Source organism: Dama dama, chromosome 6, assembly GCF_033118175.1.
Source record: "Dama dama isolate Ldn47 chromosome 6, ASM3311817v1, whole genome shotgun sequence".
NCBI lineage: Eukaryota > Metazoa > Chordata > Mammalia > Artiodactyla > Cervidae > Dama > Dama dama.
In genome coordinates this window covers 24,823,234-24,967,412 of record NC_083686.1, presented here as the reverse complement: position 1 = coordinate 24,967,412, position 144,179 = coordinate 24,823,234, and the positions used below count along the sequence as shown (strand labels likewise).

Below are 144,179 nucleotides of genomic sequence, written 5' to 3'. Positions count from 1 at the left end.
GGATTAAGATCACAGGTGGTGGGACTTTCCTGGTGATCCAGTGGTTAAGAATCCACCTGCCAATGCAGGGGACACAGGTTCCATCCCTGGTGCAGGAGGATCCCACATGCCACAGAGCAGCTAAGCCCGTGAGCCACAACTATTGAGCCTGTACTCGAAGGCCCAAGAGCCCTGCAACTCCTAAAGCCTGTGCGCGTAGAGCCGCCGCAGTGAGAAGCCTGTGCACCACAGCTAGACAGTAGCCCCCGCTCATTGTAACTAGAGAAAGTCCAAGTGCGGCAACGAAGACCCAGCACAGACAAATAAAAAAAGACTGCAAGTGGCATTAAGGTTACTATTCAGCTGAACTTGAGACTGGGGAGATTCTCCTAGGTTATCTGGGTGCGTGCGTGCTTGCTAAGTCGCTTCAGTCGTGTCTGATTCTTTGCAACCGTGTGGACTGCAGCTGACCAGGCTTCTCTGTCCATGGGATTCTCCAGGCAAGAATACTGGAGTGGGTTGCCATCTCCTCCCAGGTCTCCTGCATTGCAGGCGGATTCTTTACCACTGAGCCACCTGGGAAGCCCCAGGTTATCTGGGTAGGCCTAGCGTATTCACAAGGGTCCTCATCAATGAAAGGGGGAGGCAGGAGAATCAGTGTCAGAGTGAGACAGCATGGGAAAGACTCAACTGGCCAACGCTGGCTTTGGAAAATGGAAGAGAGGCCAAGAGCCACGAGGCAGCCTTTAGAAGCTAGAAAAGGCAAGAAAATGATTTTTCCCTAGAGGCCCCCACCCCTTGAAAGAACACAGCTATGACAACACCTTGGTGTTGGCGCAGTGAGACTCATTTTAGACTTCTGACCTCCACAACTGCAAGTTAATGATCCTTGAGTGGTTCAGGTGGCTTCAGTGAAGCTTGACTTTTACCCTAACTTAGAAATCAGTTCTTTCCGCCCAGTGAGCAGTAAATCAAGAGTTGTGGGCACATCTAAGGTTTCAGGGGCTGCATCTCATTTGGATGCTTCATAAGGTGTCACTGGGTAACTTCCTGCCCTAAGACCTTTCTCTGAAATAAAAGCTTCCCTCCAAAGAAAAGACTGTCTCCTATTTCACTTATAAATCAAGTTGACTCCTGTTCTTTGACTTTAAGTAAATAACTTCTCTCCTCCTCCCAGCAAATGTCTTCCCCTTGGTCTCTGCAGTTGTAATTATATTCTTGTGGTGGAAACAATCAGAAAAGTATTAAACTTATTAAATAAAACCTCAAAACCCTGTAATTTGGGAAACACTTTTATGGAGCCCTTGCTATGTGTAAGGACACTTCATTGTGTTAGTTCATGTGCTCCTCACACCAACTCTGTGTGGCTTGTCTTCTTGTTTCCATTTTGAGGCTAAAGAGATGATGCATATTTTGCCTAAGAATGCCCATTATCAGGAGGTAAGATACATACCCACGTGGTCTACCTCTTGAGCCCCCAGTTCTTACACACCCTGCTTCTACCTTCCTTCCATCCAAGTGATAAACCTTAGAAAATAAATTATATACCTTGTATTTAGGAAATAACAAAACACAGGGACTTCCCTGGTGATCCAGGGGCCAAGATTCTGCACTCCCGATGCAAGGGGCCTGGGTTTGATCCCTGGTCAGGGAACTATATCAGACATGCTGCAACTAAAGGTAAAAGATCCCATATGCTGCCACTAAGACCCAGAGCAGCCAAATAAATTTTTTAAAAAAGAAACAGAAAATAACAGAAGAAAATGATTATATAATTTTAAGTAGTAGCTGTTGTATCTGTGGGTGCTCCGTCGTGCCCGACTCTTTGGGACCTCATGGACTGTAGCCCGCTAGTCTTTTCCCTCCATGGGATTTCCCAGGCAAGAATACTGGAGTGGGTTGCCCTTTCCCTCTCCATGGAATCTTCCCAACCCAGGGATCAAACCTGCACTTCCTGCATTGGCAGGCAGACTCTTTACCGCAAATCTACCTGGGAAGCTGTTGTATTCCAATTTAAAATAAAACTGGAATTTTCCTTATAGGTCATCTTAAGTGGAAATAGATGACCAACAGGTCATGCTATGGACAAGAAGCTCATCCAGGGCCCCACAGATAAAAAAGGCCAGACTCTGGATTAGGGCACAGGATTCCTAACTCTTGGGCTTCCCAAGTGGCACAGTGGTAAAGAATCCACCTGCCAATGCAGGAGACACAAGAGATTCAGGTTCAATCCCTAGGTCGGGAAGATTCCCGGGAGTAGGAAATGGGTACCCAACTCCAGTATTATTGCCTGGGAAATTCCATGGACAGAGGAGCCTGGCGGGCTACAGTCCGTAGGGTTACAAAAGAGTCTGACACAACCGAGTGAGCACATTCCTGACTCTTAATCCAGGGTTCTTTCTTCTACTACCATACACATCATTTTATAACTGGAAAAAGGAGTTTTCAACAGTATAAACCTAATGATTTGGGGTTAGATGAGAAGCAGGTGATGAGAAAGGGAAGCATCATACCTGTACTCTCATGTCACTCAGGGCAACTCAGGGGGATGTTTTTCTGTTTTAAGTCCCGAGGTTAGTTCTGGGGTCCAAGAAGTGCTTGCTCATTTCATAGGACCTCAGAGCCCTATACAGTTCCTGGGAGAAACTTTTAAAATTTCACTTCATCTGATTGTCCCTACTTTACGTACAGTCTAAAACCGAGAATGCCCACCAAGTTGCATTGATAATTCTAAGTGAATGAAAAGCAGTACTCCAACAGCTCTGTCTCAAAGATCCTTACAATATTTCTTTACTTATTTGTTAATCTTTCTGTAGTTTGTTCTTCCTTTGATACAATTTTTCCATTTATGGAGAGTTTATTGCTTCTCAAATCAATCTCACAAAACAGCAAACAAATTGTATGTCTTACTGGATTGACTGTGAGTTATTGAAGTCCCCGGTTCTCCCCAACCTCCTTCTTTGGCATCATCCAGGAATGAAAGTAGTCAGGAGAGGAAAAGAAATCACTCAGGAATTCAGACATTAGAATGCAGATGAAATTCAATTGTGGTAGATGTCTACTAGAAGAGTTCGATTTTGATTAAAACCCCAGATAGAATTGTAAATGGACACCATTACATATTCAGCTGCACTTGGCCAGGCCATCGCCCTGCACCAGGGCACTGCAATGCCAACTCTTTCTCCTGTGGAAGCTGTGAACCTGTGAGCTCATATCATAGCTCCAGAGTTCTTAGGCTCCCTGAAAGAGAACGGTCAGGACACAAGAGTGTGGGGTGTCATTTTCTTGGGCACATGAAGGATCAGGCAGACAAATGAAGGAGTGTTAGCTTGGGGATAGAGACCTGGGGGATTCTCCTGGCAGCAGGCTGGCGAGTGTGGGCTCTGAACTGCAGGTCCAGCTCCACTGTGTAACTGATTCTGCAACCCTGAGCAGGTCATCTGACCCCTCTGAGTCTTTACTGTTTGCATTTCTCGCAAAAGGAGATCATAGTATCTTACAGAATCTTTGTGGCTTTTTGGATGATGCAATAAAGTTACTGAAACACAGAAGACATAACAACAGTTGATAGCAATGCTAATGTTCCGTCATACAATAAATACTATGTGCCCCATGCAGTCCTGAGCACTGGGGACACAGCAGTGAACAAAACAGACCCAAGTCCCTGCCCCCATGCAGCCGACGTGGGGGAGACAGATGATTAACAAGATTCAGAAGTAAAAAGTGTAGTGAGTTGGATCATGACCGAAGTGCTGAAGAAAAAAAATGAAAGATGGGAGGGAAGAGAAGAGGCTGAAATTCCTCCAGAAGCTGAATTAATGTAAAGACCTGGAGAAGGTGAGAAGATGAGTGAGGGATGACTCGAGGGGAAAGCATTCCAGGCTGAGAGAACAATAGGTACAAGAGCCTGCCTGAGCCAGAGCTTGCCCCACAAACTCCACCTGCCTCAGGGGGCTTCGGGCTGGAGTTGAGTAAGCGGGGAGGAGAACAGCAGGAGGTAGAGAGGCGAGGGGGCCAAACCCAGCAGGGGCCGCGGTGCCCTGGGAGAACTCTGGTTTCTGCTCCGAGTGTGGAGACCCAGGTCTTACAGAGGAGAGTGACCTGATCTAATTGAAGTTGCAAGAGGATCACCAGGTGGCTGCCCATGATGTGCTTCTGATCCTAGTGATGCTGCAGCTGATGCTGTTGTGATGACCTAAGATGGAGAACAGGACTGGGGGACGGAGCAGAGAGTCGAGGTATTTGAACACAGGAGCCATCCCGAGATGGCAGCTTCATGCTTGCGCATTTGGACTGGGCTGCAGGGGTTAGAGTCTTGGAGAGGGGAAAGGATGGGCCGGACTCTTCTTTTTTAATTAATTGATTTTTGGCTGGGCTGGGTCTCGGTGGCTACATGGGCTTCTCTCTAGTTGTGGCAGGCAGGGGCTACTCTCTCGTGTCAGTGCACAGGCTTCTTTCCCATCGCAGTGGCTTCTCTTGTGGAGCACGGGCTCTAGGGCCCATGGGCTCGGTAGTTGTGGCATATGGGCTTAGTTGCTCCAGGGTGTGTGGGATTCCAGCTCCCTGACCAAGGATCAAACCTGCGTCTCCTACATTAGCAGACTAACCCTTTTCATTACTATCTGTTTATTTTCTGTCTCTATTTTTTTCGGCTGTGCTGAGGCTTCGTTGCCGAACAGGCTTTTTTCTAGTTGCAACAAGCAGGGGCTACTCTTTAGGTGTGGTGCGCCGGCTTCTCATTGCGGTGGCTTCTCTTGTTGAAGAGCACAGGCTCGAGGGTGTGAGGGTTTCAGTAGTTTCTGTTCCCTGGCTCTAGGGCACAGGCTCAATATTTGTGGCACATGGGCCGAGATGCATGTGGAATCTTCTCGAATCAGGGATCAAACCTGTATCTCCTGAACTGGCAGGTGGATTCTTTACCACTAAGTTGCCTGGGAAGCCCTGGAAAGCTAATTTTTTACCACTGGACCATCAGGGAAGTCCCCAAGTCTGACTTCTTGCTCCTCTGCAACCCACATCCAGTTGCTGACACTGAGACACAACTCTCCCCTTTACCTATATTTTGTCTGTATCATGTTTTGAACGTATGAATGTATCACCTGGTATTGTATTTATTTAAAATCAGCTTCTCCAGATGTGCTCAACAAAGGCTTATTAATCACTTACTATGATTGGTGCTATGTGCCTGCGTATTAAGTTGCTTCAGTCACGTCCAACTCTTTGCAACCTGACGGACTGTAGCCCACCAGGCTCCTCTGTCCATGGGATTCTCTAGGCAAGAATACTGGAATGTGTTGCCAGGCTCTCCTCCAGGAGGTCTTCTTGACCCAGGGATCGGACACAAGTCTCTTTTGTCTCTTGCATTGGCAGGCAGATTCTTTACCTCTAGCGCCACCTGGGAAGCCCTGATTGGCACTATGTCAGGTGCTAAATGTATTGAAATATAAAAGACTATAAATGTTTAAAAAACCAACTTCTTACATGGTCACAGGAGGAAAATTAGTTTAATCCCAAAGGTGTGGATGCATTTAGAATTTGAGAAGGAAAGAAGCCTACTAATTTTCCAGATGCATAATCACCTTCTCCCCTTGTTAGCTTTGGGATTTCCCACCCAGTTGCACAAGGTACATTATCTGAAGTCATTTAACTTGTTGACCATCACATTCTTGGAATAAGTAAAGTCCCTGCAGGTGAAATTAAACAAACAATGCCAGTGACCTCTTTAGCTGCTCCAGTATTGGTCCAAGGGTTTAAAATAATAAGCTTCATTTTTCACCGAGTCTTGCTGACAGACAGTATCAGCAGGGCATGAGGTTAGAAGTATAATCCTCTTTGATGAATAGTTCAAGAGAATTATTGTTAAACCTTTTGAAAATATAACTTTTTTTTTAAAGTCATAATAATGATTTTAGATAAACAGTATGACAACAAGGTCCTACTGTATAGCACAGGGAACTATATTCAATATCCTGCAATAAACCATAATGGATAAGGATATAAAAAAAGAATGTATATATGTATATAACTGAGTCATTTTGCTGTACCGCATAGATTGGCATTACATTCTTTAATAATATGTTATTAACCACTATATTTTAATAGTAATTAATAAAAGAGGCCAGGCTGTCCACCAATGTCAGATGACAATGATCCTCCCTTGAACCAGTTGCCACATCCTGAAAAAAAATTATGTGGAGGAAAGAAGTTTTGAATAGGACAGTTTTTAATTAAAATGCACAAAAAGTGATAAAACTGACTGACTTTTCCCAAAAGTTAGTATTTGACGTAGAAATTGAACTCTATAAAAATAAGGTTTTGTTTTTTACATACCTGAAAAAAACTCTGAGTAATTGATATAAATGTAAGATTTATGCATTTAGTCAGCCTCAGTAGATGAGAAATCACTTATGCTGTTAGTGCATCAGAAAACGCATCTCAGTATCTCAATTCCTCATTTGTGGTAATAAATGGAGACAATCATATTGACTAAGGTAACTCACAGTCTTGTCTTAGCCATCAGGCTTACTACCTGAGTGACCAACAGGTAGAATATCCACTGACACAGATGCTACCAAATAGGAAGGCGGCAGAAGAACCAGCAGCAGAGGAGGAAGAGGGGAACATGGGGGTCCCAAGTAATCCACGAATTGATACGGCAGCCCTTAAAGTGGTTAGTCAAAAGGCGTTAGATGTGGGGTCTACATTTGGTGCCCAGCTGGCTCAATTCCAGCCTCACTTGGACCGACTGGGACTTGATTTTTTTTGGAATAGAACCCCTGGGTGAATCCTTGCATCACGCAGAACTTCCTGAACTCCATTGACTCACTGCAAACTGCCTGACCTTCCAGGGAGAGTTGTGTAAGTAGATGAATTGAAGCACCCAAAGAACAGAAAGAACTCAGCCTTGTTTGGATACATGCAGTTTGGATCGCTGTATGTTCTCTGAAGGGGCTTTTCTGGTGGTTCAGCAGTAAAGAATCTGCCTGCAATGCAGGAGGCCTGGGTTTGATGCCTGGGTCGGGAAGATCCCCTGGAGAAGCAAATGGCAACCCACTCCAATATTCTTGCCTGGGAAATCCCATGGACAGAGGAGCCTGGTGGGCTACAGTCCATGGGGTCACAAGACACGACTTAGTGACTAAACCACCACTACTATCATGTTCTTTGAACTGCCTCCGTGAAGATGTAAGGCTTTTAATGCAAAGATATGAAATATATTAAAAACTGGATGGGCCTAGAGCCTGTCATATAGAGTGAAGTAAGTCAGAGAAAAACAGATATTGTATATGAATGCATATACTGTGGAATATAGAAAAGTGGTACAGATAAACCTATTTGCAGGGCAGACATAGAGACACAGATGTAGAGATCAGACATGTGGACATGGGGTGGGGGGGAAGAGGAGGGTGGGAAGAATTGAGAGATTAGGACTGATATATATACACCGCTATGTGTAAAATAGATAATGAGTGGGAACCTGCTCTATAGCACAGGGAACTCAGCTCAGTTCTCTGTGATGACCTAGAGGGTGGGATGGGGGTGAGGTGGGAGGCAGGCTCAGTAGGGAGCGGGTGGACATATGTATAGATATCGCTGATTCACTTCCTTATACAGTAGAAACTAACACAATATTGTAAAGCAACTATACTTCGATTAACAAAAGAAAAGAATATGCTAAAATGTAAACTCCAGGAAAGGAGAACATAAAGTATGCTTCTTTCCTTAACTTTTCCCCAGGTCTAGAACAGTGCCTGACACTTGGTACATGCTCAAAAAATATCTGTGAACAGAAGAGTTTCTGGCTTCCAGGAGTTTAAAACCCAGAAGAGGGGAGAGAGCATGGTCAGAAATACCTATGACAAAGGCAGTGTTGCGGCTTGGCTCCAGGCAGGCAGAAATGGTGTGGAGGAGAAAGAGAGAGATTCCATCTGGGTTGATAAGGCAGTTTCATGATGGAGGAGGGGTATTTGAAGGAAAAATGAGGAAGAGGAAAAAAGAAACTGAAAATATAGGGTAAAGGCTTAGAAAAAAGTTTAGTGATAGAGGAAAGGTCTAAAAGTCATCTTCAGTGAGAAAATCTGAAGAGAGCATGAATCAATCAGAGAGTTTGGAGAGATTTGAGAATCAAAGCAGTTCAGTTCAGTCACTCAGTCGTGTCTGACTCTTTGCGACCCCATCAATCGCAGCACGCCAGGCCTCCCTGTCCATCACAAACTCCTGAAGTTTGCTCAAACTCATGCCCATCGAGTCGGTGATGCCATCCAGCCATCTCATCCTCTGTCGTCCCCTTCTCCTCCTGCCCCAAAGCCCTCCCAGCATCAGGGTCTTTTCCAAAGAGTTAACTCTTCGCATGAGGTGGCCAAAGTATTGGAGTTTCAGCTTCAGCATCAGTCCTTCCAGTGAACACCCAGGACTGATCTCCTTTAGGATGGACTGGTTGGATCTCCTTGCAGTCCAAGGGACTCTCAAGAGTCTTCGCCAACACCATAGTTCAAAAGCATCAATTTTTCAGCGCTCAGCTTTCTTCACAGTCCAACTTTCACATTCATACATGACCACTGGAAAAACCATAGCCTTGACCAGATGGACCTTTGTTGGCAAAGTAATGTCTCTGCTCTTTAATATGCTATCTAGGTTGGTCATAACTTTCCTTCCAAGGAGTAAGCGTCTTTTAATTTCATGGCTGCAATCACCATCTGCAGTGATTTTGGAGTCCAAAAAAATAAAGTCTGAGACTGTTTCCATTGTCTCCCCATCTATTTCCCATGAAGTGATGGGACCAGATGCCATGATCTTAGTTTTCTGAATGTTGAACTTTAAGCCAACTTTTTCATTCTCCTCTTTCACTTTCATCAAGAGGCCCTTTAGTTCTTCTTCACTTTCTGCCATAAGGGTGGTGTCATCTGCATATCTGAGGTTATTGATATTTCTCCCGGCAATCTTGACTCCAGCTTGTGCTTCTTCCAGCCCAGCATTCCTCAGGATGTACTCTACATATAAATTAAATAAGCAGGGTGACAATATACAGCCTTGACATATTCCTTTTCCTAATTGGAACCAGTCTGTTGTTCCATGTCCAGTTCTCACTGTTGCTTTCTGACCTGCATACAGGTTTCTCAAGAGGCAGGTCAGCTGGTCTGGTATTCCCATCTCTTTCAGAATTTTCCATAGTTTATTGTGATCCACACAGTCGAAGGCTTTGGTGTAGTCAATAAAGCAGAAATAGATGTTTTTCTGGAACTCTCTTGCTTTTTCGATGATCCAGCGAATATTGGCAATTTGATCTCTGGTTCTTCTGCCTTTTCTAAAACCAGCTTGGACATCTGGAAGCTCTCGGTTCACATATTGCTGAAGCCTGGCTTGGAGAATTTTGAGCATTACCAGCATGTGAGATGAGTGCAATTGTGCGGTAGTTTGAGCATTCTTTGGGATTGCCTTTCTTAGGGATTGGAATGAAAACTGACCTTTTCCAGTCCTGTGGCCACTGCTGAGTTTTCCAAATTTTCTGGCATATTGAGTGCAGCAACTAATGGTTGGTAAATAAAGTGAAAGTGAAAGCATTAGTCCCTCAGTCACGTCCAACTCTTTGCAACCACACGGACTGTAGCCTGCCAGGCTCTTCTGTGCATGAGATTTCCCAGGCAAGAAAACTGGAGTGGGTTGCCTTTCCTTCTCTAGGGGATCTTCTCAAACCAGGCATTGAACTCGCGTCTCTTATGTCTTCTGTATTGCGGGTGGATTCTGTTACCATTCGAGCTACCTGAGAAGCCATACCATTCCAAAAAATCATCCCAGCCCCAACTTTTTTCAGTTTTATACATAATTATCTTTACTGACTTTTTTAAAGTAAGCAAAATTCTATAAAGCAATTATCCTTCAATTAAAAAACAAACTTTTTTAAAAAGTAAGCACTTTAAGCCTCAAAGCTCTGTTCCAAGTCAAGAGATTACGAGAAACTCTGTAAATACAAAGGGTTATAGAAATAGTTTATCAGAGCAGTGAACAACAATGAAACTCTTTGGGTCATTCTTTCTGGTAATGTTTACATTCACATTAAATCAGTCATTAGAAAAACATGATATAAACTGTACAAGTGAGCTTTCCTTGACTTCCTTTTTAATATTAGAAATTGGTTATTTCCTAGGCCTCATTCCTTTGTCATCTTATTGAAAATATTGGCAAATAGTAGAGCAGCAGAGAAGGGATTTAATTCTACAAACTGGGACTTAAATAGGACTGTTGCATCTGTGGTGTTCATCATTGTTCCCTCAGCTTTTAGCTCCAAACCTGGCACACAGTAGATGCTCAGTGAATCTTGGCTGAACGAACGAACCAGTACAAGGTGGTCCTGTGTGCAAACCTCTGGGGAGGCATTCTGGGCTAAGTAAAGATGGAGTCAGTTCCTCTCTTCAGAGTTCACAGCCCAAGCTGGGGATGGGGTGGGACTGTGGGCAGGGAACAGGCACAGACTTAAATAGCTGTGCTGAAAGACAGTGTGATAACCACCAGCATTTGTTCAAGTAGTATAACAATAATAAACTATCTATTTAGTAAATTATCTATTTAGTTTATTATTGCTGTAATGTCATTTCACAGTTTATGTAATATTATATTCATTTGGTTCTCCCACAATGGGGCGGACACTTCTTAAAGGACAGATTGTAGGTGCACGGGAGTGGGGGGATATATATGAGAGATCAGAAAAGGCTTAGAGGAGATGGGGTTTGAACTTGGCCTCAAAGGATGGATAGTCAATAGACTTCAACTTTATTTGAATACATACTCTGTGAACCCCTGGGTTGGGAAGATCCCCTGGAGCAGGGCATGGCAATCCACTCCAGTATTCTTGCCTGGCGAATTCCATGGACAGAAGAGTCTGATGGGCTACCGTCCATGGAGATGCAAAGAGTCAGACACGACCGAGAGACTAACACACACATACTATGTGCCAAGCCCTTTTCTTGATGATCTCACTTGATCCTCATGACAGACTCTGTGGTAAATGCTATCATCTTACAGAAGAGGAAACAGAGGCTCCGTAAGGTTAAATAAGCTGCTCAAAGGCACGCAGCTGGGAAGCCTCAGAGCCAGACTATCTGGCTCCAGAGCCCCAGCTCTTAACCATGAGGGAATACTGCAGTTATTATAGGCGACCATGGTGCTGTGGGTAGTGGGGAGTGATCCAGGAAGACGGTGACTGAGCCGCTGGGGTAGGGCTTGAGGTTAGAGTGTGCCCAGAATGTTTGGGGGAAAGTGAATTTACAAGAGGTTGGCAGGGGAGTTTAGTGGGATGAAAAGGGTAGAAAGGCAGGGGGGAATGACCAACAAGAAAGGATGGCTAAATGAATTGTACCAAGATGTTATAGTAGAAGCTGGTATAAAAGAAAGTATTTTCATGATATATATGACTTTTGAAAACAATGGCTACTACTTATAAAATCTTACCATAATCCAGGAACTGGAACCGTATTCACCAATTCAGGCGGCTTATCTCATTCATCCTTCCTGCAGTGCTGCTATTGCTATCTCCTGTTTAAGATGGGAGTCTGAAGACTCGAGAGAATATATGACTTCCTCTTACCTAAGTTACCTGTTTGATGCCTCAAACTCTTAACCACCTGAGCTTAATGGCTCTCTGTTAAAAGCCAAAAGATGGCCGAGGGGGTGGGTATAGCATGATGTCATTTTTGTGAAAAGAAGAAATATACACACACACATAAATGCATATATATATATATATATACAGGTCCTCATCGACTTACCATGAGGTTATATCCCAATACCCTCATTGTAAATTGGCAATATTATTACGTCGAAAATACATTTGATACATCTAACCTACTGAACTTAGCTTAGCCCACCGTAAACATGCTCAGAACACTTAACATTAGCCTACAGTTGGGCAAATCATCTAAAATGAAGACTGTTTAATAATAGTGCTGAATATTTCATGTAATTTACTGACTGCTATACTGAAAGTGAAAGCAGGATGGTAGTAAGGACACAGAATGGTTTTAAGTCTATCAGTCTTTATCCTAGTGATTGCTTAGCTGACTGCAAGCTGTGGCTGCTGCTACTGCTCAGCATCATGAGAGAGTATGCTGCTAGCCCAGGGAAAGCTCAAAATGGGAAGTACAGTTTCTACTGAATGAGTATCGCGTTCACACCACTGTAAAGTAGAAAAATTGTAAGTTGAACTACGTTAAGTCAGGGGCCATCTGTATATGACATTCGTAAGCTAAACTGTAAATAGTAGTTGCCTTTATTTTTTAAAAAATAATAAATATTTATTAATATGTATTTGTACTTTTGGCCGTGCTGGGTCTTTGCTGCTCTGAGAGGGCTTTCTCTGGTTACGGTGAGCAGGAGCTAGTCTTCTTGGCGCGCTCGGGCTTCTCACTGCAGTGGCTTCTCTTGTTGCAGAGCAGAGGATCTAGGGTGCTCAGCTTGCTTTCGGTTAACTGCAGCACATGGCTGAGTAGTTATGGCTCACAGGCTCCAGAGCACAGCCTCATTCATTTTGGCGCAGGGCTTAGCTGCCTCTTGGCATGTGGAATCTTCCTGGACCAGGGATCTAACTGGTATCTCTTGAATTGCAAGACAGATTTTTAACAACTGGACCACCAGGGAAGCCCTGACGGTGGTTACCTTTAGAGAGTAAAATGGAATGAGCCAGGGTATGACTTAGTTTTCCCTTTACATACTTTCTGTGTTATTTTTATCCTTTATAATAAATTAATGAATATAGTGATTTAATAATAAATTAATGAGCACTATCTTGAAAATAAAGTATTAATTTTAGCATACATTATGCTAAAACAAAAGTTAGCAAGGATGCAATTTACAAAATTTTTATAGGAATTTGGGTTATTTTATATATATTAAGGCCTACTGAAGGTTTTTGAACATGTGGGCAATTCTGGAGAGTAATCATTGAAAAAAGAATGCTATATGGGTCAGGCTTGTTTACTTGTTTTGGTTTTATTTTTGTCCCTTTTAATTCCATTTTTTCATTACTGACATGCCTTAGGATCAAGCATTATTTTGCTCTGTTGGTTTCCAAAGCACTTTGTCAATTTTTTTTTTTAAAGCTGCCTATCATTTATTTTATTTTTTAATTTGTGGCTGTGCGGGGTCTTTATTCTTTATTGCTGTGTGGACTTTTCTCCAGTTGCAGGGATCAGGCCCTACTCTCTAGTTGCTTCTCACTGTGTGGGCTTCCCACTGGGGTTTCTTCTTTTGTTGTGGAGCACCAGCTCTAGGGTGCATGGGCTTCACAGTGGCGGCTCACAAGCTTAGCTGCTGTAAGGTATGTGGAATCCTCCTGGACCTGGGATCAAACCTGTGTCTTCTTCATTGGCAGGCAGATTCTTAACCCCCGGACCACCAGGGAAGACCACCTCATCAACTTCTAACATCAGTTACTTGTTTATTCTGTTTAGTGTATGCTCTCTGCCTCTGCCTTAAGCACCAGAAGAGAAAGAGTTTCTGTACGTTTTGCCCACTGTTACAGCCTTAGCTCCTGGAGCAACTTCTGGCATAAAGCAAGTGTTGAATCACTTTGTTGAATGAATTAAGATTTTTAGTAGACTTTATTTATTTAATAACAAATGCTTCCCTGGTGGCTCAGACGGTAAGGAGTCTCTATGCAATGCAGGAGACCTGGGTTTGATCCTTGGATTGGGAAGATCCCCTGAAGAAGGGAATGGCAACCCACTCCGGTATTCTTGCCTGGGGAATTCCATGGACGGAGTAGCCTGGCAGGCTACAGTCTATGCGGTCTCAAAGAGAGTCAAACACGACTGATTGGCTAACACTACCCTTGTTAACTCAGTTGCTGCAGTGAGGTAATTTTCTGTTTGGGCTTCCCTGGTGGCTCAGCTGGTAAAGAATCTGCCTGCAATGTGGGAGACCTGGGTTCCATCCCTGGGTTGGGAAGATCTCCTGGAGAAGGGAACAGCTACCCACTCCCGTATTCTGGCCTGGAGAATTTCATCAGTTTTAAAATTCACAGCAAAGTTGAGCAGAAAGTAGAGAGAGCTTCCATGTACCCCCTCTCCTTGATTGCTTGCATAACCTCTCCCATTGCCAATCTCCTTGTCTCAGTGGTGCATGTGTTATGACTGATGAACCTGCAATGACATATCCTTATCGCCCAAAGTCCAGAGTTGATGTTAGGGTATACTCTTGGTGTTGTATAGTCTATGGTATAATGTCATGTATCCAACCTTATAGTATCACAGAATAATTTCACGGTTCTAAACATCCTATGTGCTCTGTCTATTCTGCCCATCTGTCTAACTACTGATCTTTCTATTGTTTCCATAATTTTGTCTTTTCCAGAATGTCATAGAGTTGGAATCATCCCATATGTAACCTTTTGATATTGGCTTCTTTCACTTATTAACATGCATTGAAAGTTCTTCCATGCCTTTTCATGGCTGATGAGTTCATTTCTTTTTAGTGCTAAATAATATTCCATTGTCTGGACACACCACTGCTTATTTATCCAGTGAGTTATAATTTTGTGTGTGTGCGCTAAGTCACTTCATTCGTGTCTGACTCTTTGTGACCCCATGGACCGTAGCCCGCCAGGCTCCTCTGTCCATGGGATTCTCCAGGCAAGAATACTGGAGTGGGTTGCCATTTCCTCCTCCAGGGGATCTTTCCCACCCAGGGATTGAAACTGTGTCTCTTACATCTCTTGCATTGGCAGGCAGGTTCTTTACCACTAGCCCCACCTGGGAAGCCCCCAAATAGCAGAGGAGGGCGTCTAATTTTAGACCAAAAAAAAAAAAAAAAAACAGAGGAATGAAGAAGGCAATTTCTAAAGCAATAAAACAGTTGCTTTGAGGTACTTGGAGGGGGTGCTGAAGATGGAGGTCGTGAGTGGCTTTTGGATGGAAATCGAGTTCTTTCAGCCCTTCAGCCTCTGTTTCTGAGTGCCCTCTGTGGCTGGCTGGGTGCTGGGGGCTGGAAGGTGTGGAGATAAGAAATCATCCCTGCCTTGTGGATGCTGGGGATGGGTGTGGCCACAGCCAGTGGGCGGGCTCTGGGAGAAACAGGCTGCTCACCTGTGGATCCTCCTCTCTTCGAGCAGATCAAAGAAGGGGGCAAAGCAGACCTGGTGAGCTCCAGACTGCGGGCTGGAGACGAGGTGGTGAACATCAACGAGGTGGCACTGAGCAGCTCCCGGAGGGAGGCCGTTTCCTTGGTGAAAGGATCCTACAAGACCCTGCGGCTGGTGGTGCGCAGGTAGGCAGGACGGGTGGGCGCCAGGTTCCTCCTGTGCCCCCCCCCCGCCCCCCACCGCCGTAAAGAGCCTGTTCTTTAAACCTCGCCATGTGGATTTTATGGTACCCCACCCCCACCCCCATCCCCACGTAACTTTCCTTGTTTCTTGCCCATCTTGTGGCCTGTGAAAACATTTTAGATATGTCTGTCTTGTGAAACCCTAGTTTTCCCAGCAGGTGTTGGCTTGGCAGGGTTCACTGTACTTTCCACATTTCTGGGCTTGATGGAAAGTGACCCTGATCCTCAATGTGGTCAGAGCTCTATGAGGTGTTTGCCTCCCTGTGGGACCAGAGACAGCCTCAGGCTTGGAGACTTGGAGCGCATTCCACTTACCTGACCTACCCCCGGGGTAGGGGATATCAAAACAAGTGAATTCCTGCTTTGGTTTGGGTTGTTTTGTTTCTCTGGTTGTGATAGTGATGTTTCCTTTGTTGGAAATGGTTTGCCTTGTGATTGGTTTACAGTGCCTTAAAGTTAGCTTCCTAGTTCCAGGAGAACACCTCTTGGTGGAGGGAATTACCTATGGAAGGAAGTAAAAACATTTTTTGCAATCATTATGACAAACCAAGCATTGCTGGAGATGTTTTACATTAACATATATAACTATGTTCATTTAGTCTGTGCAGAATCTGGTGAGATAGCTATCATTATCCTCATTGTATAGGCAAGATGGTTAAGCAGGTCCCTGAAGGTTGCGGAGCTGATAAGTGGATGAGCCACAGAGGAGTCTAGATGCTGCTGGTCCCACTTCACCAGGCACTTGAGCCTTATTACCCTGACCTACTAAGTCCTGGGCTTACACATTTAGGTATTTCTTCATTTGGGTATTTCTTCATTAATCAGGTTTTGGCTACCTCACATGGCAACTAAATGTTATAATATTTGAGGATGTTTAAGTTGGCTGGAACTTCAGGAGTCATTAATCAAGCCATGCCACTTTTCAGATGTCGACAGTAAGCTGGTCTCATCAGGCCTCACATAGTCTCTTAAGTCTAAGGTCTACAGTTTCTGGGCTTCTGAACAGTCAGTAGAGGCATAAGACTAGAAAGAAAGTGAAAGTCGCTCAGTCGTGTCCGACCCTTTGCGACCCCATGGACTATACAGTCCGTGGAATTCTCTAGGCCAGAATACTGGAGTGGGTAGCCTTTCCTTTCTCCAGGGGATCTTCCCAAACCAGGGATCGAACCCAGGTTTCCTGCAATGCAGGTGGATTCTTTACCAGCTGAGCCACAAGGGAAGCCCAAGAATACTGGAGTGGGTAGCCTACCCCTTCTCCAGCGGATCTTCCTGACCCAGGAATCAAGCTGGAGTCTCCTGCATTGCAGGCGGATTCTTTACCAACTAAGCTATGAGGGAAGCCCAGATTAGAAATGAAGTGCACAGTAAATGTAATGCACTTGAATCATCCCCCAACCATTTCTCCATCCTTGGCCCATGGAAAAATTGTCTTTCACAAAATTCGTCCCTGGTGCCAGGAAGGTTGGGGACCACTGTCCTAGAGTTCCATTCACTCCTGCATTCATTTATTCCTTTAAGTTCACTGTCTGAGGCCATGCTGAAGAGAAAAACTACTCCTCCCAGCCACAAAAAAATAACAGCTATGGGTGTGGTCCCACCGTGTCCCCAGGCTCCAGTGACTCTCCGCAGTGTGCCAGGCTGGGTCTGGTTTCTCTTCAGGGCCTTCTAACTAGATCTTGCTTCTCTGGTGGCCAGTGATGCAGAGTGGCTCAAAGCAGAGGCGCCAGAGTCAGATTGGGCCTGGGTTCAAATTCTAGGGCTGTCATCTTCTACCCATGTGATCTTGGGAAATTACTTAGCCTGATTGAAGATGCCAAAGAATGCCCAAACTACCGCACAATTGCACTCATCTCACAAGCTAGTAAAGTAATGTTCAAAATTCTCCAGGCCTGGCTTCAGCAATACGTGAAACGTGAACTTCCAGATGTCCAAGCTGGTTTTAGAAAAGGCAGAAGAACCAGAGATCAAATTTCCAACATCCACTGGATCATCGAAAAAGCAAGAGAAAAACATCTATTCGGCAGAAAAACATCTATTTCTGCTTTATTGACTATGCCAAAGCCTTTGACTGTGTGGATCACAATAAACTGTGTAAAATTCTGAAAGAGATGGGAATACCAGATCACCTGACCTGCTTCTTGAGAAACCTATATGCAGGTCAGGAAGCAACAGTGAGAACTGGACATGGAACAACAGACTGGTTCCAAATAGGAAAAGAAATATGTCAAGGCTGTATATTGTCACCCTGCTTATTTAACTTATATGCAGAGTACATCAGGAGAAACGCTGGGCTGGATGAAGCACAAGCTGGGAGAAATATCAATAACCTCAGATATGCAGATGACACCACCCTTATGGCAGAAAGTGAAGAGGAACTAAAAAGCCTCTTGATGAAAGTGAAAGAGGAGAGTGAAAAAGTTGGCTTAAAGCTCAACATTCAGAAAACTAAGATCATGGCATCTGGTCCCATCACTTCATGGGAAATAGATGGGGAAACAGTGGAAACAGTGGCTGACTATTTTTTTGGGCTCCAAAATCAGTGCAGATGGTGATTGCAGTCATGAAATTAAAAGACACTTACTCCTTGGAAGGAAAGTTATGACCAACCTAGACAGCATATTAAAAAGCAGAGACATTACTTTGTCAACAAAGGTCCATCTACTCAAGGCTATGGTTTTTCCAGTGGTCATGTATGGATGTGAGAGTTGGACTGTGAAGAAAGCTGAACACCGAAGAATTGATGCTTTTGAACTATGGTGTTGGAGAAGACTCTTGAGAGTCCCTTGGACTGCAAGGAGATCCAACCAGTCCATCCTAAAGGATATCAGTCCTGGGTGTTCATTGGAAGGACTGATGCTAAAGCTCAAACTCCAATACTTTGGCCACCTCATGTGAAGAGCTGACTCATGTGAAAAGACCCTGATGCTGGGAGGGCTTTGGGGCAGGAGGAGAAGGGGACAGCAGAGGATGAGATGGCTGGATGGCATCACCGACTCGATGGACATGAGTTTGAGTAAACTCCGGGAGTTGGTGATGGACAGGGAGGCCTGGTGTGCTGCAATTCATGGGGTCGCAAAGAGTCGGACACGACTGAGCGACTGAACTGAACTGAACTAATTGAAGATTCAGTTTCCTTATTTTTAAATCGGGATTAAAATACCTACTTTACAAGGTGATTAGAGCAACATAATGAAATACTCTACATGGTTACTCTTGGTAACAACAGATGTTGCTGCTATTATTTTTATTATTTTTGGCCAACTCTAGGCATTATTTGTGGGTCAGTGTTTGAGCAAAGCAAGCATTCATCCTGAACACGGCGACCGATTTCTCAAATAGATGGGTAAAGAAGGCTCAGGACCATTAGGCCTATTCCTTGTATCCTGAAGAGTGTTGAAAGCTTTGAACTCACTTTGATACTGGAACCCAAAGCCAGTTTGAGAGCTCTAGCATGTATCTGTGGAGGATGAATGGCGGAATCCACACTCAGAATGTTTTGATGGGACTCTGGTTATCGATTAGATTCTGAAGAGGGCTGTCTTGTTTTCCAGTATGAACAGTGGTCATTCTGGCTTCCGGTTATGCCTTCTAGTTGATGGTGACATGAGGTTTGAATTATTTTGTCTAGCAGAATAGGCAACAGACAGTCCTGGGATTGAAATCTGGCTTTGTTGTTTGCAAATTGTATGACCTCAGGTTCTCTTTTATAAAGCAATAATAGGAAATAATAATTCCTGCCTCACAAGGGAATTGTGAAGATTTAATGTACAAAGTCTAAGTACATAGAAAATGTGCACTGTTTGCTCATTATTATTCTGAATTGGGTTAGAGGCAGACAGCAATATGGAGTATCGTCCTATTACCGAACATGCTGGTTGCCTGGTTATCAAGAAGCCCCCACCCTCACCCTCTCGTGGAATTTAGGAATGTTAATTAACATCATCGAAAGACATACACCAGAATGTCAACACATTAGCTCATTTTGAAGAAGGCAACTCTAAGTGGAATAACTATCCCAAGGTGACCAAGAATCAGTATACTTTATCCCCACAGGAAAATGAAATAGGAAGTCTGACCATAACTAGGTCAGGAGGTTGCGTGCTGATCTCAGACTGAAGAGTGGGTCTGAGGCGCCAGAATGTGCTGGCCTCCCCGCTGTTGGCCAGGTGGCCCATCTTTCCACGAGGAACGCATCTGCCAGGCGGGCCAGATGCCCGCGCTTTTGATTCAGGGCCCTTTCCCCTCTGGACCGCAGGGAAGCATTCTGCCAAAGCGCTCCTCTCCCATCTCGTGACTTCTCTGCCCTCCGCTCCGAATCCCCTTTCTGATTGACACATTCTTTCTTTAGATATGTTAATGGGATCGATAAAGTTACTAAAGAGTCCTTGCACTCTGTGCTTTTGCTGTGGGAAACATTTTGTCTCTAAGATCCCTTTTGAATATGTCTTATCTCATCTATTATGTTTTGGTTTTTAAAGTTGAACTCTCGGAAAGAAGGTAGTCTTTACTCCTCATACATCTTTACCAACTGAGCTCCCAGGGAAGCACATATTTAGAGATGGGGATTTATGAACATGCTCTGGGAGATGTGGATGGACATTCCGCCCCTACATTGCAGAGAACTGGGTAGACGCCCTTATACTCTGGATTAATCTGGCTTTGTATAATAGTAGAGCTGTTGCTTTCTTGAGGTCTTACCTTTATATCTTGGCACATGTCATGTCCAGAAATGTCATTTCATTTCCTTTCACTTGATTCTGACAGAGAATCACTTGTGATATTTCATTTACTTGTGTCTGACTCTTTGTGGTCCCATGGACTGTAGCCTACCAGGCTCCTCTGTCCATGGAATTCTCCAGGCAAGAATACTGGAGTGGGTTGCTATTTCCTTCTCCAGGGGATCCTCCCAACCCAGGGATCAAATCCAGGCCTTTCACATTGCAGACAGATTCTTTACCATTTAAGCTACCCAGGAAGCCCATTTTATTGACTAGCTTTCCTTTTTTTCCCAAGTGATCTTTGTATTTTTGAAAAAAGATCTATGTGGCTTCCAGGAAACGTGATCAGGGAATCTGTTTCCTGGAGAAATCATTTGTGTAGTGAAAATGTATATATATCAGCATTTCCATCTGTACCTGCCTCCTTTTCTCTTAAAGTTAGTTTTGGGTGGACAAGGGCAACACCTCAGGTTGGCAGGCTTCCTCATCCATCATAAATATGTCAAGAATGCAGATCAGGGTAGTGGTGTTTATATAAGTTTTGAGAGTGTTTTGCCCAGTGACTAAAAACAATCAAAAGTAAAACCACCTTCTTAAAAGGCTACAGTGACAAGAGAAATGCAGTTTCAAGTGAGTTGTGGGTCAGTGGCCTTAGGAGATCTGCTGACCCATAAAGAAGGCAGGGGTTAGTCCTCTGGGAGGAGGGAGTGAAGGGGTGACATGGATGTTCTAGGACAGAGAATGTGTCTGCTGCTGAATAGACAGAGGTCTGCAGCTAATGGTGGATAAATGGAGAAGAAATGATGCAATGTGAAGTGAGCCAAAGAAAAGATCTTCAAAAAGGAAAACAAACATCTCCTAGTTGAAGGGAAACTGAAGAAGGAAGGACAGTACAAAGGATGTAAATTAGGAAAGGAGACAGGTACACAAATAAGAGTCAGTACTCAAGACCCTCTCTAAAATCATCAGAGACTTTATTTGGCAGATAGGTGTGAAGCATGCCCTATAGCCACTAACGTTGAGAATGAATGGAAAGCAAAGACAGAGGAAAGGGTCTTCTGGTTTCATTTAAACCCCTGGGGTGATTCAAGGTTCTTTCAGTACCGGGAGTACTCACTGCTGTTTGCAAATACCCTACATTTTAAATTTAAAAAATCGGAGGCTACATTTCCCTTTCAGGACAAACTGTTAGCGTTAACTGCTGGGGATGCATCTAATCTCATGTTTTCACCCTGAGTTGGAACTCTGATTCCTGTCCTGAATCAGATCCTCAGAAAGGCCTTGTAACCAGTAGATTTGTAACCTCAGTAGAATGTCCTCCAACCCCCATTTTTCTTGGCAAATCCAACCCCCCAAACTTCTGCATTAAGGTGCTAACTTTGCCAAATATTATCCTACTCCTAAATTTGGTACCCATGGTTGGTTTGGCAAAGAAAAGTTTTGGGGATATTTTTCATGGTAAATGTTTTGTAATTTTTTTGCAAGGCTCATGTAAGCCATTGGGAAGTAGAATGCATCCTTTCTAGGAGAAAGGATATGTGAGATGGTGATGCGGGCTTGATGCTGCCTGGAAAACAAGTCATTTAATTTGTTTGATTCTCACCTCAAAGGACTGTAGTGAGAATTAAGTGAGAAATATGTCCGTTCACTATATAGTGTAGGTGATTGAAGAATGAACACTTGAAAAGAAATTGCGTATTTGTGAAATATATTGCCTCTTTTTTATATTTATTTTTTTGCTGCCTCCCAATGTCTTTTTCAAAATTATTATAAAACTTTTTATTTTGTATTGGAGTATGGCTGATTAGCAATGTTATGACAGTACAGGTGGACAGCAGAGAGACTCAGCCATACATATACATGTATCCATTCTCCTCCAAGCTCCTCATCTATCCAGGCTGCCACATAACATTGAGCAGAGTTCCCTGTGCTATACAGTAGGTCCTTGTTGGTTATCCATTTTAAACACGGCAGTGTGTACTGGTCCATCCCAAAGTCCCTAACTTTCCCTTCTCCCCATTCTTCCCTCCTGGCAACCATAAGTTCATCCTCTAGGTCTGCGAGTCTGTTTCTGTTTTGCAATAGACTGCCTGTTACAAGAAGCCCATTTTCCTGTCTAGAACATAGCACATAATTAGAGGTTCCACTGAATGGGAAGGGCGTGTGGGGAAGTGGCCTTTCTAGGCATAGGAGGCAGCATGTATGATTCGAAACAGTAGACAGAGGGTGGAGAAAAGTGAGCCCCCTTTAAAATGAAATCTCACTCCTGAATCTTCCCTGCAAATTTGGAATAGCTACTCCCCTTCCCATTCACTTAGTCTATGAGCTTACATTACTTTACCAACAAAGGTCCATCTAGTCAAAGCTATGGTTTTTCGAGTAGTCATGTATGGATGTGAGAGTTGGACCATAAAGAAAGCTGAGTCCTGAAGAATTGATGCTTTTGAACTGTGGTGTCAGAGAAGACTCTTGAGAGTCCCTTGGACTGCAAGGAGATCCAACCAGTCCATCCTAAAGGAAATCAGTCCTGAATATTCATTGGAAGGACTGATGGTGAAGCTGAAACTCCAATACTTTGGCCACCTGATGCGAAGAACTGACACCTTAGAAAAGACCTTGATGCTGGGAAAGATTGAAGGTGGATGGAGAAGGGGCTGATGGAGGATGAGATGGTTGGATGGCATCACCGACTCAATGGACATGAGCTTGAGTAAGCTCTGGGAGTTGGTGATGGACAGGGAAGCCTGGCGTGCTGCAGTCCATGGGGTCGCCAAGAGTCAGACACGACTGAGTAACTGAACTGAACTGAACTGATGAGCTTACATGTTAGAAGGGAAGTTTTTTTTTGGCTTCGCCATGTGGCCTGTGGGATCTCAGTTCCCTGACCAGGGATTGAACCTGGGCCAGGGAACTCCTGGGACTGTTGATTTTTTATTTGACTGAATATATATGTTTGAGGAGAAGAAGGAGTAGTAAAAGAAGATCACATTTTACGGAAAAGTGAGATTGAGGAGAAAGGAGGGTGACTTTGTTACACAAACAATAGTCATTTGTCTAAAATACAAGTACTCCCAGGCTTCGTGACTTGCCCTGTGTTTGGACTCAGATTCCTGTCCTGAATCGAATCATCAGAATTAGCAGGGGCCAGAGTGAAAATCTGGGTCTTGTCCCTTTCAGCCCGGAGCGTTGTCTGGAGGTAGACATGACGGAACCGCATCCAAAGATGTGTAGGGACTTGCCCAAGGCCACATGCAAGTAGCCTAAAGGAGCATGGAGGTCTCTGAGAAGTAGGTTTTGGAACGTTTGGCATCTCAAGCAGTGAGCTAGAGCTTTTCACCCGGCTGCCTTTTCCCTTAGAAATATTTGTGATGCTTGAAAAACAAGCAGTGGGACTTCCCTGGTGGTCCAGTGGTTAAGGCTCCTCCTTGCCAATGCAAGGCCACAGGTTTGATCCCTGGTCAGGGCATTAAGATGCCATTTGGCAGCACCAAAAGATAAAAAGTAAAATAAAAGCCTTTGAAGATTAAAAAAAAAAAAAAGTTTCAAATTTAAAAAAAAAAAAAAGGCAAAAAAACAAACCCAGAAAAACCAAATAGACTGATTTTTTAACTCATCTAGGAAAAACTAGATTCCCCACTGACCTTGAACTTCCTGGGGAGTTCAGAGGAAATGCATCTCACTGCCCTGTGCACCCTGCTGGGGGGAGGCTCTCCATTAACCTCTGGAAATAAAACTATTTGTTGCCTTACAGCTGCTGCCTCCGACCCGAACAAAAATGGTGATGAGATTAAGTTCACCACCACCCTCGGCCCACGCTTCCCAGAGCAGACCATCCCACATTTCTGAGGGTTAGCAGCATAATTCTTTTTATAAACGGGTGGATGACTTAATCGGAATGGAATGGGATGGGTGGCTCCCACACCTGCTACCTCCGTGTCAGGTTTCCATGACCTTTTTATGTCTGGATTGAGCTGTGAGACTGTAACTCACCAAGGATTTGCAAGTCAGTGATCTTGTAAGAAGAATCTGGTAATGAGCACCATGCTGTAAAGGTCCTCTTGAAGAATACAAAATTAGTTCCAATAACTATTCATTAACAAAGGAATTTTTGCAGATCAGTTCCTTTTCCAACTCATGGTTACATTTTATTTAAAAAGAAAGAAACACTTTTTTCCATATTATCACTATCCCCTCCCCATGTTCTGCACACATTTTTGCCACCTACCTGCCCCCAAACCTGCCTTACTCTTTTCACTTTAAAAAGTGGCTATATTCTTAAAGCATCTTAGTCTTACTTTGCTTAACCACCTAACATCTTTTTGAAACTAAAACAGTTTAAAGAAATTGTTCAAAAAAAAAAAAAAAGAAAAGAAATTGTTCATTAAGAGCTTTGAAAAGCAAATTGAAAAGTAAATCCTTATTTTTAAAGCAACACAGTTTGAAGAGAGGGTGGAAAGTTTTCCAGAGCATGAAAAACATCTGTTGTGTGTCTTTTTTCTTTTATATTAGCTGTCTTTAAACCAGCCTGTGCCACCTCAAGCTGCCAGTTCTCAGATACGAGATGACAAACAGCTTGGGAAGAGAAGTCCATGTCATGGGGATTCCAATTGCAGCTCTGCTGTGTACTGGTCATGGTACCGCGAGCTCAGATCAATCCCTCTGAGATTAAGTTTCTTTTATTTTTTAAATTAATTAATTTATTTATTTTTGGCTGCCCTGGCTTCTCATTGTGGTGGTTTCTCTTGTTGCAGAGCAGTCTCTAGGCACATGGGTTTCAGTAATTGTGGCTCCCAGGTTCTGAAGCACAGGCTCAGTAGTTGTGGCAAACAGGCTTAGTTGGTCTGGGTAATGTGGGGTCTTCCAGGGACGACCCACATTGGCAGGCGGATCCTCAACCAGTGGACCACCTGAGAAATCCCTGACTGCGTTTCCCTGTGTGTGTCAGTCATTCAGTCGTGTCCAACTGTTTTTGACCCCGTGGACTGTAGCTCGCCAGGCTCCTTTGTCCATGGAATTCTCCAGGCATACTGGAGTGGGTTGCCATTCTCTTCTCCAGGGGATCTTCCCAACCCAGGGATCAAACCTGGGTCTCCTGCATTGCAGGCAGATTCTTTACTGTCTGAGCCATCAGGGAAGCCTTTTCTTGTGATTGTCCTATTTAATGCACTAATTTGACTTGTTTGTGTAAATGGGGGCATAGGGATTTTAAGTTTCTGATTATACCCTTTTTGCTCAGAGGAAATGTAGTTTGAAAGACAGTACCAACTAGGCCCAAGTTCAGAATGAGAATTCAAAGACAAGACCACATTCTCTGGAGAACTTGAGTAGGAATTGTTCTGATTCTGAAACACATCAGCGCTCCTTGGTGGGAGGCTGAATACAGAAGAGGACCCTCAGATTGCAGAAGGGAGCTCTGAGACAAGTGTCTTTCATCTCCTGGTGTATGAAATTTAAAAATGGCTAGGTTATATGGGCACATGTATGTAGCACAGGCTGAGTCATTTGAAAAGGTAGTGTTCTTGAGCATAAGATGTGGCCTTTAGGGAAAATCATGATGTCAAAAGATAACTCTCAGGTGGACAGGCAGGTTTGAGGACAAATAGAAATGGAACAATAATCTTTCTTAAAAAATTAATTAATTGACTTATTTATTTACTTAGTTTCTGGCCATGCTGGGTCTTCATAGCTGCAAGCGGGCTTTCTCTAGTTGTGGCGAGCGGGGCTACTCTCTAGTTGCGGTGTGTGGGTTCCTCATTGTGGTGGCGTCTCTTGTTTTGGCACACAGGCTTAGTTGCCCCAAGGCTTGTGGGATCTTCCCGGACCCAGGGATCAAACCTGTGTCCCCTGCCTTGGCAGGCAAATTCTTTACCAGTGGACCACCAGGGACGTCCAGGAACAATACTCCTTTGACAGACAGTTGCAAAACTGTTCCTAAAGCTCCAGGCACTCGGTGACAGCAAATATGGCCTCTTCTGTCTCACCTGGACCCAGAAGCCACATGAGAAAGATTTTTGTCCCTTGTGCCTGTATTAGTTGCTCAGTCGTGTCCAGCTCTTTGCAACCCCATGAACGCCTCTGTCCATGGGATTTCCCAGGCGAGAATACTGGAGTGGGTTGCCGTTCCCTCCTCCCTTGTAAGTTCCAAGAATTGTCTCTCGGGGTATAAAAGGGGCCTCATGCTGTGCGCTGTGGCTGAGTCTTCTGTCGGGGTGGGGGATTGCAAGAACCAGTGTCCCCTGAGGCCATCCCCAGGCAGTAGGGACAGCTCTGAGCTTCTTATATGCACCTCCAGCCTCCCTGCCTCTCCAACCCTTGCGATGACCCTCTCGCCCCGCTGCCCACTCCCATACTTTGCTTGTCCTTTCGCTCTTCTACTCTCTGTGCTTTTTCACTCGGGCGAGGGCTGCAGATACCTGGGACAGGAACACAAACCCCAAACCTCAGTAGGGTTTGCATCCCCTCAGAGGACCCAAGACTAGTCTTCCCCAGAGGGGGAGTCAGGAGAACTGAGAACTGTGGTAACTTACCCTCTAAGCATTTTTTCCACTTGAGCAAGTGGTTGAGAGGATGGGAAGGAGGCAGCTGCAGTGACCTCCGACCCCCAGAAACTTTTCCAGGAGGCCTGGCATCATGGGAATTCGCTCAGTATGCTTTGAGGAGGTATTTCAATCCTGCTGGGACCAGACTCAGAGCAGTTTTTGGCTTGCCTGGAGTCTTAGGTTTGAATGTCACTGTCTAGAAGTCTAGTATTTGATTTCCTAACCAGTTGTTCCTTCCCGTGGAAAATTCATGTAACACATTATTAGGTTTCCTAAGAGGTATGCAATAAGACTCCCTTACTGTTATAAGAAAAGGGACATTTTTCCTGCGGCACATAATGATAACTGCTATTTTTATTCACTGGGTTACATATGCTCACCGGCTATGCACTGAACACTAGCCATGTACAAAGGAATGCTGTATTGTTCCCTATGAAGGAGGTTTGATGATAAAAGACCGTGTTTCATTCCTGGGATAACATGGTCTTACCTCTGACAAATGTATTCCAAGCAGGAGTCACCCCTCCATGCCCAACCGGTAACGACTGGCACTCAAATATCTGTCTGAGCCTTTGTAAAGGGTATGAAGTCTCAGGCTGAGATCACACAAAAGTTATGGCGGAAATCCTTTCTCCCGGTTCTAAATGTGGGCACATTAGTTAGCACAAATCAGTTTGGACGATGCTGGTTTAGAATATGAGCCAATTTGTAGTTCTGCATCCTTGCATAAAAATGGCTTAAAGTGGGGACTTCCCTGGTGGTCCAGTAGTTAAGAGTCTGTGCTTCTAATGGAGGGGGTGTGAGTTCAATCCCTGGTCGGGGAACTAAGATCCCATAGGATGGGCAGCATGACCAAAGAGCAAAACAAACAAACAAAAAAAATGGCTTAAATAGTCCATCTCACACTTGACTACATACTAAAATTACCTAAGGAGTTAATAGCAAATGAACTGATGCCTGGCTCCCCCAAAGATTCTAATTTAATTGACAAGAGAGTGTAGCCTGGCATTGGACATTTTCATAGCTGCCCTCGTGACTCTAATGGGCAGTAAAGTTTGAGAACCACTGGTTGAAGCTGTAAGTCAAAGTGATAAAGAGAAACAATGAGTAGCTAGAGACTGAGAGGGAGAAGAAAGATGCGCAGATATGAAGGGGTTGTAAGAATAGTAGCAGGAGGAGAATCAAGAAGGCAAATCAGGGGATTCTCTGGGGGTCCAGTGGTTAAGAATCTGCCTTCCAGTGCAGGGGATTCAGGTTCAATCCCTGGTCAGGGAGTTAAGATTCCACATGCTTCACAGAGCAACTAAGCCCACGTGCTACAACTAAAGAGAAGCCCACATGCCACAATTAAGACCCAGCACAGCCAAATAATAACACTGGAGGTAAAACGTAACAAGAGTGATTTCCAAAAAAAGGGGGAAAAAAGGTAAACCAAGAAAGGCAACAAGTAGAGCAGAGCCTCAAGAATGGGGGCAGCAAAAGGGGGCGACAGAGGATGAGATGGTTGGATGGCATCACCGACTCAATGGATGGAAGTTGGAGCAAACTCCAGGGGATGGTGAAGGGCAGGAAAGCCTGGTGTGCTGCAGTCCACGGGTCGCAAAGAATCAGACATGACTTAGCGACTGAATAACAACACGGTGCAAACACAGAGCCCCTGCTGAGGTCTCCAGACCTCCCAGGACCCAGAGAGGCCTGCAGGGCACTGGCTGCTCCAGCAGTGGCTTTTGCTGTCCCATTTCTATGACATCTGTTTCTCATGACTGCTGTATGGAGTGCCACTTCTTAAAAAGCTCATCAAGTGACACGTGGGTGTGGGCAGGGGCACACTTGTCTGGTCCTCCTGGGAACACCTGTGGCCCAAGCTGTTATCACGTGCCCTTGCCCCGGGAGCTCATCTTTACTGGCAGGTGTTGGGGCCGCTGTTTTGAGCGGGTGGCACCACAGCCATCTGCAGTTGCTGTGTTCACTTTACATGCCATTTCTGAATGGTGCCCCCGTGAAACCAACTGTGAGAGAAAGATGGCTTGATGCCATTGAACTTACTCAATCTAATGAGATGTACAGTGTGAAGACAACATCTAGAGGTCCCTAGAGATGGTGCTCTGTGATGACCTGGAGGTGTGGGATGGGGGGAGGGGTAGGAGGGAGGCTAAAAAGAGAATATATGTGTACATATAGCTGATTTGTTTGCAAGAATACACAGAAGAACTGTACAAAAAAGATCTTCACGACCCAGATAATCACAATGGTGTGATCACTCACCTAGAGCCGGACATCCTGAAATGTGAAGTCAAGTGGGCCTTAGAAAGCATCACTATGAACAAAGCTAGTGGATGTGATGGAATTCCAGTTGAGCTATTTCAAATCCTGAAAGATGATGCTGTGAAAGTGCTTCACTCAATATGCCAGCAAATTTGGAAAACTCAGCAGTGGCCACAGGACTGGAAAATGTCAGTTTTCATTCCAATCCCTAAGAAAGGCAATCCCAAAGAATGCCCAAACTACTGCATAATTGCACTCATCTCACACGCTAGTAGGGTAATGCTCAAAATTCTCCAAGCCAGGCTTCAGCAATGCATGAACTGAGAACTTCCAGATGGCAGAGGAACCAGAGATTAAATTGCCAATATCCACTGGATCATCGAAAAAGCAAGAGAGTTCAAGAAAAACATCTATTTCTGCTTTATTGACTATGCCAAAGCCTTTGACTGTGTGGATCACAATAAACTGTGGAAAATTCTGAAAGAGATGGGAATACCAGACCACCTGACCTGCCTCTTGAGAAACCTGTATGCAGGTCAGGAAGCAACAGTTAGAACTGGACACGGAACAGACTGGTTCCAAATAGGAAAAGAAGTATGTCAAGGCTGTATATTGTCACCCTGCTTATTTAACTTATATGCAGAGTACATCATGAGAAACGCTGGGCTGGAAGAAGCACAAGCTGGAATCAAGATTGCCGGGAGAGATATCAATAACCTCAGATATGCAGATGACACCACCCTTATGGCAGAAAGTGAAGAGGAACTAAAAAGCCTCTTGAGGAAAGTGAAAGAGGAAAGTGAAAAAGTTGGCTTAAAGCTTAACATTCAGAAAACTAAGATCATGGCATCTGGTCCCATCAGTTCATGGGAAATAGATGGGGAGACAGTGGAAACAGTGGCTGGCTTTATTTTTTTGGGCTCCAAAATCAGTGCAGATGGTGATTGCAGTCATGAAATTAAAAGACGCTTACTCCTTGGAAGGAAAGTTATGACCAACCTAGACAGCATATTAAAAAGCAGAGACATTGCTTTGCCAACAAAGGTCCATCTGGTCAAGGCTATGGTTTTTCCAGTGGTCATGTATGGATGTGAGAGTTGGACTGTGAAGAAAGCTGAGCGCTGAAAAATTGATGCTTTTGAACTGTGATGTTGGAGAAGACTCTTGAGAGTCCCTTGGACTGCAAGGAGATCCAACCAGTCCATCCTAAATGAGATCAGTCCTGAATATTCATTAGAAGCTGAAGCTGAAACTCCAATACTTTGGCCACCTCATGCGAAGAGTTGACTCTTTGGAAAAGACCCTGATGCTGAGAGGGATTGGGGGCAGGAGGAGAAGGGGACGACAGAGGATGAGATGGCTGGATGGCATCACTGCTCGATGGGCATGAGTTTGAGTAAACTCCAGGAGTTGGTGATGGATAGGGAGGCCTGGCGTGCTGCGGTTCATGGGGTCACAAAGAGACACGACTGAGCGACTGAACTGAACTGAACTGAATGGCTGATTTGTTTAGTTGTACAGCAGAACTAACACAACATTGTAAAGCAATTATACTCCAATAATAAAATTTTTTAAAAAGAAAAGAAGCCCTCAGTGAAGCGAGCACTTGAGCTTGTTTTATTTATTTCATCCATCCCTGTTTTTAAAAATCACACTTTGTATAGTCTTAGCACCAGTTCCCCGTTTCTTGGGACCCAGGGATAGAGAAATGGTTTCTGGAAAGACTTGTTAAAAGCCAGTCATCACCACACATGTCCTTAATGGTACATCTGAGCTTTGAGAGTCCTGGCAGTTTTGTCCTGTTCGGGATAATTCCACTGTTAGAATATTGTTATGTCCTGTGCATATGTGCTCAGTCGATTCAGTCATGTCCAACTCTATGGACTGTAGCCCACCAGGCTCCGCTGTCCATGGGATTCTCCAGGCAAGAATATTGGAGTGGGTTGCCATGCCCTCCTCCAGTGGGTCTTCCCAACTCAGGGATCAAACCCACGTCTCTTATGTCCCCTGCATTGGCAGGCAAGTTCTTTACCACTCGTGCCACCTGGGAAGCCCAAATGCTAGGGAATTAAATAATGTTATGTGTTCTTTAATTCTAACTGCTTCGAGATCACATATGGCCTAGTAAGGTCCTGGCAAGAGGTTTAAAGTATCGGTTTAGAAACACTAAAAACCCCACGCAGGTGCTTAGCTTTCAAAGGCTGGAAACCCCTGGGTCTGTCTGGCTAGACATGACCCCTAAGGTTCTTTCTTCTATAAGGCTTCCCTGGTGGCTCAGATGTTAAAGAACCTGCCTGCAATGCAAGAGACCCAGGCTCGATCCCTGGGTCGGGAAGATCCCTTGGAGAAGGCAATGGCTACCCACTCCAATATTCTTGCCTGGAGAATCCCCATGGACAGAGGCTACAGTCCATGGGGTTGCAAAGCGTTGGACACGACTGAGCCACCTGTCATCTCACGGTTCTGTTAAACCTCTGGCATCCTAGCACGTGGCAGTTTTGAGGAGCCTAGTGTGTCCTTAGTAAAAGGCTGTAAGACCAGCCTCACTCTGCTTCTGCTTCTGTCACTAACATTTTTTGTTCTGTGGCCCACTGATCTAGAACCCTCCGTCACTCTTTCCACTTGCTGCCAGATTGTCTGTATAGTTCATCTGTGCATTTGAAAGATGCCGTTTCTCCACTCCCCCCTCATTCTGCTGTCAAACTCCTGTCTGATGCGGTGTTGGCTTAGCAAGCAGGATGTGTGAAATTTATCCCTGTGACAGTTGCTTGATCAGTGTATTTATGGTTTATAGGGGAGGGTTGCTACATTGTTTTTGTGAAGACTGTGACTCCGGCCTTTTTAAAAAATATTTTATTTTTGATTGTAGGATAATTACCTTACAATATTGTGATGGTTTCTGCCATATATCAACATGAATCTGCCACAGGTATACATATGTCCCCTCCCTCTTCTACCCTCCTCCCACCTCCGTCACCTCCCACCCTCCTAGGTTGTCACAGAGCACCTGGGTTCCCTGCGTCATATAGCAAACTCCCACTGGCTATCTATTTTGAAAGGATTTTTTGAATCTTTCCTTAAAGGTGTCTCTTGGGAATCAGCCTTTGGTATTTATTGATTATAAATGAACGAGGTTGACAAATCCTTTGACACGGAAAATCCTCTTTTGTGGAGCTGTCCCTGGAGTGAGATGTCTTTGTAACCTTCCGTTCTTCACCCTCATGACTTTAAAGGAGCAAAAGATGAAAGAGAATCATTGTTTTTCACTAGCAGCTGAGTATTATCTACATTAAAAAAAATAAGTTAAAAAAAATTTTTTTAATCAATTTTACACTTTGACTTGTTCCCTTGCTTCCTTCAGGTATTTGTTCAAATGTCAGCCTTGGCCCTGTAGAGTCAGTTAAAAAATTGCAGCAGCAGCCCCCAAAATTATATTAAATTATTAAAAAAGGGGACTTACCTGGTATGTGGTTAAGGCTGGCACTTCTACTGCAGCAGGTTTGGGTTCCATCCCTGGTCGGGGAACTAAGATCCTGCATGCTGCATGGCGCAGCCAAAAAAAAAACCCAAAAACAAACTGCAGCTTTCTTCCTACATGTCTCCAACCCTTTTTATTTTCACTTATGAGACATAGACTCCTAAAGTTATTCATTCTGTTTCCTCTCATTGGATGATAAACTCCTCAATGGCAGAGATTTTGTTCTGTGTGGTGTCCCCAGTGCCTGGAATGGTCCTTGGCACATGATACGTGCTCTGTGAATGTTTGTGGAGGAAAACATACCCAATGAAAGCAAAAATGTTCCCAGTAGCAGCTGTGTGGCCCAGCGGATGTGAGCACAGCCTCTGAGCCAGGTTGCCAGACTCTGAATCCCAGCTTTAGCATTTGCTGGTCGAGCGCCTTAACCTCTGACACAGTTTTATTATCAGTAAAGTGGATGTAACAGCACTCTCTCCCTCACTGGTATCGTAAGCTGCTATATAAACATTGACTGTTATGGATCTTGTCACTGGAGAGGGTGTGCACTCTCTCTCAACTGAGGGTTTCTTTTTTTCTTTTTTTTGCCACACCTCGCAGCATGCCGGATCTTAGTTCCCAGACCGGGGATCAAACCTGTGCCCACTGCAGTGGAAGGGCAGAGCCTTAATCCCTGGACTGCCAGGGGAGTCCCCAGCGGAGGTTTTTAAAGCTGGTCAGCTGCAAGCTTGCCAGCTGTGAACCACCTTTACCGTCACATGGTGACTCCCTATCTGGGTGTCAGGGCGACTCAGAGGGAGCCCGAAACAAGGATGCAGATGGATTCCTCATGACTCTGTTTGAGCCCGGGATCCAGACCGATCCAGTCAGCTGCTGCTGTTGTTGTTCAGTCGCTCCAGTCGTGTCTGACTCTGCAACCCCACGGACTCTGCAACTCTGTACCCGCCAGGCGCCTCTGTCCATAGCATTTTCCAGGCAAGAATACTGGAGTGGTTTGCCATTTCTCTGTCCAGCGGATCTTCCCCTCCCAGGGACTGAACTGGCGTCTCCTGCTTGGCAGGTGGATTCTTTACCCCTGAGCCGCCTGGGGAGCCCTGATCCAGTCAGATCCTAGTCTTTTTAGGTTGTGTGACCCAATAAACCTCTATGCTTAAAGAAGGGGCTTCCCAGATGGCACTAGTGGTCAAGAGCTCCACCAATGCAGGAGACATAAGAGATGCCGCTTCGATCCCTGGGTCAGGAAGATCCTCTGGAAAAGGGCCTGGCAACCCACTCCAGTATTCTTGCTTTGAGAATCTCATGGACAGAGGAGCCTGGTGGGCTATGGTCCATAGCGTCACAAAGAGTTGGACACAACTGAATCAACTTAGCACATACACACGCATGCTTAAATCGAGAAAAAAGAAAAGAAAAGAGTTCACTGCAGTGGGCAGGCTGAGCTCCTTCTTGCTGCCATCCCTGTTCCCTTATGGTCAAGAGTCTCATCACCAAACTGACCACACCTTTCACCAAAGAAGGATCCTGTTTGAAGGCTTTCTCCCCTCTGTAAAATGAGATTGAGTGCACCCCCGACTCCGTGCTTCTCTGGGTGAGGTAGCTCTCCAGCCCTCCCTTGGGGGTTAGGTCCTGGGAGCCCGGCTTTGGGGACGCTTCCTATGGCAGGGCCCACCCGTTGCTATGTCCCCAGTGAAGCCTCAGCAGAGTCAGGGGCTCTGCTGTCACCTGTCACTCCGAGGCTGGGACTCCTTTTTCAGTCCCCTCTTCCATGGCAGTGCTATGCAGTGGTTATGGGCACTGGCTTCCAACTGAACAGGACTTGGTCAGCAGCCTGCCCCTTACTGGGAGGGCTGGGCTCATTGCCTTCACCTCCCGATTTCCTTTTGTTTCCTCTGGGAAGTGATGATGATCATCGTTGCTTTGTATGAAGGCTGGGATAACAAAGACCACACGTGTGAAGGAAAAGCCTGGGCGCTGGGCTGGCCATGCCTGCCTTCATTCAGGTGCTAGCCGGCGAGCCAGTGGCTGTGAGAGGAGGTATTTGCATCCTTCACTAAATTTCCCTGCCCCAGAGTCCAGAAAATGTGGCAAAAGAGCGTGATTCAGGGAGCAGGGATGGGCTTATGTTTCCTGCCAGTGAAAGTCAAACCCAAACTGGACTGAAATCAGATTTGTCAGAAGAAAGCAAGGGGAAAAGGTGACCTGCTGCTGACTGTAGATAAAAGAGAATTTTATGATGGTGGGGGTCAGAAGTCACTGACAAAGCCCCTCTCCCGACCCCCCCCCCCCCCACCTGGGGGATCTTTCTGGAGAAACTGCTGCCGGCTTTATGGAAGTTGAGGCACCCAGAAATGGAAGTGAGTGTGAAAATCACTCAGTCGTGTCTGACTCTTTACAACCCCATGGTCTGTCCCGGGAATTCTCCAGGCAAGAGTACTGGCGTGGGTTGCCGTTCCCTTCTCCAGGGGATCTTCCTGACCCAGGGATTGAACCAGGGTCTCCTGTATTGCAGGTGGATTCTTTACCACCGAAATCCCAGGACCAGAGACACAGAATTAGACAGAGAAGCCAAGCTTGCTGACACAAGTCAGCCGTGTCAGGGCCCCTGTGACAACTCCAAGGCCAGGCTCTTCTTTCCTTTCATCTTATGGCTTTTCCTTCCTCGGCACCAGGAACTGATCATTTGGTGTGTTCCTGTTTTATGCGATGATTCTCCCCTCTCACTTTTCGTCATCTTTCATGTATCATGTCATCTTCCTGTAACAGTTTCTCAACGTGTGAAACACATTTAAACAACTTGCATCAAAATCAGCTGTAGTTCCTATTTAACATGCAAATGCCTGTACTCCCCAGATCAGACTGTCTGAGGCAGGGGGAGAGCCTGTTTTTGTAGCAAACTGGCCAAGTGATTCTATCGTCCACTGAAGCACGCAGCCTGCACTGCTAGGAGACGCATCGCAGCCTTCCTCTGGCTGTGAAGTCATTCCTGTGGATCTTTTTTTGTCTCTTTGGCCCACACTGAACCTCAGATGACGGGATCAGTGTCAATTTGAGCGATTCCATGGTTTTTCCTCAAGATGAAAGACTAGTTCCACGCCTTTTCTTGGCCATGGTATGTAAGTGAAATTCAGAATTCAGATTTTCAACCTTAAGTAGAGACTGGAGATGATTTTTGTCTTCTCAGAGCTCTTTCACAAACATTTTTGAACTCAACCCCAGTGCACAGTAATGTTCAAAAATAGCAATAGTGTTCAGTCTGCATTCTGTCCAAGGGCATGATGGCTTGCAGCAGTTTCTAAAAATAGGTCTTCCTGGTCCAGGTCACTAAGCAGGAATGGCTTCTGCATCACTCTGTTTACACAATTTCCCATGTGACTCCTTCATAACAACAATGTGAACTGGATGAGGCCTGGGGGCCCGCGGGGGTCTGTGGGAACTCTGGGTGACTGCACCATCCCCATGAGTGTGTTTGGATTCGGGGCCCTTTCAACCTTTGCTTCGTGACTCCTCATCCCCTTTCCATCACTGTCTCAAAGTCAGGGGCAGAGGTCAGAAACTCCAAGTCATTCCACAAGATCCTAACAAACAGAAAAATAAGCTCATATTCAGGAATGTAAGACCCACAGTGTTTTCCTTTGTTTAATCTGTCTTTCATTTTTCCTCTCTGCACACTTGTGAGTTTACAAGACATCATAGAGTTGCAAATGAAACTTCCAGACCTTTCAGTAGAATGTTCAGAAAAGGCTTGTCTTTGATTTTCTTTTGGAACAGTCTTGCAATAGTGAGAGGTCTGCTCTTTTTTGTGTAATAGTTCCTGGCACCCCTATCCTTTCCCCTAAATTCAGATGACATGAGTGGTGTTAGAATGAAAATTTCTTGGAGTTAACATTTTAAAATTAAGGGCATGGGTTAAAAGTATGGGGACATTGAATATACATGAGGTGACTGAACTGGCCCACAGAGCCTTCACATTTGTAAGATTCTTAGTAAGTTCTGAAGAAGTGGGTTAATTTGTGTCAAATGCAAAATGTTATCTCTAGGAATCAATTTTGATTTACTAGTTAGCCTGCCATCTCTAAAGAAATAATTCTTACAAGCTCTCACCTGTTAGCTTTGGATGTTCTAAGCCAGGGGTCCCCAACCTCCAGGATCTAATGCCTGATGATCTGAGGTGGAGCTGGTGTAATAATAATAGAAATGAAATGCACAATAAATGTAATGTGCTTGAAATAGGTATTCAGTTCAGTTCAGTTCAGTTGCTCAGTCGTGCCCGACTCTTTGCGACCCCATGAACCACAGCACGCCAGGCCTCCCTGTCCATCACCAACTCCCGGAGTTTACCCAAACCCATGTCCTTTGAGTCGGTGATGCCATCTAACCAGCTCATCCTCTGTCGTCCCCTTTTCCTCCTGCCCTCAGTCTTTTCCAGCATCAGGGTCTTTTCAAATGAGTCAGCTCTTTGCATCAGGTGGCCAAAATATTGGAGTTTCAGCTTCAGCATCAGTCCTTCCAATGAATATTCAGGACTGATTTCCTTTAGGATGGACTGGTTGGATCTCCTTGCAGTCCAAGGGACTCTCAAGAGTTTTCTCCAATACCACAGTTCAAAAGCATCAATTCTTTGGTTCTCAGCTTTCTTTATGGTCCAACTCTCACATCCATACATGACTACGGGAAAAACTATAGCTTTGACTAGATGGACCTTTGTCAGCAAAGTAATGTGTTTGCTTTTTAATGTGCTGTCTAGGTTGGTCATAGCTTTTCTTCCAAGGTGCAAGTGTCTTTTGATTTCATGGCTGCAGTCACCATTTGAAGGGATTTTGAAGCCCAAGAAAATAAAATCTGTCACTGTTTCCATTGTTTGCCCATCTATTTGCCATGAAATGATGGGACTGGATGCCATGATCTTAGTTTTTCAAATTTTTAAGCCAGCCTTTTCACTCTCCTCTTCCACTTTCATCAAGAGACTCTTTGGTTCCTCTTCGCTTTCTGCCATAAGGGCGGTGTCATCTGCGTATCTGAGATTATTGATATTTCTCTTGGCAATCTTGATTCCAGCTTGTGCTTCATCCACCCAGCATTTCTCATGATGTACTCTGCATATAAGTTAAATAAGCAGGGTGACAATATACAGCCTTGACGTACTTCTTTCCCAATTTGGAACCAGAAGCACAAGCTGGAATTAAGATTGCCGGGAGAAATATCAATAACCTCAGATATGCAGATGACACCACCCTTATGGCAGCAAGTGAAGAAGAATTAAAGAGCCTCTTGATGAAAGTGAAAGAGGAGAGTGAAAAAGTTGGCTTAAAGCTCAACATTCAGAAAACTAAAATCATGGCATCTGGTCCCATCACTTCATGGGAAATAGATGGGGAAACAGTGGAAACAGTGGCTGGCTTTATTTTTTTGGACTCCAAAATCACTGCAGATGGTGATTGCAGCCATGAAATTAAAAGACACTTACTCCTTGGAAGGAAAGTTATGACCAACCTAGATAGCATATTGAAAAGCAGAGACATTACTTTGCCAACAAATGTCCGTCTAGTCAAGGCTATGGTTTTTCCAGTGATCATGTATGGATGTGAGAGTTGGACTATAAAGAAAGCTGAGTGCTGAAGAATTGATGCTTTTGAACTGTGGTGTTGGAGAAGACTCTTGAGAGTCCTTTGGACTGCAAGGAGATCCAACCAGTCCATCCTAAAGGAAATCAGTCCTGAATATTCATTGGAAGGACTGATGCTGAAGCTGAAACTCCAATATTTTGGCCACCTGATGCAAAGAGCTGACTCATTTGAAAAGACCCTGATGCTGGAAAAGACTGAGGGCAGGAGGAAAAGGGGACGACAGAGGATGAGCTGGTTAGATGGCATCACCGACTCAAAGGACATGGGTTTGGGTAAACTCCGGGAGTTGGTGATGGACAGGGAGGCCTGGCGTGCTGTGGTTCATGGGGTTGCAAAGAGTCGGGCACAACTGAGTGACTGAACTGAACTGAACTGTTTTCCATAGTAGCTGCACCAATTTACATTTCTACCGACAGTGTACAAGGGTTGCCTTTTATTCTGACAAAACTTAATCTGATGTTCCTCACAATCTCATACTTGTTGGTCAGCAAGGAAACAAAACAGTAAATTTTAGTCCTAGTCAAGTTAAAAGTTGCCCTGATCCAATCATTTGAATAGTCAGTCCTTTGAGGTACTGTGCGGGCTTTAACATAAAATGTTCCTTCCCTTAGATGTCATCCTCTGTCTTCACTGCCCAACTGTTTCACTGAAATACTGTCTAGGAGTTTGGCAGTGGCAAGTACGAATCTTTGGACACACTGTTGCCTGGCCGCTAGGCTCTGTCTGCAGTCTTCCCTGTCACTACTGAACTCCATGGCAGAATTCTGCAGCTGGTGGATCCACGGTCAGTTTTGGCCTGGGCACTGCCCCTGGAGAGCCCTGGCAACCTCCCACTGACATAGTCAGTCTTGCTTCCATTAGCTTCAAACACCTTGGCATCTCCTAAGTTCTCCATCACAACATCCCCTAGCCCAGGGGTCCACCCTGGCTTCATCTCACCCATTTCACCCATCATAGCTGCCTCATTCCAAGTCTTCTGGAATGGCATCCAACATCCATCTAAATTGAGCTGAGCCAGGCCCTCTTTACAGTGACCTTCTCCTGGAGTCTCTAGTGGAGCAACAGAGCCAAGATTCCTTCACACCCTGGACATTCCCCTCTCATTCTTCGCATGAATGCCCTGTTCTCCCTGAGACCAGAGACATGAAACCTGAACTTGGTTCTGATGGTATGACTTATCACCAATCTCTCCCACATTCCCACAATGCCCTAGAATGGCAAGGGTTGGACTTTCTTGCTATTTCTTACTCTGCTCTATGCTTCCTTCCTTCTGTAACTCTAAGTCTCCTGTCTAAAGCAGGAAAATGCTTCTTCAAAAAGATAAATGTACCCAATTTTGTAGCAACACTGTTTATAGTAGCCATGACATGGAGGCAACCCAGTGCCCATCAGCAGATGAATGGATTAAGGTAATGTGACACTATGCTACTTTGTACTATGGGAAGCCTTTGGTGACTGGAATCCTTCAGGCTCAACCCTGGGTGGATTACAGTGGTTCTCAAAAGTGTGGTCACTAGCCAGGACCTGCTATGAAATGCAAAATCTGGGGCCCTCCTCCAAAATGCTGGGGTTTTAACCTAGTAACTGATAGTTTATCAAGCTTTCCAGGTGGTTCTGATGTACCCTAAAGAACCACAGCTTTAAGATTTCAGCAAATTATCTCATTCCCTCTCTTACAGTTTCCAAACCTAAAGGCTTATTCAACAGACCAAATATACACGCGTGTGTGTGCTATGTCGCTTCATTTGTGTCCTACTCTTTGCGACCCTATGGACTGTGGAATGAAATTCGGACATACCACAACATTGAGGAATCTTGAGCATGTTGCACTAAGTGAAATAAGCCAGTCACAAAAAGATAGATACTGTGTGATCCCATGTGTGTGAGGTACCTAGAGTAGTCCAGTTCAGAGATACGAAAAGTAGAATGGTGGTTGCCAGGGCCTGGGGGAGGGAGAGGGGGAGTTATTGTTTTATGGGTACAGAGTTTCAGTTTTGTAAGGTAAAAGGAGTTCTGGACATGGGTGCCGGTGATGGTTGCATAGCAACATGATTGCACTTAAAACCACTGAACTGTACAGAGTTAAAAATGGCTTAAGTTCTTAAGTAACAGGTACTGATTTGAGGAAAGGTCACATGCCTAACTCAACTGGTTATCCGTGGAACGTAATCCTCGATGTTAGAGTTCAGATCTCACTCTGGAAACAGATGTTCCTTGTAAATTTTGGTATTTTACCAGATGTTAGTGGAGTTTCTGAACTACCTGAAGTAGATGAAGAGACTGATCCAATCAATCTGACTTTGGAGTTTAAATAGGATAGTCAGTCTCGCTGTGGCTATTGAGGTAAAAGATTATATATATATATATATATATATTATACATATATATGTATACATGCAAAAATTCCCAACACTACATATATATATATATATATATATAATATATATGTATATATACATATACATGTATATATGTGTAGTGTTGGGAATTTTTCATGTAATATTCTATATGAGAAGTAATGATAAGCCATCAACTTTTCCCCATTTGCTGAGAAGATGAGCCACTGGGAGAGCTTTGTCTAGTGGTTTGAATCGGTAGCCTCCTAACTCCCTTTATTGTTGCTACTCTTCCAGTCATTTGGCACCAGGTGAATGAACCCATCCTCTCTAGAGGTGGCAACTCGAGGTTGGTATTGGCAGACAGTGGAGCTTTAATCCCCCTTTCCACCTCCCAATAATATGCATCAGTTGTCCACCCAATAAAATAATATTCCTTGCTACAAACAATTGATGTTTTCTCAATCTTGTTAACGGAGAAGGCAATGGCACCCCACTCCAGTACTCTTGCCTGGAAAATCCCATGGACGGAGGAGCCTGGTAGGCTGCAGTCCATGAGGTCGCAAAGAGTTGGACACGACTGAGTGACCTCACTTTCACTTTTCACTTTCATGCATTGGAGAAGGAAATGGCAACCCACTCCAGTGTTCTTGCCTGGAGAATCCCAGGGACGGGGGAGCCTGGTGGGCTGCCGTCTATGGGGTCGCACAGAGTCAGACACGACTGAAGCGACTTAGCAGCAGCAGCAATCTTGTTAAGGATGAATGAAAGGATCTTTAGAAAATGGCTCTGGTGTAAGTGAAAACAGTGAATTTACTATGCAGAGCGCAGCTTCAAGACAAGTTCCCTGAAACCTCTACACAATCCATTTGCCACCAGGGAGCCCCCCCTGTAGCAAATTCTGTAGCTCCAACTGTTCTAATCCCATTTCCACGCTGCACAAATTTCCAGGGAGAGAGAAAAAATCCAAATTCAAACATCCAAATATGCCTCCTGTCTCAGAACTATATTCATACATGACAGTGTTCTCATAAGCCCAGGAAATTAGTTTAGGTAAATAAAGATAGATAAAGTGAAAGTGTCAGTCGCTCAGCCATGTCCAACTCTTTGCTATACCATGGACTGTAGCCTGCCAGGTTCCTCTGTCCATGGGATTATCCAGGCAAGAATACTGGAGCAGGTTGTCATGCCCTCCTCCAGGGGATCTTCCTGATACAGGAATCGAACCCATATCTCCTGTGGCTCCTGCCTTGCAGGCAGATTCTTTTAACATTAAATTGTTTTAAAAAATCAAAGAACCTAGATACTTAATGTCAGCCTTCAAAGCACTACCACCAGTCCGTATAATGCGAAGCATGAACTCCTAGTCAGATACTAAATTCAGTAAGTTTCATTTTGCTCCTGATTAAGAACTGAAATTTATCACATTCTTGTGGAAGAATTAAGAAGTCTTACCTGGTGACTCAGTGGTAAAGAATCTGCTTGCTGATGCAGGAGACTTGGGTTTGATCTCAGGGTTGGGAAGATCCCCTGGAGAAGGAAATGGCATCCCATTCCAGTATTCTTGCCTGGAGAATTTCATGGACAGAGGAGCCTGGTGGGCTACAGTCCATGGGACCGAAAGGGTTGGACATGACTTAGCGATTAAACAACAAGAAAGCACGTCGTTTGCTAATTTTTATGAGGAGGCCATATGGTCCAGTGGAAAGGTACCCAAGTAGACCGCACACTGTGCGGACTGCCTGCCTGTATGTCTCCTGTCACATTTTTATTTTTATTTTTTTTCCAGGAGGGTGGGTTTACCAGCCCCAGTGTGATTCAAACTGCCTTTTGAGACTGTAGGCAAGATGGAGGGTTAGGAAAGAGAAAGGAAGAATGTTCCCCACACTGTCTGTTTAAATTATGATTTGAAGCAGGTTTTATTATACCAAATTATCATCAGGCTAATTGCTTGACAGCCTCTCTCGTTACTGCTGGCTGGCGCCATTCAACTGATATACTCAGCTGATATGTGGCTGGGGGCGGTATGGCATAGTCTCCCTAGGGAGGGATCTGGCAGATGGAAAAATACCCCAAACTCCTCGACATTGTGTGTGCCATCCACATCCCACTTCTAAGTCACAACAGATCTAGCGTAGACAGTAGTGTTTAAGAGCATGTTCCTTGAAATCAGGCTGCCCAAGTTCAAACCTTGTTATTACTTCTTGCTTGTTTTGTGATCCTGGGCAAGTTTTTAATCTCTTGGTGCCTCAGATTCTTCACCTATGAAGTGGATATAAAAATAGTACCTCCCTAGTAGGGTTGTTGGAAGAGGTAAAATATGTCAAGTACTTAGTATTCTCCCTGATATAAAGTAAGCACCCTGCTAAGAAACTGTTGATAAATATGTATATGTCTGTATTGTTGCCTGTTACTCATTGTTTTTATTTTAGCTGTGTAATTTTCCTAGAGATTTAAATGAGTCATTATGCATGCGGGCTCAGCTGTGTCTGATTCTTGGCGACCCCATAGACTGCCAGGCTCCTCCGTCCGTGGGATTTCCCAGGCACGAATACTGGAGTGGGTTGCCATTTCCTTCTCCAGGGGATCTTCCCAACCCAGGGATCAAACCTGTGTCTCCTGCACTGGCAGGCGGATTCTTTACCACTGAGCCACCTGGGAAGCCCATATTGAGTCTTTAAGGATACCATAATTTGGATTTAGAGAATGAACTTATGGTTACCAGCGGGAAAGGACGCAAGGAAGGGACAGTCAGGGAGTTTGGGATGGGCATGTACACAATGATATATTTAAAATGGAAAACCAACAAGGCCCTACTGTATAGCAAAGGGAACTCTGCTCAATATTATATGGCAGTCTGGATGGGAGGGGAATTTGGGGGAGCATGGATCCATGTATACATATGGCTGAGTTCCTTTACTGTTCATGTGAAGCTATCACAACATTGTTAATTGGCTATACTCCAATATAAAATAAAAAGTAAAAAAAAAATAAAAAGAAAGAACACTGTAATTTGTGTTCAGCATACTTTTTCCCCAGAGTTTTCTTTTTATCCTCGAGGATAAAATGTGAACCCAAATGTAATTCATCTGCCTGTTATTCTTAGCACTAAATGGTAGCTTGGGATTCCCCATTGAGGATATTCGGACTTTGAAGGGATGACCAAACCCAATACCTTTATTTACTACCTTCTGATCACTAACATTCTTGTGATGAAATACCTTGGTTTCCTCCAAAGAATTAAAGAATGTAAAGAGAGGAGAAAGACTAAGAGTGATAGGATAACTTCAAGCCTGTTTGTCTCTGTGGTCAGAGGCAGCACAATAGAAAGGAGAGAGATTTAAATGCAAGAAAGGTGACTCTCATCAGTCATGTTAGCAATGAGAAAATATCATGCTTTCTGATTTCTGTATCATAGATGATTTGTATCCTGCAAATATTGCACAGGAAAAGTATTGTGTTATAACACTTTGGACTTAACTGACATCTTTTATGACACTCAGGGGCCTATGGGCATTACTCATCAACCTTGATGTCAACGTTGGGATTGAAAAATGTTCACTTAAACACAAAGTGAGCATGGCTCAGCTGCTCTGTGTCCACTTCCCTCGGCGTGTCCTTCAGGATCTGACTCCTTTAGACACACTTGGAGTTTTCTCCACCAAATACAATTTCCCGTGAAATTGAAGGAAAATGGACTAGAAGAAAGAAATTGAGCTTATTAAGTTTCTCCCTAGGCTCACTGCCCAGTTTCCTTTCAGCTTGGAATCTCTATGTGGGAATTTGCAGAATTGGACTAAACTATTTCTGAACCCACATGTTTGTTCACTTTTCTCGCCTTAGCTGTGATATTTTGTATAATGCCTGTTCTTTCTGATGACACAGTGTGATTTCTAAAAGTGAGATGTATAGGGTACAGTTTAACCTGAATCACTTACATGATTTTACAAAGTTTATCTATTTATTTAGCAACTAATATATGACCAGTCATTGCTCTAGGTGCTTGGGACTCAGCCATGGTCTGACATACCTCTGTCCTCATGGAGTTGACATCCTTGTGAGCAGAGAAAAGGAATAATGAACATTGCTGCTGCTGCTAAGTCACTTCAGGCGTGTCCGACTCAGTGAGACCCCATAGATGGCAGCCCATCGGGCTCCGCCATCCCTGGGATTCTTCAGGCAAGAACACTGGAGTGGGTTGCCATTTCCTTCTCCAGTGCGTGAAAGTGAAAAGTGAAAGTGAAGTTGCTCAGTCGTGTCTGACTCTTAGCGACCTCATGGACTGCAGCCTACCAGGCTCCTTCGTCCATGGGGTTTTCCAGGCAAGAGTACTGGAGTGGGGTGCCATAGCCTTCTCCTATAGTGAACATTATACATACGTAGATTATGCAGTATGTTAGGTGGTGAGTGCTCTGTGGAAAGAAAGCAGACCAGAGGACAAAGGGCTGTTTCCATTTCTTCCATTCATAAAATTCTTTCAATTCCTCCTGGGAGTATGGAGGATAAATTTTGCGGCGGTGGGGGTAGATTATGGAAAATGCCTTTATTATTTATTTCATATTATCTTTCGTTGAAGTATAGTTCATTTACAATGTTGTGTTACTTTCTTCTGTATAGCATAATAATTCCATTATACATTTGTATACATTCTTTTTCATTATAGTTTATCACAGGCTATTGAGGACAGACATTCAATTTTAAAAATCATACTCTGTGAAAGAACTTTGAGCTTCTGGGCTGTGCCATAAAAGTACAGGCAAGTAAGTGCCCTACAGGCATCAAATCTGACCTAGTAGATGAGTCTACCTTGCAACTGCTGGGGAACAGTGTAACTGTTACACACACATGCAGACACAAAGAAATTGAAAATAAGAAAACTACATTTTCTTCATTATTTAGTGAGGCTTTCTCTCCATAGACCCCCCCCCCCCCCCCGCCATCTCTAACCATGAACAAGTACCCTACAAGGACATGTGCAAATCATTAAGGACAAATACCATGGCAGTCTGGTGTTCTGAAATCGAGGCCATCTATTAAATATCTCGGTCTGCAGTTTATCAACAGAGTGACAGAAAACCCTCCTGCCTGTGAGTGTTTAAAAGGTAATCGGCAGGAAACAGGATGTACCTGAGGAGATGAGCTATTAGCTCTTAGAGAAAAGGAGAAAGAAAAACCCACATTTCTTCAAAAACTCATCTACTATATTCCTTTTTTCCTCCTCACCACAGATATTAGTACTGGGAAGAAACTTAGTGATGTTCTAGGTTAGTGAAGACTAGAGGCCAGAGATGATAGGTGACTTTTTCAGGGTCACTTAGCGGGTCAGTGGCAGAGTCAAAAGAAAGCCAAGCCCCTCCGCCTCCCTGTTCAGTACTGTGGGTTCTATAGCTCTGCCTTCAGGTTGGATCATCAGTACTTCTTCAGCGTGGATTGCCTAGCCCTCTACAGCTGATTGCTAAAGAAGATAGGAGGGGACAAATGAGAAGCCTAAGGTGTAGGTATTAAAAGACACTTACTCCTTGGAAGGAAAGTTATGACCAACCTAGACAGCATATTAAAAAGCAGAGACATTACTTTGCCAACAAAGGTCTGTCTAGTCAAGGGTATGGTTTTTCCAGTAGTCATGTATGGATGTGAGAGTTGGACTATAAAGAAAGCTGAGCACCAAAGAATTGATGCTTTTGAACTGTGGTGTTGGAGAAGACTCTTGAGAGTCCCCTGGACTGCAAGGAGATCCAAACAGTCCATCCTAAAGGAGATCAGTCCTGGGTGTTCATTGGAAGGACTGATGCTGAAGCTGAAACTCCAATACTTTGGCCACCTGATGCGAAGAGCTGACTCATTGGAAAAGGCCCTGATGCTGGGAAAGATTGAGGGCAGGAGGAGAATGGGCCGACAGAGGATGAGCTGGTTGGATGGCATCACCGACTCAATGGACATGAATTTGGGTAAACTCTGGGAGTTGGTGATGGACAGGGAGGCCTGGCGTGCTGCGATTCATGGGGTCACAAAGAGTAGGACACGACTATGGGGCTGGACTGGACTGAACTGAACTGAAGGTGTCGGTGAAAGTGTTTCAGATTCTCTAGTAATCTGAAGTAGAGGGAGCAGGAAATAGAAGACGGGGCTGAGAGTAAGAGCTGGGGGAGCAGCATGGTGTGGAGAGTCTCTCTTCCAGACTGGGGGTGGTGGGGGGCTGCTGCACATTTCAGCATGAAGGACTTCCTCTTTGCCGGGGTAACTCTCACTGACTGAAGGGTGGTGCTTCCAGATGCGAGCACCCAGTCTGCAGTGTCCTTCTGCCCACGAATGGCCACGGCATCACCGAAGGGCGATGAGAACACGCTGTGCGCTGTCGCTTCGGGTCCTGCTGACGGCGGCAGAGTCTCTGTCCTGTCCCTACCCTCCACAGGGAGGCAACATTTGAGCTCTTCCTCTAGGCTACCTGCTTTGCTTACATCAGCTTGTTCTGTCCTCGAAATCAGGTTAGTTTCTTGTCAAGCCCATTTCAGAGGAGAGAAAACTGAGTCTTGGAAAAGTTTAGTAATCTGCCCAGAGTCACAAAGCTAGTGAATGCCTCTGTCAAAATTAAAATTCTCCTTCGTAATGGGGGTATGGGGGTGGTTCAAAGTATGGGCTCTGTGAGCAGATTGTCAGGGTTCGAATCCCCACTCCAGTGCTTGCTGTGAGGTGTTCAATGCATTACTTAGCCTCCCTTGCCTCATCTGTAAAACTGTAACAGTAATCACAGTGTTACATTATAGAATTGCAGTGATTAGAGAATACAACCTAGCACCTATTGCCACATAATTAACTGCTAGTTATATAGTATTTGACTACAGTTCAGCTACAGGTTGAATCACATGGAATTGCTGTCATAGTCTACCAAAAATTGTCAAATACTGACAGTTTTGTACAGTTCAGTCTAATACTACATAGGTATTCATTCTTTGTAAATATAACAATGGTTCCCTTATCCATCTCATAATTTGTGAACGGACAGTTGATTTGATTGCTTCAGTACAATCTTTCTTCTTTACTTGCCTGCTCTTTTTAGTTTCTCTAAAGAACTACGTAAAGATATCGTCTCTCCACTGAAAAAATAAATAAATAAATAAAGGGGGGGGGGAAGATATCGTCTCTCCTAATGTAACGTATCACCCAAGAGGACATATGCAATGACGTAGTTCCTGGAGCCACTAATCTGTTGAGTATATTGTCACAGGCAGCTTGAATGGGAGTAGATTTGAAGTGAGCTTAGGTTGTGTAGAACTAGACTAAAAAATGACTGGTGAAATGAAGAGGGGGTGGACTCCTGGCTCCTTTAAGCCAGTGGGAAATGTTCCACTGGTGGAGGGACTGGCATTCCCACACTCGATGGCTGATTGTGATAAACACATGTCGGGCAGAACCATTTGTCTTGTGCACTGGAAAGACCAGCGCCTGGCTGGCAGTAGCCAGGTTGTTACATTGGACACATTCAAAATGAATTTTGTGGCCTGGCTGCCCTTGAACTCTGGTTTGGTGAGAGTAGCTGTGATAGGAGGACACACAACTTAGTTGTGGTGTCTGGGGAGGCTGTGGGGTCGAGGAGGAAAACATGAACCTGGGATAAGGATTTTGCCTTCCTGGGGAGGAGGGGGAGTGTGGAAGGAAGGGACAGTTAGGGAGTTTGGGATGGACATGTACACCCTGCTATATTTAAGATGGATAACCAACAAAGACCTACTGTCCAGCACAGGGAACTCTGCTCCCTGTGATGTGGCAGCCTGTTATGTGAGAGGTGAGTCTCAGGGAGAATGGATACATGTATACGTATGGCTGAGTCCCTTTGCTGTCCGCCTGAGACTATCACAACATTGTTAATCGGCTATAGTCCAAAATAAAATTAAAGTTTTTAAAGAAAATAAAAAGAATTTTGCCTTCTGCAAAGGAAAGAAGGCTACTTTTAAAGGAATGCATCCAGGGTGCAAGATCTAGAGGAGGTTTCTCCCCTGAAAGGGGGTTCTCTGTCCCACTCCCACCTCTATTTCCCATCTCATACCTGCCTTAATCCTGTTTCCTTAGATTTCATATAATAGGAATAGAAAAGCTCTGGAATTCAAGTGAAACATTCTGGAGAGACAGTCCTGCTAGTTAATACAGAACAATCTCTAAATAAAGTTAGTCTCACCTTCAAAATGTACTGACATCCTCAAGGATGCTTCAGACTTTCTTGGTGTCTGGAGTGGAGATGACTGTATTTATAATGCCCCCTGTGATGTCAGAATGGTGTGTGTGTGTGCGTGCGTGTGCATGTGTGCTCCCTTTCCTTCTTTCTTTCCACATCTAAAAAAATGATCTGGAAGTCTTTCATTTTATTTATTTATTTTTTATATAATTTATTTGGCTGCGCTGGGTCTTAGTTGCAGTATGTGGGATCTAGTTCCCTGGCCAGGGATCAAACCTGGGTCCCCTGCATTGGGAGCACAGACACCCAGCCACAGGACCACCAGAGAAGTCCCTGGAAGTCTTTTAAAGTTTCTGGAACAAGGAGGTTTACAGATTACACGTGGATCCATGGTTTTGTTTTTTCCCACCATGGCGGCCGTACACTAATGAAAATGCATTTGCATAACCAGGAAAGCAGACACACTTGGAGTCGTTCTCTTTCTGCGTGCCCTATCCCTTCTCTCTGTCTTTGTGTCTATGGCTACTGTTAAGCTGACCCCTACAGTCTGGGGCAAATACCGAAACTTGAATCAAGCACTGCTTCTCCATACAGCTGCAAAGGCCTGCTGCTTCAGAGGCTCAGATGACCTGTTTAAGTGAAATTCTTTTTGCCAAGATTGCAAAGGTGAGCCGCCTGGCACTCCAGTGTACTGCATTTACGGTTGTTGTTTTGTTTTTTTTTTAATGAGAACGGCCTTTTGTAAATTTTTGTGTCTGCCAGGGTTGAGCAGTATTGAACGTGATCCGCTGAAACAATGATGATAGAAAGATAGTCCTTTCTGTTGAGTCTCCTTCCGCTCCTCCTAGTTTCTGTGAGAAACTGTTGCTTGCAAAAACCATAGCTAATTAAAAATTGAACTTATTCAGCTGCACAGAAACCCGAGTGGGGGCCGGCAAGGGGCGGGAGGAAGAGCAGACAGGGGCGCCCTGTGAGTGACGCCCCCAGAGCCATTCATTCCATCGTCCTTCCCTTCCATTTAACCGTTTTCACATCGTGGTTTTGTGAGTCGAAGGACCCTAGAGCGACCTTTGGGGACCCGCAGGAGAGGGCTTACCCGTTGCCACGAGCTCTGCTTGCAACAGCGAGCCAGCTTCTGCAGAGCGCGGGGGCCCGGAGTGCGCGGGGCCGGCGTGCCCGCGGCCACTGCAGAAACCGGTTCTGGTCTCTGGCCGCGTGTCCTTCCCCTTACATCAGGGTGCCCGCCGCTGTCAGGCAGGCCGGCCGGCGATTGGCTGGGAGGAGGGCAGTAATCCGAACTGCCTTTTGTACTTGGCTAATCAGGGCAGCCGCCTGATTGCAGGTTCCCAGCGGAGGTGCCTGGGTGGTGTCTGACACCTGTGTCTTAGCTCGCGCCTTCCCGGAGCTGCTTCCCCGGGATTTTTTCCGGGCCGGATTCGTGTCTCTGTGTCACCTCCCCCCGGCCCCTGAGCCCCCTCGGGCCGCCAGCTTGGCCCCTTGTCATGCTGGACGAAGATGTCCAACAGATAATCGAGGACAGTGGAAATGCCGGCTTAGACTTCCTTATGGTAAGTCCCTTTTAAACCAAGTATTTGTCGACCGAATTTCTCCATTTAATTCGACAGAAATGCTTGTATCGGGCAGGTAAACTAAAGAAGGTCTGGGGAGTTGTTTTAGTTTAGGCTTTTATGATGAAACTTGTAAGTGATTGGAGTGTCAGATGTGCTGGCAAAATGATACCAAGGCAGAAATAGAGATGTACATGGTGGGGGGCGGGTACTTGACAAACCATTGTCATCCTTGCAGGCAGCTGGCACCTCACTGCACACTTCTTCCTATTTGATGAGGAACTCCAGTCATGATAGAATAAAGGAACTTTTCATCAAGGCCAACAAATGTATATGTTTGTGCCATAGGCTCCTCCCAACTGTGCAACCCAGGAGCTATCATCTAATTCTCATTCCTACTTCTTTTTAAAGCTGTCTTTAACTTTTCCCCTCTTGTGATAGGAAAGCAGTTTTTTCTTTTTAAGGCTTGCTCAGCACAGAGGGGTTAGTGACTTTCACTCCAGCATGGGGTTTAATTGGACTGCTTAGCTCACTTCCCCTCACCTTTATTTTCCAGAGAAAGTCAGATTCTAGACGGAAGGACTTTGAGTCACAGTGAGATGCTTTGGAATATTAAGCCATGATTCTGATTAAGCTTAAACTCTTCTATGACTTCATTTTATGTACTTTTAAGTTGATCGACAGATACTTCAGGGCCATCCTGTCTTCCTCTTGGATTGGTGTCAGCATACTTTTTTTTTTTTTTTCAGCATACTTTTATTGTAGGGTTTAGTAATCCAAGGTTGGTAAAACGACTAGTGGCGCGGGCAAATGCTTACACTCTTGCCTGCTTGTTGTGATAAAGAAGAAAATTTTTGTTTTTTTGAAATGAAAACTTTCTGTATATGGGTAAAGATCCATTTATAAATCCAAAAAGGTTCTGAGGAAGATGTTCCCCATTTCTAAATGATTCCATTTAACCAGTAAGCAGGAATAGAACAGACAGAGGTGGTGAAAAGCAGGCGATAAACACTCAGAAACCATATACTCAAGATATGTGTTAATCATCCTGAAATATGTTTTTTTCTTTCATTATTTATAGGCAGTTGGAAGTCTCCATCTTTCTCAGCTGTTAGCTAACTATTCTTTATAAAGACATTTTCCTGTAATAAGATCAACGTATTTGTAATACTAAATATAAATACTAAAAATGCCTGCTCTGATGAATAGAAGCATCAGAAATGACATTGCCCACCGGTTGAAATGTGGTCATCATGCAAGTCTACAGAAATCATTTAAAATATAATGTATGTGCCCCATATTACAGATGGTTGGTGATGATTGAAAAATTAGATCAGTTGGTAGGTAGATATTAAGTGAATTATAAATATTGAGGGAACTAAAGGACAAGTAAATGTTGGAAAGCTAAATAAATACTGAATATTTAGCATTGAGTTCAAGTTCAAAATGTTACCTTCACCTATGAGTTACAGTCTAGAGAATGTATGAATCAAAGTTGGTTTCCTGGTTTAAGGATAAGTCACTGCTGCATAGGGAGGGATGAATGCCATCTCAACCCTAATCACTATCTTAAAAAAAATACTTCACTGTCCTTAATAAACCTCAGAGTCCTAAAAAGAGACAGAAAGGAAGAGAGAGCTAGTTTCAGAACCTCTATCTAATTAAAAAGGAAGTAAGGTTACAAAAACTGCACATTTCATATTGAGTGTAGAAAACCCTGTACCTATCTACAGAGTATAAGGAAACCCCTGAATGTGTAATTTAACACAATGGTTAATAGCTAATACACACACACACACACATTTCATCCCAAGAACAGCATTGTTAGAGTTAGATTGGGACAGGGGATTAAGTATCTTATCTTTATCTTTTTTCCCCAGTGTCTCCTTTCTGGAGCTGTGGAATGGCTGCCAGGCTCCCTCGTCCACGGGGGCCATGGGGATGGACCCCTCTAGTGTTCTGGAGAACACACAATGAGGCACAATAGTGTTGCCCGCCAGACACACTGCCGTGTGCCCCTGTGGCTCTGCTCAAGAATGGGTCAGCTATGCAAATGAAGCCGTCCACGTCAGACCCTGCCCTCCTCTCCCCTCTCCCTCTCCTCCCCTCCTCCCTCAAAAGAGTCCCAGATTCCAGCCTTTGCCCCAGACTTTTCTGACTGGGGGGGTGAGGATGAAGGGTGCTGTGAGCTCAGAAGCTGAACAACTGGGCCAGACTTCCCTTTGCCGGATGGGCTTCCACAGCCCTAGACAAATGGGAAAAGTCCTCATCTCCACCCCACTATAGATGGCTTCATGAACACATCCCTGGTTAATAGGAAAGAGGTGCACTTCCTGTTAGGCTGAGCTTCTAAAAGGCATGTTTTGTTTTGTGTTTTTAAATTGCTCCCAGCAATCCTAACGTTCGCAATTTGGAGATGAGAGGGAAGCTTTAAGTCAGAACAGATGGGTGATTTTGGAAGGTGGCAACATAAGCAGTCTCAAGTCGTTTCACTCCTAGTTGCACAGGTTGGATTTAAAAATGAACGTCAGATGATGGTGGCGGTGCAGTGTTTGTGGCCTGTCATCTGATATCATGGGGAGCATCACTCTTAACGAACGTCTGTGAACTGAACCTGGTAGGATGGCTCTGATGTCCCGTCAGGTGATCCAGTGACCCTGGGGTCAGACACTTCAGTTGGACTTTGCTTGTACACTCCAGACCTGGTTTTGTGGCGACAACTCAGGAGATGGAATTTAAATGAGCCCCACCCTGAAAAGCTGTGACTGTTGAGAATCACTTGTTTTTTTCCAAGTCCCAAAGCTCCTGAGTAACCCATGCAGGTACTGGGAGACCTTTTCCACCAAAACCTGTGGTCAGTAATCCAGACCAGCCCTCCAGGTGGGGGCGGCCCCTACGATTAGACCCCGAAGGGCCGTCTCTAAGTTCCTTCCTTATCTTCTTCCCTGGCAGCACTGGAGGTTGGTCCTATGATATTTATTCACTGATATTTATGCAGTGATTTCACAGTTGTTTATTAATCGGGTTCATCAGTTCCTCTCTCTGATGCATGTAGGTCAATATTATTATCCCAGTTTGGAAGAATGAGAAAAGTGATGACGCGGAATGGTTTGTCCAGTAGTACCAAGAAGTGTGAACATAGAATCTGCCCCGCCTTGCTTTTCTCCCTTCCTTTCTGTCGAAGGAGAAATCAGGAATGCTTAAGCCTCTTCCTCAGCAACTCTGGGTACTAAGAAGGCTTCAGTCCAAAACTCTGCTGCTCTCAACTGGACCACTGTAATGGGGAGGGGTCAGAGGCTTCCCAACAATGAACTGAATTGGGTGTGGAGTGAGGTGCGTGTGCATATGTGTGTGTGCGCGTGCACATATGCTTGAATGTCTGCATACCCGTGTGTGCCCACCTGCTTACCTGAAGGACTCAAAACCCCCAGGGGTGTAGTAAAGTTTGTCCGAAGCCTCCGCTGACGGCAATGTCTGTACTCTGGCCTTTTCCTAGAGAGGCCTAATCATTCATTATTTATAACAAATCTCAGCCCAGGCCCAGTGGCCAGGGAGGTCGGCCCAGGAGCTGCGGGTGAGCTAGTCTGAAGGCGGCTGGCCTGCATTTGCCTCCGAAAGTATTTCAGGAATGTTAATGGTATGCCTGAGCGGAGGGCTTCAGAGCCCAGAGCTGGGGCTGAGAACTGCTCTGTGGCCATCTGTTGAGGCCCAGAAGTCTCATAGCAACAGCTTCTCAAGAATGGTGCTCCCCCCTTTTCTTTTAATTAAAATTAACTAACACAAAACCCCAAAACCAGCTCCACTGCTCAGAAAGACAGAGTTTGAATTCTTTCTACAGAGTGATGAGCTTTTAAGGAAGAAAAGCCCCCACATTCTTAATTCCTGTTCTTTAAATGAGCAATTTGTACTTGGTTTGAGGTCTTAATTTTTTTCTCTCCCCTGGGGTGGAATTCTCTTTTGGAAAAGGGTAGAGGTGAAAACAAGCTTTCAAAGCTGTGGCGAAATCATTGGCAAAACTCCGGTTAAGAAAAAAAAAAGTGGTCAGACTTTTGAGATTTTCCTGGTATTTGTTGCTCTTAGTGATCCTGTCAGCAGCTGCATTTTTTTCCCTCTGTAATAATGTGAGCTTTATAAAACTGGATGTTTAGTGAGTGAAATGAGCTTTAGACAAAGGCCCTACTTTTACTGTGAAGATGTAGGGGCTCCACCATGAGTCTCTAAAATCTGTGTAAGAGTAGACTTTGGAAAAAGAGAGAGAGGAAAGTAATATATATAGCTTTTCATTTTCCAGTCGGTGGGCTCTCAGTTAGCCATTTATAGTCACTGAGTTCCTTCCTCAGGATAGAAGCGCCTGTAAAATGTGAAATACCTGAAGCCTAACCAGCAGCTGTGAGTGCAGGGGTGGGCGTTCTAGATGGAGACAAAAGAATTATATTCCATTCTAAATTCTGCCCTGTACTCGGCTATTTTAGGAAGGTGCACAACCTGTTACAGCATAGTTCCTCATCTGCAAATTGGATTTCTGCATTATTAGGAAGGTTAAATATAATCACATGAAAGGAACTCGGGAAATGATCCCTGAATGAATGGCATCTATGATAAGCTGCCATTCTTGCTATTGGACAACTCTGGGAAAATGGTTTCGTGAGGATGACTATATATATATACATTTTCAAATCTTTATATATTTAAGCATTTATAGTTTCTTTTCCTAATTTTTATGGGCGCATACTTGCTTTACAATATTGTGTTAGTCTCTGCTGTACAGCAAAGTGAATCAGCTATATGTATACATGTGTCCTGTCTTTTTGAATTTCTTTCCCACTGAGGTCCCTACAGAGCACTGAGCGTTCTATGTGCCCTACAGTAGGTTCTCATTCGTTATCTGCTGTATCCATACTATCGGTAGCGTATGTATGTCAATCCCAATCTCCCAATTCATTCCACCCTATCCCTTTTCCCTTTGGTAGCCGTATTTTCTTGATATCTGTGTCTCTATTTCTGCTTTGCAAATAAGATCATCTGTATCATTTTTCTATATTCCACATATATGTCTTAAGTATTTATATTTTCATTTAAAAACCTGAAGAGGATATGAATATATATATCCTCAAATCTTGTCAAATAAAATGTTTCTGTAGAGTCAAAAAGTATCCTGGCAAGTGATTTTTCCTACACATATATAGAATCATGAATATAGTACACATGTGGAATACTTCTTTACATTTTTTATTGCTAGTATTGTTTGGGAGTACTATTCAGATCTAACATATTGCCCCTGATGGTCAAAAATAGTGTGACCAACTCTTGGGGAAAGGATGTATACTCTGAGTTTAACTTAGTCTTTCTATGAAAAGCATGACCCCTTACCCTTTCTGTATTGATTGCCTCATGTATAAAATTTAACCAGTAAGTATTTATGCAGTGTCTATCGCGTGCCAGCTGTGTTCCACATGCTGGAGGTTTAGGGTCATGAACAAAAGTAGACAAAAATCCTTGCATACATTCTGGTCTGGTCTAGATAGACAAACCCCTGAATAACTAGGTTATAAAATAACTGCCATGGAAAAACCTAAAGCAGGGAACATAAGCAGAGGGGATATTGTCATTTTCTGAAGGGTGGTGAGAGAAGGCCTACGAGGAAAGTGATGAAGGAAGATGAAGTAAGACATGACGGAGGTGAGAACCTAAGCCTTGGGATGAGCTGGGGAAGAAGATAGAACCCGAGAGGACAGCAAGTGCAAAGGCCCTGGGGGCAGTACAGATGGCATGTGAAAGGAAGAACCAGATGAGTGCAGTGGGGGCAAAGGTCAGGGCCCTCTGTACCACCTCAAGGCATTTGACTTTTTCTCTGAGTGAACCCTAAGAGGACTTACTTCACAGAGCTGTCCCAAATAATTTGTTTGAAGCCTTAAGTGCCTACCATGTAAAAATTCTTCTATAATTGTTAGCCATTGTTCCTTTGTTTATTATTACCACCACCTAGGATTTAAAGATAGGATAATGTGAGCATATAGAAGAGAGTGTTGTTCTGATTAAAGCTGATCGTCATTATAAGAATTAAATTCCCACACTCAGACCCTTAGCTGTTCGATTTTATCACCTAAGGGGGTCCCAATTCTATATCTTCAAACATATGAGGGCTTACTTTTTTAAAACTAGCCTGTTTAAACTATAGCATTGTCTCTCTTAGGAAAGCACTGAGTTCATACTCTCTAGGGACAGGTGTCTTTGGATCCATTTGGTTTAAGTTTCAGCTACAAAAATCCTGTTGAATTCCACTGAATTCACATGCTCTCTCAATGTACTCATGTTTGAGTTTTGATATGGATCCCTCCTTCAGGCCACAGGATCCCACATGGGGAGGAACTTAGTGCAGGTGTAATTAAAACAAGGAATCCATGTCTTTTCCTTCTCGTCTGAGCCCAGAAGCAAGACTGGTTTTCCTGGCTGCTTTGAGAACCCTCTTTCAAAATTATCTTCTTGGACACACCTCTGTGTCTCCTCCTTTGAACTTTTGAAGAATTTTGGTAGGAACTCAGGTCAAGGAGTGCCTCTCTCAGAAACTAGAAGAGAGGGAATCATCTTCTCCAAGCATTTGAAGGCCATCATTTAGAATCAGGGTTATTTTATCCTTGCTCCAGAATCAGGAAAAGTGGTTTTGGGGACAATAAAAGGAAATTCTTGATGGTAACTAGAGATGACGGGTAAAGAAAGAGGCTAAAAATGTATACTCTCTGTGGTGGGAACATTCCAGTGGAGGCTAGGTAACCACAGGGCAGAGGGGTTCTCAAGCATTTGGAGGGCAGCTTGGTTTCTTAAGTTCTCTTCCAAATTTGTGATTCTGCTTTCTTTCAAGATACGCTTATTGAAAACTAAATTCTGCAGGGAAAGTCACTGTAAATTTTCTTTAACCGACATCTTAAATTAAGGATTCTGAGAGCAAGAAACAGATGATTGTGGAACCTCTGTTCGACTTAGGGGTCAGATGGGTCATCCCCCTGCAGTGGTGACCCTGGTCCTGCAGTGGTGACGTTGGTCCAGGTGCCTGAAGCCCCTATTCTCCCAACATCGACAGTCCTGTGCTCCCGTTTTACAGATTCAAATATCAGGGTGTTGTCATATCACTGCTGCTTGATGCAGAGTTGCTTAGTCATGATCAGTGGGTAAGATAGACTATAGCTTGCTTTTCCTTTTGAACAAATGCTTGTATGAATTTATGTTTTAAATAACTGATAAACATGCACTCCTAAAAAGCCTACGGACAAAGCTACAGTTTTAATCCCTATTTACCAAGTTATTAAACAATTGTGATATCAGTTCAGGAACTATTCAAGGTCATATGGTGAGAGAGCAGTTGAGAGAGAGAGTTTGAACCCAGGCAGTTGGCCAGCAGGATCTGTGCCCTTAAATCCTATTTGAATGTGCCCCAAAACTGCTTTATCTAGTCCTATGAACCTTTTCATTTGTGGTAGCACTCCTGTTGATTTAGAAGAAAAAAAAAAAAATTATCTGGCATATCATTACACTTTATTGCCCTCTATGAGGGCAGAGAACAAAAACTATAGATACCTGTGCCTAGAATAGTGCCTGGGGCATGGCGGATACTCAAATATTTGTTGAATAAGTGAGGGAGTGAGGGTGTGACTTGAATAAATGGTAGTAGGGCCATAGAAATGCCTTCTTAATCTCACAGAGGCACAGAGATGTATGTGAATGCAGAATGCCACTTAATGCAAAAACTTTGAAAAGTTACAAACCAGATAAAATTAGAGATGAGGATATAATGAGGCAGTGTCAACAGCTTCATCTTTTGTTAAGTGTCATTAATATTTTAATTAATAAGTCCTGTCACACTAGAAACAGTGCCCCTAAAAGACCCCAAACTAATATTGGCCACATGACAATTAGGGAAGGAGCAAACCAGGGAACCATGAATCCCACTAAGTCAGGATTTTTAGAGTGGGGATTTGGACACTGAACATTTTACACTTAACACTTAGGGGGCTTCCCTGGTGGCTCAGTCTGTAAAGAACCTTCCTGCCAATGCAGGAGATGTGGGTTCAGTCCATGGGTTGGGAAGATACCCTGGAGAAGGAAATAGCAACCCACTCCAGTATTCTTGCCTGGGAAATCCCATGGACAGAGGATCCTGGCAAGCTAAAGTCCATGGTGTCTCAAGACTCGGACACGACTTAGGAACTAAACCACCACCACCATTTAACATATAACAGTACATTTAACAAATGGACCCTGAGACTCACAGAGTTATTAAGGGACAGAGAAAAGAAGCCCCAGTTTGGCCAATGCTGGTGCCTAGGGGAATATTTGGGTGCAGTGAAGGTAAACCCACTCAGACCAGCTCAAAAAAAAGATGTTTTTTTGGAAAGGTAGCAGTGAAGCTTGAGGAATCCAGTTGCAGCAAACCAGGAGCACTTCCAAGTTTAATGTGATGATTAAGTCTGGAGGAGTCGAAAGTGTCAGTGATTTTCCCACCTTGGCATTGCTGGGTTTGTGATGTTGGACAAATTCCTCAATGTTTCTGGCCCTTGTTTACCTATCTGAAAAGTAGAGAATAATTAGTACCTATTGATATTTTGTTCGGTTGTTGCATAGATTAAATGAAGTAATACATATAAAGCACTTAGAACACTGCCTGACACATAGTAAGATGTGTGACCACCAGCCTTTATTATGATTCAGCAAGTAGGCAGCTCTTTGACTCGGTGGACATGAGTTTGAGCAAACTCTAGGAGTTGGTGATGGACGGGGAGGCCTGGTGTGCTACAGTCCATGGGGTCGCAGAGTTGGACATGCTGAGTGACTGAATTGATATGGGATGAAGTAAAACTGAAGTTCTCTGCTCCATGCTTACTTTCTGCATCCATATCCACCCTCCTAGCACACACACACAAACACACTGACACACGCAGATACAAATACACTGAAGAAGAGTCCTATTTAGAGGAAAGTATATATATGAAAAAGAGAAAGAGAAAAACATTGAAATGGAGACAGACAGACAGACACATACACAGATATACACACATCCAAAAAGATGAGCTTGAGGGAGAACCTGAAGATATTTACAATCCCTGGGACTGTCTCCCTCCTTGACCTTCCCGAGAAATTCCCATTTTCGCTTAAATTTCTCTGTAGGTTCAGTGTCACTTGTATCATTTGCAGTGACAACCACCAAGTCCAGCAAGTATTTCCCCCAACTTCTGGCTGTCTGTCCTCCCTTATCCGCTCATGTGTGGTGCTCGCTCACCACGCAGCCAGGGGTCCTCCACCACGTGACCTCCAGCTCTCCAGCTTTCATCACCTTCCTAACTCAGGCCCTGGGCCCTGGGTCCATCTTCCACGGCCAACCACGTTGAATGGCTATGGCAACCCACTCCAGTATTCTTGCCTGGAAAATCCCATGGATGGAGAAGCCTGGTAGGCTACAGTCCATGGGGTTGCAAAGCGTCGGACATGACTGAGTGACTTCACTTTCATGGGCAAGGAAGAGCGGGTCCGGCCTCACACCTGCAGCAGGGGCTTGATCAGGGCCGTGCTCCCCTAGAGGAGTTGTGAGCAGGAAGATAATAACACCTCGGAGTAAAACTGTGTGGTATCTGCCCGGTCCTTCTTAAAATGGCTCGCACCCTGTTGAAAAGTACGTTTTCCACAAATAGAATAGCTAGATTTCAGATATACAAGGGAGGGCTTTTGACAGACATTTTAAGTCTTCAGGCTCTGCTTCCTGTGGCCTGGCTTGAATAGAGAAGAGAATTCTGGACTTGTGTCAGGAAGGGATACGTGAGGGGTTTGAGGAGGGTGTGAGCGGGAGAACTGAGTGGAGTCATGCATGAAGTCAGCGTGGCCATGAGGGACAGGCCAACGGGGAGTGCCATACAGGACCCGTGGCAAAGATCCCAAGAAAGGCGGAAATACAAGAATCTGAGCCTGTGGTTCAGTGAGCATGGCTATTTTTTGGCCATATCATGTGGCACGTGGGATTCCTTTGTTTTTTGTTTTTTTTGCCCGCCCCCCACCCGCCCTCACGTGGGATTCTAATTCCCTGACCAAGGATAGAACCTACGCCGCCTGCAGTGGAAACTCGGAGTCCCAACTGCTGGACTACCAGGGAAGTCCCTCTTTATTTAATTTTTAGTATTTCTTTTCACTCACTTTTATTACAAACACATCCAAACACTAAAGAAAGTAGAAGGTACCACAAATTCCAATTCCCCTACCCTCCGGCACACCCACCCGCCGTCCAGCTGGATGGTTCTTGTTAAGTCTGAGAGTGAAGTGGAGGGAAAGTTGCTCTGTCGTGTCCGACTTTTTGTGACCCTGTGGACTGTAGCCCTCCAGGCTCCTCTGTCCTTGGGATTTTCCAGGCAAGAATACTGAAGTGGGTTGCTGTTCCCTTATCCAGGGGATCTTCCCAACCCAGGAATCGAACCCAGGTCTCCCGCATTACTGGCAGATTCTTTACCTTCTGAGCCACCAGAGGAGCCCAGAGTCGGGGAAGTGGATATGATAATGATGGTGGAGAATTCAGTAAAAGACAAAATAGTGAGAGACAGATGTGTTAGTTTACTCCACAGAGGGGACAGGAAGTTGAAATCTAAGATTCTTCTTAATCATAGGTTAATGAAATGATTGCTAAATGAGTTCTGGCTTCTGGTTATTTGAGTAGGGATTATGTAATTTGAGGAAGCAGACTCCCCCTATAGCCTAATCTCCAAATTGCTGAGGGTCTTACTTGGTGACAAGACTAAGAAAACAAGAGGCATTGTTCATCTGACATTTGGCAGCTCTTGGTCTGCAGTCTCCCAGGCACTGTGCTAGGCTTTCTAGGCACCGAGATCTGAAAGATAGGGTCCTGGCTTCACAGAATGCAGCGTCTACGGGAGGAAATGGATAGGAAAGTCTATCACAGGCACACTAGGATAAAGTTATCCTGGTAGCATAGGATAGGTGAACGCTTCTTGGAAAAGGATAATTGTCTTGATTATCAGAATGGCAAACAGGAGGTAGGTAGAGAGATTTAGTAGGTAAAGGTGTTCTAAACAAAGGAACCCAAGAGGTGCTTGAAGAGACCCTTATGTCAAGGCTGCACTTGTGACCCACGAAAGGGATGGGCAGAGATGGGGTGGGAACAGGGCTGAAATCCCACCTGGGCTTTGCTCCCTGGAGAAGCTGCGCACCCTGGAGTTGGCAGGGACTTTGTCTAATTCGCACAAGGTGCCTCATGGGCTGTCTGGATGTATTTGCTGTCTTTTGACTGAAGGACATACGCGAGAATCCTCATAAGTTTTAACAGGACCCTGAAGATGATGGGAAGCTAATGAGGAATTTAAAAGGCAGATCAGGGGAGATGAAATAATGTCATTTGCAGCAACATGGATGGACCTAGAGATAATCATAGTGAAGTTAGCAGAAAGATAAATATCATGTGATGTCACTTATGTGTGGAATCTAAGACAATGACGCAAATGAACTTATATTCAAAATGGAAACAGACTGGCAGACCTAAAAAGCAAATTGATGCTTACTGAAGGGAAAAAGGCAGAGGGAGGGATAAATTGGGAATTTGGGATTAGCAGATACAAACTGCTATATATAAAATAGATAAACAACAAGGACTGACTATACAGTACAGGGAACTATATTCAATATTTTTAATAATCTACATTGGAAAGGAATATGAAAAAGAATAGATAGATATACATATATATATATAACTGAAATAACTATCATTTTTCTATATACCTGAAATATTGTAAGTCAAATATGTTTTAATTTTTAAAAATGGTAGATTGGGGCAAAATCAGACTTGTGTTTGGGAGGGACCATTCTGGCTACATTTTGGAGAGTAGTTTTGAAGATGGCAAGTCTAGAGGAGTAGAAATTAGTGGGTGAGGACTGGTCCAGGTGAGAAATAGTGAAGGCCTGCACCAAGGCTATGGCAAGTAGAGGGGAGGAAGTGGCGGGATGGACATCTAGAAGGTAGAACAGGTAGACCTGGTGGCAGGCTGGCTCTCTGGATGACGGAGGAGGAGATGGTCAGAATCACTCCTAGCTTTTTAACTTCAGCAGCTCGGCGGAAGGTTCTGGCTTCCCAGCAAAGACTGATAAACTCGAGAACTTTGACACAGTGTGTAGTAAGGTGTTAACCGTTGAGTAACCATAAAAAGTTCCTTATAGGAGCCTATAGTTAAAGATTAAAAAGAAGGCTTGAAGAGTTGCTTTTGCGATTAAGGGAGAACACACTGGTCTTGAGCTGGGTCCCTTCAGAGAATGATCAGCTGGTATCAGAGGAAATGGTTCCTTCCATTTCAAGTACAGCACAGCCTCCTGCAGTGGATGTTCAGTCTTTACAAGATAACAATGCCCAGCTGCAGACAGCTAGTTCATCACTTTTATTCTTTCGAGGGGCTTCCGTGGTGGCTCAGATGGAGAAGAATCTGCCTGCAATGCAGGAGACCTGGGCTCAACCCCTGGGTTGGGAGGATGTCCTGGAGAAGGGAATGGCTACCCACTCCAGTATTCTTGCCTGGGGAATCCCACGGACAGAGGAGCCTGGTGGGCTACGGACCATGGGGTCGCAAAGAGTCGGACATGACTAAGCACACACACATTCTTTCTAAAGTAAATGATATAAACCTAGGGTATCTCAAACCCTTTCCCCATTCTTTTATTTTTTTGTTTGTTTTTTAATATTTGTTTATTTATTTGGCTGCCCAGGTCTTAGTTATAGCATGTGGGATCTTTAGTTGTGTCATGCAAACGCTTAGTGATGACGTATAGGACCTAGTGTCTTGACCAGGGATTGAACCCAGACTCCATGCATCGGGAGCCAAGAGTCTTAGCCACTGGAGCACCAGGCAAGTCCCTCCCTGTTCTTTTGGAGGAAGTATTTTTTGTTCTGTTCCTAAGAGTGGATGGGCAAGCAGGGTTTTTTCTGTCTCCCTGGGTTTGTCACCATGGGATAATAGCTCAGGCTTTGGAGTTGAATGATCCTAATTTTGAATACCAGGTCAATATTTTCTATCACACTGGGCAGGATACTTACCTTTATGAATCTCATCTGTAAAATGGGGGAAATATGACTCAGCTCATAGAGCTGTTGTGAGGGTTAAGTGGTAATGAACATAAAGCCTCGCAGGCAGCATGCTGGTCACACGTGGTGGTAGACGTGGCCGTTGTTGCTGCTCTCATCCTTGTTAATGCCAGGGTTCAGACATTAAGAAAAGATACGATTTGCTTTTACAGACTTTGATTATTCCTTGGGCTGGCATCTGTTGGGTGGTGAATATACGCAACATTGCCTTCCTGATATTGGCCCAAGGAGAGGAAGGTGTGTGCTATGTGAATCAGAAGGAATGGTCCCAGACACGCCTGCTGCTTCCTGAGGTGTCTTGGGAGATGAGGGTGACCACGCTGGGGATAGAGAAGCATACCATTAGTCTATAGGAACCACTGGAAAGAAGGCCGAACACTGTGGTACTCTTGGTTTTCACATGACTGAGATGTTTTTCTAGGATACAATCAACCAGTGAAGCTACCTTTGATATTTTACATTTATTAAATCAATGAAGAATATTTCCTACTAAGCATGTGGTTTTCTCATCCAGTTGCACCCAAAGAAGGTATGCTTCATTTTCCTTATCAAGAAACGGTCTTGATAAGATAGTGATTGTAACTCTGGTCATTGCTCGGGAATGTTCCTGATGGTCGTGCCAGTTTTCATTGCCCATAGGTGTGATATTTTTATAAATGCCTGTATGCTATGCTTTCACAAATTAAAAATATTTTATGCTGCCCTGTAACTGAAAACAAACAACTAGTGTGCTTCTATCTCTCACCTGTAAAAAAGGGGAGTGGTGAGAATTCAGGAGTTAACATTGTTACCATGCCTGGGATAAGAAATACACATTTAGGTATGAGCTCTTATTGGGCTTCCCTTGTGGCTCAGCTGGTAAAGAATCCGCCTGCAATGCAGGAGACCTGGGTTCGATCCCTGGGTTGGGAAGATCTCCTGGAGAAGGGAAAGGCTACCCACTCCAGTATTCTGGTCTTGAGAATTCCATGGACTATACAGTCCATGGGGTCGCAAAGAGTTGGACATGACTGAGTGACTTTCACTTCACTTCACTTATTGTTCTTGGGCCTTTCCAGGTGGCGCTAGTGGTAAAGAACCCGGCTGCCAATGCAGGAGACTAAAAGATGCCGCTTCAGTCCCTGGGTTGGGAAGATCCCCTGGAGGAGGGCATGGCAACCCACTCCAGTATTCTTGCCTGGAGCATCCCACAGACAGGAGCCTGGCGGGCTACAGTCCCTGGGGTCGCAAAGAGCTGGACACGACTTAGGCAACTTAGCACACCCACACATTATTCTCCTTGATTGTCACTGAATCCCTGTGAAGTAACCATGAGAATCAGAGACCAGGAAAAGTGGAAAGTCTGTCTTTTGTACTACTCTGAAATCTATTATGCCTTTGAAAAAGAAAGGAAAAAGCTTTTTTAAAAACTTTTGTTTATTACTTTATTTATTAAATTTATTCCTTCTCTTTTTGGCCACACAGCATGTGGGACTCTAGTTCCCTGGCCAGGGATTAAACCCACACCCCCTGAAGTGGAAGTGCAGAGTCTTAACCACTGGACCTCCGGGGAAGTCCAAGAGAAGTTTTTAAAATGAACCGTCCATAATTTGTTTGCTATGACAGAGAAGAAAGAGAATTCAGTGATAGTCACAAATTTAGCAGTTCTCACCTGGAGGCGGTTGCGTGCCCGCCCCCCCAACCCCACCCCCAACAGCACCCAATCTGGACCTTTAACAAGGTCTGGAGGTAGTTTTGGTTGTCACGGTGGGGAGGTTGTGCTGCTGGCTCTAGTGGAGAGAGGTCAGGTCCTACAGTGCCCAGAACAGCCCCCACAACACAGAACTGTCTGGCCTACGTGACACAAGTTGAGAAATCCTGAGTTAAATAATGCTGTTAGGAATATCAGGTGGTTATTATCCAATACTGGACTGTCTCTTTCAGTGAGAAATTTGCCTTCCATTTGCTTTCTGAGAACTGAAATTATTTTCCTCTGCCTATATAGGGAAACAACTGCTAATCCTTTTAATAGGTTTAGTCTGGGCTGTCTTTTTTCTGCACAACTCTCAAATTATCAGGCACCTCGGTCCAAAAAATCATCAGGCTAGTGGCTTGGAAGACTGTGGGTGGAAAAAAAAAGCAACAACTGGATTTGACTATGTGTTCATTTTTCAACTAGTGAGGTTTAGCCCTCTGTGGACACACAGCTGTTCTGTGGTGATAAGGGAAGGAGCCGAAGAGGGAGGCTGGGTGAAAAAGTGCCATCACGTTTCAACACTCTTCTTCAAGGAGAGGGAAGGTTGGCATCTCCAACTATTGCCGAGTGTGGAGCCACCCAGGAGTAATCATAGAGCTTTCTTTTTGTTCCTTCCTCTCTGTTTTCTTTGATTATCTTAATTTCACAAACTATTTTATCTATTTTGTAATAGTTTTATTTGTTTCTTTCCGGCTGAGCTTGGTCTTCGCTGCTGTGTGGGCTTTTTTCTAGTAGCAGCAAGTGGGGGCTACTCTCTAGTTGGTATATCCAGGCTTCTCATTCCGGTGGCTTGAGAGGGCTGGCTCTAGGGCGCCCTGAACCCCAGGGCTCAAAGGTGAGAGGGCTTCAGTAGTTGCAGCTTCCGGGCTCTAGAACACTGACTCAGTAGCTGTGGCTCACGGGCTTAGTTGCTCCTCGACACATGGGATCTTCCCAGATCAGGGATCGAACCTGTGTTTCCTGAATTGGCAGGTAGATTCCTTACCACTGAACCACCAGGGAAGCCCATTATTTCACACACTATTGGTTGAGTACTTTCCAACTCAACTCCTAAGTGCTGCTCATGATACAAAAAGTCCTCAGTGAGTCTAAGGTTAACTCAAAGAAAATTAAAAAGTGCTCTAGGAATCATATCATCTCAAAAAGAAAAGGTTGGACAAAGGGCTTTCCCTGCCATATTTTATTCATTTCTAAATTGCAAGATATAAAGTTAATCCACATTTTGCTATGCATTTAACTATGTTTATTGAAGGCTGTAAAATTATATAAATTCATGATAAATGACTGCCACAGCCCTGTGTCAGCTTTCCTGCTTTTGTTCTCTGTCAAAAATTTTTGCTTTTGTCTTTGAAAGATTACCTACTAGTATGTAAGCTTCCTAGTGGCAGTAAATTGGTAAATAGTAAGCAGAAGTAAATTTAATTATAATAAATAAACTCAACCAATGATACAAAATGGTTTTTAAGTTGAATCCCTCTTGGTCAGCCTGTAGGAAAGCAAATTACTTTTCATGGTGATGAAAGTTAGCACATCTTCAGTTATGTCAGTGGAACTCATTGTGCAAGTGTGATATGCGTTTGGAGAGAAGACTCTTAGAAAAGATTTTTATTTATTTACTTATTTGACTGGGTATTAGTTGTGGCATGTGGGATCTAATTCCCCAAGCAGGGGTCCAACGCAGGCTCCCTGAGTCCTTTATCCACTGGACCACCAGGGATGTCCCTGGAGAGGACTCTTGAGCCGACTGGCTGGATTCAGATCCTGGCTCTGTCACTGGCTCTGTGTGATTCTCGAACTTTGGACAGATCACTTCTCTTCCAGCACCTCAGTTTCCTTATCTTCACAATGAGGATGATAGTTTTTTCCTCAGAGGGTGATTGTGAGGATTAAATGTGCCAATGCATGTCACTAGCACAAAGTAAGTGCTTGATAAATGGTAGGGTTGTTTTTTTTTTCTGAACTTTTTGTACTGGCATGTAGCCGATTGAGACTGATGGATTGGAGCCACTGCAGCTTGCGTAAATCTAATGTGGTGGGAAAGTGCCTAATCTTGATCACCTCATGTTCCTTGAGACAGTCATCTTTTAAAGACACATATTTTGTAATTATCAGGACAGAGCTTTATTGACGTATCACCGAATTCTCTGGTTTTCTATGCAGTATGACCATGTGAGATGCTGGAATAAGGTCAGCAAATTGGATTCCCAGGCCTCTGATGCATCCTGATCTTCAGGCAACATGGGACACATATTAGAATTTGAGTTTCCAGTTGCCTTGAAAGAGGATGCTTTCAGCAATTTTAGCTGGTGTAATACTTGGAGATGACAGTGCTCTAAGGGGTGTTGGTATCAAATATATTCTGGCTCTATTTGTGCCAAGTTCCTGACATGTTATATTTATTGTCCCTAAAGCAGGATAGGATCAAAATGCTGTGCATAAACAGGTGAAGATGAGTTCACAGCTTTGGTGGATTTTTTTCTTTGCTTCATAAATTTTATAACCAGTGTGCGACAGATTCCTTCCCTCCCCAAAATGAATCACATGCTTCCCCGGAGAGATCTGGGAGAGTCTCCCACCATCCCCAGGAAAGAAGTGAGAAAGGCAGATGCTGGGGACACGGAAGGCTCCGTAGTTCCTCAGCCTACTTTTCCTTCACTTCTCAATAGAGGACTTTGGTTTTTCCATTTATTGCCTAGAAACATATCTCATTTGCCCTCCTACATAAAGACACATGATTGCTTTAGAGCCTGACTGTGTCATTTTGGTACATACTTCCTTATTAGTGAAATATCTACATTGCCTGTGTGGTATTCCAGTGAACAGAGGCACTTGATCAAAATGACCTCTCAGAAGTCTAAATTTTCTTCTTAAAATGTTAAAATAAGAATGATTCATCTAAGGAATGCCTTGGACATATTAGAAGTCATTATTTTTTAAGGATTAATGTTAGTAATTGTTGGACAGTCTCTGAAACTTGAAATCATAACTACCTAAAAGTAATAGTGGGAAGGGAGATGAATAGAATGTAGAAACACTAAAATTGTAAGTTTTATAAGACAGAAGTGATATTATATTCAAAATAAAAGATCTGAGAATTCTGTTCTATTTGCTCTAGATTGAATTTCAAATTAATGACTAAATACTTGAAAGTGTAAAGATATGGATTTACTCATCTATAAATTAAAAATATGAACTAGTTGATGTCTCAGGTACATTTTGTCTCTAAAATGTCAAAATCAATGTAATGTGGCTTTGGAGTTGAATTCCCCAAGGACAAAGTATATACACGTTTGATTCAGTGTTCAACAAAGCTTTGCCAATAAACATTAAACTGATTTTGATTTAAGTACCCTCTTCTGCAACTGAAACATGGGCTGTAAAAGTCATGTCCCCATGGTGTTAATAGCATCAGTATGAGGGAATGTGTGAAAGGATTGCTGTAAGAAGCTGGTATGGCTCTGTTTCATGCTGATCTCTGCAGTGTGGGTGCTGCCGTGGAGGTGATGGTCTGCGTGGCATTATCAGAGTAAACCTTAATTAAAAGCATGAATGGAGCGATGGAGAGCCGAGATTTACCCAGAAAACAACAATGTGTCAGTGACATTCAGCTCAGAAAAGGGGTTTTTGAAGCCCCATTTTATTGCCTGATGGTGGGAGAGAATAATTCTCCTTATCCAATATTCTTGGGCTTCCTTTGTGACTCAGCTGGTAAAGAATCCGCCTGCAATGCAGGAAACCTGGGTTCGTTCCCTGGGTTGGGAAGATTCCCTGGAGAAGGGAAAGGCTGCCCACTTCAGTATTCTGGCCTGGAGAATACTGTCCATGGGGTTGCAAAGAGTTGGACACGACTGAGCGACTTTCACTTTATAGAAATTCTAAGAAGACTTTGGAAAATAATGAACACCATAAATTAGATTTGAATTTGATCAGAATCATAGCCTCAAATTCTGTATCTCATTAACTATGAGGCTACCCTGGCGACTCAGCGGTAAAGAATCCACCTGCCAATGCAGGAGACCTGGGTTCGATTCCCTGGGTTGGGAAGATCCCCTGGAGGAGAAAAGGTCAACCCACGCTAGTATTCTTGCTGGGAAAATCCCCTGGACAGAGGAGCCTGCTGGGCTGCAGTCCATGGGGTCTCAAAAAGTCGGACACACCTGAGCAAATGAGCAGAGCATCCCATTAAACTATTAGTATGTTGACAGAAAGCTAGTACGTGTAACCCATCTCTCTAACTTGGTTAAGCAGAAATGATAACAATCTGATTTAAGATATAAGTAGCAAAAGGAAGAAATAATCAGGAAATGGTCAAACAGAACTGCCCATGTGGCTGAGGCATTGCGCAACTCAGCCAAGTAACACCAGTGAGAAAGTCTAATGGAATTACTGAAGAAGGGAACAATATATTTTTAGTGGCATAAGTCCCAGAGCATAGAAAAAATAAGGAAAGCATGTAGGCTTTTAAATAAATGGGAAATCCTTGTTTTCTAAAGAGTATCTTTAAAGACTTTGCTGTGCTTAGTCACATAGTTGTGTCCAACTCTTTGCCACCCCATGGACTGTAGCCCGCTAAGCTCCTTTGCCCTGGGAATTCTCCTGGCAAGAGTACTGGAGTGGGTTGCCGTTTCCTCTTCCAGGGGATCTTCCCGACCCAGTGATAGGACCTAGGTCTCCCACATTGCAGGCAGATTCTTTACCATCTGAGCCACCAGGGAAGCCCATCTTTAAAGACATTCAGTGGAAATTCTAATAGCTCCAGTTAAATTTCTTTCTAATAAGTAACAGTTTAGATGCAGACTCATTCTTTATCATTTCAGACTTCCAAGAATTTGTCAAAAGGACGATACTATATATTTTAAATAAGCAAGTAATTTAAAAATTAAATTTATTCATTTTGTCCTGTGCTGGGTCTTCGTTGCTACACCCAGGCTTTCTCTAGTTGCAGTGATCAGGGGCTACTCTCTAGTTGCAGTGAGAGGATTTCTCATTGTGGCGGCTTCTCTTGTTTCAGAGCACAGGCTCTTGGGCTCGAGGGCTTCAATAGTTGTGGTGCATGGGCTTAGTTGCTCTGCATGTGGAATCTTCCTGGACCAGGGATCAAACCCATGTCACCTGCAGGCAGATTGGCAGGCAGAGTCTTAACCACTGGACCACCAAGGAAGTCCCAGATATTTTTAATCATCATGCTTTCTACTGACTGCTGCTTACCAGTGTGGTGCAAGATAACTGCTCTGAATCTTCTTATCTGTAAAATGGGGGTAAAAACTTTGCCTGCAGAGTTACCCACATTATTAATTAAATATGTATGCATTAAATTAAATACATAGTATTGGACTGGGTAGCTGACAAGAGTCCGATAAATCCAGGAAGTGGTTTTGGAATGTTAATCTCTACCCAGAGTCTGACAGACTCTGACACAGTGTGAGTATATTTTACCAAATCAGTTTATTGAGTCTCAATATCAGAAGCTGCAAGAATTGGGGAAACACTCTTTGTGTATGTGTGTTTTGAAATCTGCTCATAAATATAAAAACGTCTTGGGGGAAACAAAGGATGCCACTCAGATATAAATAATTTCTCTTCATTTCCTCCAAGTTTTCTTGACTAAAAAACATCAGTTGCAACATCTCATCATAATCTTATCCATTTCTGTCTTAAGGAATTAAAACTTGATATAAGACATGTTTTGTAGTTTCTCTGAGTCTAGGAGATGAACAGGCTAAACTGGAAATAAACAAAGCAGGGAATCTTGAGCAAGAAAGCAGAGACCTATTCACTCCCACTGCCTGAAGAATTTATGACTTGTAAGCTGTCCTCTAATGAGCGCAGAATGAGAGCATTGCATCTTCTCTTAATTAATTTGACAGATATTCATTTAAATTTGAAAAGATTCTCAGGCTTGGGATAGCAAAGGAAGGTTCTGAATTCCTTTTGCATCTTAATTCTGTTTTTGTTGTGGTGGCTCTGGGGAATGTCAACATCTGAAGACGAATAAAGCCCCCATCTTCATCCGAGGACCCCCACATTTTCTCTTTAGAAATGCCTGCGAACCACCACACTTTTGCTTTGCAGCTGTGGAGTCTAACACAAAGCACCAAGTTTTGCAAGAATATGTTGGGCTTGGTGTCTATGAGGGATGGATTTTTTTTTTTTCTCTCATGCTTAATAAGGGATAGAATTTCAAGGCTGGCCTTAAATAACCAGCTTTACATCAGAATAGGTCACTGGTCTGGGTAGAAGTAATGACATGAGGTACACACCAAAGTTGATTAATTCACTAAACTATGAATTGTTTTTACTCTCAATACTTAGAGTTGTCATGGATATAAGGCTGCCACCAGCCCTTGGTTATCCATGGAAGTGAGTAATCAGGAGTCCATATATTCCCTCTCTCTATCTATTATTTATTAATATAGATATTCCCTTTTATATATATTAATAAATACACATATTATACATATGTATACTCCCTTTTGGGCCTCCCTGATGGCTCAGATGGTAAAGAATCCTCCTGCAATGCAGGAGACCAGGGTTCAATCCCTAAGTCAGGAAGATCCCCTGGAGAAGGGAAGGGCAACCCACCCCAGTATTCTTGCCTGGAGAATCCCATGGACAGAGGAGACTGGTGGGCTACATACAATCCGTGGGGTTGCTAAAAGTTGGACATGACTGAGTGACTAACCCTTAAACTTATATGGCCTTTTAAGCAATAGTAATGTGAACCTTTATCAGAGGTGTCTCTCTTTATCACAGTTTATCTCTGGCTGCTCAGTAAGTAGTGTCCAGTCAAAGAGGTCTCGGGGACAGAAACCCACCACCCCAGCAGACCTGGCCAGGCACTTGGGTGCCTCTTCCCCCTACACACAAAGAAAGGACCCTCTGGGCTAGTGGTGATCCTGGCTGAAGGCTGCAATCAGGGAACTGTCTAAACACAGACAGCTTTGGGAGGAAGGCACAACACTTGCCTAATCTACCAAAGCCAAACATCTGGCTCTTGAGCGAGTTCATTCATCAGGTCTGTCTGGTCTAGCCATACTGGACCCCCGTGTCCCACCCCCATCTCCCACCACTACCATTTTCCTCCTTGCTGTAAAACAGATTCCTTTTGCTTTATCAATTCATCTTAATGAAGCCTGAACATAACATCCAAGGAAAGATGTCCAGAAATTTAGTCCTGACTTAAGCAAAGAGAGATAGAGCTTGCAAAGCATCACCTGTCCCCTCAAGTCCATTGTCCTGGTCATTAGAGTGTATTCTCTGGTGAACCTGATTTGACTTACTGTGGCAGAGATGGGTGCAGCATGATGCTAGGTCGGGAGGGCTGGGTGATGGTCCCTGCTTTCCCACTTGTTAGAATAACCCTGAGCAAGTTTTACCTCTTTGAGTATCCATTTCATCTTCTGTAAAACAAAAATGATGATGTGATATTTAGGTAAGGTTGTGAAGTGTTTAACAATATTGCCTTGGAGCAGTAACTCCCAAAGTGTAGGCCCCTGGATTGTCAGTGTTACCAGGGAACTTGTTAGAGATGCAGGTTCTCAGATCTCAAATAAAAACTCAGGGATTTGAGAGAAAATATTTATAAATTATGTATCTGATAAGGGGTTAATATCCAGAATATATCATATATGGATATACCTCATATATATATATATATGATATATGGATATACATCATATGGACATATGTGGCTATTAACCAGAATATATATATATATAGCCCACCAGGCTCCTCTGTCCGTGGGATTCTCCAGGCAAGAATACTGGAATGGGTTGCCATTTCCTTCTCCCGGGGATCTTCCCGACCCAGGGATCGAACCTGGGTTTCCCGCATCACAGGCAGATGCTTTACCCTCTGAGCCACCAGGGAAGCCATATATGATATATGGATATACATCATATGGACATATGTGGATATTAACCAGAATACACACACACACACACACACACACACACGTATATATATAAAACTCCCAGAACTCAACAGCAAAAGAATCTGATTTTTTTTTAAAGAGCAAAAGACTTGAAAAGACTTCTCCAAAGATGAAATCCGAATGGTCAGTAAACACATGAAAATATGCTCAACATCACTAATTTGTTGCTGCTGCTGCTAAGTCACTTCAGTCGTGTCCGACTCTGTGCGACCCCAGGGAAACGCAAATCAAAGCCACAATGAGATACCACCTCACACCCATTAGGATGGCTGCTATCAAAAAAGCAAAATAAGAGGACCCTGTGCACTGTTGGTGAAATTGTAAAATGGTATAGCTGCTAAGGAAAACAGTATGGCAGTCCCTTTAAAAAGTAAATATAGGATTATCATGTTGCTGTTGTTCAGTCGCTAAGTTGTGTCCTACTCTTTGTGACCTGGTGGACTGAGGCATGCATGCCAGGCTTTGCACATATTAAAAAAAAAAAAAAAGGTAGGACTGTGATCCTGAGGACACTAATGGACAGAACAAAATTCTAGAAACGGTGTATATGGGCTGTAAAGTCCTGAGAGCCTGGGAAAATGATTCCTTGGCTCACTAAGGCTGAGCACGCCCACCAGAAATGAAATGACTGTCCTCCATCTAACAACACAGAAAACTAACAACACATCAAGCTTTTGTTTTTTTATATGTGCAAAGCCAGATAGTGTTGTAAACTCTTCCTTTCCTTGCAAGTATCCTCATCAGGATTGGAATAAATGGCAGGAACAGTGTTAGCAGCAAGTGAGTCTTTATGTCCATCTATGACTTTCTAATGCTTAACTAAATAGGCTGAGTCTAGAATGTTCATATACCTACACCATTCAAGAGTCTGACGTTAACAACAAAAGAGACAGCATTAATTCTTTTTTTTTTCAGTGGTTTATACTGAGCTGTGAACATCTTACTAGCCTTGAGTTTAGATTCTCAAACTTGTTTCAGGCAGCTTTTGCCACCTGGTACCCATTTGGCTTTATTTTTATTTATCTTTTAGAGGGCAGAGGGCAAAGGGCTTTGAAGAATCCCCCAGAGAAAGAAGGAGAAGCATTTTCTGCAAGGAAAATTGATGGTGCGTTGTTTTCTTTCACACAGGGCACTGAGGGTATAATCTCAATGCTACACTTGACCATCATCTGTCAAACCAAAGCAAATAAGCCAGTGCAGTCTTTCGTTATTGTAAAATGGGGACAGAAAATAACTGCCATATGGTCGTTGTCTAGCCATAGAAAACCACCCTCACTTCAGAAAATGTTTATTTTTCTGCTCTCATTGAGTAATGGACCATCAAGGTATGAGTTAGGTTACAGAGTTTTGTGGAAAGGTCGTTTTTGTGTAGCAATTCCTCAGGTATTTACTTTTGGTAATTTTGGCTTTCTGAAGAGGTGACAATGGGTTCTGAGGGTTTTTCTGCTTTGAAGATGAGGAAATTGAAGTATCAAAAAACAGAATGAGACTGGTTAGTATTATATGTATTAATGTGAAATTTGGAGATTAAACATCCTTATTTGCAGAAATAACTGCACCCCCTTGTTTTATGTCTCCTATTTTCATATATTTCTCAAATAGCCATATATCTTGATACACTCTAACAGTGACTCTTGTTTTGTACGTGTGTTTTTTTCCAGAGGGATCCACCCCCACTCCAACCTATCTTTGATGTTACCATGTTATCCTCTGTAACCTGGGGTTTTATTTTAAAATGCTCTTGGTAGGGACTTCCCTGGTGGTCCAGTGGCTAAGACTCAGCACAGCCAAATAAATTAATTAACTATTAGGGTTCCCCTGGTAGCTCAGATGGTAAAGAGTCTGCCTGCAATGCTGGAGACCTGGGTTTAATCCCTGGGTCAGGAAGATCCCCTGGAGAAGGAAATGGCAATCCACTCGGTATTCTTGCCTGGAAAATTCCATATATTAAAAAATAAAATGCTCTTGGTGTCCCTGCAGAGGGATCCAGGTCTACTCCTCTCCAAGCCACATCTCAAGATGACCTCCCTCTTTGTTGACTGAGAGATCCAGGTTGTATGGTGAGTTAGGGAGGCTGTGAGCCACTTCTCATGAGCAGACAAGCCTACTCCAAACCTAGCTGAGGTGGGGCTAAAATTCTGTTGATTGGTGATGTGAGGTGTTGCTCCCCACCAGGTTCAGTAGCTGTTGTTCAGATCAAACAAGTAGCTCTTGCTAAGAGGTTTCACACCTCAACCAGTTTGTCCTCCACCATGGATGGAGATGGGAGAAGGACTTGCCTGAGGGTGAGTTTTTCCCCATTAAAAAAATCATGGTTGGGACTTCCCAGATGGTCCAGTGGTTAAGAATCGTGCTCCCAATTCAGAGGGCTCGGGTTCCATCTTTAGGCTGGGAGTTAAGATCCCACATGCTGGGCAGCCAAAAAAAAAAAAGCATTAACCCAAAGAAGACAGAACATAGTAATAAAGATAAAAATAAAACAAAAATGTGAAAAAGAAATCATGGTAAAGTATCCTGACATAGACTGAATATGTGCCCCTCCAAAATTAATATTTTGAAATCTAATCCTCAATGTGATGGTATTAGGAGGTGGGGCCTTTGGAGGTGAGAAGGTCATGAGAGTGAAGCCCTCAAGAATGGGATTAGTGCCCTTATAAAAGAAACCCCAGAAAGCTCTCTCAGCCCTTTTGCCGTGTGAGATTACAGCCATCTGTGATACAGGAAGTGAGTTCCCATCAGACACAGAATCCGCTGGTGCCTTCATCTTGGACTTCCTGACCTCCAGGCTGTGAGAAATAAATTTCTCTTGTTTATAAACCATCGAATCTATGGTATTTGGTTATAGCAGTCCAAACAGGCTGAGATATATAGAGAACATAAAATCGGCCATTTGAACCATTTTTAAGAGTACAATTTATTGTTGCTAAGCATGTTTACATTGCTGTGCAACTACACTGCTATCTGTATCCAGAAATTCAAGGTGATTTTTGAAGTCCTTCCTGGCCTCAACTCCCTAATTCCGATTAACTTTGTTGCCCTCTATCTCTCTCTCTGAGTCTGTGTTTCTGTCTTGATTATTTTACTTGGAGAGTGGGAAGGATTTATTTTTTAACACTACATGATGAATTGGTTTCAGAGGAATTCAAACGATCTTGTTGTTTGGATTATTTCTTATCGGGAATGCTAGATTTTTTCCTAAGAATGATGGCAGAGGTGAAGGGGCAGAAGGGAAGGACCTCTTCTGTGAGTCAATTTAGCAAAAGAGAGAAGCGAGGTAACATTAAATCATCCCTGGAAATATATTGTGAGTGCTAAAAGGGCATGTTGGCCTTTCCAAAGGACGGAGACCCCCAGTTTTTGCCTAGGAGACCTGGCTCTGCGTAGGGCAACCTGCTTCGTGTTTTTCTGTTTGCTTTCCATTGATAAGCACTGCCTAAGGTCATAATGCCCTTGGGTTCCCATTAAGCTGGGTGGAGAGCAGTTCTTTAATGTTTACTTAGCGGGCACGGCATACCAGGAACTCTACAGCAGATATACCAACGTGCCCGGCCTCTTGCTCCACCTGAAGAAGGAGGATTTCCTTACAGTGTCTCTTTGCTGCTCCCACCTTCTGGAGTTTCAAGGGAATACCTGAAGGAATGATTACTTTCTTTACCCAGTGTCTAGATACTCGGCCGTGAAAATGTGTTTGTACAATACAGGCTGAACCGGTCACATGTTAAATAAGATACATCCTCTTCCTGGAATATTTTTGGGACAATTTCATTGCATTTTGCCCAAGAGCAACTTGTGTGTGTGTGTATGTACTCAGTTGCTCAGTCATGTCCAACTCTTTGCAACCCCATGGACTATATTATAACCCACCAGGCTCTGCTGTCCATGGGATTTCTCAGGCAAGAATACTGGAGTGGGTTGCCATTTCTTCCTCCAGGGGATCTTCCCAACCCAGGGATCAAATCCGCCTCTAGCATCTCTTGCACTGGCATGCAGATTCTCTGCCGTGCACCACCTGGGAATAGCATCTCACGGGTTTGGAGTCAGGCTTTAAAATGTCTTCTTTTTGCTTTAGTGGTCTTCACATTTTATACCAGTTGCTGTTATTATTAAATTCTCTATACTGAAAGATAATTCAGTGTGGTAAGGCCATTTATTTCATGCAAGATTTAGTCCCTTGTCACAAAGACTCTGAAAAGTACAAAATTATAAATTTAGGTTCTTCTTAAAACAAACACTGTTGGATAACTGACCAAGTTTGAGCCTATTGCATGTAATATCAATCATCCTAGCATCTAGTGAGGTGTGTAAACTAAGTCAGTGGGCTTCTAAGTTATAGGAAAGAAAAAGGACAAAACACACACCCAGAGGGAAAACTGCCAGCATGTGGGGTTGGAGGGGACTCCCACACACTACCCCAGCCCCCACCCCACCACGGCATCCAATGCAAGACACTCCGACAGGACAGAGGCTTATCCAGCCTCTCGTTGCATAGTTTCAGGGTCAGGGAAGTCAGTCCTTGACAAGTCAATTCATTCCTTCTTGTGTGCCTCTCATTGTGAGAAAGTTGAATCTCCAAGTCCTCAACTTTCTACCCTGAATAACCACTGACCATCCTCTTTGCCAAGGAAAGGAGTTATTTAATGCTGTTTTGTGCTTTATGAACACTTGTGCATATCTCAGTTAAAGCATTTACCACCAGCTGTTATTATTTCAGCACATTGTGACCTTGCAAGTTCTCATGCAGCAATAATACATGAGAAATGTTTTCTCTGTTTCACTAATGTCTCCTTCCTTGTCTTTGCTAAAAAGCCCTTAGAAGGTCCAGGGAACATACTGCTGATGGGCAAGCTGGCATGGAAGTTAGAATAATCAGCTAGGACTTGGATGGAAGTCACCATTCAAACCTGAGCTTCATCTTCAACTTCCATTTGGCTCCTCTTGTTATGATGTCGAGGAAGAGAGGGCCACACTGAGGATCAGGGAAAGGCCATATCTGAGAGAGGGCTGGAGGGGATGGTCATTCAGTCACAGCTGCCATTGGTCATGCTGTGTCCTCCTCCATACATTGAGAAAGTGGGATCAAGAACAACACAATAGTACTTTTGCTCAGCAAGCCACTGAATTACATAATCTTGGAGGTGGAAGGCCAACCTCAGTATTTTACTGATAGGAAAGCAGGTTTGATAGTCTTTGACAGAATATCTACCAGGCTTGCAAACTTAAATGGCTCTAGAACCAACCAGGGAAGAAACACAAGCGAATGAAGTGGGCCAGTACAAAATGTAAAGTGCCCTTTTCCTGAGAACACAGTGGGGAATGGTGAGGACCAGGGCAAGTATGCACTCTCTAGGGGGAGTAGTGGGTGCTCAACTCTGACGGCTTATTATTATGAAGGAATGCAGACCCAGTGTTGCCAGAAATCTGGATTTTTATGTGAAAGATCCCAAATGATGATTAAGTGTTCAAACTGAAAGCACCGTGTATACTAACACAGCGGAGGCCAACTGAAACATGCCGCAAGCCAAGTTCTGTTTGCAGATGCTGGTCAGGGGTTTAGGAAGCTCATGGGTGGGTTGTGTCCTGAGCTGGGGGCCTTCAGAAGTGGGGTTGTGAGTGGATCCAGATGGTTTTTCTGCAGTTGACCTCTGCCAATCCCTCCCCTTCTCCAGAAAAGATTGAGTTCATCTCTGTTTCATCCCTAGAGGGATGCCTGTTGGCCCTGAGATGAACTGACCTCATCAGGGTGCTCAGGAGAAAACTGGCTGAGAAGGGGAACAATGTGGGGAATGAGCGCTCCATTAAGGGAGAAAAGATCGAGACCATAGGAAGGTCAAGCACATTTGAAGATATGACTAAACTCTTCTGTTTCGTAAAAAAAGTTCCTTTACTTAGGGCATATTGCAAGTACAACTTTCAACCAAAAGTGTAGTTAATGAATTTAAAATCTATGCTGTCCAGTCTTCTAGGACACAGGTATAGGTCAGTTACCTGTAATTTCAACTGATATGTGCTCTTCAGGGCTTCAGATGAGAAAGGTAATCAACAGGAATGCTGGGGAAGTTCAGCCCTGCTTTGAAACAAATGATTTATGCCAAGTGATGCTGAAATGCAGTGTGTTTTCATTTAAGAGGACCCACTAGAGGAATGCGGCTTTGGGGCCTCTCCTCGTTTATCATGGTGTTTACAAATCCTGCTTGAAGTTGAAAATAAATCATCATCCTGCTGCTTTGAGGCTGTTTTACAGCTAAGAATTTCAGAGGGGATTGAGCATGAACCCATTGGTGGTGCCATGTGAAGGAGCAAAGGGAAGGGACCACAGGGAGGCACCCTGGCATGGAGGATCCTTGACCAAGGAAAGGTGTTCATGGCCAAACCTTCTTCCAATCATTATGCAGTCAATTGAAAGATATTGGATAGATATAGCCTGAACTAAGTTGAATCTGTAAAATGCAGGATTAGCTGGGATTTGAAGTTTTGATCAGGCAGTAGATTCAAAGAACTGTCTGATCCCTCAGTCTCAAATACCTGTGAGATGTGAGTAGTGAGAATTCCCTGGCAATCCAGTGGTTAGGTCTCGGGACTTTCACTGCTGGGACCTGGTTTCCATTCCCTGGTTGGGGAACTGAGATCCCATAAGCCACGTGATGTGGCTTGGAATAAAAACTAGTAGAAGATAATAAAATGTGAATGGTTGCATCAAGTGAGGAAGATAAAGCCTTCACTTTGTGAACCTCATGCTAATCTAACGCTCCAACTTCATCACAGCTGGGCATATTTATCTTAAAATAGACAAAACTCAAAGGGGTGGTTCCTCCCTTTAATACATCAAGGATTACTGTGCAAAAGCAGGATTAGACTTCAGAGGGCAGAATAAGGACCCATGGACAGGAGCTACAGGGAGGTGGATATCAGGTTTGACCTTAAGAAGACTTTTCCAATAATTAGAGTTGTTTGAAAATAGAAGAGGCCTTGAGTCAGGGTTAAACAGTGGCTTGGTGGCTTGTTCTAAAAGGAACCTGGACATCCCTTGGGGCTGTGAGAGTTTATGAGTCTAATATTCTGGCTTGGAATTCTGAAAGGATCAACCCTCCTGCATTTCCTGCTTCCTGGATCATAAATCCTGTTTTAAAAAACAATCATCTGGTTTCTTTGCCTACCAATTCAGTTCAGTTCGGTTCAGTAACTCAGTCATGTCCAGCTCTTTGCAACCCCATGGACTGCAGCACTCCAGGTATCCCTGTCCATCACCAACTCCCAGAGCTTGCTCAAACTCATGTCCATCTAGTTGGTATGCCATCCAACCATTTCATTCTCTGTTGTCCCCTTCTCCTCCCACCTTCAATTTTACCCAGCATCAGGGTCTTTTCCAACGAGTCAGTTCTTCGCATCAGGTGGCCAAAGTATGGAGCTTCAGCTTCAGCATCAGTCCTTCCAATGAATATTCAGGACTGGTTTCCTTTAGGATGGACTGGTTGGATCTCCTTGCAGTCCAAAGGGCTCTCAAGAGTCTTCTTTAACACCACAGTTCAAAAGCATCAATTTTTCAGTGCCCAGCTTTCTTTATAGTCCAACTCTCACATCCATACATGACTACTGGAGAAACCACAGCTTTGACTAGACAGACCTTTGTTGGCAAAGTAATGTTTTTGCTTTTTAATATGCTGTCTAGGTTCATCATAGCTTTTCTTCCAAGGAGTAAGCGTCTTTTAATTTCTTGGCTGCCGTCACCATCTGTAGTCACCAATTGCCTACCAACTGGGTTTCCCTAATGCAGAAATTGGGGCTTCCCAGGTGGTGCTAGTGGTAAAGAACCTGCCTGCCAATGCAAGAGACATAAGAGATATAGGAGGCTCAATCCCTGGATCAGGAAGATCCCCTAGAGGATGGCAAGGCAACCCACTCCCGTATTCTTGCCTGGAGAATCCCATGGACATAGGAGCCTGGTGGGCTAGAGCCCATAGGATCGCAAAGAGCCAGACACGACTGAGGTGACTTTGCATGCACGCAATGCAGAAATTAACCTAACAACCGATAGTAAAGTTAAATAGGTAATAGAAATAATATGAACTGGTGGGAAATCTCAGGAAGTAAAAGCTAGGTGAATGTGTATTTAAAAATCACCTTCACAGTTGACTCAGAGCAGTTTTTGTTTTATCTAAACGAATACAACTAGTGGGTAAGGGCACAGACGCTGCAGCCAGTTGACGGTGTTTGAGACCTAGCTCTGCTTTGGACTAGACCTTGACCAAAATGCCTCGATGTCATCATCTGTGAAGGGAAGGGAAGGCTAGTGCCCACCTCATAGAATTTATGGGATGAGTAAGAGGGTGGAGGGCATACGAGACATCGAGAACTGGGCAGAGCACACAGTGTGAGGTTCACAATGGCAGCTGCTGCTGCTGCCACAGCAGGATGGAGCTGGTTTACAGAGCTGACCCGGTGGAGCGAATTTTACTATTTTTCCCTAAATAATTTGTTTGCTTCAAATAACAGCCCATGTTGGTGTTTTTATGATATTTAAATATTTTAACTGCATGTTTTTCTGTCCAAGTTGGTGACATTGCGAGGATGCTCTGTCAGAATAATAATACATTGATAAAAGGATTAAAGAAAATTCTTGTTATCTAAGGAAATTTACCTTTGACCACAGTCAGATTTTTCAGACTTCATTCTTACAGACCTGTGCTAATATGTTTGACTACCTCACTGCGTTACAGAAATGGAATTTAACCATCTGGGGTCTTTTGTTTGCTTTATCAAAGAGTTTAGTTCTCTAAGGTATAATAGCTGGAGAAGGGAAAGGCTACACACTCCAGTATTCCAGCCCGGAGAATTCTGTGAACTGTATAGTCCATGGGGTCACAAAGAGTTAGACACGACTGAGCGACTAATAGGCTACTCAGGAGGGGGATCTGGGGCTTTCTCATTTGGATATAGATGATGACTTTGCTCTTGAACAGGTGTAAGGCTCTACTTGTGAAAATGTCCAGTAAGCAACTGGGACAAAGCCAGAGAAAGAGTCTGAAGCAATGTATATAGATTTGGGAATTATCTACAGAAAGATGATCATTACAGATGAGAATGATGAGATCCTACAGAAGGGAGCAGAAGCAGTGGAGAGAGGAGAGCCGTGTACCTTGGGATTTGGAGGCCACAAGGAGAAGTAATGAGAACGAGCTGTTTTGGAAGGCAAGGGAGAAAGTTGAAGGGGCAGAAGTGGTTAGCAGTGCCCACATTTGAAGGAGGTGGGGGACACTGAGGAGAGGCAGCTGGGTTTGTCACTTGACAGAGAGCAGTTTGAGCAATGTGAACTCCAAAGCCTGCCTGCAGGGTGTTAATAGATGCAAGCGGAGAAGGAGGCAGGCCTGAAAGGACAGAAGACTCTTTAGAGATGCTTCAGCATCAGAAGCAGTGAGAAGGTGGGAGTGTGGGGTCACCAGGCTAAGGAACCCCGTAACTCTCTGTCCTTCATCATAACCTGGAGGCACTTCCCCATCTTTAATGAATCTTTGAAATCATTCAGCAGTTACTTCTGTCCCACAACAGATGATTAAATGAAGGATCACTCTTCCCTGGGTCAATCCTCAGCCCTGTTAGCTAAGATTCCGCCAGCACATAGCGCCTTATCTGCACCATTATGTGATGTGAAGGGATTACGGTGACCCCAAGGAGAATCCTTAAGCATTCAGCCCTTGAAAGGGAATGCAAATCACCAGGTAGTCTCTTTTGATGGAGAAAGCCCAGAAAAGTAAAGCTGATGTCAATGGGATTTTTGTGACTTTCTCCTTTGGTTTTTTGGGCTTCCCTGGTGGTTCAGCGGTGAAGAATCCACCTGCTAATGCAGGAGATGCATGTTCAATCCCTGGGTCGGGAAAATCCAGCAGGAAATGGCAACCCACTCCAGTATGTACAGAGAAGCGTGGCAGGCTATAGAGTCTATGGGGGTCACAAAAAGAGTCAGCGACTAAACAGCAAAGTTAGGAACTGCAGATGTCAGTTCATGTGAGCTGTTGCAGGCAAGATACCTGAGGATGTCTGACTGATGCTCCCGAAATCTCAGTTCAGAGTTCAACTGACTTATACTGAATGAGACAAACCACCAACAGTAGAGAGAAGGATCTCTAATAAGAAGCATTTTGCACACTTTCCTAATCCCCCAAACCACCACCTTTGTGCCAAAACTGACTTGGGATGTTGAGTCTTGGGGCTTGTTTATTTATTTGTATGGTGGTTTGAGTGAAGCTTTATTTTCTTCCCCCAGTTATTTCTTTTTCCTTCCACCCTAGATGGGATACAGGTTTCAGATGCCTAAAGAATATAGTTTCATATTAGTGTTTAGATCTAATTTAGATCTTCTTACATTCTTTGTATCCTATTTGGTTAGGGACATTTAGATGAGTAGACTAATGAGTTTTCATGGGGGCACTCTGGTACTTAATGTCAAAATTATCCATGGTTTTTCCTAGACCTTTCTTCTTTAGGAATTTGTCATTTAAAGGGTAGTTACATCACTATGAACTCAGCTAGTACAATAACGCTTTGCAAGACTGTTGTTCCTGTACTCACTCGCACCCTCTTTTCCTGAAGTTGATTCTTACTTAAATGCCAACAAAATGGCAGGCTCTCAGCAAGGGAACATTCTTGATTCCTGAGACGGGGAACGAAGCCAGGCACTTGTACATTTATTTTCAGATGAACTGGTTCTTATGTTGTAAATATTTAACCATTCACCGTAGTCCTCCTACCAAAGTTTCCGTTAGGTATTCAGCTAATTCCCTTTCCCACAAGCAGATAAAGCTTCTCTAGCTCTCCAGAACCCTAAGCAAATAGAAATTATATTCCAGAGTGTTTGCAAAGGAACCAAAAGATGGGACCTGGAAGGCATAATTTTCCCTTGGTGGAGGCAAGGAAGCTGTGGAGAACTGAGTCTGCCAGCAAAGAATGCATGTGATGGTGAATCTTATTGATGGCTCTGAATATTTTTATAATTCCCTGTGCTGTCTTTGGTCTTCCTAGGTGGTGCAGTGGTAAAGATTACGCCTGCCAATGCAGGAGACGCAAGAGACTGGGGTTCAATCCATGGGTCAGGAAGATCCCCGGGAGGAGGAAATGGCAACCCACTCCAGTATCCTTGCCTGGGAAATCCCATGGACAGAAGAGCCTGGCAGGCCACAGTCCATGGGGTCCCAGAGTGAGATATGACTTAGCAACTGAGCAAATGCTATCTTTGCTTAAATTCTGGGTAATGATGGCTAAAAGCAGAGGAGTTTTCCCTTCTCAGTTTATGGTTTTGAGAATCAGAGTCAGATGGAGGGCCTTCAGCTATTAAAGCTACTGAAGAGGGCCAGGTGATCTTATCTCTCTAATGAAAATGACTCACCTCTGTGGTGTCTGGGTTCCTGAATACCCGTTTCTCACTGGCATTTGCTCTCTGAAAGAAACCTGGGGAATGCATTAGGCAGAGGGTTTTGATTTACAGTTTGCCTTTGTTTACTCTCTTAGTGCTCTATTTGTTTATTTTAGCAGAAAGAGTGCCATATGAGATGTATTTTCTGCTTTTAACTTCTTTAATGACTCAAGTTTGTGATACTTGGTCTTCAAGAAATATATTTTGGTTACTCCTCTACTTTCTCTTTCCTCTTCCTTCCTTCCTTTTCTACAGCACGTATCTCCTGCTTTCCCACATTTGCGGACAGCGAGGCAAGAAGTCAACCCAAGTCTGAATGTCTAAGCTTATCACTGAGTACACCATCCTTCAGAATGTCTGATGGTACTTGGACCACAAAGGACTGTTAAGGTCAAAGACGATAAGCATGAGTCAAATTGGAAACATTACCTTGCAGAGCCAGTCTGTCTGTCTGGTCACTTAGCAGTTTATAAAACTTAACTCCTCGCTACAGAGCTTATTGCGGAGGGAGGGGGAAGGAAAGCATTGGAGTCCTGCTTAGAATTCCTCATATACGATGTAGTCCAAATGATGACCTGGACCTTTCCAAGGACTTAGCGAGAACATTCTACATTTTCTCATCCAACGGACACAAATGTTTCTTTTAAGAACGGTGACATTTAAAAAATTATCCAGTTGAACATTTTTAAAATAAAGACCTTTTTTTCCTGATAACTGACAAACAAGACACAGAACTATGGTCTTTTAAATTATGCTTTAAAATCTTTTTTTTTTCTTTTTTTTTTTGCATTCTTTCCTATTTCACTTCAGATTTGCATGAAACAGAAAGTGTTTTTCAGCCCTGTGAGCTGGGAGTGTGAAACTGAGAGAACACCCCTGGAATTTGAAATAAGAGAACTTTGGGGGTGGGGGTGGGTGGGAAGGGAGCATATAATTTCCCTGGATGCTCAGAGGTACCTTCTCTGAAGAGTCTGCATTTTCTTTCGAGGGTGGAGAAAGCTTAGGTCCAGTTCTGAGAGGAACTCTTATTTAGTTTTGTTTTGCTCTTCATTCCCAGACTGCTCATATTTGTAATTCCTGTACATGGAGTTTCAAGGTAGCTAATTTCTGTTTTCCCTAATCAAATATTTTAAAAATACACATTTATGTAGGAGGGAAATGGATATTCTAAAAGAGTTACCTGGTAGTTTTAATACATAAATAAAAGTATTATAAAACCTTCACTTATCCCTTTCACGTCTCATGAGACTGCCAGAAGGATAAGCCATTGCAGACAGTGCTCTGCATTCGAGGTCTCAGCGGGCTTCTGCCCTCTCGTCCAGGCCCGCCCATCTGTGATGGGTTTCCGAGAGTCCCCGAGAGAGGCTTTCTTCTGGATGCTGTGCCCGCCCTTGGTCTTGTGGCTTTGACACTGAAGCGCTGTTGTCTGCAAAAGAAAGGATATTACAGCCCCAGGGTTCACTCGGCTGCCCGCTTTGTTGCCATAACTTCATTCTTGGGAAGTTTCTGGGTTTCCCAGGAGATTAAGCATGAGCCACGTTCGCTCCAGCCTGAGTAACTTCGGAAAAGCCTTGAGTCTGTTTTGTTGTTCAGGTTTCCAAGAGTGGATGTGGGGCATGAGAATTCCCAGCAGGGGCCATTACCACTCCCTGTTAAAATGTGGTGTCCTGGGTCCCTCCTCTGTCACATTTTTCTAGATGGTGTTTCTTCAGTTGGCCTGGGCTTGAAGAAGCTAGACAGAAATGTGAACCAAGTGTTTGACATGAATCAGTGTGTTAAAAAGCACATCTGAACTAATATGGAATAAAGTATATTTGTTGCATGTCTCAGAACCGCCTCACATCCTTTCTGGATTTAATAATAATATTGAATGTTGGAAAGATTGTTTAAATTAAAGTCAGGTAAGAGTTGGTATATTTGCAAAAAAAAAAAAAAATGTTGAACTAGTCTGTAAGGGATTTGTTTTCTGAGTTAAAAGCAATAATAGTATAGGATTTATAATTTCTCCCATTATGATATTGTCTCCACATTAGCCTCGGTACAGTGATGTTACATAACACATCATTGTTGGAAGTGAAAAGGTTCTCTTGACCAAAGCTGACATGGAAACCTTGCTCAATAATTCAGGCATTCTTGCATTGTGTAGGGAGAGCAGAAATATTTTCATGTCACCTTTCTAGTTCATTCAGTGACTCTGGGATACAGTTCCTGTATTAAATGAGATGATCAGCCAAATCCTTGCCTTCCCAGGAAGCCACAATAATTTGCAGACTCTAGTGGTGGTAAGGTTACAGGTTCAGTAAGTTCACCCCACAGTAAGTTCTCATTTGTTGTTGTTGTTCAATCATCCAGTCATGTCCAAGTCTTTGAGACCCCATAGACTGCAGCACACCTGGCCTCCTGGAGTTTGCCCTAGTTCATGTTCATTGCATTGGTGATGCCGTCCGGTCATCTCATCCTCTTTTCCTTCTGTCCTCCATCTTTCCCAGCATCAAGGACTTTTCCAATGAGTCATCTGTTCACCTCAGATGACCAAAATACTGGAGCTTCAGCTTCAGTGAATATTCAGGGTTGATCTCCCTTAAGATTGACTGGTTTGATCTCCTTGCTGTCCAAGGGACTTTCAGGAGTCTTCTCCAGCACCGCAGTTCGAAGGCATCAGTTTTTTGGCATTCTGCCTTTTTATGGTCCAGCTCTCACAAGTGCTATCAAACATATGGTTTAAAATTTCCATGAAAAACTGTAGGCCTTAAATTATTTGTTTTCAAAAAAACAAAGCCCAAATAACCTTCGATAGCTTGCCACTTGGTTATTCAGCCATGCCAAAATGAAATACACGAGAGCATTCTTCTTTGGGGGACCTGAGACAGATCTTCCCATTATCAACAATGATAAACTCTCTCCCTTTCCTCCCTCTCTTGCTCCCCTCCTCCCTTTCCTTCTGGGTATCCCTCTCTTGCATAACTTATTCCACATTGCCTTTGGGATAAAAATCAAGATTTACACACAGTATGCAAGGCTTTCTTCTCCAGCCTTGTACCTGACCAGCTGCTTCTTTCCAGCTTCACATCCCAATCCACTTCCAGTGCCTGAGCATACATGCTTCCTCTCTCCTCCTACACTGGCACAGGTTACTTCTCTAGAGGGTTTGTGCTTCCCTTTCTAAAGTGGGTGAGTATTCTCATCCTTGTTTAACCTATAACCAACCACATGATATTGTAAACTTAGGCCTGCTGCAGTCCACGGTGTTATGAAGAATCAGACATGACTTAGCAGCTGAACAACAACAAAAAGACTTTAAGCAACTTGGGAGCAAGTACTGTGTTCGTTTTGTTCACCTTTTCCCCTCAGAGCCTAGCACAGTGCTTGGACAGAGTTCAGTTCAGTTCAGTTCAGTAGCTCAGTCGTGTCCGACTCTTTGCGACCCCATGAATCGCAGCATGCCAGGCCTCCCTGCCCATCACCAACTCCCGGAGTTTACTCAAACTCATGTCCATCAAGTTGGTGATGCCATCCAGCCATCTCATCCTCTGTCGTCCCCTTCTCCTCCTGCCCCCAATCCTTCCCAGCATCAGGGTCTTTTCCAATGAATCAGCTCTTTGCATCAGGTGGCCAAAGTATTGGAGTTTCAGCTTCAGCATCAGTCCTTCCAATGAACACCCAGGACTGATCTCCTTTAGGATGGACTGGTTGGATCTCCTTGCAGTCCAAGAGACTCTCAAGAGTCTTCTCCAACACCACAGTTCAAAAGCATCAGTACTTCGGTGCTCAGCTTTCTTTATAGTCCAACTCTCACATCCATACATGACCACTGGGCAGAGTAGGTGTCACTAAATCTTTGTTGAAGGCTCAATTGAGTCTGGATGTCACTCAGATTGCTTTACCTGCAGAAAAATCCCTTGATCTTTCATTGTACTAAGTTTACTTATTTGGCTACATTGGGTCACAGGTGCAGTGGGTAGGCCCTCTAGTAGTGGCACATAGGCTCAGTTGCTCCGAGGCATGTGGAATCTTCCCAGACTGGGGATTGAACCCACATCCCCTGCCCTGCAAGGTGGGTTGTTAACCACTGGGCCACCAGGGAAGTCCAGCCTTCCATTTTGTTCATGAAGGAGGTGGAGCAGAGGGGCAGAGTGTACTCAGGGGTGTGCAGGAGTCAACTTCTTATAGTTTGAGGGCAGGGAAGGCATTATGTAGATTTCAGACTAAAGCATAAGAGAGTTGTGATGAGGAGGTAGCAGGGCCAACAGTAGCCCCCAGTAGGGCTGATCCTCAGTCATGTAACCCACAACACTAGGAAGTCCAAAGAAAGAAAAATCACTCCCTCCAAGTGAACAGTGCTTCCAGTGGTAAAAATGATCATGGGATTTTCCATCTCTAGGTTGAGATTGTTTTAAAATTTGCCTCTTTAGTGACTGGATCATCTGTTCCCTTAAAAGTAATCCAACTTGTCTGAACACTAATTGTTGGTATTGAAATTTGAGTTCCACACATGTTCCTTGTTGCTTCATTTCCACTAAAAAGGTGACTTTAAACTGTTCTTCCTTAAACTAGTCCTTCTTAAATGTACATACCCACTGCCTGTTTTAAATACTGCCAGATACCCTGGAGAAGGAAATGGCAACCCACTCCAGTACTCTTGCCTAGAAAATTCCATGGCTGGAGGAGCCTGGTGGGTCACAGTCCATGGGGTCTCAAAGAGTCGGACACGACTGAGCGACTTCACTTTTACTCACCTCCAAGTTGCACTGAAAATAAAAATATCTGATAACAATGTTTGCAGTTAAGAAATGGCAATTAAGAAATTGGAAAAAAAGAAAAAGAAATTATTGGAATTTAAAAATATAACTTCAGTTTAAGTTAGGTAAAATTATAACATAACTTCCACTTATGCAGAGTTGATGTCAGACTCTGCTTCACCTCTGATCATCTCAGCAACCGTGATAGGTAGATGGTACTGGTGCCTCTTTACAGATGAAGGGGGTGAAACACCTAGATTCCAAGATCACATGGTACATGACAGATCTGAGGTTTGAAATTTGGTTGGTCTGCACCAAAGCCCCTGTTCTCACTATATACTTTTCCTTTATAATAAGAACTTCATTATTTTCCCAGGCATTGTAAGTTTGCCCTTATCATTGTAGAATACTATCTTTTGTATGTGCTGTGGCCACCATCAGCCTAGTCTCATCATTTCTTGAGTTTGTAATCACAGACAGTCTGCACAGAACTTTGGGATTTTAATTCAGACTGTTGGGAGTCTGTCTAAAAAGCTCAAATGATGAGTTATTTCCAAGCTGATGAGTCTATGATTGTGTTTCTCAGAACTCTATAGACCTCTCGCAGTACATAGTCCACGTCTGCCCGTGTTATACTGTTTGTTATTGTTCGGCTCACATCACTTTGGGGACTGCTGCCATGGGTTTTTCTCTAGCATTTTTCTCAGACTTCCTTCTGGCTTCCTGACTAGTCCCAGGAGGTAAATCAAGAGCTCCTGAAGAGCAGCCTGCGGAGGAGGGGCTCATGTAAGCTTAAAAACAGTCTGAAACCTGGGGCCTGAGTCAGACCCTCCAGAATAAGAATCAACACAATAGCCATGTCTTCAGGGACTTGTAGATGAATTAGTTAGTTCTAATATGTTAAGAAACCTAAGTTTTAGGTCTTAAAGTCATGCCAGTGAGATGTCCTCTGGGCAGAGGTTCCCTCCAATGTAGGGTTCTCTATTGTTTGTATTCTGTAGATGATGGTGGCAGTAACAAGGATTTAGGATGAATACCTAAATTATTTGGATTGGTTGTTGAATTCCAGCGGGTCATTATATAGAATTTTCAAACTGCTTTTACACTTAGAGATCGTTCATTCATTTAACAGATGTTTATAGAGTACCCACCACAAGGCAGGGCTTTCCCTCTGTATGGGAAATGTAGTGGTAAATAAGATAGGTAAGGCATTTGTTTTCATAGACCTTACATTCTCATGGGATCACGTAGATAATAGACAAGTAAACAAATAAATGGAGAAGATAATTCCAGATAGTAATTTGTGCTGTGAAAAAAATAGAGCAGGGTCATACGATAGAGATTGGTGGGCTACTTGAGGTACGAGGGTCAGAGAAGGCCAGGTGAATTTTGAACTAAACCCTAAATAAGATGAAGGAATCTGCCATATGGAGGTGTGGGGCATTCCAGGCAGGGGGAGAATTCAAGAGCAAGGGCTGTGATGTTGCTGCTACTGCTAAGTCGCTTCAGTCGTGTCTGACTCTGTGTGACCCCATAGACGGCAGCCCACCAGGCTTGCCCGTCCCTGGGATTCTCCAGGCAAGAACACTGGAGTGGGTTGCCATTTCCTTCTCCAATGCGTGAAAGTGAAAAGTGAAAGTGAAGTTGCTCAGTCGCGTCTGACTCTTAGCGACCCCCTGGACTGCAGCCCACCAGGCTCCTCCGCCCATGGGATTTTTCCAGGCAAGAATACTGGAGTGGGGTGCCATTGCCTTCTCCAAAGGGCGGTGAGGTGGGTACAATCTTAGGTTGTTAAAGGAAATGAAAGGCCAGTATGGCTGAAGCATCGTGAGCAACGTAGGCTAGGGCCACATGGTGAAGGGCCTCATAGGGCCCAGGAAGGAATTGAATTGTGGTGCAAGTGTAGCAGGAGGCCGTTGGAGGATTTTATGCAAGGCAACAATATTATCAAATTGATTTCTTTGAGGGACTTCCCTGGTGGCCAGTGGATGAGAATCCACCTGTCAGTGCAGGGGACGTGGGTTCTATCCCTGGTCTGGGAAGATTCCACAGGCCTTGGAGCCACTGGGCCCATGTGCCACAACTAAAGCACTGCCCCCGATAACTGCTTTTACACTTAGGAATCTTTCATTCATTCTACAGATATTTATAGAGTACCCACCACCAGCCAGGCATTTCCTCTGTGTGGGAAATGCAGTGGTAAATAAGATAGGTAAGGTATTTCTAGAGAAAACCCGCATGTAGCAACAAAGACTCAGCACAGCCAAAAATAAACAAATAAATAAATATAGCAGTGTATTAGGGCTTCCCTGGTGGCTTGGATGGTACAGAATCTACCTGCAATGAGGGAGATCGAGATTCAGTCCCTGGGTCAGGAAGGTCCCCTGGAGAAGGGCATGGCAACCCACTCCATTATTCTCGCTTGGAGAGTCAGTGGAGCCTGGTGGGCTACAGTCCCTGGGGTCACACAGAGTCAGACACTACTAAAGCAACTTAGCATGCACGCATGCACGCAGCAGTTTGGTGTTGTTTAGTCGCCCAGTCATGTCTGACTCTTTGCAATCCCATGAGCTGTAGCCCACCAGGCTCCTCTGTCCATGGGATTTCCCAGGCAAGAATACTGGAGTGGGTTGCCATTTCCTTCTCAAGAGGATCTTCCCGACCCAGAGATCAAACTGCATCTTCTGCATTGGCAGGAAGATTCTTTACCACTGAGTCCCCAGAGAAGCCCATAGCAGTGTGTACATGTCAGGAAACAAATTTTTTAATTGATTCCTTTCAAATAACACTGAGATTCCTTTCTGAGGATTAGACTATGTAAGGGCACGTGTAGGCACAGGGAGACCAATGAGGACGCTGTTATACTAATCTAAGGATGTTGTAGTAGCTCGTTCTAGAAGGGTAACCATGGAGATAGCTGAAGTGTTGAGTTTGGAGACAGATTTCTGAGATAGCATCACCTAACCTGCAGTGGGGCTTCCCCGGTGGCTCAGCGGTAAAAGAATCTGCCTGCAATGCAGGAGCCACAGGAGATGCGAGTTCAATCCCAGGGTCGGGAAGATCCCCTGGAGGAGGGCATGGCAACCCACCCCAGTATTCTTGCCTGGAGAATCCCATGGACAGAGGAGTTTGGTAGGCTACAAGAGTTGGACACAACTGAAGCGACTTAGCATGCACACACGCACACAACCTACTGAGGGGCTGAATGAAAGGTTAAAAGAAGGAATTAAGATGGAGAAAAGTGGAAAGCAGCAGGTTTGGAGGATAGGGGTGGGGTGCCAGGGAATAGCAGAAGCAAGAGTTCTATTTCAAACATATTTTTAAACATATTTATTTATTTGGCTGTCCAGGGTCTTAGTTGTGGCACTCAAGGTCTTTTAGTTGTGGCATGTGAACTCTTAGTTGCAACATATGGGATCTAGTTCCCTGACCAGGGATCGAACCTGGGCCCCCTGCATTGGGAGTGTGGAGTCTTAGCCACTGGACCCACAGGGAAGTCCTCTCAAACATAGAGTTTTTGATAAGCCAATCAGATATCTGGGTAGATAGTTGTCTATAAGAACTTGGAGTCCAGGGGAGAGGTCAGAGCTGGGAAGAGAAAGTTGAGAGTCATCCACATATAAAAAGTATTTATGTAAAGTCACAGGACCTGATTCACTCATCAGAGAGAGTGTAACTAGAGTAAAGATGTGAAGACCAAACCCTGAGACACAGCAAGCTTGAGAGGAGGAAGGCTCAGCAACGGCAAGTGAGAAGCAACTGTCAGTGAGCTGCAGGGAGGCGAAACTCAGTAGGGTGTGGTGTTGTGGAAGTCGAGAAAGGACAGTGTTTCTCAAGGAGTGAACAGTCATGTGTGTTGAATGCTGCTGCCAAGGGATCTCATGAGATGATCACAAAGCACTGACCTCGGCAAACAGGTGATGTGATGATGTGACCGTGACAGGAGCAGTGGCAAAGGAGTGCTGAGGATGAAAGCTGGGCCGCAGTGGGCTGAAGAGAGAACAGGAGATGATCCAGTGATAAGTGTATTCACATGGAGGGTTTCTTTCTTTCTTTTTTTTTGGAACTTCTATCCCTGAGTTGGGAAGATCACCCGGAGGAAGGCATTGCAACCCACTCCAGTATTTTTGCCTGGAGAATCCAGTGGACCAAGGAGTCTGGAGGGTTATGGTCCATAGGGTCGCCAAGAGTTGGACATGACTGAAGCGACTTAGCACACACTCACACAACATTTATTGAAAATTTGCCACATTTTAATAAAGCTTTTATTTTATATTGGTGTATAGCCAGTTAACAATGTTGTGATAGTTTCAGGTGAACACTGAAGGGACTCAGCCATGTATATACATGTATCCATTCTCCGCTAAACTCCCTTCCCAACTGGCTGCCACATAACATTGAGCAGAGTTCCCTGTGTTATATACACAGTAGGTCCTTGTTGGTTATCCGTTTTAAATATAGCAGTGTGTACATGTCCATCCAAAGCTTTCTAACTGTCCCTTCCCTCTGTCCTTCCCTCCGGCAGCCATAAATTTGATGTCTGTATCTTTCTGTTTTGAAAGTAAGTTCATTTTGTATCATTTGGTTTTAGATTCTACATATAACAGATGTCATATGATATTTCTCCTTCTCTGTCTGACTTACTTCACTCAGTATAACATGGATGGTTTCTATGACCATTTTAGCTGGGGATTTTGTCATGAGGCAGGACCATTACTAAGATTGCTAGAAAGTCTCCTAGTCTCAGGTTTGAGAATGGTGAATCAAAACTAATATACATTCCTAGGAAATTTGACCTGCAGTGTCTACTTGGGGGGATTAAGCTTTCATGGAGTCACCCTGATATTATCCATGCTACTCCTAATTAATTATCTTTGGGCTTTCCTGGTGGCTCAGCTGGTAAAGAATCCGCCTGCATTGAGGGAGACGTGGGTTCGATCCCTGGGTTGGGAAGATCCCCTGGAGAAGGGAAAGGCTACCCACTCCAGAATTCTGGCCTGGAGAATTCTATCAACTATACAGCCCACGGGGTTGCAAAGAGTCGGACACAACTGAGCGACTTTCACTTTCACTAGTTTCTTGGGTCTGCTTCCTATAGCAGAACCAAGTAGAACATGAGGCAATAATAATGAAAAACCAGCATTTACAGAGCATTTAGTGTGCTGCTTGAGTTTCTCAGGTGGGACAGTGGTAAAGAATTCACCTGCAATACAGGAGAGGCAGGAGATCCAGGTTGGATCCCTGGGTCAGGAAGATCCTCTGGAAAAGGAAATGACAACCCACTCACTCCAGTATTCTTGCCTGGAAAATTCCAAGGACAGAGAAGCCTCGCAGGCTATAGTCCATGGGGTCTCTAAGAGTTGGACACAACGGAGTGACTGAACACACACACACACACACACACACGGAATGTGGTTTTAGAGCTGTAATATAACAACTTACTGAATCCTTACCTCACAAATTAGGGACTATCATAACCACTTTCAATAAGGTCACACCGCATTCTTTAAAATCCAGGTAACTAACTTACCATTGAAATCTTGCAACACAGTGTGTACTTAAGTTGGGAAATGCTTGTATTTCAGCAGAATTTCAAATTTTATAGCTCTCCTTTTCACCCAAATAACAAAAATCATATTTACATGGTAGTTTGAGTTTGGAACTCAGGCAGTCTGAAAGCTCCAGAAACCAGCTCTTCAATATCCTTTATCACAAGGCATGTGGAAAGGAGATTCCAGAAAAGAAAAGCAGATGACATTTGATAAAACCAGTGCTGGTACAAAAGTGCACAGAAGTTATAATGCATAAAACGTGGGCGAGAAATAAAAGAGTATGCTACTGCTCAAATTAATGAATATCAAGGGTTTGAAATTGTCACAAAAAGAATCTTAAAGGAAGCATGAGCTGTCCACTCTACTTTGGTTTTAGGGTGTGCATGTATGTGTGTGTTAACATAGTTTAATAGATCTCTATCAAATTTACATCAACATCATTATTTCCTGCTTATATAATAACACACATTTGTGGGTTTTTTTTAACTCAGAAAATAATAAAGTTGGCCTTTGGTGAACAAGTGAACACTTATATATATGAAATATGGTTGGAGGTTATCTTTAATCATTTTGGAATTTGAGGTTGCTTTCTCTTTTTGAAACACTGCAGAGGAGGAGCTTAGAATTTAATAAATTATAAACCTAATGAAGCTTCTAACTCCTCTAGCCAGTCATTAGCTGCCAGGAAATGATTGTTGTTTCTTAATTATAAGATGAAACTAAACATTGAGAAATATTGAAAGTGATCTGATTGGCTTATAGTCCAAGAACTAATTCCACAGGTATGCCTTCTACATACCAATTAAAGCTGCATCACCCATGATAAAATGCTGCATGCCTGTTGGCTGTGTTCTACGTTGTCATTTTCAGATTAAAACAACAACAATTCCAGTCTTGGGCACTTCCAATGACTGCTAGGCTGTTCTAATTTAGAAGATAAGGACTATTCCTATGAGCTTATTACTCCTCATATTTTCACTTTGACCACACCTAAAATAAGAGTCTGTCTGGAAGGTAATAAAAGCAACCAATCCATCAATCATCACATTTACTAGCTGTCAGGTCAAAAAATACCAAAAGCTTTCCAAAAGGAAAGTGTAGATGTACAACATTTAATTTTGACTCTGAAGGGCAAGTTCATTTGTTGTTTAACAAATACTCTGACCATTAGGAACCTGAGGGGAATCAAGTCAGTAAGTATTTAATGGACATCCTGTGTAGTTATTTTCACAGAAAGTCTAGGTAGAGACTCAAAAGCAGGCTTTTATTTCATCCCTGAAATTACTACTAATTTAAAGTCACTTTTCCTAATCTGCCTAGCAATCCCATTTACCTATAATTTCCCTAGAATTATAGTATTTGTATTCACTCCTGAATGGGAAAAAAGATAGTTCTATATAATATACAGTTTTATTTAAGTAACCAGTAGTTTTCACAAGAAAGAAGCTATAACAGTGCTTTTCTGAATGGGCCTCCCTTGTGGCTCAGCTGGTAAAGAATCTGCCTGCAATGCGGGAGACCTGGGTTTGATCCCTGGGTTAGGAGGATCCCCTGGAGAAGGGAAAGGCTACCCACTCCAGTATTCCGGCCTAGAGAATTCCATGGACTGAAGAGTCCATGGGGTCGCAAAGAGTCAGACATGACTGAGCAACTTTCACTTCATCCTGTGTCATGGAAAAATGTCCCTGGAAGGGTTGAACCCTGCACTTGCACATGATAAAGAAGGCCTCGCTGTTTTGCATGTTTGTCTAAGTCTATTGAAAACATTAAGTTTGAGGTCTCGGCCTCACCCTGGTAATGTAATCAGGAATGGGACCTTGGTAGCAAAAATGAGGACAATAGAAGTATCATTATGTTTAGGGGAAGGAAACATCTGAAGAAAGAGAGACTACTCTGAGTAACTCAGGCTCCTTCTCTCTCTCTTTTTAAAAAGAATTTTTTTTTTTATTTTTAATTTTGGTTGTTGGGCCTTTCGTTCTCTAGTCGTGAGGAGTAGGAGCTTTCTCTAGTTGCAGTGCGTGGGCTTCACACTGCTGTGGCTTCTCTTGTTGTGGAGCACAGGTTCTAGGTGCATGGGCTTCAGTAGTTGTGGTGCATGGGCTTAGTTACCCCCAGGCATATGGACTCTATCTGGACCAGGGATCAAACTTGTGTACCCTGTGTTGGCAGGCAGATTCTTATCCTCTGGGCCACCAGGAAAGTCCTCCTTCTCTCTTTTTCTTGTGTGAAATTCAGTGTTTCCTTTCTCCATGTGGCCTCTACAGAGGTTGATGTTAGTTTATGAAGAAGAATAGGGCTTTAGAAGCTGATGCAACCTCACAGGCACTCACTCCACTGGCCAATGAGAGATTTGATAAAGGAGAAACAACTATGAAGGTAGAAATTCTGCCCCAAATGATGAACCTGTGTTTTCCAGGATGATTCCAAACTTTAGAGGTTGTGGAGAGTCCTTGATTAGAAGTGAGACAAAGCCCTTTCAATTATGCCGGGGAGACACCCTCATTACGGAGCCTGGAGATCATGAATCAAAGCCAGGGACCGGAGGAACCTTGCTAAATCAGTGTGTGTTGTTGAGTCTTGAAAGGAGTATGCAAGGTTCTGGGTTCAGTGCCTCTTCTAATGCCTTTCCCCTCCCAGGTCTCCAGGTCAGGTCTGGCAGGATTTAATGACTCCGAATCTCTGCAATGAGTGGCATCTGGATAGCCCAGGGGAACTAGGCAACACCCCCTAGCCCGCACTGGGATTAGAGGCTGGGTGGAGTGACTGGGACCTGGACACCTAAGAGGTTGTCTTCTTGGGAACGTCAGAGAAAGCTTTTGCCAAGCCTGTTAGGTGAGTCAACGAGAGACTTCAAGCTCTACTTTTCTCGATCCTAGTTTTTTTTAATAGCACTGAATGTATAGAAACTTCAGAAATGAATTGTCTGATATTGCATGTTCTATTTACTCCTAAAAAGAGACATTGGTTGGATGGCTGGGCCACTAGTTATATTTAGTGCTTGGATTGCTTTTATATTGTGGGCAAAAGTGTTAAAGAAATTAAAAATCCTTTTAGTCAAAATATTCTTTCAAGGGATCAAGTTAAAGGTTAATTGTCTATCATGCAACGGGACCAGGCCAGGTAGGTTCAAAACTTTAAATACCATGAGTCATCCATGAAGACCATCCTATTTCATTTTCTTGAGTCTTCATCTGCAAAACTTCAAAATTACCTTGAGGAAATAAGGTTACATGACTGAAATTTTTTTTTAAGGAAATTTAAAAACGTAGAAATGAAATGATCCCTGCAAATCTTCTTCCCTGCAGTCTGATTGTAGGAATGAGTCCCCATGGATCAGATCAAGAGAGATGGTGTATTTACTACTTCTGAAGACTTTACAGCTTTTGCCAATCCCCAAAGTGACCTAACCTCTTGAGGAGGGAGGGGCATTAGGTCATGAGTAACACAGACAACCCAGAACTCTATGAACTTAGGAACCCTTGTCTCGGTAGAAACTGGAATGGGCTTTAGGGGAAGAGAGTGAACAAGAATAAGGCAGTACCCTTGTAGCAGGGCTTCCCAGGTGGCTCAGTGGTAAAGTATCTGCCTACCAATGCAGGAGATGCGGGTTCAATCCTTGATCCGAGAAGATCACCTGGAGAAGGAAATGGCAACCCATTCCAGTATTCTTGCCTGAAAAACCCCCATGCACGGAGGAGCCTGGTGGGTTACAGTCCTTGGGAACTCAAAGAGTTGGGACACAACAGCTAAACAACAACAACCCTTGAAGCAGCCAGAGCCAGATTTTTGAGGGAGGGGGTCTCAGAAACGTCCTTAACTTGGGTCTCAAAGAACTGCTCCCACCTTTGGCAGGAGGTTCTGGTTGTAGGGAGACATTCTAAGTAGAAGCCCATAGCCCTGTACTGAGTACCTGATCAGTCCACATAAAGCTTCCTGGTCCCTGCTCTGGAGGGGTTTACATTTTGTTGAAAAGCCCCTGGAATCACCACATCCCCCGAGGAAATGAATATTTCTTTGAGATGTGCTTGGGGTCTCTGGTTTGTTTCCCACCTGTTGGCCATCTCCCCTTGTCCAGATCTCCTCCTTTCTTGCCCGTAGCACAGCCTGTTACTGCAAATGGGAGCCGAGGCAAGGTGGAGGGGAGGTGCTTCTGCGTGGGGGAGTGCTGTTGGTTTTAGAACCAGTGCCAGCTGAGTGGATGGTGAGTAAGAGCCTCTTCCTCTTCCCTCTGGGCTGTCCTCCTCTCCCATCCCAAGCTTGTTGCTGGCCTGTTTCGGATATGGTGCTAAGCAAGGGCGGCTGCCTGGCTCTGATGTTCCCCAGGCTTGGGACCCAAAACTCGAGAAGGCGGCAAAATCCGTAAGTGAGAGCAGTCCTTGGCCTCTGTTTCCTGTTAGCCAACTTTCCTCCATGAGGGCTTCTGGGGAGAGGTGGCGAATGTGAAGGCAGTAATACAACAGAAAGTACTCTTACTTCTTCCATTAGGTAAATCGAAAGTACTGCGTGGCACACAAAACCAACAATGGATGTTGAATGCATCTTCCAGCAATGTGGGGGATGATTTTAGGTTAAATGGCCTTTCCTCTGGAAGAATTCTGTTTCTGAAACTTTTCTTTTTTTTTTAAATAGAAATAGCTGCTTGTTCCTTCTTATGCTTAAACATTGCAATAGAGGAACAACTACGGTTATCCATACTCTATGGGACATTGATTTTTGCCAATTGTTATTCCACTTATGAGAGCAGTATTTGTTTTAGATTTTAGCTGCTCTTTTGTGTACATCACTAACATATTTGTCTGCTGCCAGATTATTACAATCAGATAGAAAAGGGAGTTTTCTTTTAGAGGGACTTCCACATTTCATGATCAAAGAATTTGTTTTGTATACTCTGCAGGGGAAACAAAATAATTCATTGGTATCTTTGTATGTGTGTGTGTGGTTTTTGTCTTTCTTTTTGTGGTAGCTGTAATCTGCCCAGATTCTGCATCTTTAAGCATCAAGGGGGATTTCTCATTTTGTAACATATGAGTTCTTTTCAAACTTGTAGTTTAATTGAATCCAGCTCTGAGTGACACTTTAGAAAATGTTCTCCCACCTCAGAAGTGCTTCTCCAAACCAGGTGCTGTTCTTGTTCACCTACTGGCGTTGTTTGATTAGCAGCCAGCTAACCCGGGTGTTCCGATTTGTGCCAAGTCCATTCTATATATGGGAGTCTGTGCTTGAGAAGACGAGTTGTGCTTGTTATCCGGACGTCTTCCTTAGAAGTCATATGCCAAAAATCACAGAAGCAGAAAAGCCAGAAACAATATGAGACTTGGTATTGATGAACCATAAAATCAGAATTTCACCTCATGATATTGCTTTGTTCTTGGATACATCATCCCTTCCAGCTATGAGCTCACCAACCCTTGCTCGATCCCTGGGCCAGTTGGCCTCATCACCATTCTACAGGCGGAGAATGGGAGATGCAGCCAGACAAGCCAGACTGCCCTCAAGCCAGGTGATCTAGCTAGATTCGGGAGCTAACTCCCCTGACTTCTCTCCAGCCCCCTGCTGTCTGAGACAATCGGGCTTAGAAGGGAGAGCTAGAGGCGAAGTTGAAACCACCAGTGTGGCCTGAAAGCAATCAGTATTTGAATTATCATTCAGAAGCCTGGAGAAGGAGACAGTGGAATCATAAATGGAGATTAGGAGAAGACAGTAGGGAAGAACATTAAAAATGAGGCTATTTGGGATCTAAATTTAAGAATGTAAGGGATATGCTGGAAGATACTTTTTGTGCTGGCTATGATGCCTCTGTTAACTGTGGGCTGATAACATGCGGCATACAGAAAGTACAGAATGTTCTCCAGTAGGAAATGGTAATCAAAGTAAAGCTTATGCATATTCTTAAATCATTAATTCCATAAATATTTCTTGAGTATCTCCCTTGAACCAGGAGGACTTATGTTATTCATCTTTATAGCTTCACCACCAATCCCTTGGTAGATAAGAAGAATGAATGGATTGATGGTTAGGCAGACACACATTGTCAAGGAAATTCTATCCTGAGGATTTCCTGTCTTCTTCATGCTCTTCCTCCCTTGGGACTGCCCAGATAATCCAACAGAGGCTCTTGCCTTGCCCCTCCCAGAACCACCCACTCACAGGAAAGAGAATTCCCTTAATGAAGGCAAGTAAACACTGGTCTGTGTGCTCATAGGGAGTAAGGCCTCGATGTACTTTTACCCAGATTGAATCTGGGAAAATCATGTCAGGAAGAAGGTCACACCCTAACCAACTCAGTAGAATAATATTTGCATGTGTAGGTTTCACTTCAGCAAGCCCCACAGGTGTATAGTCTCTGGGTTAGACAGTCAGAACAAATTTGCCTTCATGGCCTCCAGACTTCTACCACCCTTCGTCCACCATCTCTCTTGAGCTTGCCGCCTAGGATCCCAGCTCCGTCTCAGACCTATACAGCCAGGATCTAGGAAAGGCACACCAAGCACCATTATTTATTGAATGCATTGGCCTCAGACCAAATGCAGAATTAGATTACTGTACTTGACCAGTTGGTTCACATTTTAAAGAAACAAATAGGCAGACAGAGGTGAACTGAGTAGCAGGGAAGATGGAAATATACTCCAGGGAGAGGCTGGTACCAGAGAGGAGAAACCAGTCAGAGCCTGTCATTTTGGGACCTTAAGTAGGACAGGATCTTCACACATTTCAGATCCAGCCCTGTGCTTTTGATCAGAGGAAGGACAAATTTGGTTGGGAGAGAGAAAGAGAAGCCACACACTTCAAGCCCTTAATGTTGATTCATTCTTTGGTGGTCGTCTCTGTCTTTGGGAATGGCGACCCATTCCAGTATTCTTGCCTGGAAAATTCCATGGACAGAGAAGCTTGGCAGGCTGCAGTCCATGGGGTCGCAGAGAGTCGGACATCATGGAGCAACTAACACTACTACTAGAGTCTTTGGGCCACCATTGTACCTTGCATTTGCCTCTGACAAAGTACGTGGCCACTCGCGGCCAAGTGAGCATTTGCTTACTTTTTATCTTCCCTAACAGAACATGGGCTCAGTGAGGATAGGGACTTTGTGTTCTTCATCTCTCAGTTCCCAAAGTCTGATCCATAAACGCTTGTTGAATTTACCTGCCTCGGTGACTGTAATTGGGTTTCCAGTGAGAACGTGGACCAGGATGTCAGATGCTCCAGGACTTCAAGATAGAGGTAACCGTGGATGTGAGAGGCCAGCTTTCTTGAATCTAGTATTACTGGCTGGAATCTTGAGCTGAGGTGGTTAAGAGGTGAAGGGGTGAACAATGGCCTGTGGCAAAGGCTCAGAATCAGGGGTGCTTTTATGGTTCTCGGGGAACAGTGTGGCTGAAGCAGAGGGTTTGTGTTAGAAATGCTGTGTCACAGATAAGAAAGGTACGATGTGAGGTGGAGAGATAAATTAGGAATTTGGAATTAACACTTGGAATTTGGATACACACTAACATCTACAAAATAGGTAAACAGCAAGGATCAACTGTATAACACGGGAAATTATACCCATATCTTATAATGACCTATAATGTAAAAGAATCTGAAAAAGAAAAGAAATAAATATATATATATATGTAAGGTAGGATGAAGACAGTGTATGATGGAACAGATGACGGTGTTTGACATTTAAGCTTTCAACAGTGGGAAGCTACTGAAGCCATTTAAGCCAAACCGTAAGAGATAGCAGGAAAGCTCAAAAGAGCTGAATCCATCTGTTCCAGGAAAGACATGTTGGGGTAAGAAGCCTACATAGGAAGATAACAGCAACGTTCTATGAATTAAGTGATAAAATCCCAGTCTTACAGAGGCACCACTGGGGATGAGTATCAGGATTCTGGGAGGTTTGCTGTTTTGCTTGAGATAAAGGTATCATTGGAATCCATAATTTTCTCTAAATGAGGAAGCAAATAATGACAGCCAAACTATTTAGTGCTTCCTAGAGTATCTCAATTCATACCTACAATACCACATTGAGATACTACAGTTGGCTCATTTGACAGGTCAAGTTACTGAGGCACAGTGATTAAGGAATTTGCCCAAGGTCACATGGTTACTAAGACAGAGAGCCAGGATTCAAACCAGGATGGAAGGCAGCACAGCTTACAGTGTTAACCACAAATACCTACTTAACAGGCTCAGGGGTGGACTCATGGTATGATGAAAGAGGTTGTAAAATGCATGTGTTGTCATTTTGAAAGAATAGAGAAGCATTTCCTGTACTTGTTTATCTCATTATAATTACCTGTTCCAGTGTAAGGTGATCAGTGTACTGTACAATGTAAAATCTGTAATAGGATAGTATGCCTTTTCTTTTTAAACATGGATTTTCCTAATTTAAAAATACACAATGTTCTTTATAAAAGATGTAGCAGATAACAGATATAGAGTGAATGTCCCGTGTAATCCTGAATTGCTCCCCAAATCATTATCCATTGTTGGGTGGAAATTCCTCCAGTTCTTCTCTTTTATAGATGCTGATAAGTTACCATTATGTATGTTAATACTAATCCTTCTTTCCAGTAGATGATCACACTGTTTTCTAACATGCATTTTCATTTAATAATTTTGGACACCTCTCCATGTCAGAAAATACAGTTTCATCTTATTTTCCTTTAAAAGTTGTATAGGATTCACTTTCCCTCTCAGCATGCCCCAGTCTGGGTTCATGTTATTTTCCAGTCAGCAGAGCCACAGGTCTGATGTGACCTAGATTCTTAGCTCAATGCCGCTATTGTTCCTTTTGTGTCTTGGACAGGACTCAAGGAGAGGCAAGTTCAGGAGGGACTCAATTTTCTGTTTTTTGTGAACGTAACTGGAGCTGTCATTTATCTAGGACTCAGGGAAAGCGAGCCACTATTCCTAGTCCCATTTTATAGATGAGGAAGCTGAGGCTTGGAGAGGCTAAGCAATTTACTTGCTCAAGATTAGAAACCAGAAAGTCAGAACTTGAACCCCGGCTCTTTAAGTGTATTTTAGCAACACCATCTCTTTATCTCTTTTACAGGTCTTTTACCTAAATGGATTAATATGAAGTGGTCTCTGTAGCCTCATGTGGAGGTCTATTGTGAAGTAAGAGTTAGTTTGTGATGCACTTCACAAATACCTGTGAGGTGGTGGCTCAGATGGTAAAGCATGTGCCTGCAATACAGAAGGCCTGGGTTTGATCCCTGGGTTGGGAATATCCCCTGGAGAAGGGAAATGGCTACCCACTCCAGTATTCTTGCCTGGAGAATCCCATGGACAGAGGAGCCTGGCAGGCCACAGCCCATGGGGTTGCAGAAGGTGGACACGACTGAGTGACTAACACTTCACAAATACCAGCACAAAGAGGGAGTTGTTGAAGAACCACCTCCCTCCCTGCTGTTTCTCTCTTCATCCCCTCCCTGTAGGTCACTAGGTGGTCTGGGTTTGACCCACTGCCTCTCAACAGTCAGATGATGCTTCTCAGGGCTCAAGCCTCATTAAGTTTCTCCCCTGCTGATGGAGGCCCCGAGGGAAGAGCTGCTGAAGGCTCTTCCGGGGAGTGGAGGAACCTTCTCCACATCCCAGCTGAGTGACATGATGGCTGCATAAAGCCTGCATCCCTCCTCCCAACAGAACCCACCCAGACATTTCAGAAGAGCCAATTGAAGTAGATGAGTGTAGATAAACAGTCTTGGTGGAGCATCCTTAAGAGGACTTTGTTGATTTGCTTTGTCTTGTCTAAGTCAAGTACGGGCTTCCCAGGTGGCACTAGTGGTAAAGAACCCACCTACCAATGCAGAAGACGTAAGAGATGGGAGTTCAGTCCCTGGGTAGAGAAGATCCCCTGGAGTAGGACATGGCAACCCACTCCAGTATTCTTGCCTGGAGATTCCAAGGGACAGAGGAGCCTGGTGGGCTAGGATCCATAGAGTTGCACAGAGTCGGACTTGACTGAAGCAACTTAGCACACACGCACAAGTCAAGTAGACTGGTTTAACAGACAATCTATTTTAATGGAATAAAATAACTCTTCAGCTTTGTGGTAGGAAAGACTATACAGGATAAATCCTACATCCTGGATCCCTGAAACCGTTAGTATTTGAATTATTTGGCTGTACCTAATTTTGTTGCATCAGATAATCTTCCCCAAGGCAGGCATTTTCATAGCACTTGAGGGTTAGAAGGAAACTGAAAATCCAGGTGGTTCAGTTTCTTGTCTCATACATTTTACAGCAGCTCACTAGAGTGGTATGCCAGCCTCTACTTGAACACCATCTGGGAAAGTGGACCCCTAAGTACCAAAGCACATGATTTTATTTTGGGGCCACTTCAAATTACAGTGGTATTCTGCTTTATATGAATTCTATCATAACTTCAGTCCTTTCATCCTTCTTGAACCAAATGGAAGATATTGAATGGCTTTTCCATTTCACCATCTTCTGACCTTTTGAGGACAGTTAACATTTTTCTGCCAAATCTTTTCTAGGTTAGTTAGTCTTTAATTCCTTCCCCTGTTACTTCCATGTCATGATCTAGAGATCTGGGCTGTTAAGGTCTCTCTTCCTCAATTGCGTTCCAAAATGTCCATGTCAGTCTCTTTTGTGGGTGAATGTAACAGAACACAGTGCTTCCGCGAAAACTAGATGAGGACAGTTTTTTATCTTGTTCTTGATGGTCTCCTTCTATTAGGTTCATTCAACTTAGAATTTCACCCAATTCTTCAAAAGAAGGGGAAACTAAGGAACTTTATCCTGAAAAGTTTGTTTTAAAAAAATCACTTTTTCAATTTATTTTTTTTAATAATATAGAAAAAAGAAACCTGTGGACCTAGATTTTTAGATGTATTGTAGGTATATTGTGTATTGTATCATCCTTCTAATATACTACTTTTCTATAATATGTACCGATGATCCTTCTGTAAGATAGGAATTGTGTGGAAATAATAATGCTTAACTTTTCATAAGTGTCTGAGTAATGACTCCTGAGGTACCAAATATTGAGGCTTCTTAAGAGTGTCTTGATAGTTAAAGAGATGAAATACTGTAGAGTATTTCTTTACATCGGTGAGTCTTTGAAGTGGAAGGCTAGCCCCTTAAAAACTAGGATTTTTTTCAGCAGCTCTCCCCCTCCCTTCCTTACTGCTGCCCTGATGGAGTCAAGTTTCTGAATTTTTTCAGATCCTTGAAAGGTTTACTGCCTCCTCCTCCACTGCAGGATTTAGGTACCCACTCTAGATGCAGATTAGCTTTTGTAACACTAGAAGAAAGTAAAGTAATCAGGGAGGCTTCCCTCAAAAACTTTCTTTGATGGTAAACTGTGTCCATGTATATGTAAGGTTTGATTACACTTTAGACTTTGGAGAAATTACTGCTAGAATATACAAGACAACATGTGGTAGAGAGTCCCTGAAGGTGGAGAGTACATCAGATATATACATCAGATGCCCTTTTATTAGGAGAATACATCAGGTGTCCTTGTATCATTTTCTAAAAAGTGTATGATTGGGGTGTCTGTATAGGAGAGTGTCACTGAAAGTTATTACATATAAGGAAACCACTGTCCAACTTAACACTGCCCCTTCGCCACTGGCTAAACTAAAAAAGGAGAACAAAATCTTAAAGACAAATGAATTTTAAATGAAGGCAAAAAAAAAAAAAAAAAATGAAGGCCAAAAAATAAATAAATAAATAAAGGCCAATTAATTGTAGCAGGGAATGTGCTGGAATGAGAGTGGGTATATGTAATTATGTGGAAGATTACATTGAAAATGTTTAGGAGGTAATCACATGCCACCTAGACATTTGCTGGAGGGTGAATCCACCCTCTGCAACCATCCCTTTCTGATCTCAGAGACCCTCATTGACTCTGTAAAATGTATGATATGGCTTCCTTTCCTTGAAACGGTGACCTTTTCCAGGCCAATTAAAAGGTGCTGCTTTGAGGACATTGGAATCCAAGCTCAAAGGGATAAAAGGAAATTGAAACTTCTATTAAGATGAGCTAATGATGCCTGGAGCAGTTGGGATTAAAAAAGAACAAAGTCAATTTTAAAAAGATCCCCAAATCAAAGAGCTGCTTCTCTCATCAAATACCAAGAGAAAGCAAAATTATTTTTAATGAAAACTAGGGCAATGGAAATCAGCCTTTTGCCCAGATCCTGGGGCTTCAATCAAAACCAGTGAGAAGTTTTGAGAAAAATCCTTTGAACTTCTTGGGAAAAATGTATTACATAAATATAAGATAATGTCATGAAAGATAAACTAACCTTTCTTGCAAATTAGATAAAATGCTCCATAAATATATTAAAATGATAATGATAAAAAGTAGTGTACATATAAGATTAATTGACAATTGATTCTTCATCTGACATAAAATAAATCCTGAGTTAAAAGTGAGCATTTTAAATATATAAATATAATAGACATATAACACTGTATTAGTTTTAGGTGGACAACATAATGATTTGATATATGTATATTTTATGAAATGATCACAATAAGTTTAGCTGACATTCATCACCACACATTGATACAATTCTTTTCTTGTGATGAGAACTTTTCAGTTTTATTTTTCTCTTAGCAACTTTCCAATACACAATACAGTATTATTAACTATGTCACTATGCAGTATATCACATCACCAGCATTTAATTATTTTGTATTTTAAATTTTGTACCTTTTGACTACTTTCACCCATTTTGCTCACCCAAGACCCCCTATTCCCTGTGTATAACAATCACCAATTTGTTCTCTGTATCTATGAGGTGTTTTTTTTTTTTTAAGATTTCACATACACATGAGATTATATAATTATATAGTATTTGTTTTTCTCTGTCTTACTTCTTTCATTTGGCATAATTCCCTCAAGGTTCATCCATGTTGTCACAAAAGGCAGGTTTTCCTTCTTTTTTTCTGGCTGAGTGATATTCCATTGTGTGTAAGTGCAGAACTTCTTAATCCATTCATCCTAGATTGCTTTCCTCCTTTGACTCTTGTAGATAATGCTACAGTGAACATGGAAACGCAGGTATCTTTTCAAGTTAGTGCCTTCATCTCTTTCAGATAAACACCTAGAATTGCTCCATCCTATGGTAGCTCTATTTACAATTTTTAAGGGACCCCCACACTGTTACTCTAACAGGTGTGAAGAGATCTCACTGTGGTTCTGATTTGTACTTTCCTGATAATTAGTGATACTGAGCACTGCTTCATGTACTATTGGCAATCTGTATGTCTTTAGAAAAATGTCTGTTCAGTTTCTCTGCCCATGTTAAAAAAAAATATTTATATATTTGGCTGGGCTGGGTCTTAGTTGCTACATGCAGGATCCTCCATCTTCATTGTGGCATGTGGGATCTTTAGTTGTGGCATGTGGGAACTTCTAACCTGACCAGAGATCAAACCTGGGCCCCCTACATTGGAAGCATGGAGACTTAGCCACTGGACAACCAGGGAAGACCCTCTGCCCATTTTTTAACTGGATTGTTTGGGACTTTTACTATTGAGTTGTATGATTTCTTCATATATTTTGGATATTAACCACTTATCCGATATATGATTTGCAAATATTTTCTCCCACTTCATAGGTTGTCATTTAATTTTGTTGGTGGCTTTCTTTGCCATATAGATTTTTAGTTTGATGTAGTTCTCCTTGTTTTTTTCTGCTTTGGGTGTCAAATCTAAAAATCATTGCCAAGACTGATGTGAAGGAGCTTACCCCTATGTTTTCTTCTCAGAGTTTTATGATTTCAGGTCTTATGTTCAAGTCTTTAGTCCATTTTGAGTTGATTTTTGTGTACCGTGTAAGATACTGGTCCAGTTTTATTCTTTTGCATGTGCCTGTCCAGTTTTCTCAATATCATTTACGGAAGAGATTTTCCTTTTGCATTGTATATTCATGGCTCTTTGTCACAAATTAATTGGCCATATATGTGTGGGTTTATTTCTGAGCTTTCTATTTTGTTCCTTTGTGTGTCTGTTTTTATGCCAATATCATGCTGTTTTGATTATAGTTTATGCTATGATAATAGCTTTGTAGTATAGTTTAAAATCATGAAGTGTGATGCTTCCAGCTTGTCCTTCTCAAGATTGCTTTGTCTATTTGGGATCTTTTGTGGTTCCATACAATTTTAGGATTATTTGTTCTATTTCTATGAAAAATACCAATTGAATTTTGATAGGGATTGCATTGAATCTATCAGTGGCTTTAGGTAATATGGACATTTTACAATGTTAATTTTTTTCCAGTACATGAGTACAGAATATCTTACAATTTATTTATGTCTTCTATAATTTCTTTCATCAGTGACTATACAGTTTTCAGTGTATGTGTCTTTCACCTCCTTGGTTAAATTTACTGCTAGATACTTTATTCTTCTTGATGCAACTGTAAGTGGGATTATTTTCTTAATTTCTAAAATCTAGTATTTTGATGACCTCTGATGTACACAATAACAGTCATTAGGTGATTGCTGTGGATGGTAATTATTGCAACCCTGGTAGGTTGTTCACTTCTTAATACAGTTCATAATAACCATCTGTATTAGTCTGCTCAGTCTGCCGTAACAGAATACCATAGCCTGCATGGCTTGAACAATAGAATCTTATTTTCTCACAGTTCTGGAAGCTGAAAAGTCCAAGATCAAGATCAAGGTTTCAGCAAGTCTTGGCTTCTTGTGAGAGCTTTCTTCCTGGTTTGTAGATGGCCACCTTCGGTATCTCCACGTGGCCTTTCCTGGGTATGTGCAAAAGTGTAGCAGAAAGAGAAAGGAGAAATGAGCTCTTTGGTTCTCTTGTTATTTTTGTTGTTATTATTCAGTGGCTAAGTCACATCCGACTCTTTGTGACCCCATGGACTGCAGTGCGACAGATTTCCCTGTGTCTTCCCTTGGTGTCTCTTATAAGGACACTAATCCTTTTAAATTAGGGCCTCAGCCTTATGACCTTGTTTAACCTTACTTTCTCAGAGGCCGTTATCTCCAAGTACGACCATATTGGGGTTAGGGTTTCAACATGAATTTGGCAAGGGACACAAACATTCAGTCTTTGACATCACATAATAAGTAAGGAAATGGCAACCCACTCCAGTATTCGTGCCTGGAGAATCCCATGGATAGAGGAGCCTGGCAGGCTACAGTCTGTGGGGTCGCAAGAGTCAGGTGTGACTTAGTGATGAAACTACTGCTACTAGTAAGTAAGAGGTTAGGGAACTGTTGAGCTGGAAAAGGTTTCCCACCACACTTGCACATCAGTGGGTAATACCTTTGCCACTTTGAGGATAGTTGGATGAGTAGCTCACAAGCCATCCAGAAACCTATCAGCAGGCTAGTGCTGCATTTTCTGTTTAAATTCTAAATGAGTTAATTGTCCAAGCCAAGGAATACCATATCCTCAGCTTAACCAACAGAAGCCTCTTCATTGCACATTTACTTGAACTCCCTTAAGGTAATGTTTAATGGTACTGCAGCCAAGGGGAAATTTTCCACCACACCACATCATTTTAGGATGTTGGTTATCTGTCCAGCAAATCAGGTCCTTGGCTAGGGAGACTTTGCAGAGTCCAGCTTCACCTCCCCTGAACTTGTACCTGGGTATGATTTTAATGGTGGACAAAACTATTATTTCAGAATTTAAAGGGTTTTCAAGAATAAAGCAAGTCATTCCTGATTACATTAGGACTCAAAGCTACTTTATTGGAAGTTAGGGTTTCACCATATGATTTGTGTTGGCAGAAGGGGATGCCTCATCTCAGCTTGGAAATTCTAGGCTGAGTTGAGTGTTAAATTTAATTACCAAAAAGATGGACCCCGTTGCTTCTATGCCAGTGTGTATTAAGCAAGGGCAAACATATCCAGCATTGGGAGTCAGTTTTAGCAGTTTAATAATTTGAATAGATAAAGAAAAAAGGGGAGTTGGTAAGACAAGAAAAATGGCTCGTCTCAAAAGCAAAAAGACATCTGGACTGATAAGAGGACAGCTGAAAGAGGAGCTGAAGATAACCATGAGAAACTGGTCATAAATTTGCCTCAGAGTTCGGACAGGGGGTCATGCCCCTGAATTATAAGCAGGGGTCACTCTGGTGAATTGAGAACTTACGTCCTGGTTTTGCTACCTCTAGGCAGTCTCCTTCAACGTGCACCTCATCTCCAAACTCTCAGTAGTGAAATGCACGTGGATGAAAAGAATTGCCCAAGATGAATAAGTAATTCTAGTATATGTGTCACTGATGGGACGACGTTCCCTGAGAAGTGGGTCAGCCTGTGTCCCATGTCACAGGCTACTGCCTCACCTGTGCTGTGTCAGATGGCTAATAAAAAAAACTCACCCAACAGCTTAAAGTTTTCATTGTTACACTTCCCTTGCGATCCCAGGGAGGCCAGGCCTTATTGGAGAGGGTGTTCAAGTTATGAGTTCACACAAGATGTGAAATACTTTTGAGTGTGTGTGTGTGTGTGTGTGTGTGTGTATGTGTATTGCAGCAACACCATAGCTGGTGAACTAACAGATTTACCCACATGGTCCAGGCATTCTAGCTGGTTGTTCAGGGTTGCAGGCCTGGAGCAGGTGGGTTGTGTATGTGTGTGTTAAGAGAGAGGGGGCCATGTGTCATATTCCACTGGACTTTGCCTTATGTAAAGTGTGTTTGTAAAAGTAGAATGGAACTCCCTCAGGTCTGATGCTGTGAAGTGAGTGAATATCACGCAGAACTGCTCAATAAACTGAAAATGGTATACTGTCCAATTATATGATGTATATATATCATGATTATCATTCCTGCCACTGGTGCCCGCATCAGGAATCCTGTATTGAGATCTTCCACGTTCCAGATCCTGTTCTAGATCAGGATTTTTTGATTTTGGCTCTTATCAATATTAACAATTGGGGCTGGATAATTCTTCGTTGTGGGTTGTGTGGTAGGGCTGTCCTAGGCACTGTTAGGCAGCATTCGTGGCCTCTATCCACTGGATGCTAGAAGCACATTCCCTCTCCCTGCCACCCCCCGCCCCCCGCCCCCCGCCCCCATCGTTGTGATAGCCTGAAGGTTTCCAGGCACTGAAAAATGTCCCCCTGGGAGCAAAACTACCCCTAGTTGAGACCCAGTGTCTCAGACATAGGGCATATTTGAAATGGGGCCTGGTGTACACAAAAAGCATGACCTGGCGTCACACTGTAGTTTTCACTCCTGCATTCACTTTGTTTCCTGAGCCCTGGCTGTGTGCCATGAACAGTGCCAGGTGATGGGGATAGAAGGACGAAGAAGACATGCTTTTTGTCCTTATGGAGAAGAGTCTAGTAAGGGAGAAATACTAATAAATAAATAAATTACCAAACAGATGCGGTGAAATAGACACGTACAGGAGCTGCAAGCACATGATAACGGTCAGGGGAGAGAGCCCCTGACCCAGCTTGGGAGGTATGCTAAGAAAGCAGAAGCATCAGAGAAGGCTTTCCTGAGTTGCCTAAACTGAGCTGAGTCTTAAAAGAGGAACAGAGGTGTAATTCAGTGTTGCAACACTGAAGCATAAACAAGATACAGAGATGAAAAGCAGCCTAGAGAGTGTGTGTGTATTGGGTAGGGGATGCTAAATCCAGGATAGACAGACAGGATGACCTTGTTTGCCAGTCTAAGAGCTTGTGCTTTATGCTGGGCCTTCCTGGTGGCTCAGATGGTAAAGAGTCTGCTTGCAATGCAGGAAGCCTAGGTTTGATCCCTGGGTCAGGAAGATCCCTTGGGGAAGGGAATGGCAACCTACTTCAGTATTCTTGCCTGGAGAACTTCATGGTCAGGAAGAGGAGAGCCACTGATGGGCTGTTAGTGAGGCAGTAGCATGCTTTTGTGTAAACTGATTGCTGTGGTCAATATGCAGAGAATGGATTTAAGGGGCACAAGAGTGAAAGCAGGGAGACCAATTTAGGACACCAAGGGATAATGAGGGCTGGAACTAGGGCCATGGAAGGAGGGGATGGATTTGATAAATCTTCCAGAGATAAGATCGAATGACTTGGTGACTCTTCAGGTGTGAGTGTAGAGAAAGAGGGAGCAAGTCAGGATAACTGCTGGTCACATTTGTTCTAAGGTGCCACTCTCAGGGTCTAGCGTGTAGAAAATAACCGAGTGAAGGTAACCATTGTCATATGCTATCATATCAACAACTTCTTATCTCCATTTTGCAGATGAGAAAATTGAAACCCAGAGGAGGAAAGTGGTTAAGCCCAAGTCACACAGCTCGTGATGTGAGCTCTGTTTGGCTGTCTTAACTTCTGCCTTGTCCTGCTGTGTGGCTTTGGCTAAGTGTGGATTAAACTGGTGAAAATGACTTTAGTCAGAAAGAAGTGAACTCTGTTACCATTGGCTTTTATGCTTAGTGGGTGCTTGAGTGAAGTCGCTCAGTCATGTCTGACTCTTTGCAACCCCATGGACTGTAGCCTAATAGGCTTCTCTGTCCATGGGATTTTCCAGGCAAGAATACTGGAGTGGGTTGCCATTTCCTTCTCCAGGTAGTGGGTGCTTAGTACTAACTAAATAGAGGAGTGACTGATGTCATTGAAAATTAAACCAATGTCTGTGCATCATTTTCGTGCATTCCAAATTATTTAAGGGAAAAAGAAACAGCCTACCGGGTATTACATGCAAGTGGCACCCACCTAAGTGCAGCTTTAATCTCAGATTCCTGGCACCTACAAGTGAAGTCTTGGGGCCCATAGTCCATTGTCAGTCTCTTCAGACTCAAGGCCAGGGACATGAGTATAACTCATACTTGTTAAATGATTTGGTAGTTTATATATATAATAAATTTATAATTATAAATGTGTAATCATTAAATGTATAAATTAAATCACTAAATATATAATAGTATAATATAGTGTGTGTATACATACACACACACACACACACACACATATATATATATAAATTCTGGGTCAATAAGAGGATCTCCCATCATTTCTATCTGAAAATATTAAATGTGACCAAGACCAAGAACGACTATTGGCCAGGAAATGGCGGTGATTGTTACTGGGCTAAATATTGAGTGGTATGTCTTTAAGATAAACACAAAGAAATTCCCTTGTCACTTCTCTCCAGGATTGCTCCCTTAACCTTTCCTCCTCCAAATCTAGACTTCAAGGCTCCTAGAAGAACCAAGACACAAGTATAGGATTAGTTGCCCAATTTACTTATATTTTAAGAAAGTGTCCCCAAAGGCCAGTTAAGCCTGTCTGACAGCAGTGACAGGTCTCATCATCAGAAAACCCAAGAATGATTATAGCCTATGACCTGTGACAGCTCTAAAGACATTAAGAACTGCCAGGAAATGCCACTGGGATTTCTGTCTCGGGTCATTGGAAAACAAGGGGCTTTCATTATACGGGTTGAGGATTCCTTCCAAAATATTTATGCCAGGCCATTGATATGATGAGAGGTCTCATTCTAAGTATCAGCATATGTATTTTAAAAATAATTTTGCGCATTGTTTAATTGTGAAAGGCAGTCATGTGGAGTGGAAGAAACCCAATATTTGAAGTCCAAGGACTTGGTTTGATTCATTTTTTCAGCTTTTCCCCTGATAGGTAGATGACAGATATATTCATCCAAAGGCCCTACTCTGTTCAAAGCTATTTGCCTTAACTTAAATGTTTTGCCTTAACCCAAATGTACTTGTTCATTGCTAGCTCTAAAAATTAAAAGTGGAATATTAATTACCATCTCTTTTGGCATTCTAACCCCAATTCCAGTATGTGCGTGTGTGTGTGGTAGGGAGTTCTCCACCCCAAGAAACAATTCCTTGTCACCAGCAGGAAGTCTGAGAATTCAACTCAATTCTGACACTACACAGAGATGGCATCAGATTTTGTAGGTTAAGGGTTCATTCCTACACAAACACACACAACTTCAGAACTAGATGCAGCCCAGGTGGTTACCTGTGCTTCTGACCTATACACTACAAATTGGAGGTTGTAGTGATCCCTTCCCACTCAGAATGACAATCACGAGTCCAGGTTGTTACCTGTGTGTTAGTCTCTCAGACATGTTCGACTCTTTGCGACCCCAAGGACTGTAGCCTGCCAGGCTCCTCTGTCCATGGGATTTTACAGCAAGAATACTGGAAAGTGTTGCCATTCCCTTCCCCAGGGGATCTTCCCAACCCAGGGGTTCAACCGGGGTCTCCTGCATTGCCCCCAGACCCCTCTTTGGGTTCAGTGAATTTGCTAGAATGGCTCACAGAACTCAGAAAAACATTTCACTTGTTAGATCACTGGTTTATTGTGAAAGACTGTAACTCAGGACAGCTGGATGGAAGAAACACACAGGGCAAGCTACAGGGAGAGGGTTTGTGCTTCCATCCTCTCTCCAGGCGCTCCACCCTCCCCAAGGCCCATGTGTTCCCCAGCCTGGAAGCTCTCTGAAACCTCCCCGCCCCCCACCCCCCCACACACATACACACGTATCCTTTTTTATGGAGGCTTTATTGCATAGGCCCAATTGACTAAACCACTGGCCATTGGTGATTGAAGTCAACATCCAGGCCCTCTGGGTCTAGGCGTGGGACTGAAAGTTACAACCGGCTCATCACATGGTTGTCTGCATTGGCAACCAGACCTCGTTAACCTAATAAGAGACACCTGTAAGCTCCTATCACTTAGGAAATTCCAAGGGTTTAGGAGCTGTGAGCCAGGAACTGCAAGTGAAGATCTGAATGGTCGAATCTATGTATAAATCACAACATCTGACCATCCACTTAAAGTACTTTCCCTTTGGTTCAAGGTGATCTCTGCTCTGTTAAAGTAACCAAGCAGTGAGTGCATTGCTGTTTGCTGTCCCTCGTCCCATCAGGGTTGAGATTCTGTTTCCATGGTGCAACAGTGACATCCATTGGCCTGTTGCACTAATTATAGAGGAAGCCTGTTTCTCAGCTCTGTAACTATTGGGTTTCCTGATACACGCAAACACAGAGAACAGACTGTCGCCAAGCCTGACCAGTAAGTCAAGACCGAGTCACACCTGGTCCCCTGCAGACTGTACTGGTTTCAGGACCCTTTCCAAGGACTTGTGGTCACATGGGGCAGTCCTGGAATCGGTCCTATTTTTGTAGAGTTCAGTACATTCGTGGGGTTGTTGGGAAACCATTGGTTTGTGATTCAGATATCTCCCTTCACCTCTGAACCTTTTCTACATGAAGTGAAGCTGATAACCTGTTTTGCAGTGACCAAGGGCTTTTCCGGACACTTGATAATCTATCCCCACAGTCACACAACAGTTGTAAAAATTAGAAGAGTGCACATTACATGTGCTTGGCACCCACCAGACTGTGAAGGAGGGGAGCTGGCCACCCAAATGCCAGGTGTTCAGACCCCAAGCGTTGGTGATTTGTGTTCCCTGCCCTAATTGGAATTCACCAGGTTGTTCAGAAACTCTTGCCTCATTTCTGAAAGAACATTGGGCAGGGGGGAGGGTCTAAAGATAGAAAAGCCAAGGAAAGGTTATGTGGCTGGATTTGAGATTGAGCCATGAATGTGTGTCTTCATGTAGAAAAGGAAAAACCAGGGCTGTTTTTTCATCTCCATAGAGAACATAACAGGAAATAGCAAGACTAAAAATACTTCCATCAACTATGTGTCAGATACTCTGTTAGGTATTAAGAATAAAGGATAAAGAAGACAAACCACTGCATTCACCTAAAGACCTCATTTTCAAGTGAGGGACACAAGCTGGGAACAATGAATTCTAACTGTGTGGTAAGAGTTTAGTAAGCGTTCCTGCAGCAACCACTTCTAACCCGTGTGTGTGTGTGTGTGTGTGTGTGTGTGTGTGTGTGCACGCACATGTGTGTGCACACACATGCACACATAAATGGTAGGATCCAACTAATGGCCAATGTTGGCACCTTTGGATGGAAAAATGAGTGAATAGTCTCAGCTCCACTCAAAGCCAAAATTTCAAATACTGCTTAGTATCAAAACCAATCAGGTTGCAAAACTGACAAGTTTACATAAAAGAACACTTACATAAAAGAACAAAACCTGTGGGTTCAGTGTCACTTTGCATCATTTCCTGGTAAAACTTTTTTTAGAAATAATTAGGGCATTGTAACAGTGTGTGCGTTCTCAGTCGCTTTAGTCATTTTTGACTCTTTGTGACCCTATGGGCTGTAGCCCACCAGGCTCCTCTGTCCATGGAATTCTCCAGGCAAGAATACTGGAGTGGGTTGCCATGCCCTCCTCCAGGGGATTTTCCTGACCCCAGGATTGAACCCATACCTCTTGGGTCTCCTGCATTGGCAGGCAGATTCTTTACCAGTAACGCCACCTGGGAATTCCTGATTTATGGTATATGTAGCCAAACCCATTACTGACTCACTAGTAAAGTTTTTCCAAATCATTGTTATGATTAAACAAACGAAAGACTCACCTAAGAAAGAATATCATCGAGATTCCATTCTTCCTTCTCCAGTTGACTACCTGAAAGTTTGATTCCAGTGCCTGCTCTTACTAACTGGTCTCATTTTAGCTCTCGTTGTAAATTCTCAAGGCCCATCCTTTAGCTCACCTCTCCTCTCCCTAGCACAGCTTCCCCATGTGACCTTACTGACTTCCCCTCTGGAGAGGGCTGAGTACCAGTCACTTCCCACATACCCATGGAACTTGTTAAGGACAGAGTCCAACAGATCGAAGACACCTTGGCGATCAAGTGGCTCTACTACTTTACACTCCCTCCTCCACACACACACACACACACACACACGCATACACACGCATACACACACACCACTGTATAACCATTAGAGCCCTTTAGAAAAAGTGCAGCCCACATTTTAAAACACAGTTTCTCATGTTGGTCATTTTAGTTTAAACCCATGTCAGTCAAACTGAGAAAATTTTAGCCTACAATTGTTGGCTCTGTTTAAAGTCCCTTCCCAAGTACCAAAGTGTAAGTCTGCAGAATCCAGTGACATTTCTATGAGCTTTGAGAAGCCTCTCCACCAACTTAGAAAAGATGAGTTTACATGGATACAGAGAACAAACTAGCAGTTACCGGTGAGGACAGGGGAGGAGGAAGGGCCGTATAGAAGTAGAGGATTAAGAAGTAGAAACAATTAAGTATAAAATAAGCTGCATGGATATATTGTACAACATGGGGAATATAGCCAATATTTTATAATAACTATAGGAGTATGACCTTTAAAAATTTTGAATCACTACCTTGTTCCCTTGTTACTTATACAGTATTATATTGATCCATCAACTCTACTTCAGTAAAAAGAAGACCTGTAGCAGCCCATCACAACGTATTGTGTGTTCCCCAGTGTGTTAATACTAAAGAGACCAGGAATGCAGATGTGCAGCAATATCCCCGGAGGCCTTTGAGGTCAGTGTGCTGGGTGTCACATGGAGGCCACCCCTGTGGGTTGCTGACCCTTGGTCGTCAGATCTGAGAGCTTGAAGCTCCATCCCCCTCATACGGGAGTCTCAGGGCACTTCCCACTTGTCCCTTAGCTCTCAGCTCCCTTCAAAGACCTTCCTGCTTGGGTCGCTGTAGCCCCATTGGCATCTTTGCTGTTCGTGTATGTTTAGTCACTCAGTCGTGTCCAACTCTTTGCAACCCCTACAGACTGCAGCCTGCCAGGCTCCTCTGGTCCATGCGGATTCTCCAGGCAAGAATACTGGAGTGTGTTGCCATGCTCTCCTCCAGGGGATCTTCCCAACCCAGGGATTGAACCAACGCAACGTCTCCTGCATTGCGAGCGGATTCTTTACCATCTGAGCGACCAGGGAAGCCCATTTTAGCATTTTGGACCTGGGCATAAAATAAACTTATAGTAGGTTTTTACAGGACAATTTGAGTCTCTGGAGTGGTTTCAGGTCCTCAGGAGGCCTGGTGTGCTGTGGTCTGTGGGGTCACAAAGAGATGGACACGACTGAGCAACTAAACTGAACTGAACTGAACTGAAGATAGTCCTCACTGCCCAACAATTGTTCATCCAGCTGCTCAGAGGGCCATATGCCCTCACCTCTGGATTAATTCTTACCCCCTGTGCTTTTAAATGGATACACCTAGTGTTAGTCGCTCAGTTATGTCCAACTCTTTGCTTCGCCATGGACTGTAGCCCTCCAGATTCCTCTGTTCATGGGATTCTCCAGGCAAGAATGCTGGAGTGGGTAGCCATTCCCTCCTCCAGCGGATCTTCCCGACCCAGGGATGGAGCCTGGGCCTCATGCGTTGCAGGCAGATTCTTTACCATCTGATATACCAATTAACACCTTAGTAATAACCAGTCTGTAACATTAGAGGCTTGAATTTTTTTAATTTATTTTTCAATATATTTTTATTGAGATATCATTTACAAGCTGAAAGATATGCTTCAGTGTTACAGTTCCATTTTCAGAGTCCTGATAAATGTATATACCTGTGTAATCTACGCCTCTGTTAAGACAGACCATTTTCATCACCCCCATAAACTCCAGGCCCCATCCCAGTCCATCCCCCACCCCAAGCATCCAGTATTCTGGTTTATTTCACCAGAGATTAGATTTGCCTCTTGTAAAGCTTACACATGAAATAACACAGTATGTACTCTTCTGTATGGTATTTTTTTTGCTCAGCATAATGTTTTTAAACTTCATCCATGGTGTTGTCTGTGTTCATTGTTTATCCATCCTCCTGTTGATGGACATTTGGGCTGTATCCAGTGTGGGGTTATTATGAATAAAGCTGCTGTGGATACTAGTGTTCAAGCCCTTTTGTAGCCATATGTCCTCATCCTCTTAGATGAGATGCTGGATCATAGGGTAGATGTATGTTTGCCTAATAAGAAACTTTCATACCATTTTCCAAAGCCGTGGCACCATCCTACAATACAGTTCCAGTAGCTTCACAACCTTCTTGACATTTGTTGCTGGCAACACATGTGTTAGTTTTCTATTACTGTGTAATAAATTACTGCAAGCATGGCATCTTGGAGCAGCACGAATATATTACCTCATAGTTCTACAGGTCAGGAGTCCTGTATGACTCAGCTGAGTTCTATGCTGATGGTCTTAAGGTTGAAATGAAGTATCACCCGGGCTGGGTTCTTATCTGGAGGCTCTTGGAAAAATCCACTTTCAGACTCATTCAGATTGTTGGTTCAATTCAGTTCCTGGGTTTCCTCCCTGGCTGTCATTTAGACCAGTTCTCTGCTCCTAGGGTGTGCCTGCTCAGTCGCTCAGCTGGGTCTGACTCTTTACAACTCCATGGACTGTAGCCTTTCAGTCTCCTCTGTCCAAGGAATCATCCAGGCAAGAATATTGGAGTAGGTTGCCATTTCCTACTCCAGGAGATCTTCCCGACCCAGGGATTGAACTCGTATGTCCTTCATCTCCTACATTGGCAGGCAGATTCTTCACCACGGAGCCAGCTGGGTAGCCCATCTGCACCTAGGGGCAGCCTATATCTTTTTCTCACATGGCCCCTTCTATCTTCAAGCTTGCAAAACACATCGATTTCTCACCCCCTTCCCTACACTTCCATGCCCCTTGGTTTAAATCTCTCTGTCTTCCTTATGCTTTAAAAAGACTCATCTGATTGGGTCAGACTCACCTGAATAACTCTGTATCTTAAGGTCATTCAACTTGGAAACATAATTGCATCTGCATGCTCTCTACCCAGTACTATCTAAATTAATGCTTGATCAAGTAACCAGGAAGCAGAAATCTTGGGACCATCTTTAGAATTCTGCCTATCACAGCAGTCCATGATGAAATTTTAAAACCAGCATCACTTTTAATTATCCAGTTGCTTTTAGGAAAAAAAAAAAAAAAACAGAACATCTATTGCCGGACTAACCGTGGAAATCCTTAAGATGAACTAAATGCTGTAACAGCCGCTCGCTTGGGTTCAGGTGTTGTTCCTTCACAGAATCCATGCCTGAATCTGCGGTATACAATTTTTAGGTGCCTCATTCAACCAGTCCCTGTGGTATTTCATCCTTTAGCTTTAGCACTCCACTTATACTTTCTCTTTTGCTTGGCAGGGTAGCCACACTTGCCACAAGTTGACTTCTGAAGGTGGTAGGCTTTAGAGCCACAATGGTGGCAGTGTGTGCATCTTATTCTGATGCTTTCCAAGCAATGATGTTCCATTTGTCATCTTGCTTCTGCCGCTGAGACCAAAGAGCTATCCAGTTGCTTTTAAAGCCAGAGATTTCAAAAATATTTTCCTGCTAACGAATTGTATTTACTGTGGCTTCAAGAATTGTCCCTTGCCACTTGTGTTCTGTGCATTTATAAAACTCCCTGCATTTGAAAACATCTAAGTGCTTCTACATCAAGTTCTGATACCCATCCAACATGATCAAGTTCTCTATCTGGCAACAATAAGACTGGAATACTTAGACACAGGTTAAAGTGATTTAACCAAGTTGATTTTTGTCATTTCCTAGGGCCTCATAGCTGGTTGCAGAATTGAGAATTAATAGTTTAATTTTGGTAACTAGAATAATGGATCTTAGGGATGAAAAGTCCCAAGAACTTTATAGTCAAACTGAAGATCAGAGAAATTGATTCAGAGAGTTGGTTATTCAGAAATGAGCCCAGACCTATGTCCCTAGGTTCCTGGGTAGAACTCTGTTAACTGTCCTGCAGTGGATAGTTACCCTTGCTTCTCGAGGGGTATTTTCTCCTGAAAAAGGACTTTGAGATTTGTTGATTTAGTTCAGTTCAGTTCAGTCGCTCAGTTGTGTCTGACTATTTGTGACCCCATGAACTGCAGCACGCCAGGCCTCCCTGTCCATCACCAAATTCCGGAGTCTACCCAAACTCATGTCCATTGAGTCAGTGATGCCATCTAACCATCTCATCCCCTGTTGCCCCCTTCTCCTCCTGCCTTCAATCTTTCCCAACATCAGGGTCTTCTCAAATGAGTCAGCTCTTCGCAGCAGGTGGCCAATTTAAGTCACTGCATAAATCTCTGACGGGCTTCCCAGGTGGCACCCGTGGGAAAAGAACCCAGGCAGGTAAGAACCCGCCTGCCAATGCAGGAGACATAAAAGATTCTGGTTTGATCCCTGGGTGGGGAAGATCCCTGGAGGAGGGCATGGCAACTTACTTCGGTATTCTCCAGTATAGGGTTGCAGAGAACCAGACGTGACTGAAGCGGCTTAACACGCACACACGCATCAATCTCTGGAATTCTAGAAAGTATTTATTGAAATAATACATTATTTCAATAAATTTGCATTGCATGCATGTGTGTTCAGTTGTGTCTGACTCTTTGCAACTTCATGGACTGTAGCCCACCAGGCTTCTCTGTCCATGGGATTCTCCAGACAAGAATACTGGAGTGGGTTGCTATTCCCTTCTCCAGGGGATCTTCCCGACCCAGGGATTGAATCCAGGTCTCCTGCATTGCATGAAAATTCTTTTTATTGTCTGAGCCACTAGGGAAGCCCTAAATTTGCATTCGTATATTAGTATATAGTATTAGTTCCAAATCAAAACTTTTCAACTAGCTAAATCCATTCCAGGAAAGGTTATCTTCAGTTGGCTTGAAACTAATTGAAGGAGGGAAAGGGGCCAGTGAAATTGACCTGCTTCTGTTCAGATGCTAGGGTCTTAGGAGTTCTTGAGTCTGTGCTTGAAATCTTTTTGGACTTGGGGACTCTGCATTTCTTCCAACAGAGAATGAAAGAATCGTGTACCTGACTTTCATGAAACTCTCATAAGGCATCTCATATTTTTCAAGATGAATTCCAGATGAACTGATGGCAGAGTCACATGGCTTCCAAGTCAAGACTAGAACCTGGTCACCCTATGGCTTTACACCAAAAGCAAAGCAGCCCAGACTCTCCTGAAGCTATGTTTTATTTGGCCCACAGAATGGTGGTGTTTTTTTACTTGAATTAATTTTCAATATTGAAAACTGGAAATTTTCATGTGAAAAATCCAGATGTCCTTTATTTTTTTTAGATTGGAGCTCAAGGAACAGTGAGCCCACTTTCTGCAAGGCCCTTGAGACAGGGCATGAGGCTTCTAGGCACTCCAATCCCCCAGGTTCAGTTTAGTCCATTTGCCTTCTTGGTTCTATTGGAACCAGAGTCATGACACTTGTTTCACCCAAACTGCCATTTTAAGACACCTTGTCAGACTGTTCAAACAATTTCTTACCTGGATTACACCTACCAAATATGTCTAGCACTTGTTTCCTAGCAGTTGAAAATAATGAGCCAGATTTTGAAATAGGTGAGCTACTTCCTGGCATTAATTCTGGCCATTTAAAAGAGTGTTTTCTCTGTAAGCCTTCGTTACCATGTGGGATGCTCAGCATACACATAATTTAAAAAATTACTCTTTTCCTGATGGGTTTGCTCAGTCATCAGGAAATTTTGACTTCTTAAGTAAATGAAACATCTGATATTTATGAAGTCAAAGAATTTATTTAGGATAGCCACCTTGTCATCTGAAGAACTTATATTAAGGACTGAATTGTGGCTCCACCCTCCTACCCCCCAAATTCATATATTGAAGTCCTAACCCCCAGTATCTCAGAATGTGACTATATTTGGCAATAAGGCCTTTAAGTATATACTTAAGTTAAAATGAGACCATTAAGGAGAATCTCAATCCAACCTGACTCCTGTCCTTATATGAAGAAATTTGGACATGCAAAGAAGCATCAAGGGATATACACAGAGGAAAGACCACACGAAGACACAATGAAAACGTGGCCTCCTGCAAGCTAAGGAGAGAGGCCTCAGGAGAAAATAAACCTGTTGACATCTTATTCTTGAACCTCTAGCACCCAGAACTGAGAATATTCATTTCTGTTGCTTAAGACAAGTATTTTGTTACAGCAACCCTAGCTAACTAATAGAGCTTCCTAAGTTGTATTTCTTGAAAGGGACCTCTGTTTCACCTTATGAAATGTATGCAGTACATTGTTGATTGATAATTCCTCTTGAGTTTATGCAGCTAGAAGCCCAAGTTGACTAACGGCTGCGATTCCTTAGCTGCACATAAGAATCATCTGTGGAGCCTTTAAAATTAACTATGGGAAATGGCAACTCACTCCAGTACTCTTGCCTGGAAAATCCCATGGGTGGAAGAGCCTGGTATGGGGTCGCAAAGAGTCGGACACAACTGAACGACTTCACCTTACCTTACCTTATGGGATCACCGCCCCAAATTCTAACTTGTTGGTTTGGGGTTTGTCCTGGCCCTCTGGTTTTATAAGCCTCCCAAGAGTTTTGCAGGTACAGCCTAGAGTGAGAATTAACTGATTCAGAGGAAATGATCTCCCTCCTAAAGAAGAGCCTGGGTTTCTGCAGTTCTCCCCTGGGAGTCCGCCCCTGACCATGCCATCCAGTGGTAGGCAGGATAGATTTACTGCCTGTATAACAGGACCTCTGAGGGCTTTGAGTGAAAATGAGCCTCTGCCCACGGGCCTCATATTAGAGTTGTTGTTGCTCGGTTGTGTCTGACTCTTTGAGACCCCATGGACTGCAGCCTGCCATGCTGCTCTGACCTTCATCATCTCCTGGTGTTTGCTTAAACTCATGTCCATTGAGTTGGTGATGCCATCCAACCACCTCATCCTCTGCCGCCCCCTTTTTGCCTTCAGTCTTTTCCAGGATCAGGGTCTTTTTCAGTGAGCTGGCTCTTCACATCAGAACCCCCAAATCTGCAAGTGGCCACAGCTCTGCCTATGAGGCACTTAATCCACGTGTGTGGCCTGGCTAGGGTACAGGTTTTGGTGATGTTTTTTTTTTTTTAATCTCTTATCTCCCTGCCACTGATACCGTGTGTTTAATTTCTTGTCCCACCTCCCATTCCAGTGGAGGGTGGGGCATTCTGGAAAGTGTTCCAGGAAGTTGTGGCTTTCCCTCTGCACTCTGGGTGTAGAGCTTGGAATCGAACAGAAGGAACAACCATTGCAGGGAGCATGTTCCCAAGGCCCAGGCCCATGTGCTTTTCCTTCCAGCAATGGTGATATTGACTCCTTTCCTGGCGTGCTGGACTGTTCTGTGGATTTTGCTGCTTTTTGCCACATCTCTTACAATTAGAATGGTGTTTTCTGACGTTCATGGCTGTCTAAGTGTGCTGATTTTATTAACTTACTTCCTAGCAATTCTCAGCGCTCTCTCACGAGCTAGGTAGAATGAAAACATTGCCCCATTCTGTAATTTTCCAAGAGCTGCATGCTCTGTTTGTGTGCGGAGAAGAGTGGTGTTTTTAAGAGTAAAATACAAGTTAGTGCAACTAGTGCTGTGTTTACCCTTTCCTTCAAAACCTCTCCCTGCAGTTTGCTGGTGTGTGTCTAATCTCTCTCTCTCTGCCATCAGGTGTGACATCCTGACCCCATGTCATAACTTCATTCCCTGATAAGTGCTGTCTTGGTAAATTCAACTGTCTCATTGCAGACCGGTCTGACTTGATGAACCACAGAAAACTTTAAGCACATTATGAAGTGCCCAGTGAACTTATCACAAAAGCAAAGAGAACTGGGTCACTTTCAGGACCCCACATTTCCCAAGTGACTCAGTGGTAAAGAATTCACCTGCCAATGCAGGAGACGCAGGAGGATATGGGCTTGATCCCTGGGTTGGGAGGATCCCCTGGAGAAGGAAATGGCAACCTGCTCAAGTATTCTTGCCTGAGAAATCCCATGGACAGAAGAGCCTGGTGGGCTACAGTCCATGGGGTCACGAAGAGTCAGACACAACTGAGCCCCGGATCCCATAGATTATTGGAAAAATTTTATAAGGAACTTGAGCCTCAAGTTTTGATTGATTCAAGGTGGTATCATCAAAATCTTAAAAAAGGAAAAACGAACAGTTTGCTGAATTGTAGGTCTAGAGTTTAAGAAAAGCCCAGTGAGACTCAGTATCTCTTAAAGTTTTGGCCTCACCCAGTGCAGGTGGTATTTGTAATTACGATCTTAACCTGATCACATGAACACCTATTGGTTCAAGTGATGATGCACTATTACAGCTTTCCTGAGTTAAAGTATTGAAAAGGTGTAACTCAGAATGGGACTTGAACCCACCGTCTTTTAACTGAGATCACATACCTGGTCTCAGGGCTTAATAAAGCTCAGGTTCTTGATGTCTCATCGAAGAAAGAGTCCAGTGAGAGAGAGACAAGGGGATCGATAAAAAGTGGATTAATTTAGAAACACTCCAGACAGAGGATGGGTCATCTTAGAAGGTAAGAGTGGCACCAGGGTATGGGGTTGTCAGTTTTTATAGGAGTGGGTCATTTCACATGCTAATGAGTGGGAGGAGTATTCCAGCTCTTTGGGGGAGGGGTGGAGATTTCCAGGAATTGGGCCACTTCTCACTTGTTCACTTTACTGTTGGCCTTGGAGCTGTCATGGCGCCTGGGGGTGTGTCGTTTACTTTTGGTGATGTGTTACAATGAGCTCATACTGAGGCTCAAGGTCTAGCGGGAGTCAACTCGTCTGCCGTCTTGGACCTAGCTGATTCTAACCAGTTTATGTTGTTTTTCCTCAGTCTATGTCATTCTTTTTTGTTTGTTTGTTTGGCTGTGATGAGTCTTCATCCACGCACACAGGCTTTCTCTAGTTGTGGTGAGCAGGGTCTACTCTCTAGTTGCAGTATGCAGGCTGCAGGCTTCTCATTGCAGTGACTTCTCTCATTTCAGAGCATGGGCTCTAGAGCACTCGGGCTTCAGTAGTTGCGGCTCTTGGGCCCTAGAGCACAGGCTCAGTAATTGTGGGTTTAGTTGCTCCTCGGCATGTGGGATCTTTCCAGAGTGGGAATCAAACCCATGTCTCCTGCAATGGCAGACAGATTTCTTACCAGTGAACCACCATGAAAGCCAGGGCTATGTTATTCTTTTGAAGGCTGTGCCCTGCCCACTTCTCCCTGATTCAGTATGGCAAAGATTTTCCAACTCTTATATCTTGAAATTTTTTGAAAGTAAATGCCAAGCAAGCAGGGACTGGAAGAGATACGTGTACACCCACATTCGTAGGGGTATTATTTACAGTAGCCAAAGGTAGAAGCCACTCAAGCAAGTGTCTATCAACAGATGAATGGATAAGTTAAACATGGTATGTATGCATAACTTAACATTTTGCTCGGTGAAGTAAGCCAGGCACAAATAGAACAAATACTGTATGATTCCACTTCCATGGGATCACAAAGAGTTGGACACAACTGAATGAATAACACTTTCACTTTTCACTTTCCATTTATATGCAGTACCAAGGTACCTTCCCCATTTCAGTGAGTTATGTCATCATCCAACTAGTTGCTTAAGCTTGAAATCTGGGCATCTTACTTGAGCTCTTGATTTTCCTTACCACCTGCTACATTTAATCCAAACTAACAGAGCCTCTGTCTGTCCACTCAAAGACTCGTATACAGATGCTCGTAACAGAACTTCAGACACATTATGGTAAGAGAAAGAAATCAGGCATAAAAAATTACATACTGTATGATTCCATTTGTTTGAAATATTTAGAAAAGGCAAATCTATAGAGACAAACAGCAGGTCAGGAGTTGTCTGACGTTGGGGGTGAGAGCAGGGATTAGGCGTAAGGGAACTTTCTGAGGTGATGGAGATACCCTAAAACTGGATTATGGCAATGGTTGCAAGAATCTGTGGATTCTCTAAAAATCCCTGATTTATACACTTTCCAAAAGTTAGCTAGGAAGGCCTGGCTGGCCACAGTCCATGGGATCACAAAGAGCTGGACACGTCTTAACAACTGAACAACAACAATAAAGTTAGCATCTTATTTGGAAAGTAACTTAGATATTTTGTATTGAGTCAAATAGATTTATTATGGGCAGGATGCAAAGAAACATGGTTGCTTATATCAGGAAAGAGATTTTAAAGAAGGGTCCACACAAAATTAACAAGGCCCATCCACTCCACTTCCTGACTGTTCTCCCCACTGACCCTTCTCTTTAATCCTCTCTGGCATTACAACTTAAATGTTTTGATCAGACTCTTCTTACTGTAAATCATTCTGTTACTTCAAGTTAGGAACAAAAAAAGGAAAAGAAAATGTCCTGTTTATCCCCTTCCCCAGCCTGTATTGATAGGAACAGCAAGCTCAAACTGTGTGGGAAATTTCCTGCCTTAAGATTTATTTACTCTCTAAAGAAAAGCTACTTTTATTTCATTATTTTTTTAAGCATACATGGGTTTTAATTTGGTGAGAAAATATCCTTGCCATTAAGAAGATTCTGCCTCATTACCTCTTATAAAAAAGCCCTCCTCCCCAAATTTGCAGAACTAAAGGAAGCATAAATTAAAACAACATTGTTGTTTGTCGCTTTGATCAACAAACACCCATCTCCAAAAGAAAAAAAAACTGCAAACCAAGCCAGATTCAAAAACTTTCCGTTCCCAAAGTCAAAGCAGTCAATATAAACAGCTTAGTCTCCCAACTGGATAAGAAAGAGGGAAAAAAATGAGGGAGGGGGGATGGTGTTGGGGGATAGGAATAAGAATCAAGAAGGGAAGAAATTTCGATTCCTTACTTTTCCTATTGGCCTGTCTGTCCTTAATTGTTAGCTCTATGAGTTTCCATCAGACTTTTGTCCAGAAATTGAGTAGTAAGGACTTGATTCTAAAACAAAGTCTGATGGAGACTGGGCTTCCCAGGTGGTGCTAGTGATAAAGAACCCCCCTGCCAATGCAAGAGACATAAGAGATGTAGGTTTGATCCCTGGGTCAGGAAGATCCCCTGGAGTTGGGAAATGGCAACCAACTCCAGTATTCTTGCCTGGAAAATCCCATGGACAGAGGAGCCTGGTAGGCTACAGTCCATGGAGTAGCAAAGAAACACTACTGAAGCAACTTAGCATATTGAGTAAAGACTTAATGTCATCTGTTCTTTGGACCTCAAAAGCTTCTTTGCCATCCCCTGTTACACATAATGTAATTTTTTTAAACTATCCTATTGGCCAGTGGTTCAAAAAGAGATATTCTCCAAAGACAGAGGAAGATCTCTGTTTCTGCAAATGCCTATGTATTTCTCTTCCCCCTCCCGCTTTTGTCCACATAAAGAGAAAGAATATTTGTGTATAACTATGAGGCTTCCCTGATAGCTCAGTTGGTAAAGAATCCACCTGCAATGCAGGAGACCTGGCTTCGCTCCCTGGGTTGGGAAGATCCCCTGGAGAAGGGAAAGACTACCCACTCCAGTATTCTGGCCTGGAGAATTCCATGGGGTCCATGGGGTCACAAAGAGTCAGACATTGAGCAACTTTCACTCACCAGACAACTTGCTAAGAGAAAAAAAAGGGGGATAAGGTAGCCAAAGGAGCTGTAATTTATTTTCCTCTTTGCGATATATTTGGTTGTGTTCTTTTTCCTTTTTGTTCTTTTTTTTTTTTTTAAGTTTTCAAAGATTTTTAATTGTGGTTAAAAAAAACATGACATCAAATTTACCATCTTGGGACTTCCCTGGTGGTCCAGTGGCTGACTCTTCATGCCTAGTGCAGGGGGCCTGGGTTCGATCCCTGGCTGGGGAACTAGATCCCACATGTGGCAACTAAGAGTTTGCATGCTGCAACTAAGACCTGGTATAGCCAAATAAGTGAATAAATAAAAATAAATATTTTTTTTAAATGTACCACCTTAGCCATTATGTACAGTTCGGTAGTTACATATATTCATATTATTGTGCAGCAATTCTCCAGAATATCATCTTGCAAAACTGGAACTCTGTACCCATGAAGGGACAACTCCCATCTCTCCCTTTTACTATTGTTTTTCCTGCTTCCCTTGTTCCTCAGTGGTAAAGAATCCGCCTGTAATGCAGGAGACGTGAGTTTGATCCCCAAGTCAGGAAGATCCTCAGAGAAGGAAATGGTGAAGCACTACAGTATTCTTGCCTGGAGAATTCCATGGACAGAGGAGCCTGGCAGGCTACAGTACATGTGGTCCCAAGAGTGGGACACAACTTAGCGACTAAACCACCACCACCACTGTTATTTTTAAATTGGAATTGAAGAGATGGAGCCTTCTGGTTCTATACGATGTCTGCATTACCTGGTATGTCAGGAAGTCAAAATTTTCAAGTGTTTCTTGGGTAATGTGGAAGATAGCTGTTTTCCATGAACAGTCATCCCTTGTTTACACTTCTCTAGGTTGCTCATCTTTTCTTCTCTCCTACACATTCTGAGATAGGTGACTGATTGTTAGTCTCTCAGGCGGGTTGCCATTTCCTTTTTCCAGGGGATCTTCCTGACCCAGGGATCGAACCTGTGTCTCTTGCATCTCCTGCACTGGCAGCAGATTCTGTATCAACTGGGCCACCAGGGAAGCCCTGGTGAGGGAGAAAGCAAATCCTCTTCTTGAACCCTTAGCAGGCTGGCCTTTCTGACTCTCCCCCCAACATGGGGATCAAGGGTGCGAGTTGTCCTCTAATCACGAAGAATCTTCATCCTTATCAGGAGCACCCGGAAATTTCCAGAAGCCACGTCCTCCTGCCCTCCCCTTTCCCTCCACTCTCTAGCAACTGTGACTCGCTGGTTTCTGGTCTCACGCTTCATGCCAGCTGCCAGGGTCCCCATTTGGGTTGGCTCCAGTTTTCTGAAGCCTGGCAGTTAGTTAATAAGAAACCCAGGATGTAAATCACGGCTCGGACAGTTTCCTGTGGGGGAGCTTTTAAGTTCCCATCAGATCTTTTCATTCATTCCAGCTCAGGAAGAGGAGACTGATGCTCTCTTCAGACACAAATGTGAATATAGACCAGAGATAAACAAGGCGGGGTGCCGGCAGGGAGCTGGAGGGAAGCTTAAAGACAAGATGCTTAGCACTGGCTTTCATTCTTTTGCCTAAAACTCGTCCATTTAATGAACTGGTAGAGGGAGTGTTCTCACTTGATAATTAGTAATATGAAATTTCCACTGGTATTTTTTAAAAAACAACTTTTAAAGCACTGTTTCGTTAGCTCACTAGAGTTCCAAAACTCTGATGAAACATTTATTGAGGATTTATTCTCTACATGAGGCTTCCCTGGTTGCTCAGTGTAAAGAAGCTACCTGTAATGCAGGAGATGCAGGAAACTCCAGTTTGAGCCCTGGATTGGGAAGATCCCTGGAGGGGAGCAATGGTTACCCCCTCCAGTATTCTTGCCTGCAGAATCCCATGGACAGAGGAGCCTGGTGGGCTACAGTCATAGAGTTGCAAAGAGTCACACAAGACTGGACTGAAATGATTGCGCATACACACATGCATTCTCTACCATGCCCTGCAACACACATGAGTAAGAAGGCTGTGGTCCCTGCCTTCTAGAATCTTACTGTCCATCTAGTTGTCAAAACCCTGGAGTATATTACACTAGAGAAGGCTGTTACAGGCTAGGAAACAGAGTCAGGCAACCCTTGAGTTCTGTCGGGGATGTGATAAGGTAAGTGAAGCACTCAGCAAAGAGACCATAGTGTTAAGTGAAAAAAGATTATTAATATCAATAATGGCATCATCCAGATAGATACTAGCTCCAGGAGTAGATATAATACAGAGCATACACGTATTAAAACAAATAATGCTTCCAAGCTGTGTATAAGTTCCAAAAATTTAGTCCATAAATAAATTCCAAGAGTTGGGGGGAAGGCTAGACAGTTTGGGGAAAGGTTTTAAGAGACTAGGACTTAACATAAACAAAGAGAACAAAAACAACATGGACTCATAAAAAACAAGGTGATGGGCATGGGTGTAATGACTTGGAAGCATTAATTCACCCAATACCAGCATGTGTCATGCACCTTGGTCATCTGAGATGAAGGAGTTATAATCCCTTTCCTAACATACCTAATCTAGGGGGGAGATTTTTATTTAATGGCACCAGTGGCTCTGTTCAAGGTAAAATGTGATAAGAGCTATAGAAGATGATTCAATGCTGTATTTTTGAACATTCAGAGGAGGGAGAAATTGCTTTTGGTTAAGAATAAAAGAAGTTTCATTGAGTAAAGAATATATTTTGCAAGTCCTGAGAGGTTGGCAAGAATTTCCTTAGTAGAAATTGGGGTTGAAGAGGGAATCTCCACCCAGACAATGAAAAATGTGTCAAGTGCTAAGGAGGGAAACCAAGGCATGCTTGCAAAATGGTAATTACTGGACTCATTGACAAAAAAGTCTGTGAGTCAGTATGGATGGAATCAAGCAAAGTGAAATGTCCTTCATTTGGGAAAAAGCACAATTTTTAAGGGGAAAATATAGTAATTTTCCATTTACCCAAGGGAAAGAAGAACATTCTGGAGTGATCTGAGGCTTTCCTCATATTCCACTAGACATATAGGCAAAAAGTATTTTTAAGTAGCTTTCTTTATCTTGGTGCTCTGAATGGAACTAAAGTCTCTACCTACAGAGGATAAATGTGCCCATTTTCCTTCATCCTCTACGGTAGTGGTCCCCAGCACTTTTGGCATCAGGGACTGGTTTTGTGGAAGACAGTTTTTCCATAGATGGGATGGGAGTGGAGGGAATGGTTTTGGGATGATTCAAGTGCATTACATTTATTATGTACTTTATTTCGATCATTATGACATCAGCTCCACCTCAGATCATCAGGCATTAGATCCCAGAGGTTGGTGACCCCTGCTCTAGGAAACAGCAAGACCTCGTCCTCTGATGAAAGTGGCTTAGCCTGCATTCTCTTGGTCATGCAGGATGGTGTGAAAACAAGGCCTAGTTTTCAGAGTCAGGCAACTGTTTCAATCTTCATTTCTACCCCTTCTACACTTTGACCTTAGCAAGTTACATAAAATCTGAGCTTCCTTTTCTCTTCTGTAAAACAGGACTAGAAATAGCTACCCTGAGGTATCATTGTAAAAGTTAGAAATAAGGTATATAAATCCCGAGGCAGGAGTAAAACTAATCCTGGGCACAAAATAGATGGTGACTGTTACTATTACTCATAGGCTACGCTCAGCTCTTTCTGGTCTACCATGAAGAAATGGCAGCCAGTAGCCTGCAAGGACCTGCCCAGGACTCTGCTATCTTATTGCCTTTGGTCAATCAACCACCCTCTGGACACCTCCCACAGGTGCTGATTACAAGAACTTTAAAAATAAATTTTCTCCCCCATCTTATCTTCTGGTTCCTAGGCAGGAGTACTAAAGTATGCTGAATAATGCTGACATCCGGCTTGGAGTAGAACAGTTTCCTGAACACCTGCTGGGAGAAAGTTGTGCTTAAAAGCAAATAAGCTAGAAAACAGAGAAAATTTTTCCTCTTGCTGGAATCTACATGTGAAAGTATAAAATAAAACTGTGTGACTTGAGGCAAATGAAAAAGAGCCTAGAAAATGAACTATTAATCGTGGTGCTTGGTGACTGGAATCTTCTTTTTAAAGCACATAGTTGGTAGCTTTTTTAAAAAATAAGGGGAGACAAATTGGCTTAAGTCAATAGTTAAGATGAAATTGCCAAAAAAGTAAACAGAAGCTACATTTCTTTGTTTTTATTTGGAGAGCTAGAGACCCCAATACTTCAAGAACAATGAAGCTGCCAACTAGCTAGTGGAAAACTTTTATTTTCAAAAATAATTTTACAAATAAAGATAAGGTAATTAAAAAAAAAAAAACCTAAGGGATTTAACTCCCTTTAAAAAAATATGTACACATTAAATACCATGCTGCCTAAATTTTATTAAATTTATTAATTTAGTAAATCATCAAAGAAAGTCATTTACATTTTTAAAATTCCAGTTGGTTTTACCCTAACAGCCTTTCTTGTTTTTATCTCTTGAAGTTATATTTCTGTAGCACCTTGGGTTGTTCTTAAAGCAGTGTCTGGCAATGTTGATGTCATTTAAATATTTTAAATACTTATGTATATTTAGGGCTTCCCTTGTGGCTCAGCTGGTAAAGAATCTGCCTGCAATGTGGGAGACCTGGGTTCGAGACCTGGGTTCGAGCCCTGGGTGGGAAGATCCCCTGGAGAAGGGAAAGGCTACCCACTCCAGTATTCTGGCCTGGAGAATTCCATAGACTGTGTAGTTCATGGGGTCGCAAAGAGCTGGACACGACTGAGCAACCTCCACTTTCACTTTTCACTTTCAAGACTTCCTATAATACAAACTTAGGAAGAAAACCTAGTCAGTAGAATAGATGTCTTGATGCTATGAATAAGATATCCTTTTTGAGAGGCCTAAAATTCTGATATGATAGAAAGACCAAACCAATTAAAAGAATAAGTAATTTGGTTTTGTTGATGTTTTGTATCATTATGAAGAAATAATTGTTGGTGTCTTCGATGAATTCTCTTGGTCAGGGGAGGAGCTTTTTACAATAAATAGGTCAGAGTTTGTAAGCAGTGGAATATCATGGTGCCTTTAGACATCAAGACACATTTCTTGGGGGGGGGGAGGTGGGAGGGGGGATCAGGATGGGGAACACATGTAAATCCATGGCTGATTCATGTCAATGTATGGCAGAAACCACTACAATATTGTAAAGTAATTAGCCTCCAACTAATAAAAATAATTGGGGGGGGGGGAGACATATTTCTTTTTTTAAAAAAAGATTTATTTGTTTTATTTGATGGGGGAGGCTGTGCTGGGTCTTCATTGCTACAAGCAGGCTTTCTCTAGTTGCGGTGAGCAGGGGCTACTGTTTGTTGCATGCTCCGGCTTCTCATTGCAGTGAATTCCCTTGTTGCGGAGCACAGGCTGTAGGCCCACAGGCTTTAGCAATTGCAGTGCATGGGCTCAGTAGTCATAACTTGAGGTCTCTAGAGCACTGGCCCAGTAGTTGCGGCTCACGGGCTTAGTTGCTCTGAGGCATGTGGGATCTTCCTGGACTAGGGATCAAACCAGGTGGCCTCTGCCATTGCAAGGCAGATTCTTGACCACTGGACCACCAGGGAAGCTCCAAGTCACATTTCTAGAAACCATTTGTTCAATATGTATGCCGGTTTATCAGAGCATCACCTATCTTTATTTCCCATTGTGCTTTGTACTTGTATATTACATATGATTCGACTCAGATACTCAACTAGACCATAAAACGTCCCTCCTATGGCCCCCTAGGCATGCAGCTGTTTTCATCCCAAGTCTACTCTGCCCAGTCTTTCTTCCTTTTCCTCTCTCATCACCTGTACTCTCAGTGGCGATTTCTCCCACCCAGCCACCATGCAGGCACTCAGACAAGAAAGCAGTTCTTGTTAAAATACAAGGTGCAGACCAATGGCAGAAATTGCACTGCATTCCATCCCTAAATTGATTACGCCTCCCTTTCTTCACACCTTTCCCCAGTCCTTATTTATCGTCATCTATATCTTCATTAACTTATCAATATTTTTCTAGGAAGAAAAAAATAGTTTACAGCTTTCATCAAAACATTCTGGGTTATGTCCCAGAAAATATTTCAATCCTCAGTTCTTAGGCTTCTTGGGCACCATCAATGCAGACACTCAGCTCCTTTGAGAGAAAACAATGTTCACGCTTGTGCACAGGCCCAGGTTAGGCTGAGAATGCTGGCTGGCTCAGCCCTGATTGCCCTTGTCCACTTCACCTCCCCAGTGTCCTGGTGACAAGGACGTGCTGGTATTTGAAAGTACTCCAGCTGAACCCATGCTCTTAAGGACCCATCACTTCTGGAGTTTTAACTTTCAGGGTTCTGGGCTGACAGTTCTCATTGTCACCTAGATCACATGTCTTTTTTTTTTTTTTTTTTGCCCTTCACGTTCCAAGCACACTTCACCTTCTTCCGGAAGGTTGCTGCCGCTGATAGGAGGTGGCAGCTGTTCACAGTTCACGTCAATCCTGGTCAGAGCTTTGGGACTTAAAAGGGAAAACCCTTTTGCCAGCACGACTATAGTCACTTTTAAGCTAGTGAGATTTCATTGTTTGAATTGTGTTTGACCTGCACGTTTTACAAGTGAATTTACAAAGTGGCTTTTCTCCCATGAAATGTGGACCAAAATTGAAATGAATATCCAGAGTTAAAGATTTTACCATCATTCTCTGACATGGTCATCATTATCCTCTATGCAAAGTTAACTGTGATTATAAGTACAGCCTAACATTGAATATTCATTGGAAAGGCTGATGCTGAAGCTGAAGCTGTAACACTTTGGCCACCTGATGCGAAGAGCCAACTCAGTGGAAAAGACCCTGGTGCTGGGAAAGATTGAAGGCAGGAGGAGAAGGGGACAACAGAAGATGAGATGGTTGGATAGCATCACCTACTCAATGGACCTGAGTTGGAGCAAATTCCAGGAGATGGTCAAAGACAGGGAAGCCTGGCGTGCTGCAGTCCATGGGGTCACAAAGAGTTGGGCATGACTTAGCGACTGAACTGAACTGACTGAACATTGAATAGGCACTTATTTTATGTCAGGCATTGTTCTAAGTGTATCATATAAAGTTTTACATCTAAAAGTCCAGCAAACCTATGATGCAGGTTCAGTTTTTAGTTCTCATTTTACAGAAGAGAACATTGCTTCAGTGGAGCTGGTAATGACCAGCCTGAGGTCACATAGTAGGTGCTATGGCCAGGATTCAAATCTGAGTGTTCTCCTCCCAGAAACTCACTATTAACCATGATGCAACACTGGACCCACAGGAGGGGGAGTCCACCCTAGCGGTAAAAATCAATGAGCCTATCACCTCCCATTGAGTTCATCCTTCACATGCCACCAGCATGACTTCTTGAAGGTGCAGATCCAGTCATGACACTAGTGGAAAGTGTTTCTCACTGCCTACAAGGTAAAGTCTAAATCCTGAAAGAGATCCAAAAGCCTTCCCTGCTACCATCTGCCTCTGTAGCTACACTGTTTGCCACCTGCCCATTCCTGCCATGTTTCTTCCGGTTCCCCAATTGGTCTGTGCTGTTTGATACTTCGGGACCTTCAAACGTGTTCCATCCTGACCGTTTCCTCCTCTCTTCCTACCCAGGTGAGCTCGTGCACATCGTACAGAACCTGTCTCAAACAGCTTCTCTACATCCTTCCCAGACATAAATCTCCTCTCCTCTGTTTGCTACCAGCACAAACATCTATTTAGTGAGATAAAAAGAGCTACCACGTTTGAGCTCTTGTGTGCTAGGCACGGGGATAGGGCTGAGCATTTTGCATGGTTAGTGGTTACAAATCTTGAGCCAAAAACACAATTATGGGAGAAATGTATCTGTTTCTTAAAAAAAAAAAAAAAAAAAGACTATAATTTCTGTTTTGAGACCTCATTCAGCAAGGAGACACAAGTAATGTCAGTCAATCCATCTTTTCCAGCTCCTAAGGTTGTAGCTGAGTTGTGAGGTGCTTAGGCAAAGTCCAGGGGTGTGTGTGTGTGTGTGTGTGTGTGTGTGTTGTAGGGAAGTCGGATGAAGTTGTCCCTTTGGTCTCCATGTCACCATCTCCCCATGCTGGTATAGTTGGGGTAGTGGTGTCTGCAGCCTCTTCAGATCCATCAGGCACGTTTACCAGAAACCTTCTGCCTCTCCTGGACCACTCTGGGTTGGGAGGATTGGTGAAAGCCTGAGCCTCTCTCCTGCCCAGCTGTACTGCACAGACATTTCTTTGATTCCTCCTCTGTGCTGAGTTCCCAGCAACTCTTGGACTGAGCCAATTCTCCAGGCTTTTGCTTGGGATCGGAACCCCCATAGTTTCTGCTCTCAAATCATTTAGCCTACCTGGAGCTTTCATCTTGCGTCATGCAGGATTTAGACTGGCTCCAGCTTCTAGCTCCCCTTCACTTCCCTTCTGACTCTCCTTGCCCTTCTTTATTCATTCTAGAAAGCTGTAATGTCTTTTGGAGAAAAACTAGCTCTAACTGAGTATTCTTTCAGATCTTAAGCCTGGATTCTTTTATGATATAAAAATTCTGCTGAGTCATCCCTTCCTTGGTCAGTGAGTGACACTAACTGGGAGGAAAGACAGGACTATGAGGAAATCCATTGGAGGGAGTAAGAACCATTAATATCTCATGGTTACTCCTGCCTCCCAGAGACACACACTGAATGATTAGTTCATATAATCTTTGCAAAAACCAATGGGAGGTGTAATTATTCTCATTTTATAGAGGAAAACCTAAGGCTTACTTAGATCAACTAACCTTGTACACTGCTAGCAAGCTCTTGAATCCAATTCATGCTCCTGACCATGAGACCTAAGTATCCTTACCATGTGGGACTGAAATAATTTCTTTAGGTATCTGAGTTTCCCAGTACATTGAACTCATTGAAGTCAGGGCTAGGACCTCATCCATCCTGATACGCTCCATACCCTGCAGTTAGCAGGTGCACTTAGGAAGTGGTATTTGAACTGAAATGGATGAAGGAGAGAGAAGGAAAAGGCAGAGGAGGAGAGGAAAAGGTAAATGGGAAAATTCCCTTATCTAAGCTGTTCTGTGATTTTAGAAAGTTCTGAGAATCCCACACAACTTTTAAAGGAAACAAAATGAAACTGTATTTTCTCACATGGAGTTATTGTTTGTTCAGTTGCTCAGTCGTGTCCAACCCATGGACTGCAGCACGCCAGGCCTCCCTGTCCTTCACCATCTCCCAGAGTTTCCTCAAACTCATGTCCATTGAGTCGGTGATGCCATCCAACCATCTCATCCTCTGTCGTCTCCTTCTCCTCCTACCCTCAGTCTTTCCCAGCATCAGGGTCTTTTCTAACAAGTTGGTTCTTTGCATCAGGTGGCCAAAGTATTGGAGTGTCAGTTTCAGCATCAGTCCTTCCAGTGAATGTTCAGGACTGATTTCCTTTAGGATGGACTGGTTTGATCTCCTTGCAGTCCAAGGGGCTCTCAAGAGTCTTCTCCAACACCACAGTTCAAAAGCATCAATTCTTTGGCACTCAGCTTTCTTTATAGTCCAACTGTCACATCCATACATGACTACTGAAAAACCATGGCTTTGACTATATGGACCTTTGTTGGCAAAGTAATGTCTCTGCTTTTTAATATGCTGTCTAGATTGGTCATAGCTTTTTTTCAAAGGAGCAAGCGTCTTTTAATTTCATGGCTGCAGTCACCATCTGCAGTGATTTTGGAGCCCAAGAAAATAAAGTCTGTCTCTGTTCCCATTGTTTCCCCATCTATTTACCATGAAATGATGGGACTGGAAGTCATGATCTTAGTTGAGTTTTAAGTCAACTTTTCACTCTCCTTTTTCACCTTCATTATGAGAGGTGTCTGAAATTATTAAATGAAAATGTATGTTAGAAAACAGTGTGATCATCTATCGGAAAAAGTATGTTAATATTAATATAAGTAATGATAACATGTCAGCATCCATAAAAGAGAAGAGCTGGAGGAATTTCCACCCAACAATGGATAATGATTTGGGGAGCAATTTAGAATTACATGGGACATTCACTCTGTTATTTCTGTAATACTTGAATGTTCATAAAGAATATTATCCATTTTTTAAATTAGGAAAATCAATGTTTAAAAAGAAAAAGCATGTTATCCTATTACAGATTTTACATTGTACTCTATACTGATCACCTTACACTGGAGCAGGTAATTATAATGAGATAAACAAATACAGGAAATGCTTCTCTATTCTTTCAAAATGACAATACAAATCTTGCATCATGCCGTGAATCCACCCATGAGCCTGTTAAGTAGGTATTTGTGGTTAACACTTCGAGCTGAGCTGTCTTCCATCCTGGTTTGAATCCTAGCTCTCTGTCTTAGTACCCATATAACCCCGGGCAAGTTTCTTAATCACTGTGCCTTTTCTGTGTCACTCTATAGGTCTACCTCTTTCCTTTTAAATGCTGCACGATATGCTTCACAATTAATTTAACCACTTTCTACATGTACATTTAGGTTGCTTCCAGTCTCCAGGATGTGTTTCTAGTCTTTCAACCTAGACTTTCCAGAAAGAATGCTGTCAATCCTTGTCTCCAGTATCACTTGAGGCTGCTGACCTGTTGCTTAATCAGTGAACCAACCTCCCCTGGTAACACTGAAAATGGCCTTTATCTCTTATATTTTCATGAGACAAAAACTCACTGTCTTCCTTCACCGACAAAAACTGTCCTTCTGCTAGTTCTGTTCTTCATTTTGCTTCTGTTTAGACCTACACAGATTTGATAGTGGATCCCACATCTGACCCACAAAACCATGCATACTGCTGGTGAGTGCTGTATGTATGCTTAGTTGCTCAGTCGAGTCCAACTCTCTGCAACCCCATGGTCTGCAGCCTACCAGGCTCTTCTGTCCATGGGATTTTCCAGGCAAGAGTACTGGAGTGGGTTGCCATTTCCTTCTCCAGGGGCTTTTCCCGACCCAGAGATTGAACCCACATCTCCTGCATTGCAGGTGGATTCTTTACCGTCTGAGCTACCAGGGATGATGTATGGACATGCATTTGTAGTGTTGCAGATAGTAACTGAACTGAACTCTAGCCTACCTAGTCCTTCCCTATTTTCCTCGGGTTCTGACCTTTGCAAGATTCTAAATAGCTTTCTTGATAATAACTAGGTTGCATAAAGGTCTTTACTTGGGGCCCTGGTCCTGAGGCTACAAAGAACAGCAGGAAACACAGAGGTGCCCTTGTCAGTATGAATCAGCTGCTAGCAGCAGAAGATGCCTTCAACAACGAAAGAGAGTGAGGAGATTGTCAGCTCCGAGAACTTCCAGGCTTACTGGGCTATTTATGAGAAAGGTCTCTGTGATAGAGGGTAACTAACTTTGAGAAGCTGAAAGCATATAGGGTTTCCCCCTTTCCTGTTACAATCATCACTTCATGAAATAAAGTCTTTCCCAGGTTTAAAACAGTCTTAAATGTATTTCCTTACTTTCAATATCTATTTTAACATTTTATTCAGTAGGATGGTTGTTTACTTGTTTTTCACATTTTTTCTGTGAGTGGTTCAAAAAAATAAAAATATTTGTCAAAGTGAATATTACATTAGAAGTTATGAAAAATTCACCTTAAACCCAAATAAATAGCCATTTGAGAAGGGAGGACCTATATGTTCTTCCTAATATTTTCTCTCTGAATCAATCAAGAGTATTGTTTCTTGATTGTGTTTATACTGACCATTAAACAATCCCTAGAACTGATTTTCAATATTCAACAGATTTTGACAGTTGTTCTAAGTAAGGTTTCAACATCCAAAAGAAGAGCACAGATGAACCAGGGAATTTATTGTATAGCTATGCAAGAGCTTGCAGTTGCTGTTACTATTATTATTTAGCAAAGACTCTTATGTTTCAAATACTTATATTCTTCATATGAAAACTTTATTTACTTGGAATAATGGAAAAAGGCCAAACTGAATTGGTAAGAAGTAATGGTTGACTGGACTTCCCTGGTGGCTCAGGTGGTGAAGAATCTGCCGACAATGTGGGACACCTGGATTCAGTTCCTGGGCTGGGAAAATCCCCTAAGGAAGGAAATGGCAACCCACTCCAGTATCTTTGCCTGGGAAATCCCATGGATAGAGGAGCCTGGCGGGCTATAGTCCATGGGATCACAAAGAGTTGGACATGACTGAGTGACTAACCCCACTGCCACCTGAGTAGTTGACTATTTCTAAGTGACATTTAATAAAGTACAATATATATTAAAAACTTATTACTGTAATATTGAAAAGAACATAAATTTTTGAAATAAATTCAAAATCCAAATCACATATATGATTTCTATATGTCGTTTCTTTAAAGATATAACTAAATGTATTAGACTAATTAAAATTTAAAAATTCAAAGCATAACTGCTGAGATTGGAATTCAGAGACATATGGCAGTAATCCTAACTGTCTTAAGCTTTTTGTTTGAAAAAGACACTCATTCTCACAGGTTTCTCCTTAGTAATAAGACCTGATAATCGTAGTGGAAAAACAAACTTTTAAATGTGTATACAGAATGAATCAGACCATTCGGATTAAGTCAGATCCTTAATCAGTATAGATTAATATAATGTGATTTTAAATATTTTTAGGTTATCATCTGCTAAGTCACTTCAGTCGTGTCCGACTCTGTGCGACCCCATAGACGGCAGCCCACCAGGCTCCCCCGTCCCTGGGATTCTCCAGGCCAGAACACTGGAGTGGGTTGCCATTTCCTTCTCCAATGCGTGACAGTGAAAAGTGAAAGTGAAGTCGCTCAGTCGTGTCCGACTCTTAGCGACCCCATGGACTGCAGCCTACCAAGCTCCTCCATCCATGGGATTTTCCAGGCAAGAGTACTGGAGTGGGGTGCCATAGGTTATCATATTTAACTCAAATTGAAATTTGGGTTTGCAGGTTAAACTAATTAAGAGAAGTGGGAAGGGACTTCCCTGGTGATCCATTGGTTAAGATTTTGCTTTCTAATGCAGGGGGTGAGGGGTCAATCCCTGGTTGGGGAGCTAAGATCCCACATACTTCTGGCCAAAAGACCAAAACATAAAACAGAAGAAATATTGGAACAAATTCAATAAAGACTTTAAAAATGGTCCACATCAAATATATATTATATATATATATATATATATATATATTTTTTTTTTTTTTTTTAAAGGGAGAGTTGGGAAGAAAAGGAATTGGTGAAGGCTTGGGGAGGAAAGGGCAAAAATGTGCCTCTTACCAAGTGTAAATCATATGGTACATAAATTAGTCATAATGCGTGTGTGTGTGTATGCTGAGTCGCTCAGTCGTGTCTGACTCTTTGCAGCCCCATGGACTGTAGCCTGCCAGGCTCCTCTGCCCATGCAGTTTTCCAGGCAAGAATACTAGAGTAGAATTTCTTACTCCAGGGGATCTTCCTGACCCAGGGATTGAACCCTCATCTCTTGCGTCTCGTCTCCTGCATTGGCAGGCAGATTCTTTACCACTAGCACCACCTGGGAAGTCTTATATCATAATAAAGATGTTTAAAAGAATCATAACTTTAAACAAAAGAAAAAGTATGCAAACAGCAGGTTGCTGATTGGCCAAGCAAACCCTTTCTCTAAGATTAGGTTGTGTATTTTTCGTATTTGTTACCCCCTCATAAAATATTTTAGCATTTTTAAATCTTTATTTCTTGATCAGTATATCTGTTTTCACTAGAAGAAATAAAATGCTCTGGATTCTAGTGTGATGCACTATTTCTGGGAGTGATCTTGATGTAGGAACGAAAAGGCAGCATGACTTGACAGAAACCGTCTTGGCATTTATCCAAATATACACCTGATATGTGTAACTATTTCACGGTCATTTATCATTTATGCTTTGGGAGGAAGGGATGGGCCATTTTGAAGGGGAACTGAAGGACCAGGTGAGGGAACTTACTCCTAGCTCATACAGAGAGCAGTCTGCCTAATTTTCTATTGCTGTGTAGATTTTTTCATTTCCAATCTCACCTTTGATCCCAGGAGACAATTTGTTTTCCTTTTATCTACAAGTATCTGGTGATATATCTAAATTATAGGTAGAAGTTAAAAAGTGTTTTTCCAGAATCTGTGGTACAGCGGAAGCCCAGGACTTCCTGTCATAGTGATGGATTTCACTGGTGTCATGCAGTCTATGTGGGAGGTAAAAGTTAGATCTAAAGTGTTTCTAAAACGTTTTCTTTAAATTGCAGTCCAGGTGATTTACAATGTTGTGTTAGTTTCCAGTGTGCAACCAAAGTGATTCAAATATGTATACAGCCTTTCCATTATAGGTTATTACAAGATATTGAATATAGTTCCCTATGCTTTTCAGCAGGACCTTGTTGTTTATTTTATATATAGTAGTTTGTATCTGCTAATTCCGAGCTCCTAACTTATCCCTTCCCCCCTTCCCCCTTTGGTAACCATGCGTTTATTTTCAGTGGCCAAAGTGTGTTTTGAATCACCAATTTAAAGTGATGTTTCACACAGGAGTAGAGGAATCTGGCCCAGCCTTACAAGATTTCACCTGACCGTGAGCACTTAGAAAGGAAGGCAGAGGCGCAGCAGGAGAGGAGGGCTTATCTCTTCTGCCTACAGAGCTCCTGGCTGTGTCCTCAGCTAATAGGTCTTACTTCCTCGACATGGCGGCAGCAGCAATATGCTTTCTAAGCAGTAAGGACTGACCACCCTGTTTAAAGCTTAAGTTCTGAGCATCATCTGCTTCCACCTAAAAGTAGATCCCCACAGGGCATTAGGACACAGAACAGGCAACATTAGCCTCCCTGCTTCTAACAGCTAGCAACAATGTGGGTGGGTACCCCTCTGACTGTGTGGCAGGTGTATATATATTTGTACATGCCTGTGATACCATGATGCAAACAAAATACAACTTCGGGGGGGGGGTAATACCTTGGGGGAGGGGGAAGCCTGTCCATGAAGATATCGATAAAGAGGTTTATTTAGTAGTTTTTGTAGTCCCTAACGCTTCCGCATTGTGCCAGGATATTATAAAAAGCACAGCCAAGTAAAGGTAAATAATATTAACTCTATGGGAACTGAGGTTTCTAGTTCCTACCTAATTAGACATTCTCTTTTCTGTGTCTATATGTGTATTTATCATCCTAAATATAGAACCTGATATATATAAAATAATATATAAAAACTACTATATATATAAATAAAAACTACTACATATAAAATTTTAACAGGCATGCTGCTTGAGGGAGAAAAAGCCAATTTCAAACCTTACTGTTAATCTTTGGAGATGCATGTGAAAGACATTAAGAAACGTACTTTTTACAGAAAAAAAAATTTTTTTTCCCACCTCTATTGAAAGAGGCTGGACGAGCCTTTAAAGAAAGATGAAACTGAAAATAGCACCAAACCCTCCTTAAGAATATTGAAGGAGTACCTCTATCTCAATGCAAAATAAATGCAGGTGTGTATACTGCCTAAGACCCC

At 43.3% G+C, this 144,179-nt stretch overlaps 1 long non-coding RNA gene and 1 pseudogene across 1 annotated transcript; one reads left to right on the top strand and one right to left on the bottom strand.

Annotated features, from left to right (window-relative positions):
- Positions 1-49,728: 49,728 nt before the first annotated feature.
- On the top strand, positions 49,729-119,236 carry LOC133058787 (uncharacterized). The gene is made up of 3 exons (XR_009693378.1): positions 49,729-49,986; positions 117,689-117,830; positions 118,074-119,236. It is a non-coding gene; the product is annotated as an uncharacterized LOC133058787 (long non-coding RNA).
- A 1,062-nt stretch (positions 119,237-120,298) lies between these two features.
- LOC133058786 (large ribosomal subunit protein eL37-like) lies at positions 120,299-120,590 on the bottom strand (annotated as a pseudogene).
- Positions 120,591-144,179: the final 23,589 nt, after the last annotated feature.